The sequence below is a fragment of the Herpailurus yagouaroundi genome, unplaced genomic scaffold, assembly GCF_014898765.1.
Source record: "Herpailurus yagouaroundi ecotype Mexico unplaced genomic scaffold, PumYag 162, whole genome shotgun sequence".
NCBI lineage: Eukaryota > Metazoa > Chordata > Mammalia > Carnivora > Felidae > Herpailurus > Herpailurus yagouaroundi.
The window spans coordinates 743339-867692 of record NW_024412403.1 but is presented as its reverse complement, the minus strand read 5'-3'; the positions used below and the strand labels follow the sequence as shown (position 1 = coordinate 867692).

At 53.7% G+C, this 124354-nt stretch overlaps 3 protein-coding genes and 2 long non-coding RNA genes across 5 annotated transcripts; 1 reads left to right on the top strand and 4 right to left on the bottom strand.

Annotated features, from left to right (window-relative positions):
• Positions 1 to 17587: 17587 nt before the first annotated feature.
• LCN6 (lipocalin 6) lies at positions 17588 to 25423 on the bottom strand. Its single transcript, XM_040484964.1, has 8 exons — positions 24858 to 25423; positions 24485 to 24624; positions 21512 to 21582; positions 21117 to 21227; positions 20738 to 20859; positions 20669 to 20694; positions 19111 to 19234; positions 17588 to 17719 (listed from the first exon to the last, which is right to left on the bottom strand). Exons 1-8 carry the CDS (start codon positions 24945 to 24947, stop codon positions 17588 to 17590), a joined length of 816 nt encoding a protein of 271 aa, XP_040340898.1. The 5' UTR covers positions 24948 to 25423.
• A 7439-nt stretch (positions 25424 to 32862) lies between these two features.
• LCN8 (lipocalin 8) lies at positions 32863 to 35642 on the bottom strand. The gene is made up of 6 exons (XM_040484963.1): positions 35533 to 35642; positions 34601 to 34690; positions 34049 to 34114; positions 33652 to 33761; positions 33481 to 33570; positions 32863 to 33382 (listed from the first exon to the last, which is right to left on the bottom strand). Exons 1-6 carry the CDS (start codon positions 35640 to 35642, stop codon positions 33318 to 33320), a joined length of 531 nt encoding a protein of 176 aa, XP_040340897.1. The 3' UTR covers positions 32863 to 33317.
• Positions 35643 to 57952: 22310 nt separating this feature from the next.
• COL6A1 (collagen type VI alpha 1 chain) lies at positions 57953 to 79444 on the top strand. The gene is made up of 35 exons (XM_040483710.1): positions 57953 to 58168; positions 58704 to 58833; positions 60356 to 60556; positions 61595 to 61754; positions 61918 to 62046; positions 62145 to 62165; positions 62362 to 62382; positions 62460 to 62504; positions 63306 to 63359; positions 63864 to 63908; positions 64041 to 64067; positions 64257 to 64283; positions 64372 to 64416; positions 64604 to 64657; positions 64851 to 64913; positions 65704 to 65766; positions 65957 to 66010; positions 66103 to 66138; positions 66339 to 66401; positions 67907 to 67969; positions 72056 to 72118; positions 72821 to 72883; positions 73259 to 73309; positions 73477 to 73512; positions 74099 to 74161; positions 74358 to 74423; positions 74993 to 75028; positions 75299 to 75335; positions 75694 to 75702; positions 75973 to 76106; positions 76326 to 76435; positions 76535 to 76718; positions 76822 to 77002; positions 77821 to 77850; positions 77980 to 79444. The coding sequence occupies exons 1-35, from the start codon at positions 58072 to 58074 to the stop codon at positions 78600 to 78602; spliced, it is 3084 nt and encodes a 1027-aa protein (XP_040339644.1). The 5' UTR covers positions 57953 to 58071; the 3' UTR covers positions 78603 to 79444.
• Positions 76819 to 80758, bottom strand: LOC121035840 (uncharacterized). The gene is made up of 2 exons (XR_005793097.1): positions 80540 to 80758; positions 76819 to 77025 (listed from the first exon to the last, which is right to left on the bottom strand). It is a non-coding gene; the product is annotated as an uncharacterized LOC121035840 (long non-coding RNA).
• Positions 80759 to 82545: 1787 nt separating this feature from the next.
• LOC121036527 (uncharacterized) lies at positions 82546 to 85087 on the bottom strand. Its single transcript, XR_005793363.1, has 2 exons — positions 84958 to 85087; positions 82546 to 82821 (listed from the first exon to the last, which is right to left on the bottom strand). It is a non-coding gene; the product is annotated as an uncharacterized LOC121036527 (long non-coding RNA).
• Between the last annotated feature and the right edge of the window lie 39267 nt (positions 85088 to 124354).

Genomic DNA, 124354 nt, shown 5'->3' with positions numbered 1-124354 from the left:
TCCCGCGTTCAGGGAGAGCACGTCGTGTGCAGGTGCCGTACAAGGGACGGAAGGGAAGTAGCCCGCTGCCCCTGTGACGCAGGGCCCCACGTGGAAGGCCACAGGCCCCATCCACGCCCAACCTCCGTCCCCGCTGGAGGCCACAGCTGAACTTTGCGCTGAGCGCTTTAGTGCCTGTCCTTTACGGTTTGCCTCACATGTTTGCGTCTATCTTCGCTTTCATGTTTTCCATGGTGTCACGTAGACTTGTGCTGAGTTTTCTGTGACCGGCGCCTTCCACGTGGCTTTATGTGTGTGTGCTGACACAGCAGCGCACATTTTCGCAGCCAGACGGCGTCCGGGGTGTGGCCACGTGCATCTGCGCGGTTGCAGACAGGATCCGGGTTGTTTCCAGGTTCTGTTTGTTTTCACTATTATAAAGATTGCGGACGCAGACATTCCTCTGGGGGCTCCCGGCACACAGGCACGGGGTGTGTTTCACAGAACACGCTTACACTTGGACTGCCCCGTGCACAGCGGACGGGGGTGCCTGTGGCCAGAGGCCTCGGGCTTCGGCCACCACCGCCCTGCCTGCTGCCTGAGGGAGGCCCGTCTTGGTGCACCTGCAGGGACGTGGGGGAGGGGCGGCTGCACCCCTCTAGGATGAACACCCAGGGAGCGGGCGTCGTAGAGTCAAGGGCATTCTGCCAAGTTTCCCCAAGTGGCCGGGCGCAATCTTGCTCCCGTCACCGGTGGGTCACAGGTCCTGGGATTAGGTGACTTTTTAATATTCCTTCTCTGGTGGGTGTAAAACACCTGTTGTAACTTAATCTCCATTTCCCCGACTCCTAATACGATCCAGTCTCCTTCCCTACGTTAGAATAACGATCGAGCTTCCTTTTAGTGACGTGCTTGTTCGTGGCGCTTTTTTCGTGTCATTTTTCTGTTAGATTGTCTTTCTCGGGACTTTGAGGAGCTCCTTGGATATTTTAGCTGTTGATCATATGCTAGCTGTATGTGCTGCAGTTATAGGCCCCAGCTTCTGGCTTGTTCTAGGAAAATCTTCAGCGTCTTTTGAGGATTGTTTGAGAAATGCCTTTCTTACCCAGAGATCGTATCTGTATCTTCCAGTATTTTCTCCTCCAACTTTTCCATTTGGGTTCTGACACACGGGTGCTTATTCCAGCGGCAGCTGGTCTTGCACGAGGTGTGAGGTGGGACCTCCTTTGCGAGGCATCTTGGTTTCCACGTGCACGGACCTCTGCTTCCAGGCTCTTTGCTGCTTGTGTCCCATGTATCCGTCACCGTGCCTGAATCAGACTGTATTCGTAACCACAGACTCATCATAATCCTAATACCCAGGAGGCCAGAGCCCCGAAAGATCATGATGGGATTCGGGTCCGAACTGCCTTGAGTATTGGTATCTGCTGTTTTTCAAGTGTCTTTAACTCCAAATAATCCAAATGCAAAGGGGCATATTTTGGAGCAGTGTATTCTGCCATCAGCACCCAGCAAATAGAAGAATCATTCCCAGGGATACAGAGGACATGACTGCAAAATGAGTATTTAAGTCCTCAGAAAAATAAGGAAGAAAATAATACTCGAAAAAAGAACAGGAGACTAAGAAACAAGCATAGGTGAACAAGGGAAACGTGACTCTAAATAAAAGCAGAAGAAATGACAAAAAAGAGTAATCTCATTTGTAAACTGTAAATAATACGTATTTTAAAGTTCCATTTGGAGCCAAAACTCTCGACAAAAGTAATAAGGATTATGTGGACAGGTGCACACTGGATTCCTCTTTTGTTGCAAAGACGCACAGACCTTTCCAAAGAAGCTGGAATCTTAGAAATTGAATACAAATTATAAGGTGTTCATGTTAAACATCCTAAGAATAAAGAGTACAAGAAAGAAATAGGTGTATAAATTCTGAAATGGTTGATGAAAGAAGGAAGTAAATTTGGCTGATCTAATAGCAAATGGGAAAGAAAAACACTGGTGTATCAGCAATCGGCTCTCGTGTGAAGCAGGTCAAACTCATGAAGTTGTTAATTCATTGCATTTATGAAATTCTTGAAGAGACAGAAACTCATACTGGGTAAATGTTCTAGCGATGTGCTATTTCCAGGTGAGGTACAAAAATACACCACAGAAAGGTTAAAAAATAAAATGATGGCAAACCGATACCAGGTGTTGTGGACCGGATTGTGCTCCCCGAAGATCCGTGGAAGTCCCAGCCCCCAGTGACGGGGACCTTATTTGGAAACAGAGTCTTTGCAGATGTGAACAAGTTAAAACGAGTCACACAGGAATGGGGGGGGGAGGACACTAGTCCCACGCCTGGTAGCCTTGTAAGAGGAGGGAAATTCTGACACAGTGACGGAGAAGGCACAGCGAAGACAGCCCTGGGGAGGCGGGGGCCGAAGTTGGAGGGATGTGGCCACTGCCACCAAGACTGGAAGGGGGTCGGGACCCTTCCCCCAGAGCCACCCCTGGATGGTGGTCTGGCCTCCAGACGTGGGAGAGTGAGTTTCTGCTGTGTTGAGCTCCCTGGTGTGTGCAACTGGTCACAGCAACCCCAGCAAATGACACAACAGTGTTCTCACAACAGACAAGAATCTTTGACACAAGAGGGACATGTGCAGTCGTCCCTCATGGGTGTCCGGGGCCCTCCCTGGGGCTCCAGGGCGCCTGGGGGGTGGGACTGGAGGGGCGGCGAGGGTGGGCGTGGGAGGAACACGGACGCCCCTGGGCAGAGGCGCGGGGAGGGGGGGGTGGGGGGGAAGGCAGGGGCGTGGGGTGGGGGGCCTGGGGCAGCGGGAGCCAAACCTGGTTCCCGGCACCCGTCCTCGGGCGCCTCCTCCCGGGAGCGGAGGCCGGAGCCACCGCTGCCCCGTGTTCCTCCTGAACGATGTGACGCTGCAGACGCCGTCCCCTTGCCGTTTCCAAATTGTGAACAATGACGGTGTATTATTTCCTGCCACGTGGACATACGCCAGTGGAGGCTACTTTCTAGCAAGAGGTGCCGAGCACGTCTGCGGGCAAACCAGGAAGATAGGGCCCGGCCCCGCACCTGACGGTCGTCCGCACCCACCTCGGATCGGAAGGGCCCGGGCTCCGCGGTCCACCGGCCCCAATGCGGTCGTGCCCGGTGACACCCTCAGGGCTTATTCCTTCTCCACGTTTGGGTCACACTATAGGAAGTCAGGGGAAACAATAGAACCATCTAGAAAGAGGAGCAGTTACAGAAAGAAACACACAAAACAAACACACAAAATCAGCAGCTCCCTGGGTACCAACAGCGGTCAGTTACATACGCTGGGAAATGTTTCCGGCTTAAACTAGTAACTGAGAAACACAATAAAACTTCCAAGAACACCGGGAATGCGGGGAACCTCTGTATTTCCACTGATGATGTGAAGGGCTATTGGAACATGTCCCCTCGTTCTTGGACCGCTGGGTTCTACGGATTCAAGATGCTGGCTTTCCCTAACCTGCTCTTGAAACGGATCCGATTCCCTCCTACCCACAAACCCAGGGGGGGACCTTAGTGTGGGGCACCTGGGGCTCCTATGGGGAGGGGAGGCCACCGGGGATCAACCCAGGTTGGGAGAGCCCCTGCCCCAAGGATCTGTACAGGATTCCACAGGCTACGGGCCCCACCTGATACTCTCCATCAAGGAATTTCTACAATGGAGTCTGAGTCCTAGAAAGTCCCTGTAGAGAGAGAAGAGGACTAAGTGAAGAGTGGGGGAGAGACGACAAGGGAAGGCAGCTGGTGTGCAAATGAGGAAGAGGTCGGGCTGATGCATGTCCCAGCATCTGGGGACACCAGTGCAGGTGGCTAAAGGGACCATGAGCCTGATCCTGGCAGAGGAGATACCAGGTGTGACCTAGAATGACCTGTCGGGGCGGCCCCGCTCCAGGGTCTCCTGTGATGGGGTCACAGTATGTGGTGGTTTCCAGAGGGCGGAGGTAAGCGTTTCAGGAATTACACTTGAAAAACCTACTTGTGGGCAACTTACGGTCTTCTATTCAGTTTTCTCAGTTGTCCACCGGAACAGACACTGTATCCCGTTTCACAGGTGAGTAAACTGAGACTCAGGGACATCACAGCTTTCCCAGAACCACACACAGGTACCTTACGGAGACTGGGCAGCTGCCCGACCTCCCACCTCAGCTGTTTGTCATATACCCCTAATCGGGGCCTCTGTCAGCAGTGCAGGGATAGTTCTAAAAACCTGAATAAAGAAAAACTGCACTCGGAGGAGTTAAGATGGCAGACAAGTAGGGGGACCGGGAGTTTTCTTGTCCCTCCAGCGCAGCTGTATTGAGGTCAGATCCCTTGGAACTCCCAGGAAATCGATCGGCACAGTGGCAGAAGGATCTCCCCAGGTGGAGGGAGACAGTGTGGCAGGACCGAGGTGCATGGATGTGAGCTGGGGAGATAAAACAGTGTAGGCACGGAGGGGAGGGAACCCACTCTGCAGAGGGGCTGTGACAGGGCGGCATCGAGTTAGCACAAGAGGAAACCTCTTGGGACCATGAACCGGGGAACAAGTAGTGAAGTCCCCAGTTCTTTTTTGCAAACAGCCTTTGGAGCTGAAACTCAGAGGTTTTGAAAGTGCATCACTGAAAGCCACATATGGAGGGCCTACAGCTAATATCCTCCATGGGGAAAAGCTGAGAGCTTTGTCCACTCTCAGCGGTGCCCCCTCTCACCACCATGGTTCAACACAGTACCGGAAGTCCCGGCCTTGGCAGTCAGACAACAAAAAGAAAAGGCAACCAGATTGGCAAGAAAGAAGACAAACTTTCACTCTCCGCAGACAACGTGATATTCTATGTGGAAAACCAAAAAGACTGCACCAAAAAACTACTAGAGCTGATACACAAATTCAGCAAAGTTGCAGGATATAAAATCAACATACAGAAATTGGTCGCATCTCTATACACCAATACAGAAGCAACAGAAAGAGATATCAAGGACTCGATCCTATGTATAATTGCACCAAGAACCGTAAAATACCTAGGAATAAATCTAACCAAAGAGGTAAAAGATCTGTAGACTGAAAACTACAGAAAGCTTATGAATGAAACTGAAGAAGACAAAAAGAAATGGAAAAACATTTCATGCTCATGGATTAGAAGAACAAATATTGTTAAAATGTCTATACTACCGAAAGCAATCTATGCATTCAATGCAGTCCCTTTCAAAATAACACCAGCATTCTTCACAGAGCTAGAACAAACAATCCTAAAATTTGTATGGAGACAGAAAAGTCCTTGAATAGCCAAAACAATCCTGAGAAAGAAAACCAAAGCTGGAGTCATCACAATTCCAGACTTCAAGCTATACTACAAAGCTGCAATCATCAAGATAGTATGGTGCCGGCACAAGAACAGACACTCAGATCAATAGAACAGAATAGAGGACCCAGAAATGGTCCCACAAATATATGGCCAACTAATCTTTGACAAAGCAGGAAAGAATATCCAATGGAAAAAAGACAGTCTCTTTAGCAAACGATGCTGGGAGAACTGGACAGCAACATGCAGAAGAATGAAACTGGACCACTTTCTTACAAAAATAAATTTAGAAGGGATAAAAAACCTAAATGTGAGACAGGAAACCATCCAAATCCTAGAGAAGGAAATCAGGCAGCAACATCTTTGACCTCGGCCGCAGCAACTTCTTACTTGGCATGTCTCCGGAGGCAAGGGAAATAAAAGCAAAAACCTCATCAAGATAAAAAGCTTCTGCACAGTGAAGGAAACAATCAGCAAACTAAAAGACAGCCTACTGAATGGGAGAAGGTATTCACAAACGACATATCAGATAAAGGGTTAGTATCCAAAATCTATAAAAAAACTTATCAAACTCAACAAAAATCAAATAACCCAGAGAAGAAATGGGCAAAAGACATGAACAGACACTTTTCTGAAGACATCTAGGTGGCTAACAGACACATGAAAAGATGCACAACATCACTCATCATCAGGGAAATACAAATCAAAACCACAATGTTACCATTTCACATTTGTCAGAATGGCTAAAGTTAACAACTCAGGCAACGACAGATAGTAGCAAGGATGCAGAGAAAGGGGAACCCTCTTGCACCGCTGGTGGGAATGCAAACTGGTGCAGTCACTTTGGAAAACAATATGGAGGTTCCTTAAAAAATTGAAAATAAAACTACCCTACAACCCAGAAATCGCACTACTAGGAATTTATCCAGAGGATACAGGTGTGCTGTTTGAAGGGGCACGTGCACCCAATGTTTATAGCAGCACCGTCGACAATAGCCAAAGGATGGAAAGAGCCCAAATGTCCATTGATGGATGAATGGATAAAGAAGATGTGGTTATTTACAATGGAGTATTACTCGGAGATCAAAAAGAATGAAATCCTGCCATTTGCAACCATGTGGATAAAACTAGAGTGCATTACATTAAGCAAAATAAGTCAGTCAGAGAAAGACAGATAGCAAATGATTTAACTCATATGTGGAATCTGAGAAACAAAACAGATGAACATAGGGGAAGGGAAGGAAAAATAATACAAAAACAGGGAGGGAGACTGTAATAGGTAAATTATAAGACCTCACTGGCATCCCCTCTCCCCTCCCCCACTGCGTTCTGCGATCTGGGCTCTGAATGGGTGCTCCATCAGTCCCCGGTACCCGCCTTGTTCCTGCCATGGGAGCGATCACTCTGCATCATCCCCTTCACAGAGCAGGAGAGTGAGACCCAGAGAAGGGAGGCAGGTGTTTCGGGGTACAGGGCTGAGCAGCAGAGACCTGGAATACCACCTCCGGAGCCCCCGCCAGCCCGGGCAGGGACCCCCACCCCCGAGCCAAGAGCGAGCCTTCCCCTTCCATCTGGCCACTCACTCTTCCAGAGCTTGACGATGGCCTGCTCCTCTTGGCCATGGGGTATTGCTGGCCAACCAGGAGGGAGTCCAGCTGGTAGGGCAGGTGGGGACACCTGTGAGCTACCGGGAGCCACATTCTGGTCTCTGTCCCCGGGCCTGCCCAGCAGCTGGGGTCCAGGTGCCCTAGGGGTCAGCACACAACAGGGTCTGGGCTGAGCAGGAGGCCATGACCTCAAGGAGACTCCACTCGGCCCTCTCCTGGCTCCTGCCTAGTCTCACCTGTCCTCCCTGAGGGGCTCCAGGGCCCGGACCCAGGCTGCTTACGGCTGCTCAGGCTCCAGCCTGGAAAGATGTATAACCTCTGGGGCAGCTGGACTTGTTGGGGCTGGAGGGAGGGCCGGCCACCGACAGGGCCTCGGCTGGGGAGGATGCGGGCCTCGTGGGGGTGAGGATGGGGCCGGGACCCGGTCCCGGGGTCACGGTTCATGTATACAAAGGGCTGAAATCACTGAGTGCCCGGGGGGCGCCCAGTTAAAGTAGCCCCCTGACACTTGGTCATCCTGGAGGTGGCCCCAGGCCTCCCCGGGCCGCTTCCCACCCTCTGACTCTGCCCAGGGCTGCAGCCAGGCCCAGGCTGGACCTCTGTCCAAGGTCCTGCCAGGAAGACAAGACAGAAGGAGGAAAGGAGAAGGGCAAGGGGCGGACCGACTTCTCCCTGCCCTGAGTTGGCCTCCACTGCTGCCTGCAGGGGCCCTGGCCCAGCCATGCCCCAGGGTCCATGCACCTGGACCCTGGGGTAGAGTCTGCGGTCCAGGCCAGCTGGGTGGGGGTGGGTGTATTCACTGGCCTTCGTGTCCCCAGACGTCCAACCCACCTGGCCTTGCACCCTGAGATCTGCCTGGCTGGGGCAGGCATGGTTCTGGGGCTCAGGAGAGGTTCAGGTCCCGGAACAGTTGGCGGAGGCGGAAACATGGGGGACCAGCCAGGTGGGGAGCGATTGGATTCATGCACATCAGTGTCGCGTCTGGATCATCTACAGGTGCTGAGTGCAGGTCCCTGGGCACACCTGGCCACAACACAGACCTGGCCGGCCCTGGGGAGGGAGGCCTGTGTAGCCGGGGCACCTCCCCTCCACCTACCCCTGGAGGACAGCCTGGGTCAAGGCCACGCTGATGCACTTCCCTGTCTGACCCTCAGGGACAGTGGGGACACTGAGGTCAGGAGAGGCAAGGACTGGCCCAGGACAAGTGAGGTGTGTGGCGTCCGAGGAGCAGAGCTGGTCTCCAGTCCTAGGCCAGCCTCTATCCCCCCATGGGGTTCTCCCTGGGAATGAGAGCCCCTGAGATGCTCGGGGGTCCCTATCCACCCCGTCTGTGTGAGGCTGTGACCACTGGGCATCTCCAGACAGGCGGGTGCACACACACACACACACACACACACACACACACACTCAGACTGCCCCGCTGGGGGTCAGAGGGGAGTCCACACTGGGAGGGGGTGGGTAACGTGGGGGAAAGAAGAGAAAGGCTGGAGGCAGTGGGGCCATGGGCAGGGACATCAGGATTCCTGGCAATAGCCCGGGACCCACAGCATGGGGAGGGGAGATGTGCCTGCTGAGGGCCGGGGGGTCCCCAAGATGTCCGGGGGGATTGGCGGGAACTAGGGGAGGACGGGGTCTGGGGTCCTGTGTCCACCACACTGGGCACCTGGAAGTAGGAAGTGTGGACGGGGCTACGGCACAGAAGGACTCAGCGTCCTCCTCCGTAAATTGGGCTGCATAGACAGTGTCCCCAGGGTCCCACAGGCTCATAGACGAGTCTGTGTCCCGGGATCTTCATCCCTGACCCTCTGTTCTCCCCTCCTGGGAAAATGCTTCCTACTCCCTCAAGGTCCTTCTGAGCAGAGGGCAGCCTGGGGGCTTGGAGGACCGAGGACCTGGGTTTGCAGCACGTGGCCGAGCAGTGGACCCTGGTGTGGGGACCGAGGTCAACACCCTCCTTGTTGGCGCCTCGGGTCCTCATTAGGAAGTGGTTCCCCAGGCAGTGCCCTGCCTGGGGTGAGGAGGCCTCGTGAGGGAGCTGAGCACCGGGCCGGGGGAGGGACACGGGCCACAAGGGAGGCTTCTGAGGGTCGTCACCTGGACCCTGGAGCCCACAGGCCCCGCTCCTGTGAGACACACAGAGACAGACCGAGTCCGAGGCAGACACAGAGAATGGACCCCGGAGAGAGGAAACCAGAAATTCCATGAATCGGCCTGGAAGTGACAGCCCGTCATCATCTCCTAGCCCTTAGAACGCGGTCACACGGGCCGTCCACCCGGAAGGGGAGGGGGTGACACAGGGATGTGTGACCAGGATTCGGGAAGGCTGGGAGCCACAGCCCAGGCACTGGGACCCGGGCCCAAAGGTGATGGAGCCCCTGGAGGGGCGTGTCGGGTGGGCACAGGGTCTGAACGAGCTCACCTCCACCTTCCCCCGGGCCCGGGACCCAGGCAGGAGGGGTGGCTGTGCCTGGACCCGGAGCAGACCCAGGCCCGCGTGAGTGTGTTCCGTGCCAGGCCCACCCCTTCCTCATCTTTCCACGGCCTCGTGTGCCCACGAGCCTCATGGGATAGCAGGCACGGGACGAGTCTACAGGTGTCTCCCTGACGGTGTCCCTAGAAGTGGATTCCAGAAGGACCCCACTGTGCAGACGGGGAGACCGGGGGCCCCCGGGAGGCACAGGGTCTGTGCGGGGTCCCGGCACTGGTCAGGAGGAAAACCCAGGTCTGAACCCAGCTCTGTGTCCCCAGAGCTGCCACACCGGCTGCACCAGGCCTCGCGGGGATGTGGCTGGGCTGTGTTGGTGTCACTGTAGGGACAGGGCATGGGGTGGAGGGGAGCCCTCCGCAGCCTGGGAGGGGCTCTTGTAGGAGGAGGAAGTTGGGTAAGGGGACCCCAGGCAGTGACCTCACCTCTCTGGTCACAAAGCCCAAGTGAAGTCAGAACCCGGGTCACCAGGCACCCACATTGTGGAGACAGCGCCTGACTGGGCTCATTCATTGGGACACCTTCGCCTGACGAACATGTTCTCCTGTTGTGTGCCCGTGTCCCGCGGCTGCTGGCTCAGGGGATCCCGTGGCTGCGACGCTCCTCGACCCCGGAGACAGTGGGGTCAGGTCGTGCACAGGACGCCTCAGGTCTCTAGCTCGCAGGGAGCCAAAGGTAACTCAGGGAGCCCCAGAGACAGCCGGTCCAGCCCGACACCGCTCTGATCTGACTTGTGCGGCCCCACGGCCCCTCCCGTGTGTGTGTGTGTGTGTGTGTGTGTGTGTGCAGGGCCCATGTGAGCAGGTGCAGGCTGATGAAGGGGTCAGATGCCTGGTGGGCGGGCCATGCTCACACCCCAGGTCAAGGCTGGCTGGGAGGGACAGGGTGTGCTGGGGTGGCCCTCTTGTCCCCAAGATTCATCCCGAGCCCTGCAGGTGGATGTCACTGTGTCCCGGGCGCAGGGCTGTGCCCACTCAGGTCTGTGTCGGATCTGGGAGCCGCAGGGGGAGAGGGCGGAAGGACACTGAGGATGGCCGGGCGGGGCTGTGATGCCTCCGGGCCGGCCGCGGGTCACTGTCTTTACAGAAATCAACGGATGAAATCGGGAGGCGACTGTCGGAATCCCGATTCACCTGCCCTACAGAGGTGTGCGTGTGCCCCGTCGCCCAGGAGGGCCACCCTGGACCCGGGGAGAGAGTGGCCGCACGGAGGTCTCCGGAAGCAGGGCCTGGAGATGGCCTGGGAGGGCCTCCCTCACCTCCCGGGCCCCTCCACAGGGTCCTGGCTCAGCGGTCCTGGGACCAGGACCCGGAGCCCCCGGAGCCCCCGGAGCCCGAGCCCAGGGTGAGAAGGCTGGGGGTGGGGGATGGGGTGCATGGGGCCCCGGGCGGTGCTGAGCCACCCAGGGAGGAGCCCCCTGGGGCTGGTGTGGGGCCAGGAGCAGAGACTGAGAGCCCCCGGGACTGCGGACCCCAGGGGGGCAGAGGTCCTGGTGTGGGTTCCTGACCGCGGCTTCTCGGGAGGCCCTGGGGTGTGTTGTGTGTCTGCAAGGCCCCTGGAGAGGCCGGCGCGGGGGGACCTTCTCTCCTGTCGCCCTGAGCCCTTGGAGCCGCTGCAACCATCACTCTGTTTCCTTCTCAAGAGTCCGGGGCAGGAGCAGAAGCCGGTGCGGCTCCAGAGCCCGACCCAACAGCCTCGGGGGCCTCGGCGGCTCTGGAGGCAGGGGTGGCGTCTGGAGCGACTCCTGCAGGGGCCCGGCAGCCAGCAGGTGACCTGGGACCTGTGCGGGGACAGCGGGCACCTGGGCAGAGTCAGCTGGGTCCTGCTTCTGCTCCCAACACCGTTCCTGCCACCGCCCTTGCTCCCACATGGATGCCAGCCACTGATCGAGGGCCTGAGGGCCTACACGGGGTGTTTATTTTATTTCTAATTGTTCCAATCCCCGACCCTGACACCCTACCACAATGTCTCTTCCTCTTGTCCCTTATCCTTTCTCTCCTCTTCTTTTTAGCTGTGACTTTATTTCTTCACTGTTGGTTTATAATCCATATTAATCTTCAATAAAATTTTTATTTACTTTACGTTGTGCAATTCCTGCGCGCTGGGTACACTCACGACGCTGTGAACCACGCCACAGAATATTGGTGCAGAGTATCTCAGTCCCCGAGGGACACCGTGTACCCGGAGCCCGCCCTCCCCATTCGTGCCCCCGCCAGGCCCTGGGAACCCCCAGTCTGCTTTCTCTCCGTGTTCCGTTACTTACTCTGGAGGTTTCCTACAAGTGGAATCTCTCAAGAGATACCTTCGGGTCTGCACCGACTTTTCAGACGGGACAGATTCATTTTCGTACTCTGTGGTCGCTTGCAGTAGACTGTTTCTCCTTTGATATTGAAATCACAATGGATTAAAGATTAGGTGGGAAAAAAGAGGCCCCTTCGGTGACAATGGGCACGGTCTCGGGGTGGAGACCCCCGTTTGTGCTGTGACACCACAGCCTGACGCCAGCCAGGACACGGCTGGTCCCCCCGTGGCCCAGACAGAAGCCGGGAGATGCAGAAGGCAGGACGGTCACACCGCAGAGGGGAGAGCATCCCTCACGACCCAGGGCCAGAAAGGTTCACAGGCCCCTGGGCCAAATAACGCTCCAAAGCCCGTGCGTTCCCCGGGATGGAGACCAGACCCGTCCCAGTCCATGGGAGCAGGCGTCAGAGATGCGGGACGTCCCGGGGAGGGACTCGGGCAAGGGAAACCCGAGGGAGGCAGCGCTGGGCACCTTCAGACCGGCAGGTTTCTGGGGTGGGGACCGGCAGCCCAGGTGACAACGTGAGGCAGCAGAGGCCCCAGCAGGTCCCCAGCGAGAAGTCCTCGTCCTGCAGGGGACCGGCTGGCCCAGGACTGGGAGAGCCCACAGAGCCTGGGGTCGGCCCTTCCCCGGTCCCCATGCCCGGCCCCAGGCAGGTTGGTCAGCTCTGCTCCCCTGAGTTCAGGGGGGGCGGGCCTTCGGCGGGTGGTGGGGTTCCCCGGGAAGAGGGACCCCGAGCCCCAGGACGCCAAGACACAGGCCTGCGGGTAGGACAATCCAAAGTGAAGGACATGGGCTTCCTGACCTAGCTCATCTTACTAGTGACCCAGGCTGTGCTATTAGCCTCGGTGTCCCCATCTGTGACATGGGGATGAAACGAGCCTTCTAGATGGCTTGTCGCATTCCCCGACAGATGAAGTTGAATTGTGGCCTGGTGCCTGGAGGACGTAAAGAGCCACCTGGAAGGCTGTCCCAGAGTCCCCCAGGGCACAGGATTCCGGAAGCCCCTCCTTGGCCCTGCCTGCTGTCCCCCTTCCGGGAACACTCAGCGTCGTTTGCGGAGGAGGTGGAGACGATCCAGGACGTCAGCAGGTCCCACGTGAAGGAAGGTCAGCGCTGGAGGGACAGAAGGACGTGTCCCGTGGCCCCTTCCAGGGCCCGAGGTGTGACGCCCTCTGACCTGACCTCTGACCTGACCTGGTGTGTGGACCCGGCTTCTGTGGTTTCACTCCTTCCTTCCCTAATTCAGCCGGCGATCTCAGGTCCCTGCCGTGTGCCGAACACCGGGACCTCATCGGTGAGCACGACCCGACGGGGTCCCCCACGTGGCCTCTTCCTTTGCAGGGTCTGAACCTTCCTGTGCTGGGTCCCCTCTGGCGAGTCTGGGAGGGAGGCCTCTGCACATGTCCCTGCAAGGAAGCACGAGTCCAGAAGGTCCAGACGACCTGCCCCAAGTCCCAGCGTGTGGAGACTGGACACAGGGTGGTCCCTGATCAGAGGAAGACTTGGGCCCACGGAGCCCGGAGGATGACGAGTACAGGGAGCCCGGAGGAGGAGGGGGAGCACCGTGGCGGCCTGGCGCTCAGGCCAACTGGGAGACGGTGTCGTACCCGGACCGGCTGTGTCCCCAGGGCCGTCGGGGTATCCGCGCTCCCGGGTGGCAGGCTGGCCCCGGCTGGCAGGAGAGGAGGTGCCCGTGGGGGCAGGACAGAGCCCTCAGGCAGAGCGGAGGGTCGCAGGTGCTCCCCCAGGGGCAGGTGGACTCGGGCGCCCTGAGGCGGCATCACCGGGACAACTGTGCCGTGCCAACCCCACTTCCCCAAATTCAAGACCAAGACCCTATCATCCTGTCCCACCCCCGAGAGCAGAAGCCGCTTCTGTCCTTGTTCCTTTGTGGATGCTTCCATGCCTGCCCTCAGCACCCTGTCTGCTCCCCGCTGTGTGCACGCACCTGGATCACGAGAGTGAGCCCCGGACCCCACCCAGGAGGTGGTACGGCCCCTCACCCACAGCCAGCAAGGGAGAGCGCCGTCCCCATGGCTCTCCTCCCCCCAAGAAGACACGTAAGTCATATTCACCAAGGTTTTTAACCATCATACACACACACACACACACACACACATAGAGCGAAGGATGGGGGCCTTGGGGAACCCGCACACGAATGTCTCCTGCACCTCCCGCCGCCCCTGTGCTTTTGTGGGTTTGCTCTGGTTCTCGCGGATCCTCCTCCTGGCTCCCTTGAAGTTGTCAGGCCTCTGCCCGAGTCCCTGGGTCACCCACCCACCCTCTCCTGTTAGGAAGACGTCCAAATGCACACCCTGCATTTCCTCCCATGTTCCTCTTGCCTCCTAGACTTCGGTCATCAGATTTGGGAGTCGTGAACAGCCTTTCTGTCTTCCCTCACCTGTCCTTCCACCCAGCTCTTCCAGGCTGGCCCCGAGGCTGTCCTCGGGTTGGATTCATCTCCTCCTGGGAGGTGGGGGTGGGCGGACAGAGGGCAGATGGTGCCGGTGGGGGCAGGAGAGGCCGTGGCCCACAGACTGAGTGCCGGCTTGTCTGCGAGGGCCCCCCAGCTGGGTGAGCCCCACCTGCCTCTCCTCTTTCTTACTGGGAGGCATCGTTGTCCTGAACAGGCACCAGGGAACCTGAGCGAAGAGACCACTTTGCTTTGAGACAAGGGGCGGTGTGGCAAGGGCTGCAGAGGACGTTGGCCTTGGATTTGGGAAAGAGAGGCCGGCCACGCACTGCTGTCGCGTTCATGTCCTCTCTGCCCACCTGAGTGCACCTGCAGCCAGAGGGGCTGGTTCCCGGCAGGCTGGCAGCATCCCCCTGGAGCCCCCGGTCCCTCCTCTCTGCCTGAGGACGGTCTCCCGGAGACGGGAGCCCATCACACCTGTCTCTGGGGACCTCTGCTTCGTCACGTTGTCACCTGGGCTTCCGGTCCCCAGACCAGAAACCTGCCGGTCTGAAGGTGCCCAGCGCTGCGTCCCTCGGGTTTCCCTTGCCCGAGTCCCTCCCCGGGACGTCCCGCATCTCTGACGCCTGCTCCCATGGACTGGGACGGGTCTGGTCTCCATCCCGGGGAACGCACAGGCTTTGGAGCGTTATTTGGCCCAGGGGCCTGTGAACCTTTCTGGCCCTGGGTCGTGAGGGATGCTCTCCCCTCTGCGGTGTGACCGTCCTGCCTTCTGCATCTCCCGGCTTCTGTCTGGGCCACGGGGGGACCAGCCGTGTCCTGGCTGGCGTCAGGCTGTGGTGTCACAGCATGAACAGGGGTCTCTATCTCCGACATGTGCCCTCTTACTCACACAGCCTCTGGTATCCTTGTGACACCTCCTCCCCTCCCCGGTGGACGGCCCGTGTGACTAGTTCTGAGGGAGAGAATATAATGATGGGTGTCATATCCAAGCTGGTTCATGAAAGTCTGTGGTTTCTCCGGGTTCCTCTTCTCCTGTGTCCATTCTCGGTCTCTGTCTCTGTCTGTCTGTCTGTCTATCTGTCTGTGTGTCTCTTGACCCAGTGCTCTGACAAAGCGAGAGCAGATAATATGAGGCCCCGGTGCAAAGAACCTGCAGAAGGTCCAGGCTGAGACAGAAAAGTCCCGAGACCCCCCTGGTCCCGGCCGAATCCTGCCAAGAGGACGTGCATGGTCACGGTCTTGGGGGCAGACCCCCCTCTGGGGTTTTTCATCTTTCAGGGATGCCCTGCTCCCCCACTGCATCAAACTTAACAGCCAGGCTTTCACCCCTCAGCAGGATGTCCCTTCCTCCAAGAAGCCCTCCCTGACTGCTCCTGCCCTCCCTGGGACGAGTCAGAGCTCTTGCCATTTTGCACTGGTCTCTATGTACCTCTCGGAGCCTGTGACCGTGCCTGGGTGACCACACTGGTGTGGGCCCCTCCTGACAAGGCAACGAGTCTCTGAAAGTACCTCTGCCCATTTTGCTCACTGCCCTCTCGCCAGCAGCGAGCACGTGCCTGGCGTGTCACGGTGCTTATACGTGTTTCCCGAAGGAGTGAGTGGCTTCCTGGGGAAGTGTGGGGTGTCGGGGAGCGCGGGGAGCGGTGCGCAGACTCGCTGCGGAGAAGACACGCGGCGAGGATTACGCGGGACCGGTCCGAGGTCTATTTCCCAGCAGACAGGAGGTGACAGCCCTTCTCGGCTGTGGCGCCTGGAGGGCACGAGCTGACGGGCCAGGACTGGCATCTCCCTGCCGGCCAGCACGTGCCCTCCTATCCCCAGCTCCTGAGGATCGTCAAGGATCCCTCTTGGGCTAGAGCCATGGTCCCTGGCCTTCACCCCATCAGCGGCCTGGGGTCACCAGACACCTCTCAGCAAGCCGCGGGATGCGAGCTCCCGGAACCGTGAAGAACGCTCCCGGGGTCTCGGAGGACCACGAGTGGAGCCCCAAAGTAAAGGTGCTGGCCCTCAGGGCAGGATGGCGTGCGCACAGGGGGCTGTGGAGGGAGAGGGGCACTGAGGGGGACTGCCCGGTGGGGGCCGGTCTGCCCACCAGCGTTCCCTTTCTCTCCCCGGTTTCTCGTGTGCTGGTGTGGGACACTGCCCGGGTCCTCCGGCCACGGCACAGAGGCCAGACCGGACGGGCTGCCCGGTGCCCCCTGCCCACGCCCTTCGGCAGGACGAGCCTGGTGCCGACGCAGGGCAGGGCCGTGGAGGGGGCCCACGGGGCCTGGAAGAGACACCGCTGTCACCCCTCCTCTCTCTGCCCCCCCCCGGCCCCCCCCTTAGCTGACCCTAACAGGGTGGTCGGGCCAGGCATGGTGTGGACCTGGACAGTGGCGGGGAGGGGGGGGTGGCTCCCGACCACACGTCACCGTCTTTCGGAAGAACGGTCGCACCATCGGCGAGCTCCAAAGTCTCACATGTGTCTACGAATCTTTTCATGCTCGGGAAGCTGGACGTGTTCTGTCTGCCTGCGGCCGGAAGCACAGTCACGTCAGTTGCCGGTTTTGGCCGCGTGGGCTGCACCCCGACCCCCACAGACACCGCCAGGCCCTGGCAGGACAGAGACGCGAGGGCGCTGCCACGGGAGGCGGCGGCAGACAGGTGATGGGGAAATGTCCTTCTCTCCCCTCTGTGCCCCGAGGCGGGCGGGTGTCCCCAGCGAGGCCGTGGAGACCGGCTCGGGTAGCCCCGTCTGCTCACCCCACCCCCCCGGGCCCCCGTCCGGCCCCCCCCCCCCCCCCCCGCCCCCATGCGTGCCCTGCGTGCCCCGTGCCTGGAGGGGGTCCTTTCCCGACCCCACTCCCTTCCTTACCACCCCCGCCCAGCACAGAACCTCTTTCCCACCTGCCTTCCCTTTACCACCTCCACCTGCCCCCCGCCCCCAGCTCCCCCATCCTGCCCTCAGCACCAGGGCCTGAGCCTCCCGTGGATGGTCAGCCCCACTCCTGGCCTCTCCTCCTCCGGCCTCCCCCCCTGCACTGGCCTCCCCCACTCACCCCTGCAGCAGCCAACTCAGAGACCTGCTCGCGTGGTCTCCAGGCTCCGCCCACCCACCTGTCACCTGCTGCCAGCCAGCCCTGCAAGGGCTGCGACCCATGGTATGGACTGCCCGCGTCCTTCCAGATTCATACACCAAAGCCCCAGCGCGATGGTGCGCGGGGTCGGGGCCTCGGGCGGTGCGCAGGGTTAGCTGGGGTCCTCGTGACAGGATCGGTGCCCCGGTAAGAAGAGGAAGGGACCGGAGCCCCCTCCCCAACACCTGACTCAGCGAGACGGCGGCCGCCTGCAGACCCCGACCCCCAGCAGGTCGGCGCCCTGAGCTGTGAGGATCGGTGTCGGTCGTGGGCGCCCTGTCGCGGAGCCCGAGCTGCGGCAGAGACCTCCCTCTGAGCCTGTGTCCCTGCGTCGCCCCCTTACCTGCCCCTGCACCCCCCCAGATGTCACTCCCTTAAGAACAGTAGCATCTTGGCGGTCCGGCCGGCGGGGCCCAGGCGCAGGTGGACCACGACGTAGCTGTAGTCGGTGGACAGCACGTGGAAACCCTCCACCCCCTTCACCGGGCGGGAGAGAAGCTAGGCAGGGGCGTGTGGGAAGGGTCGAGAGCCCCCCGCTCCCGGAGCCTCGGCCCGCCTGACCGCCCCGAGTGGTGAGCGCCCATCCCGCCCCCGCTCCCAGGTTCCCTTTGACGGAGGGGCTGCTGGGGACGGCGCTGGCAGAGGTGTCCTGTCCCGTGTCTGGGTGATGAAGCGGCGGGCGGGGGAGGCACTGCCACCCCGGGCCTCCCTCTCCCGGCCCTGGGCTCTCATTCGCACGTGTGTTCCTGAACATCACCTTCTTCCCATCTTTCCAAAGAAGTAACATGAGTGACTGGCACCCCTGTGACCTAGGGGGACAGGCGGGGGCCCGTTTCTGGAATTTCCCAATTTGGACCGGGACCGGTCCCACAGCTTAAGGGAAACAGTTCGAACACCCAGTGCCTGTTGAGTGACCGCGTGTAGCGTGGGGGCTTCTCCCCAAATCAGGCTTTTGAATTTTAGGGGCAGGAAGTGATGGGTTTCAAGGCTGTGGGGACCATCACTGTAGGCTTTCCCGGTGATCCGGGTCCGGCACCCCCACCCGGCCGGGAAGATGCCCCAGGCTGCCGTGGCCAGGGCTCTGGGGAGGCTGTGCTGGGCCCCCCGCCCTGCTCCACTCACCGGCTAAAAGCCAGGACACCTTCAGCTGGTCCACTTTGTGAAACTTCACCCTGGATGCCCCCAGCTTCCTCGTGTGTCTGCCAGGCAAGACATCGGAGATGACAGACAGAATGTACCAGAACCCTGAAAACTGTACAGAGCTGCTGGGGAAGGCGCTCCTTCCCAGGCTCCCAGCCAGGCTCCCGGAACCCACCGGACAAGGGATGCCTCCCAGACACCCAGCCCGCGTCCAGCCCCCCCGGACCTGCACGTCCCTGGTTAGGGGCCCTGGTGGGCAGACGCCAGACTGTCTGGGGGTGCGGGGGCTGGGAACCGTGTGCTGTAACTTCCTTCCCGTGCAGGGCCTCCGGGGGGGCCCCATCCCTCTGATTTCCTGCCGCAAACCCACCGTCCCAGACACCGCCACAGCCCGCTCAGCCTGTGCCCCCAGCCACCCCCGCTGGAGGGTTCCACCTGCCAGCCATCTCCCCGTTCCAGAACACGTCCTGCTGATTCCACCTCTGCCCACCTAGCATCTCTGGGTGCACCTGCCTGGGGCCCTGCGCCCTACCCACCCCCGTGGCCGGCAGCTGCTCTGGGAGAGGCCGGGGGGCAGTCCCACTGGGCCGGTAGGGGCCTGTGCCGGAGACTCCTGCCAGCCTCGGGGCACTGCCCAGGGCCACGGGAAGGCCCTTGGAAGATTTTTAGGGAGCGATTCCTAAACGGACGATCCCTGGCCCCCACGGCCTGGGTGCCTGGCTTGGGGGACAGCAGGCCTACGGCTTTACCTTGTTCCAGTTGAGGCTGTGGGCCTCCCTGGGCAGCTGTTCCTGTGGCCGGGACCCCATGGCCAGCACAAGTGCCAGGACCAGCGTGGACACCAGCCTCCCCGGTCCCATCTTCAGCCTCCCTCTTTGGCCACCAGGGCACTGAGTTTAAATCTCCCCACCCACCGACCCTGCCGTGGCCGTCCAACCAACCCGGAGCCTTGAGCCGGCCTGGGGTGGGCCGATGGGGAGGCCGGGGGGCTTCGGGCCCTCTCTTGTCCCGGCCACAGAGGGCCGGCCCAGGTGCTCAGCCTGGTCGGTGCCACCTGCCTGGGAGGCCCCTGAAAACAAAGCCATCGTGTTCCCGAGGTCACTCCCCCCCCGATCTCAGGTCACCACGTGTCCCCTGGAGCCGTCCCTCCTCACAGTGGGAGCCCTGGGCCTCTCACAGTAGCTCCCCACCCCCGGAAGAGAGACAACAGCCAGCTGGTGTCACTATGAGTCACTTCATAAGGTTATCCGAGTGTGAGAAGCAGGACCTGACCGCAGGGTCACCCTGAGCAGGTGCTGACGGGGTTCTGCCCTGAGCAGGTGCTGACAGAGGGGGCAGCCGGTGTGTGTGCACAGGCACATGGGGTGCGTGCGCGTGTGCGTGCAACTCTCCTGTATGTGCCCGCCTGCCCCCTTCCTGGTGTGCACCGCCCCTCGCCGTGAGGGATGGGCAGCCCCCACCCCAGCTTCTGCCAGGACCTCAGGCAGGGCCCCACCAGACCACAGGAGGCCCCACAGGCCAGGCCTCTGCAATCCTGGGCCCCTGCCCTTGCCCCAGAACCCTGCCCCGGACACCGTGGTGCCCCAGCCCAGCACCCCGGTGGGCACCAGTGCCCACCTCGTCGGCCCAGCACCCTGTCCGAACTCGAACCGCAGGCCTGCTCTCACTCGGGCAGACGACCCTCCCATCGGCCCGGGGCTGTGTGACTCCTCCCCGGGGAGCGGCTGCCTCCGGCCCAGCCCCCGCTCCCCGGCCGAGACCCGTGTGTGCAGGTCCCCCCACCCAGAGGGACTCTGCCGAGGGACACAAGTGCAGACCGGTCCTCTCGCCCCCGAGCTGGCTCTCTGTGCCATGTGGTTCAGCCGGGGTGTGCCCACCGCACCCTATCCTCTCCCTGTGGGGCCCGCGCCCCACAAGTCAGGCCGGCAGGGGAGGCCCCGTCCATCTCTGTCCACCCTCGACACCGAGCCCAGCCCAGCACACGAGTGAGAGGCAACTCTAGCGGTTTGTGGAATCGCTTTATTTGGAAACGCAGCAAGAGTCCCTGGGAGCACCTGCGCAGCACCCAGCACCCAGCACCCAGCACCCAGGTGGCTGAGCAGGTTGCCAGCGCCTGGCCGGCCTGGTCCGGACACGGTGGGCACTGTCCCCGCTGGAGGCTGAAGCATTCACTGAAAACCAGGAAGAGCACTGGGGGAACCCAGGTTCACCCCGAGGGGCATCTGCCTCCACCCGGGTCCCTGGCCCTTCACGGCTGCAGAGCACTGGGGTGTAGGACGCGGGGTGATGCTCGGGAAGCCAGCTTACCTGGAAGGCCTTGTGCGCACAGGTGACTGGGGGACAAGAGGAGGCGTGAGGATGGGCCCACGACCTCACCCGAGACGAGGCCTCCCCTGCCGGCCTGACTTGGGCCAGGGAGCAGGTGACTCCTTGAAGAACTAACCACCACCACCTGGTGAGGAGGCGCACAGCCTCCTGGCTGGCCAGCTCCGTGCGGCCTGCGGAGCAGGAGGGGATCCTCACACCTGTGCTCCACGCCCCAGCCGCCCCTCCTGTAGCGGGGGGAGCGCAGGGATGAGGCTCCAGGCAGAGAGGGCCATGGCGAGGCGCCGGGTCCCTGGGGGCACAGGGCCAGCCCGGGCGGCGGGCACCTCTCTCTAGCCCCGGACCCTGGGACAATGTGCTTCCCGCACAGCCAGCGTGACTGCGGCCGGGCAGGGAGTTTGTGGGCGGGCCCGAGGTCTCAGCCACTCACTGTAGAGCTCCACGGTGCTGAAGGCCTCGTCCTTGAACTCCAGCTGGGTGAAGACGATGGCGTAGTCCCTGAAGTTGGTGCCCAGTACCCGGTAGTCTAACACGCCCAGGGCTGGGAGACACGAGAGGCCCCCCGGCAAGCTCAGAGCCCCAGAGCCCTGTGGTCCCCGGGTCCCCGGTGACGGATGGCCAGCTGGCGAGGGCCTGTCCCAGCTCATCCGGGGTCACACTCCCCCAGTCCTGTCCCCACGGGGGCAGAGGGCCACCCCCCTGCACACCACAGAGGGAGTCTGGGGTGACCGATCCCCTCCCCTTCCCGCAGTGCTGGCCAGGCGAGCGAGCCCATCCCCAGGCTGCCCTGCACCCTGTGGGACACCGTGGAGGCTGTCGCCTTACAGGGGTTCTCAAACACCCATCCAGAGTTCTGTCTCCGCAGCAACACTGTGCCCACGTCACACCTCTCCAGCCTGGAAAAGAGACCGTCCGTCCTCAGCTCAGGGTCCAGAGTCGGGACCACAGGACACAAGGGCCCTGCCGCCGGGGCCCGGCCTGCCGCCAGCATGTCACAGAGGGGATCCTGGCTTTCTCTGACGGCCTCCGTTACCCAGAAACCTCGCTCTCCAGCGAATCCAGCCTGGCTCGGGAATGAGCTACACGAGAGCCAAGTGCAGATCAGCTCCCTCCCCAGGGTGGTGGGGGCGCGAGGGCGCAAAATGAGCTTCAGACAGACGCTGGGCCCTCTGCAATTTTGGGTGAGGAGCCCCAGCATCACAAGGGGCCACTCAGTCCCTAAAGTGAACTGACACAACAGACAGGCAGGGGGTCTTGGGGTGCCTGGGGGGCTCAGGCGGTTAAGGGTCCGACTCCAGATTTCAGCCTCAGGTCATGATCTCATGGTTTGTGGGATCGAGCCCCGTGTCAGGCTCTGTGCTGACAGCATGGAACCTACTTGGGATTCTCTCTCTCTCCCTCTTTCTCTCTCTGACCCTCCCTCACTCACAATTTCTCTCCCTCTCAAAATAAGTAAATAAACTTTAAAAAATTAAAATTAAAAAAATAAAACAAACAAACAAAAACCTTTCTCAATGTTATAAGAGGAATTACAAACTGGGAACTATATTTGCAACTAATTTTTATCACAGATGAGAGGCTAAGATTCCAAATAACTGAAGGGTTCTTACAAACCACTAAAAACACACCTAACAGAAAAATATGCCAAGATACGAACAGCCAGGGGAGCCTGGGTGGCTCGGTTAAGCGTCCGACTCTTGATCTCGGCTCAGGTCTTGATCTCAGGGTTGTGAGTTTGAGCCCCGTGTTGGGGAGGAAGCACACAAACCACGTTGACATGTCCCAGGATGCCCCTGGCCCCTGCCCTTAGAGAAGGTATGTAAAAGTTGACACGGGGCCATCTGTTGCCCATCAGATGCAAAGAAAAAAGAGTAAGGGAATGCCCAGGGCAGGCGCCAGTTCAGGGGACCGGCCACGTATGGCGTGGAGCCACAGGGACTCCGAGAGATTTATCCTTCGGGTAGACCCCTGAGCCCGCTCCCCAAAGTGTGTTTCCAACTGCAAAAGATTGGAGACCCCCGTCTGCCCAGCAGCAGGGCACTGGCACAAAGCCTCCCGGACCAATACGCAGCTGTAAAACACAGCAGAAACTTAACAGGAACCCATGGGGGAGGCGAAGGAAAAAAAAAAAAGAGGTTAGAGTGGGAGAGAGCCAAAGCATAAGAGACCCTCAAAAACTGAGAACTGAGGGCTGATGGGGGGTGGGAGGGAGGTGAGGGTGGATGACGGGTATCGAGGAGGGCACATCTTGGGATGAGCACTGGGTGTTGTATGGAAACCAATTTGACAATAAGTTTCATATATTTAAAAAAAAAAAAAACAGAGCAGAGCGCCTCCGAAAATGTGACATGGAATCAGCGTGTGACCCCGCAGTCCCGCCGCTGCGAGCGCCCAGAACTGAAAGCAGGATCTGAAGGGAGACTTACACACCCACGTTCACGGCAGCGTGATTTACAAAACCAAGAGGCGGGAGCTGCCACGTGCTCCGGCCACACCACGGAACGTCAGCCTCAAAAGGGAGGGGAATCCCAACACCTGCTACCACGTGGACGAAGCTGGAGGACACCGTGCTGAGGTCAGCCCGTCACAGGGGGACACATCCTGTAGGAGTGGACGCTCACCGGAGGCCCTGGAGGAGTAGGAGGGTGGGGCTGGGGGAAGGGAGGGTCCACACACAACGGGACAGAGTCCACTGGGAAGATGAACACATTCTGGGGACAGACGGGGAGATGGCTGCACGACAGTGTGAATGCGCCTGACGCCCCCGAACTGTGTCCTTGAAAGTGATTAAGATGGCCGTCTCTGTGCTGCATTTATCTTACCACAATTTTTAACAACTCAATAAAGACAGAAGAGAATAAAATGGGAAATGTTCTAAGAGAGAGCAGAGCCTGTGTGGATGGATACGGAGAGGTTCCTGGCGTGCGTGGCTCAGTGACACCCGTGTGCTGGCGTGTGGCCACCCATGTCGGAGGAGCCGCCACGAATCACAAGCATGGGTCACCTGCAGGGAGGGGACAGGCTGGCTGGGCAGGTGGGAAGGACCCGCTCTGCGTACCTTTGGGGACTCTGACTTCTGAGCCATGCAAATGCACTTCCTATCCAAAGGCCAACAGATTAATTCAATGCAACTCAACTCAATTCAATTCAATGTAATAGGGCCCACTTGCGGTCCTGGTGGGGAGCGGGGCTCGGCACCATCCGTCTTTCCAAACCAGCATCTGGCCGCGGTCCCCAGAGGTGCAGGTGACACAGCACCAGGAGGGGCTGCTAATCAGTCACACCAGAGAGCGGACACCGGAATGGCATCCCAGCCCCACGGCCACCCCCGTGGCCCTTACGTCCACCCGCGTGGCCCTTAGGTCACCGGCGGCTTTTCACAGAGCCTGAAGCTCTCCAGACGCCTGGCTTCTGGATTTGGGTGTCTGATTCCGCCAGCCTCACCGGGACACAGCCAGCCACGCGGCTTGTGGCCCACACCGTGGCGCGTGTGACCGTGTGTGCTCGCGGGGCCAACATAGCGGGGCCGCCATCAGACCCCAGACCTCCTCTGTCCTTGCTCGTCCCACGGCCAGGCCCGTCCCAGCGGGACCCAGGGCCCCACGGCTCCCGAAGGCAGACGCGGGTGTGGGAGGAAGGTTACCAGCGGCTCCGAGACTCCACGCGCGAGCCCAGCTTAGGCGGCAGCTGAGGGGGGGCCTTGCCCCGAGAGGCCTCCCGCATCCACCGTGATCCCACCCAGAGGCCCGCCAGACCTGCTCTCCGGGGACACAAGCCCACAGCGCACAGCTCGCTCACCTGTGCCTGGAGGACAGCATCTTCAGACTGTTTTCTGCAGTAAGGGTCACCACGACACCCTCGATGTTCTTCGTGGCCTTCTCCACCGCAAAGCCCTTCTCACCGGAGGCCACGGCAAGAACGTACCAGGACCCCAGAAGCTGGGAGGAGAGGAGCAGTTGAGGGGGGCCCGGTCCCCCAGTCCCTTGAGGCGTCCTCTTCGTCTGGGAGTCCAGGGCCCCTGACTCAGGCTGACCCGTCCCCCCGTAGCCGGTGCCGGTCTGGGCCGGCACCGGGAAGGTAACCCAGAGACTGTGGCCCCACAGGAGGGGCCTGGGCCCCTAGGACCGACGGGGCTCGAGGCCAGCGCTGGCACCAATGGACAGGCCGTTACCTGCCTCGGGTCCAGCCTTCCCAGCCACACAGCCTGGGCGCAAGGCACTGAGACCGATGTCAGAAGAGCAGTGAGCAGGACGCTCCCCATCTTCTGGAAGTCTGTGCACCGGCACACCTGCCGTGGGGCCCGGGGCTGCGCAGTCCCTCCGGCCAGCGTAAACCCGTTCAAACGTCTCTGCGTGGGTCACTGTGGGCGGCCACTGACCACCGAGACACCACGCTGGCCTGTCTCCTTGCAAGGTGGTGACATTTCCCGAGGGGGTGGCATTATTATTCAGTGGTGGCCCCTGTGCCCTGCCCCGATGCGCTGGAGAAGGGGGATTGGGCCCCGGGGAGCGTCAACACTGCCGTGCCGACCCCTGCTTCTGTCTGCTTCCTTCTGTTGGGCGGTTCCAGAATGGGCATCCTAACCCCGGTCAAACCACTGACACCACTGGGGATTCAACGCTCTCCCTTGCTCAGTCTGGGAAGGCCAGAGACCCTGGTCTTTAACCGTGGCTGGCAGCAGGCCAAAGTCAAGACCAAGGGAAGGAAGGCACAAACAGTTCTTCTAGAAGCTGCACTTCAGATCTTTTGTCTCAATCATTAAAAATAGGAAAAAAAAAAAAAAGCTCCCACTCCCTCCTGACCACCCGTTATTCTGGTCTGCTGGCCTTGGCCTCCTGCCCCCACACACAGTCAGCAGCCAGCCTGGAACGTCCTGTTCCTTCTGCCCCTCCACTCCACCTGTCTGGACTCGCCCACTCTCTGGCCAGACTTGGCCTGCTGCCCCCCACCTCTGTACTCCATGACCCGGGCCAGGAGCTGCACATCCCCCAAGTTTCCGTGAGAGTTCTCTGTGGGCCTGGGTTTCTCACCTCCGGATCATCTGAGCCCCTACCTGGGAGCAGAGGGCAGAGGGCTTGGCTGGATCTGTCTGAGACCCTGAAATCCAAGGGGAGGCGGCCGGCAGGATCCCCCGGGGGTGGGAGTGGAATGGGCACACTACATTTCCAATGGCTTTGCCAGTCAGCTTCCAAGGGTTCTAACACCAAGCGAGTTGCGGAAGGTGAAGGAAAGATAAAGCCACGTGTCTTGCCAGGTCTAAGGACTGACCCTGATGAGCCACCACCCGGCCCTTGGTGAGCCCCGTGGGGAAGGTGGACACAGGTAAACCAGCCAGCCCCGGCACAAACGTGCAGCTAAGCTCCCACTGCCCCGGAGCCCGGGGAGCCTCGGGCCTCGAACGTGGCTGAGGAGGGCCCCTGACTGCCAGCTTCTCTGACACCTCGCAGCCGGAGATGACACACAAGGACAAAAATATCACCCTACGCTTCAGAGTAATCCTATTTGCTGTTTTTTCGCATGGAGATTCCTGACAAAACATTCAGGGAGACTAAGGTGAACGGAGAGAAACACAGCAGAAGAAAGAGGTAACAGAAGCCCCACGGACGCTTCCTGCATTGGGACCCCAGGCGGCCTCCCTTAGTGCCCTGGGGCTGGCATCACAAAAGCACACACCGGGCGGCTTACGGGCAACAGTCACTGATTTCTCCCAGTTCTGGACACCGGGTGTTGCAGTCAGCTGTGCCTGTGCCTGCAGGATGGACAAGGGCGTCTCGTTGTCTTCACGGCGGGGGGACGTGGGGGGCTCCGGCTGCGCCGATTCCCCTCATGGGCACTCCACCCCCATGGCCTTGTCACCTTCCAAAAGCCCACCTCCCAGCACCATCACGTTGGGGGTCAGGATGCCGACAGGAATGCCAGGGGCCGACACACATTGGAACCACACAGATTGTGAGAACGGCTACGAACACCTGGCTTAACAAGGTAAGAGCCACATTGGACGTTACGCTGTGTTCTTTAAATTCTCGTAATGTAGCTGGAAACCATAAAACATGGTAGAGATAAAAAGACATCTGGGTAGCCCGAAATGATCTTATGGAATGCAGATTTGGAGAAAAAATATATACAGTAGGCTCTCCTGAGCCAAATTGAACAGGTTGTGCTGCAAAGGAGATGTCTTAAATCCCAGGAAAAAATCAGTGTTTGTAAATCAATGCTGTCAGGGCAACTGGATTTCCATCTGGAAGAAGATTAAAATGAAACATATTCACCTCATGCACGAGAGTAAACACCAAATGGATCAACGATCTGATACTAAATGTGGAAATAGAACCACACGAGTAATGAATGAAATCATTGGTGAATTTCCCTATCACATGGATGTAGGAAAAGGCTTTCTAATTGCATCAGTTCACTCCTGAAAGCAGAACCACCAGGAGGCATATAAATTCACAAATAAGGGATTTGGGGCAGGAGTTTGACCCCATGTCGCTGTGGGAGCTCATTCCATAAGCCCTGTAAGGCCGTCGCCTTCTGGGAATTCTGGGAAATACCGTGCAGCCGAGGCAAATCAGGCCATTACAAACCCACAGGCCACACTAACTTGCATCAACATCCAGATGCGATAAAAAAAAAAAAAAGTATTGATAAATAACCTGTCTGTATTTTTTAAACTTCTTTATAGCCAAAAGAAGCCACAAAGTCAAAAGATGAATGACAGACCTGGAGAAAGTATTTCCAACATATATCACATGCAAGGGCTAATAGCCATGCTCTATAAGGAACTTTTAAAAATTTAAGAAAAAGGGCACCTGAGTGGCTCAGTCAGTTAAGTGTCCGACTTTGCCTCAGGTCAGGATCTCACAGTTCCTGAGTTCAAGCCCCACATTGGGCTCTGCACTGGCAGCGTGGAGCCTGCTTGAGACTCTGTCTCTCCCTCTCTGTCTCTCTGCCCCTCCCCCAATCACTCTCTCTCTCTCTCTCTCTCTCTCTCTCTCTCAAAAAAATAGTTAAAAATTAAAGAAAAAAGGGCCAAAAACTCATCAGAAAAATGAATGACACAACCAGATAATTCATGCAAAAAAAATTAAAGTGATGCCTAAACATACAAAAAGATGTTTGCTATGAATTGTGTCCCCCCCAAATTTCTCTGCTTAAGTCCTGACCCCAACACCTCAGAATGCAGCACTATTTAGAGATGGAGCCTTTGAAGAGGGATTAAATCAAAACGAGGTCATACAGGTTAAACATAACTGGGGTCCTTATGAGAAGAGATTAAGACACAGACACACACACAGGGGAGACCATGTGGGGACACGGGTAGGAGATGGCCGTGAGAGAGGCCTCAGGAGGACACAACCCAGCCATCTGGGTTCCAAACTCCAGCCTCCAGAGCTGGGACAGAATCCACCTCTGACGTTTAGGGCTGTGGTCCTTCGTGAGGGCAGCCCCGATGAATGGAGACGGTCTCCATTTTTTTTTTTTTTAATGATTTTTTTTTTTCAACGTTTATTTATTTTTGGGACAGAGAGAGACAGAGCATGAACGGGGGAGGGGCAGAGAGAGAGGGAGACACAGAATCGGAAACAGGCTCCAGGCTCTGAGCCATCAGCCCAGAGCCTGACGCGGGGCTCGAACTCACGGACCGCGAGATCGTGACCTGGCTGAAGTCGGACGCTTAACTGACTGCGCCACCCAGGCGCCCCAAGGTCTCCATTTTCATTCACCGTCGGAGACGCGCAAATTAAAACAACACCGATAACTGGTTATCGCCTATCACCCGGCGAAAAGTCGAAGAGCTCGGCCACACCACACGCTCCCTGGCCAGGCCGTGGGGCCCCGAGCAAGCCACGTTTGGCTCTTCAGACCGCAAAGGGGTACAATTCCTATACAGGGAAACATGGCGACGTCTAACAAAACCCATTTATCTTCTGATCTAGAAGCCCGCTCAGGAACTTACCCTGAAGAATCACCTGCCACGACACAAAAAATGGATGTGCGCGGTGCTCACTCACCGAAGCACCGTTTCTAACGGAACGCCATTGGTAGCCACCTAAATGGCCACGCACGGGAGCTTGGTTGGCACCAAGACGGTGTGCCTGCAGCGGAGCCCTACGCGGCGACGCACGCAGTGGGAAGGCTCCGTGGACTGGTGTCGGGTGACGTGACACGCGGGTGTACCGTCAAGCGAAAGAACAAAGTGCCGAAGGGCACGTGAAGCAGGCGGGTGAGACTCAGAACGTGTGTGTGTCTGCCTCCTTCTCCCAGAAGAAACCCAGAACGGAGAAATCGGAGTCTAAGGAGTGTGCCCCCCCCCCCCAGGGGCAGGTAGGGTAGGTAGGGCCGGGGAGGAAGTTACACCCCCCTCCCCCTGCGTGCCTCCTTGGTGTCGCTTTGACTTTGGGATCTGGGTAACCTATTGCATCAAAAGTAAACGAGTGGGATTCAACTGCACAGGGGCGCCTGGGAGGCTCCGTCAGTTGAGCGTCCAGCTTCGGCTCAGGTCATCATATTGGGGTTCACAAGTCCGAGCCCCGCATCGGGCTCTGTGCTGACAGCTCGGAGCCTGGAGCCGGCTGCAGATTCCGAGTCTCCCTCTCTCTCTCTGCCCCTCCCCATCTCGCACTCCATCTGTCTCTCTCTGTCAAAAATAAACAAACATTTAAAACTTTTTAAAAGGAGTCAAACTGTATAATAGACGAATGACGTAACACCCGAATGGGGTCAGCGGAATCAGCCCTGATTTTTTTTCTGTATCTTCTCAGGCTGAAGAGTAAAGGAACCCCAAACAAACCCTGAGTTCTGGATTTTCTGAGGCTCGTCCTTCGCGGCGGTTTGGGGGAGCGACCCCAAAACGGCTTTCTGTGCGCTCCGGGATGCGTCAGAGGGCGGCGGTCTTCTCAGGGTTGGAAAGCGGGGGGCATCTCTCTGCCGAGGCCAAGCCCATGCCAGCCCAGTGAGGAGGGAGCGGGGGGCACCTGGCTCTCGGGTCTTGCTTTCTCAACACCACTCTCTGCCAGAAGGAGCTGGCTCCGTGGGGGGATCACTCCAGGGTGGGGTCACAGACAACAGGAAAGGACTCGGAGTGTTTCCAGTAAACACGTGTTTGAGGAATCAGGGAAGTGTGTCAAAAGGACTCAGCGGCTGTCCGGGGGGAGCCCCCACTGGACAGATCTGGACGGGCTTGCGCCTCTAGAGGAAAGAAGGGAGCGTTCCTGGGTCCGGACTGACAGGCAAGAAACACGTGGTGGAGAAGAGAAGTCTTGCGATCACGGGAGGTCACTGACCCTCTGTCCCCGCTGAGCGCGCTCTCCCGGCATCCCCTGCGCCGCCGTCCTCCCTGCGGACCTCGGGGGGCGTCGCCTGCAATTTCCCTCTGCCTGAGGAACACGCTAGCAGTAACTTATTGTGCCGCAGGTAAACCAGGGACAAATTCTCTCCACGTTGATTTCTCTAAGCGTAGCTTTATTGGGGTCCCCGGGGGCTCAGTCGGCTAAGCATCCGACTCGTGATTTCGGCTCAGGTCAGGATGTCACAGTTCGTGGGTTTGCACCCCGCGTCAGGCTCTGCCCTGAGTCAGCTTGGGGTTCTCTCCCTCCCTCTCTTTCCGCCCCTCCCCTGCTCGTGCCCCCCACCCCAAGAATAAATACATAGATTTTAAAAATACACTTAAAAAGCATAGCTTTCTTTCCCAGAACTCCGAGTTGGTTTCAGAGATGTGCCTGCGTCCCGCGCCACAAGAAGCCAGCTGTCACGGCCTCTGGCTGCGAAGCGCCTTTCCTCTGCGGCTCCGTGAACGTCGTCCCCAAGCCGCTGCGTCCACTTGAGCACGATATCCCTGGGGGTGGTTTCTTTCATCCTGCTCTGGCTTCCCTGCGCCCGGGACGTGTTCGGTCAAGTGGGCATGTCTTCGCCTCTATTTCTTCAAATCTTTTTCTGCCCAATTTTCGCTCCCTTCTCTTCCTGGGAGTACTTCACACGCCCGACCCCGGCCGCTGGCGGTCATTCTCTGCTCCTCAGCTTGGACAGCCTGTGCCGGCGTGTCCCGGGCTCACGGCCACTGGCTCGTGTCCCCTGCGGTCCTCTACGCCCGTCCTGGTAAGCTTCCGTCTCGGCTGCTGTGCCACGCGGCGCTGGCGTCCCCGCTTGACTCTCCTGATGGCCCCCGTCACGCTGCCCCCCGGCCCCATTGGCTCACTCGTTCTGGGTTCGTTAGCCAGCTGTTTAATTCTGCCGTCTCGTCGGCAAGTTAGTCCCTTGAGCCTGCCTTCCTTTCGTCCCTTTGTGTCCGTACCAGGCCGCTCTCCACCTGTCTTCTCGCTCCGCCCACGGATCTTCTCCGGCTCACTTTTGATTTTATTCTTTTTAATGTTTATTCATTTTTGAGACAGAGACAGAGCGTGAACAGGGAAGGGACAGGGAGAGAGGGAGACACAGAATCGGAAGCACAGAGCCCAATGCGGGGCTTGAACTCATGAACTGTGAGATCATGACTTGAGCCGGTCAGATGCTCAACCAACCGAGCCGCCCAGGCACCCCCGGGTCACCTTTTAGCAGCGCTCCTGTTCATTGTGTGCAGCTCAGCCCGTCCTTTTCTGTTTCCTCGTACGTCCAGCAGCGCGTGCACTTAGGACGCAGTGCGGAGGCCCTGGACCCAGAGTCAGCCTCTGAATCCCGCTGGCTTTCGTTAGGGACTGAATTGTGTCTCCAGAAATGCAACTGTTGAAGCCTTAATCCTCACTGTGGCTGTGCCTGGAGACGGGGCCTCTGAGGGGGTGACGGGGTGGAGGGAGGTCGTGAGGGTAGGACTGGCGCCCTTCTGAGAGGAGGGAGGCAAGACACAGAGGTCTCTCCGGGGTGTGTGGGGCAGGGGCCTGGCGAGGGCACAGCCGGAAGCCCGCGGGCTCCAGGCCGGAAGAGGGCTCTCAGCAGGGACCAACCCATCAGCACCCGGGTCTCGGGCTTCCAACTTCCAGATGTGTGAGACATAAACTCTTGGTGTCGCATTGCTCCCCGAGCCCCGCCGCCCCCCCTCCAGGCCCGTGGAGCTTGTGGCGGCTGCCGGAGCCGGTGAGCCCACCGGCACGCGGACCACCTAGCACTGCGAGCTTCGGGCGGACAGATGCGTGGAAAGTCCCAGTTGTCCCCTCTGACCTGTCAGGGGCAACTTCGAGCAACATGGGTCTTTCGGGAGCCTGGCTCGGGATTCGGTCCGGCAGGTCCCGGGCAGGCCCCCGCCTCGGGCAGGCCTCCCTCCAGGCAGGCCTTGGTGGAGGGTGCTGGACGCCTGAGCGGGGGCGGTTTCTGCTGGGGCTGGGCCGGTCCCCACCAGCCCCCCAGCACTGCTTGTCCTCACCCGTGAGGCAGCTGCTCCCTGTGAGCCTGGTCATCCTAGGCTGAGACCTTCCCCACTTTCTCTGCCCTGACCAGGACACCCTGTCTGCCCTGTGGTCTCAGCCCCAGCTGATGGAACGGAAGTGGGGCGATCAGTCAGTGTAGGACATGGGGTGACAGGGTGCATGAGGGGACCCGGACACTGAAAGGGCTGAGCTGACCACGCAGGGGAGGGTGGGAGGAAGCCAGCGGGTGGACAGAAGAGCGGCCTTGACTGGAGGACTTTGGACTGCATGCCTGTGGGATCTGACTTTCGGGCAAGAGGGAGCCATGGGAGAATGTAGGCAGAAATGCAGTGTGGTCCCCTTTCATCTGAGAGACTCAACCAGCAGCTCAGCTCAAGGATGCCCGGCTCGGGGCCGCTCAGGCTCTCTGGGAGCGGGACGGTGGTGGGAGGATTGTTGCGGGGCCCACACACCCGGGCAGCCTGGCTCGTGGGCCCCGAGCAGGGCAGGGCCGGGTGAGAGCCTCAGGGCGGGAAGGGGGGAGGTTCCGGGGGCTGTCACCCTGCCTCTGAGCTGTGTGGGCCCCGGGCCCCACAGGGAAGGAAACACGGAACGGACGGGGAGCCAGCCTGCCCAGAGGCGGCCCCCCAGCCCAGCGCGTCTGGGCAAAGGTCCAGCCAGGGACGGGACCTGAGTGGTTCACACGCACCACCGTTCACGGTGAACAAACACGCAACACTTAGCTTTGCTGCTGCTTCAGGGAAGTCATGGGACACACACCCACTGCACCCACCTGTCACCCCCCCGGGCCCGCCTCCCCAAGAAAGACACTCAGGGCAGTGGGTTTGGCATGGGGTTTATTCGGAGCGGGTGCGAGCCGCCTCCTGGGGCCAGGTCAGGCCAGGCGGGCGGGGGCTCGGACCATGCTGGCCTGGGGTCAGGGGATCCTCTAGATCAGCTCCTGAGACACAGAAGGGCAGGGCCTCAGGGCAGTGGTTGGGGCCACAGGTGGGAGCCCGTGTCTTAGCTACATGACTGTGAGCAGCCTCCCTGGGCCTCAGTTTCTCTACCTGCAAAGCAGGGTGATAGTCCCCACCTCTAGGGGCTCAGGCAGGGGATGGGCCAGCACAGTGGGAACCTGAGACACGGGGTCTGTGTCCCCAGCCGGGTGGGACGTACGGGCTCCGCCTCTCCCCTTCCGTCTCCCAGCCCTGTCCTCAGTCCCCCAGCCTCCAGGGTCCCCATCTGGCAGCCTGGATCAAGAGTGACTCAGGGCCCCTGTCAGGCCGGGAGACTCAGCCTGGGGGCTCGGCGCAGCGGGGGGCGAGGCTCACCTCCTTCAGGAGTTTGGCACACCTCCCTGCGGGACAGGGGAGCGTGAGGTGCTGTGGGACTGGCCCCCGGACCCCACCCTCGGGGTCCCCAGCCCAACCCCCGCCCGGAAGGCCTGGGGCTCACCGTGCCGGGCCACCAGGTACAGCCCTACATCAGCTGTCAACTCCCGGAACCTCCAGAAGCCTGGTCCGTACTTGTCCTCGAGGCTCCGAGCTGTGGGGACACCAGGGGGCTGGGCTGGGCCGTCCCCGGGACGCAGGAGGGAGGCCAGCCCCCACCGCGGGGTGCGCTTACTAAAGTATTTGAGCACGTGGAAATCCTGGCCCTGCCAGTGCAGGGACACCCTCCGAATGGCATCCTGCTCGTAGTCCGTGTCTATCACGTGGGTCTCCCTGTGGCCTGGGGGGGCGGGGGAAGGAGAGCCCGCGTGCACCGGGCTGGGCAGGGTCTGACTCCATCCTGTCCCCGCCCAGCACCAGACCCTCCAGTAACACCAGGCAGAGGGCCGGGGGGACCCAGGCCTTGAACGATGGCCCAGTTTGTGCTGAGAGAACGGGAGAGTCTGGGGCACGAGGAGGAGCGCAGGGAACAGCATGAGGAACAGCGCAGGAAACGGCAAGGCCGAGGAGAGCTGGCGTGCAGGGCCAGGGGGTGGTAACTGTGACAACAGGACAGCGTTTCTTACCAGGAAAAGCAGGATCTCCCCAAAACATCTATTTCTGAGCCCACTATGTTTTCTGTCTCACAACTTCCTGAGCTGGAAGGGAGCAAAGGGCCCATGAGGGAAAGGCCAGCCTGCGTTCCTTCTGCCGGGCCCGTCACAGGGGTGCGGAGAGGGGAACGCGTCTTCACAAAGGGCTCCAGCAGCGGATCCACACCCAGGAGGGCCTGGGGCAGGCTGAGGGTGGCAGAGGGGCGGAGCCAGGGCCCCGCCAGCCTCTGCCCCCCCGGGTCTGTGACCTCCAGGAACCCCAGCACTGTTTTCTCTCTTTTCAGTTAATGGGGTTTTTTCAAAACTCTACGCTTATCTTCAGGTCTAGGAGCAGATCGACGTGTGGCAGCTGTGGGAGCCCGGGGTGCGGGGCTGGGGAAGCGGGTCAGGGTCTGGTGTTTTGGACACAGCGGGGACCGGTCCACCAAAGGGACACCGTCCGGCTCCCGCAGCTACAGCCGGTGCAGCCTGGGGCTGGCCTCACGTGCCTGTTCCTGCCGGAGCTCCCGGGAGCCCCCTGGGGCCCCTCACCTGTCGTACGCAGCCTTCCCCGTCAGCTCATCTCCACTCAAGGTCAGGAACAAGGCCTCCAGCCTCTTTGGGATCTTTAGCGCCAGGTTTTATTGCCAAAATCCTACAATCTAGACAGAGAAGCCGGAGCCCCGTCCAAGGGAGCAGAGCCCACACCACCTGGGCAGGGTCAGGGTCAGGGTCAGGGTCAGGGAGCAGGCCCACACCACCTGGGCAGGTCTGAAAGGTCAACAAGCCCTTGTGGCAAAGCGACGGTCACCACCCTCCTGACAAGCCCCTCCGGCCCATCAGACGGCGATGCCCTGTCCTTGGGGCCAGGACGCCAGGGGCAGCGGTGGCTGGAGCCCGAAAGACAGGAGGGGGCAGCCAGCAACCGTCCCCCGCAGGAAGGGCACAGCTGGGGGAGGGGACTTCTGCCTTCGGACACCCGCCCAGAGCCCAGAACTTCCATCTGAAACTCAGAAATTGATCGTTTTGCAAGAGAAAAGAATTCGTGTCCCCAACGTCTGTCATCTCTGTGCCTTCTGGTGTGCTCCTGACTCAGCAGCCAACACAGACTGGCGAAGAAGCATCTAGACGGGAACCAAAGGACCCACGCTGGGAAAGCCTCTTCCGGGCGCCACGGGGTGTGGCGCCATGGAGGGTGGGGGCGACCCCACCGATCTGGGAGCAGGAGGTGACCACGCTGAGCCCCGGTCCCTGGAGACCCCGCAGGGCCAGCCGGCCTGCCCACAGGAAACGCTCAGGGAAGGCTCTGGCCCTGCCGGTCCCTGGGTCCTTGCTCTCACACCCCGTCTCCAAGAGAGGCTCATGCCCTCAGCAACTTGGGTGGGCCCCGGGGCCCCTGGGGTGGCTGCTGTGGCGTCGGCTGGGGGCTGGAGGGACAGAGGCGGGGCCGGCGGAGTGGACACACAGGCCCCTCCCTGCCCGACCTGTCCACGTAAGACAGAAGAGCCACCTTGTGTAGATTGAGGTCCTGCGTAGCCGTCTCCACCCGCACTAGGACAGTGCCCAGGATGACACTCAGCAGCCCCGCGTCCATCGCCGCTCACGGAGCCTCTTCTGCCCCAGCACCTGGGTTTATATCGGGAGGGTGTTGTGCAAGCTCCCGGGGACACCACGCACCTGGAGCGCGGTCCAGGCCCTGTGACACCCACGGCCCCACGGTGGGCCTGCCTGGGGTCCCCGAGAGGAGGGGGTAGGAGGCCCCCCACCCCCATGGGGCGGCTCGGTACCACAGCCCCAAGCCCGAGGGGCATGCCGGGCCCAGGCCCCACGGGCTCAGAACAGCTTTCTCTTTCTGGCTCTTTCAGATCAGCCTTGGGACAGCGAGGAAACGTCCTGACGACCGGGTACATCTAGCTGGCGCAGCACCGAGCCGATGGGGGCCCTGCCCTCCAGGTGGGGAAATGAATGAGGGGTCCCTCTCCCCGCGGAGGTCTCCAGGGAGGAGGCACAGAGTAATGGTGAGGGGGAGGACTCATGGGAGATTCAGGGGTGGGGGCCGAGGCTCGGGGACCTCTGCAGACACCTTCCTATGGCCTGTGTCCTCTGTCACCATGACAGGAACCAGGCCAGGCCCCGCGCCCGTCCCCCACCGGACTCACTCCGGCCTCGGTGCACAGCCAGGTAAGACCCGGAGCGCAGAAGGCCGGCCCGAGAGCGGCCCTGTCTTGCTGACACTGACCAGGACACGAGCCAGGACACGAGCCAGGGTGGTGGGACCCAGCCCCACCTCCTCCCCATCTGGACCCCCCCCCCCCAACTTCAGTTTATCCCAGATGACGGCTTCGTGAACAGCAGCCCCGGCCCCACCAGCTGTGTGACTCAGGGCAAGTTGCGCTGCCTCGGTTTCCCCATGTGTACTGGCGACAAAGCAGAGGGACAGTGCCACGTGGCCAGGAGGGGTCTGAGGCTGCATCCTGGTTCTTGGCCGGTAGGAGGGACCCTTCCCAGCTTCGGGGCCAGAAAAGCCCACCCTGGAATGGCCCCAGGCTTGGTCAGCCGAAGGGGAGGTCCCACCCCCCAGGGGGACCGGCCACCTTGGACCCAGGACACTGCCCTCCCACAAAGGCTGTCAGTTTAGAGTCAGGCAGGTGTGGAAAGGTCAAGCTAGGACGGGCGGCCCAGGGCTGGCAGGCACGCCTGAGACCGGGAGGGGAGTGGGGGGGCATCGACACAGCGGGGGCAGCGGGGGACCCCGAGGAGGCTGAGGACCGGCCAATCTGAGCCCCAGGCTGCTCCCGGCCCAGACTAACAGGAGAGGGCCCCCCAGGATGTGCTTGGCCAGGCAGGAGAGGGAGCACAGGAAGCGCGGGGGACACTGTCTGTGGATAAGCAGGAGCAGGGCTAGGACGGATGTCCCTCATCTGATGTGGCTGATGGCCTCCAGCTCCAGCCCGTGAGCCATGAAGCAGGACCGCCGATACCTTCCTGCCCCACCCCCGCCCCCGCCCCCGCCCCTTTGAAGTGTGTTCACTGGATGCAGCTCTAGCGGGGGGGATGGCAGAGGCCAGGGCCCCAGGGAGGGCTCTCCTGCCCCCTACACTCCCCACTCCTGTTTGCCAGTTATTCGAATCTTTGAATCACCTTATGCTGGCATTTGGGCCAGTGGGACGTATGGGCTACGTAACACCATAAGCTTCATAGATCCTGTTTTTCTATTTATGAACTGGAGTAGTAGTTTTATCAACAGGGACCTATAGTCATAGCTAGAAAGAGAAAGATAAGGGGTCCCGCAAGGGCACTTAGGAGAGTCGTTAGCCAAGGGGACCAGGAGAATATAGGCTCATACCAATTTTGACTAATTCGTCTTTGCCTTTCTCTTTCCTCTAGTCGTTGTCTGACCTGACTCAAGCTCTGCTTGACGATTCCTGAATTATTGACATAAAAACAGCTTTGTTCCCCAAGAGCCATCCAAAGCCCTCCTTGTTGTAACAATAACAGGTCTAAGCCCCCCCAATTCCGAAGTACCACCTCGGCTAAAGAGTTTACGGATTCAGACAGTTTATCGATATTCCTTTCTAATTCTGATATATCCTGATCAATTTGTTTGCTTAGTAATTTGAAGTTCTGATCCCCTGTGATGAGAGCGGCAGTACTTACACCAATGAATCCTGCAACCCCCGGTCCTACAAAGAGGGGCACTAGGATGATAGAAACGGGTTCCCTCATAAATCGAGACTGGGGAACGAAACCTAGGTGTTGGTTTGAGATTTCCGCCCATTGTTCGTCTCCCAGTTTTGGAAGCAAGGGAAGTGGTCTTCCAAATAGGATTTCGAGGCAGTGGGGGAGGGGGGGATGCCCTTCTTACGTAAGGTATACAGCGCCCTCTGAGGAGGGCAACAGGAAGGAGGCCTACCCAGTTTTCGCAAGTTTCTGGAATTAATTCAGTCAAGGTTTCTTTTAGAGTTCTATTCGTTCTTTCTACCTGCCCTGAACTTCGGGGGTGGTAGGCACAACGTAATTTCCAATTTATTTGTAAGCTTTTGGCCAACATTTTAGGTATCTGGGCCATTATCTGACCCCAGACCAATAGGGATGCCACACCGGGGAACCAATTCACTGAGTAATTTCTTAGCCACTCTCTGAGCTGACTCTGTTGTCGTGGGTAAAGCCTCTACCCATCCAGAGAAGGTGCCCACTAGAACGAGGAGATAATGATAGCCATAGAGTCCCTGTTTCATCTCAGTGAAGTCAAGTTCCCGTATTTTTCCAGGCATCTGTCCGCGTCGTCTCTGCCCCGAAAAATTAAACTTGGGAGATGGGTTAGTCTGAGCACAGGCTTTGCATCGGTCTACTAGGCTTTTCACGGTTTTATTAAGGTTTGGGATAAAATAGTCCCTTTGGGCTAGTTCAGACAACTTGGTTGCCCCTAGACGTGTAGGGCTGTGGACTTGCAGGAACCAGGTCCCTCCTATAGCTCCTGGCATGAAGATGCGTCCATCCCCGAGGCGATCCCAGTGCTGGTCATCCCTTTTTGCCCCCTAGGTTTTCATCAGGCGTAGCTCTTCTTTGGTATAAGACGGTCCCGTGGGGAGAAAGCGTGGGGGCAGCAGAGGCAAAATCTTAATCGGAAGAACATCTCTTTCTGCTGTGGCCTTTGCTGTTGCGTCAGCAGAGGCGTTTCCTTCTGCTTGGGGCGAGTCTGCCTTTTGGTGGCTCTTGCAATGTATAATAGCCACCTTTTTAGGAAGCCGTCAGGCTTCCAGTAGGGCCAGGATTTCTTTTTTATTTTTAATTTCCTTCCCTCCTGATGTTAACAGTCCTCTTTCCTTATATAGAGCTCCATGAACCTGGGCGGTGGCGAAGGCGTACCTGCTACCCGTGAAAATGTTCACCGTTTTTCCCTTTGCCCATCTGAGGGCCTGGGCTAGGGCTATCAGCTCTGCTCTTTGGGCAGAAGTGTCGTGCTCCAGGACTTGGGCCCAGAGAACCTGGTCCTGAGTCACTACAGCTGCACCTGCATATCCGATTCCATCTTTGACAAGACTGCTGCCATCAGTGAACAGCTCGAAGTCCACCTTTGACAGAGGTTGATCTCTTAAGTCCCCCCTCAGTCCCGTAAGAGTACTCACGGTTTCCAAGCAATCGTGGAGTGGGGCCTGTGAGTCCCTATCAGGCAGCAACGTGGCTGGATTCAAAGCCTCTGTCTTCAGGAAAGTGATGCGTGGAGGGTCTAGACGCAATACCTGATCCTGGATGATTCGCGCATTAGAGATCCATCGGTCTGGCGGGGAGCGCAGCAGTGATGCTACTGGGTGAGGTGCTGTGATCTGAAGGTCTTGTCCAAGCGTTGGTTAGTCCAAGTGTGAGTTAGGACCCCTTTCGCAATTCCCCGGATCTCATGCTCAAATAGTTGGAAGGGTTTGGTAATAGCAGGTAAAGCTGGGGCCGGGGCTTGGGTGAGGGCGCTCTTGATCTGCTCCAAAGCCCTATCTTCTTGTTCTCCCCGGACCGTCTCGGTTCCTTCACCCCCAGCGGCAGAGTACAGGGGTTATGCCATTTCAGCGCAACCGGGTATCCAGAGGCGGCAATACCCAGCGGCCCCTAGGAACTCCCTGATCTGCCTTTAGTTGTGGGTTTAGGAATGTTGAGGATAGCTTGGATTCTTTCCGGCCCCAGCGATCGCTTGCCTTCATGCAGTTGGTAGCCCAAGTATATTACAGAGTCCAAGCAAATTTGCGCCTTTTTTGCAGAAACTTTATATCCCAGGACATCTAATTCCCTTAGCAGGTCCTCCGTAGCCTTTGTGCAGCTCTCTAAGGAGTCAGCGGCTAGGAGCAAGTCATCTACATTGTTGTAACAGCGTAACATCTGGGTGGCTCTCCCGGTAGGGGACCAAATCCCTTCGAAGAGCCTCATCAAAACGAGTAGGGGAGTTTTTAAACCCTTGGGGCATTTATCTTTCCAACGTCCTTCTTTTTTGCAATAAGCACATTGATTGTTTTCCCAGCGTTGCTCGTTGCTCGGGGTCCTTTCTGGCGGGGTTGAGGCCTCCCCTGTCCTTTGCTGTTGCCCGGTGGTTTTCCCCAGGCTGCTACGGGGACCTTCCCTATTTCCTTCCCTTGCACAATGGCAGGGCTGTCCCTGCTCTGAAAAACTCGCTGGGCTATTTCTACCAACTCTGAAATTACCTTTCCTTCGAATCCTTCTAATTTTTGGAGTTTTTCCGGATGTCTGGGGCCGACTGAGAATCGAAATGCGTATTAATGGTTTTTCGGTTCTCTGTTGCCTCAGGATCAATAGGAGAATATAAGCGGAAAGCCTGGTAAAGCCTTTCTAGGAAGGCTGCAGGCGGCTCATTCGGTCCTCGGACCGTGTCATGAATTTTTGTCAGATCGGTGGGCTTTTGTGCCGCTGCGCAGAGCCCCTGTAACAGAATCTGGAGATACTGGGGTGGACGCTCCCTACCGTTATCCGTGTTCGGGCCCCACTGGGGCGGCGCGGGAGGGAAAACGTGCTCAATTCCGCGAAGGTCTGTGGGAGGCATTCCATCCGGGCCGAGGACCGCCCTCGTGGCTTCCCGGAGCGCTCGGGCCCCTTCCTCACACGTCAGTAAGACCTGCCAAGAGTTGGTGACAATCTTCCCAAGAGGGTAAGTGGGTGGTGAACATAGAGCTCAATAAGCCAATTAGGCCCTGGGGGTTTTCAGAGAAAGGCGGGTTCGGAGTTCTCCAGTTGTAGAGGTCCCTGGTGGAGGAAGGAGTGCAGACAAGCATCGGGCGTGTTGGCTGCCCGTCTGGACTAGGAGCCGGAGCCGTTCGCCTGAGAGGAAGGATGGGAACTGGGGCATCAGAGCACTGGTGTTCCCCTCTATAGAGGGCTCCTGATCTGGTATGTGGGGGAGCAGTCAAAGGATCTCCTTCGGCTTTTGGTTCCTGGGGAGCTAGTGGGGAGAGCTAGCTCTGCGGATTAGGAGGTGGTCCCTGAGGATCAGGTAACAAGTCCCCACCTTCAGGTATCTCCTGAAGCACTGGGTAAAGCCTCTTTGAAGGCTGAGTGACAGGAAGCAAGGGTTTGGGGTTTGGAGGAGAGCAGGAAGGGGAGTGGGAAAGGGAGATCCCAGATGACAGCTTTTGGCCATTTCTGGCACTCTCTCAGCCAGGAAGGTGGGCCTTCTAGGAGGTCGACCCAAGTCACAGCATATGGCTCCCGGTCAGGACGAACATCACGACAAATCCTGCAGACGGCATAAGCAAGGTTAAGATTATAGGAGCCCTCTGGGGGCCAGTCAACCCCAGAGAATGTCGGCCAGTCCAGCGGGCAATATGTCCGCAGCCAGGATGGCTTTAAGTTAAAGCCATAGTTCTTTCTTCTTTTTGTGAAACCAGAGAAGTTATTTAGCATGCATTTAAGGGGGGAGCAAGGCTCGGACGAAGACTGACCCATGACAGAGGCTAAACAGTGGGTCACACCAGAGATAATGATAGGTTAACAGGAAACGTTTAACAGGGCACGCAGAGCACTGAACATAGAACAAACGGTTGGGGTGATCAACCCAACCCAGACGGTCCGGAGACCCAGGCGGTGCTGGGGACGTCTCCACCAGACACCAGCTGGGGGAAGTGAAGCCGCGTCCAGCCTTCCCTCCTAGAGTCAGATCCGACCAGTAACAGAAAACAGAAAACAGAAAATAGAAAATAGAAAATAGGCACCGCCTCGCATACCTTACTTAAGCCAGGTCTGAGAACGGAAAACGGGGCCCAGGAACGTCTCTCGGGAGCTCTCCCCTCGCTGCTCCGCGTCGGCCTCCGAATTTCGGGTGGTCACAGAATCTCGGTGGGACCTCCAAATGAAGCAGGGTGCTGTCGAAAAAAAACCACCAGACGCCGAATAGAAGCGAGGCAAGATTTTATTCACGGCCGGGCCAAACCTGATCTCCGGATCGTAAGGAGAAAAGTACAGAGAATGGCCCCGAACAGAGGCAGCAGTGAGCTTCTCTGGATTTTAGCAAGTCAGAATACGTCATTATTTGGTTAACCAATGACAATCTACAGCCTTTCATGGTAGCCAATTATATCGTGACACACAGACGTCAGTTTTGGTGGGAACCTATCAATTTAAAGTTCTTTGTCCTAAGAGGGTTTAAAATGACCAATCATAGTTAGACACCTAAGATGCCGTGGGGCAGCGAGTACGTGCCTTTTACATGTTGGTCTTGCCTAGGCCAGATCTTGGTAGAGGGGCTGGGGGAGCGTTTTGCATCCTAAGTGATCTATTTAGCAAGCAGGCGAGGTCCCAGAAGCAAGATAGGGAAGTTAGGAACTTCCGATAACCCTAATAGGGAACTACAGAAGCCTTTTATCTCAATTATTCATGAAAGGTGACTTTAAGCCGAACTTACATACAATAAGCTTTCTGAGGTCTTATAAACTGACCTATTACAACATCACCTCGGCCATCTGAGGACCCCGGGCTATGGAACCGTGGTCCGGAGAGATTGCGAGCAGAGCTGGTCGGAATGGGGTGCGGCAAAGCACAGAGGCAGGTTTCCAGAAAGCTCTCCAGGGTCCTCGGCAACCTGCCGCTTTTGAATCAAAGCCCTGATCTTTAAAATGCCAGCGACGTCACAACATGGGCCAGAAACACAAACATCTCTGGGCATCCACCACCACCTGAAATATTGTCCATTTCTTGTAACTTGAGGTGGCTGGAAAGAATCAGGGGCGAGGGCTCGAAGACAGTGGCTCCTGGCCCAGACTTTGTGTTTGGGGGGTAAACGCCATGCAGACAAACCTTGGCTGAGGAGGGGACAGGTATGGGGACCCCGTTGCAGGCACTGCTGTCCCGGTGATGCCGCCTCAGGGCGCCCGAGTCCACCTGCCCCTGGGGGAGCACCTGCGACCCTCCGCTCTGCCTGAGGGCTCTGTCCTGCCCCACGGGCACCTCCTCTCCTGCCAGCCGGGGCCAGCCTGCCACCAGGGAGCACGGATACCCCGACGGCCCTGGGGACAGAGCCGGTCCGGGTACGACACCGTCTCCCAGTTGGCCTGAGCGCCAGGCCGCCACGGTGCTCCCCCTCCTCCTCCGGGCTCCCTGTACTCGTCATCCTCCGGGCTCCGTGGGCCCAAGTCTTCCTCTGATCAGGGACCACCCTGTGTCCAGTCTCCACACACTGGGACTTGGGGCAGGTCGTCTGGACCTTCTGGACTCGTGCTTCCTTGCAGGGACATGTGCAGAGGCCTCCCTCCCAGACTCGCCAGAGGGGACCCAGCACAGGAAGGTTCAGACCCTGCAAAGGAAGAGGCCACGTGGGGGACCCCGTCGGGTCGTGCTCACCAATGAGGTCCCGGTGTTCGGCACACGGCAGGGACCTGAGATCGCCGGCTGAATTAGGGAAGGAAGGAGTGAAACCACAGAAGCCGGGTCCACACACCAGGTCAGGTCAGAGGTCAGGTCAGAGGGCGTCACACCTCGGGCCCTGGAAGGGGCCACGGGACACGTCCTTCTGTCCCTCCAGCGCTGACCTTCCTTCACGTGGGACCTGCTGACGTCCTGGATCGTCTCCACCTCCTCCGCAAACGACGCTGAGTGTTCCCGGAAGGGGGACAGCAGGCAGGGCCAAGGAGGGGCTTCCGGAATCCTGTGCCCTGGGGGACTCTGGGACAGCCTTCCAGGTGGCTCTTTATGTCCTCCAGGCACCAGGCCACGATTCCACCTCATCTGTCGGGGAATGCAACAAGCCATCTAGAAGGCCCGTTTCGTCCCCGTGTCACAGATGGGGACACCGAGGCTAATAGCACAGCCTGGGTCACTAGTAAGATGAGCTAGGTCAGGAAGCCCATGTCCTTCACTTTGGATTGTCCTACCCGCAGGCCTGTGTCTTGGCGTCCTGGGGCTCGGGGTCCCTCTTCCCGGGGAACCCCACCACCCGCCGAAGGCCCGCCCCCCCTGAACTCAGGGGAGCAGAGCTGACCAACCTGCCTGGGGCCGGGCATGGGGACCGGGGAAGGGCCGACCCCAGGCTCTGTGGGCTCTCCCAGTCCTGGGCCAGCCGGTCCCCTGCAGGACGAGGACTTCTCGCTGGGGACCTGCTGGGGCCTCTGCTGCCTCACGTTGTCACCTGGGCTGCCGGTCCCCACCCCAGAAACCTGCCGGTCTGAAGGTGCCCAGCGCTGCCTCCCTCGGGTTTCCCTTGCCCGAGTCCCTCCCCGGGACGTCCCGCATCTCTGACGCCTGCTCCCATGGACTGGGACGGGTCTGGTCTCCATCCCGGGGAACGCATGGGCTTTGGAGCGTTATTTGGCCCAGGGGCCTGTGAACCTTTCTGGCCCTGAGTCGTGAGGGATGCTCTCCCCTCTGCGGTGTGACCGTCCGTCCTTCTGCATCTCCCGGCTTCTGTCTGGGCCACGGGGGGACCAGCCGTGTCCTGGCTGGCGTCAGGCTGTGGTGTCACAGCACAAACGGGGGTCTCCACCCCGAGACCGTGCCCATTGTCACCGAAGGGGCCTCTTTTCTCCCACCTAATCTTTAATCCATTGTGATTTCAATATCAAAGGAGAAACAGTCTATTGCAAGCGACCACAGAGTACGAAAATGAATCTGTCCCGTCTGAAAAGTCGGTGCAGACCTGAAGGTATCTCTTGAGAGATTCCACTTGTAGGAAACCTCCAGAGTAAGTAACGGAACACGGAGAGAAAGCGGACTGGGAGTTCCCAGGGCCTGGCGGGGGCACGAATGGGGAGGGCGGGCTCCGGGTACACGGTGTCCCTCGGGGACTGAGATACTCTGCACCAATATTCTGTGGCGTGGTTCACAGCGTCGTGAGTGTACCCAGCACGCAGGAATTGCACAACGTAAAGTAAATAAAAATTTCATTGAAGATTAATATGGATTATAAACCAACAGTGAAGAAATAAAGTCACAGCTAAAAAGAAGAGGAGAGAAAGGATAAGGGACAAGAGGAAGAGACATTGTGGTAGGGTGTCAGGGTCGGGGATTGGAACAATTAGAAATAAAATAAACACCCCGTGTAGGCCCTCAGGCCCTTGATCAGTGGCTGGCATCCATGTGGGAGCAAGGGCGGTGGCAGGAACGGTGTTGGGAGCAGAAGCAGGACCCAGCTGACTCTGCCCAGGTGCCCGCTGTCCCCGCACAGGTCCCAGGTCACCTGCTGGCTGCCGGGCCCCTGCAGGAGTCGCTCCAGATGCCACCCCTGCCTCCAGAGCCGCCGAGGCCCCCGAGGCTGTTGGGTCGGGCTCTGGAGCCGCACCGGCTTCTGCTCCTGCCCCGGACTCTTAAGAAGGAAACAGAGTGATGGTTGCAGCGGCTCCAAGGGCTCAGGGCGACAGGAGAGAAGGTCCCCCCGCGCCGGCCTCTCCAGGGGCCTTGCAGACACACAACACACCCCAGGGCCTCCCGCGAAGCCGCGGCCAGGAACCCACACCAGGACCTCTGCCCCCCTGGGGTCCGCAGCCCCGGGGGCTCTCAGTCTCTGCTCCTGGCCCCACACCAGCCCCCGGGGGCTCCTCCCTGGGTGGCTCAGCACCGCCCGGGGCCCCATGCACCCCATCCCCCACCCCCAGCCTTCTCACCCTCGGCTCGGGCTCCGGGGGCTCCGGGGGCTCCGGGTCCTGGTCCCAGGACCGCTGAGCCAGGACCCTGTGGAGGGGCCCGGGCGGTGAGGGAGGCCCTCCCAGGCCATCTCCAGGCCCTGCTTCCGGAGACCTCCGTGCGGCCACTCTCTCCCCGGGTCCAGGGTGGCCCTCCTGGGCGACGGGGCACACGCACACCTCTGTAGGGCAGGTGAATCGGGATTCCGACAGTCGCCTCCCGATTTCATCCGTTGATTTCTGTAAAGACAGTGACCCGCGGCCGGCCCGGAGGCATCACAGCCCCGCCCGGCCATCCTCAGTGTCCTTCCGCCCTCTCCCCCTGCGGCTCCCAGATCCGACACAGACCTGAGTGCGCACAGCCCTGCGCCCGGGACACAGTGACATCCACCTGCAGGGCTCGGGATGAATCTTGGGGACAAGAGGGCCACCCCAGCACACCCTGTCCCTCCCAGCCAGCCTTGACCTGGGGTGTGAGCATGGCCCGCCCACCAGGCATCTCCCTTCATCAGCCTGCACCTGCTCACGTGGGCCCTCCACACACACACACACACACACACACACACGGGAGGGGCCGTGGGGCCGCACAGGTCAGATCAGAGCGGTGTCGGGCTGGACCGGCTGTCTCTGGGGCTCCCTGAGTTACCTTTGGCTCCCTGCGAGCTAGAGACCTGAGGCGTCCTGTGCACGACCTGACCCCACTGTCTCCGGGGTCGGGGAGCGTCGCAGCCACGGGCTCCCCTGAGCCAGCAGCCGCGGGACACGGGCACACAACAGGAGAACATGTTCGTCAGGCGAAGGTGTCCCAACGAGTGAGCCCAGTCAGGCGCTGTCTCCACAATGTGGGTGCCTGGTGACCCGGGTTCTGACTTCACTTGGGCTTTGTGACCAGAGAGGTGAGGTCACTGCCTGGGGTCCCCTTACCCAACTTCCTCCTCCTACAAGAGCCCCTCCCAGGCTGCGGAGGGCTCCCCTCCACCCCATGCCCTGTCCCTACAGTGACACCAACACAGCCCAGCCACATCCCCGCGAGGCCTGGTGCAGCCGGTGTGGCAGCTCTGGGGACACAGAGCTGGGTTCAGACCTGGGTTTTCCTCCTGACCAGTGCCGGGACCCCGCACAGACCCTGTGCCTCCCGGGGGCCCCCCGGTCTCCCCGTCTGCACAGTGGGGTCCTTCTGGAATCCACTTCTAGGGACACCATCAGGGAGACACCTGTAGACTCGTCCCGTGCCTGCTATCCCATGAGGCTCGTGGGCACACGTGGCCGTGGAAAGATGAGGAAGGGGTGGGCCTGGCACGGAACACACTCACGCGGGCCTGGGTCTGCTCCGGGTCCAGGCACAGCCACCCCTCCTGCCTGGGTCCCGGGCCCGGGGGAAGGTGGAGGTGAGCTCGTTCAGACCCTGTGCCCACCCGACACGCCCCTCCAGGGGCTCCATCACCTTTGGGCCCGGGTCCCAGCGCCTGGGCTGTGGCTCCCAGCCTTCCCGAATCCTGGTCACACATCCCTGCGTCACCCCCTCCCCTTCCGGGTGGACGGCCCGTGTGACCGCGTTCTAAGGGCTAGGAGATGATGACGGGCTGTCACTTCCAGGCCGATTCATGGAATTTCTGGTTTCCTCTCTCCGGGGTCCATTCTCTGTGTCTGCCTCGGACTCGGTCTGTCTCTGTGTGTCTCACAGGAGCGGGGCCTGTGGGCTCCAGGGTCCAGGTGACGACCCTCAGAAGCCTCCCTTGTGGCCCGTGTCCCTCCCCCGGCCCGGTGCTCAGCTCCCTCACGAGGCCTCCTCACCCCAGGCAGGGCACTGCCTGGGGAACCACTTCCTAATGAGGACCCGAGGCGCCAACAAGGAGGGTGTTGACCTCGGTCCCCACACCAGGGTCCACTGCTCGGCCACGTGCTGCAAACCCAGGTCCTCGGTCCTCCAAGCCCCCAGGCTGCCCTCTGCTCAGAAGGACCTTGAGGGAGTAGGAAGCATTTTCCCAGGAGGGGAGAACAGAGGGTCAGGGATGAAGATCCCGGGACACAGACTCGTCTATGAGCCTGTGGGACCCTGGGGACACTGTCTACGCAGCCCAATTTACGGAGGAGGACGCTGAGTCCTTCTGTGCCATAGCCCCGTCCACACTTCCTACTTCCAGGTGCCCAGTGTGGTGGACACAGGACCCCAGACCCCGTCCTCCCCTAGTTCCCGCCAATCCCCCCGGACATCTTGGGGACCCCTGGCCCTCAGCTGGCACATCTCCCCTCCCCATGCTGTGGGTCCCGGGCTATTGCCAGGAATCCTGATGTCCCTGCCCATGGCCCCACTGCCTCCAGCCTTTCTCTTCTTTCCCCCATGTTACCCACCCCCTCCCAGTGTGGACTCCCCTCTGACCCCCAGCGGGGCAGTCTGAGTGTGTGTGTGTGTGTGCACGTGTGTGTGTGCACCCGCCTGTCTGGAGATGCCCAGTGGTCACAGCCTCACACAGACGGGGTGGATAGGGACCCCCGAGCATCTCAGGGGCTCTCATTCCCAGGGAGAACCCCATGGGGGGATAGAGGCTGGCCTAGGACTGGAGACCAGCTCTGCTCCTCGGACGCCGCACACCTCACTTGTCCTGGGCCAGTCCTTGCCTCTCCTGTCTCTTCAGAGACAAATCATAAGAGACTCTTAAATGCAGAGAACAAATAGAAGGTTGCTGGAGGGGAGATGGGTGGGAAGATGGGCTAAATGGGTGAGGGGCATTAAGAAGGACACTTTCCAGGATGAGCACTGGGTGTCACATGTAAGAGATGAATCACTTCGTTCTACTCCCAAAGCCAAGACTACACTGTATGTTAACTAACTTGAATTTAAATTTTAAAAAAAGAAGAAAAGAAACTGCTTTCCATTTAAATGTTTTCAATAGTGTCTTAGTCCGTTCCATCTGGGTGGCTCGTAAACAACAGAAGCATATTTCTCAAAGCTCTGGAGCTTGGAAGTCCAAGGCCAGGGTGAGGGCGGACTTCTCGTGTGGGGGAGGGGAGGGAGCTCCCTGGGGTCTCCTTTCACTCATCTCATTCCTTAGATCTCCACCCTGGAGCCCACCTCCTGAAGACGCCCTCCTACCACCACGTTGGGGTTAGGACCTCAACAGACACACTTTGGGGTTGGAGGGACAGGCTTGGTCTCCACTTGCCGACCCTGCCCTCGCCGGGGCTTGGAGCCCAGGCGGGAGAACAGGGGCCCCGAGCTCACCTGGAGGCATCACTGTCCTTCTGGGAGCCCTGGGCAACTCCATGAAGCGGGAAGGTGAAGGAAGTATGCCCTCAGTGGTAACAGCTCGTGTGGCCTCTGACTGACACCCACCACTCATGTGAGGCTTTTGAGGAGCGCCAGAGCTCACAGAAGCCCCCACACCTCCTCCTGGGCTGTGACCTGAGTCCTGGGGCTGGCCGGGGGCGGGGGGACCACCTTAACGTCCCCATGGCCTTGGGGTCCCGGGGTGCTGGGTGTAGCCCCAGCATACCTCAGCCAGGAGTGTCCTTCAGTCCAGGACGGTGGCAAAGAGTGACCAGGTGTAGCCAGCGCTGGTCAAGCTCAGGCCAAGGCCAGGTTGGAAGCTTCTGGACAGCTGGCTGGAGGCCAGAAGCAGAGCCCGGGGGGCTGAGCCTGCTGACCACTGCCCTGGGGTGAGGGCGGCTGGGTCAGAAGGCCTGGGTGGGCCTCAGGGCGATGCCTGACCCAGCCATGCCACACCTCGGCAGGACTGGGGGCCCGGCGCCTCGGGGATCACACAAGCCCCCCCCCCCCCAGCCAACCGCAGTCCTCAGTGGGAGCCCCTCCCGCCTCCTGTCCTCTGGGCAGACCTGGTGTCGACGTGGTTCCTGGGCTGCCCCCAATGGGCAGCAGAGGGCGCCCCTCCCCAAAATGCTGGTCCTGTTTTTTCTGGTCCCGTGTCCAGGTCTATCAGGGAGGGAGAGGACAGTGCCCAGGCTACGCTGTCCCCTCTGGGTCCCCAGGGACAGGGGCTGCACCTAGCTGGGCGATAGGGTCTCACACATCAAAGCCCTGCTGTCCTGACACGTGTCCCCCCTCCCACTGCAGGGGCAGCCTCCGACCCTGTCTGGTGCCCTGAGAGCAACCCTCCCCAGGGGAGGTCTTGTAGCTCCGGGCCTGCCTGAAGGAGCAAGGGTCCCAGACTGTCCTATGACCCCCTTTGCTCTGAAGCAACAATCAGGACCTGATGAGCTTGGTATCATGTGGGGAGGATGCTGGGGTCAGCCCAGCACCCATGGAGAGTCCTCAGCCCCTTGTTGAACGCTGGGACCCCAGACTGTGGCCCAGAACCGGATGACCCCGTTCCCCTCCCTGCCCGCTGCACGACTGCAGGGTCCCATGGGGGCGTCCATGGCTTCCGGGGACTTTAATTCTTGAGAACCACTCTAAACTTCAGCCCCTGGACCAGAACCTTTTCCATGGAACTGTGGAATCCCCACGCTCCCTCTCTTTAGGGTTTGATTGGAGGAGTCGGGACCAGGCAGGCTCCAGGCATGTTCCTGAGAATCCCAGATGTTCCCCCCAGAGCACAGGAACCTCACCCTGACCAGCCCTGCTCCCCTGGGGTACCTGGCCCTGAGGTCCAGTGGGCAGGATGCCTGGAGCTTTCCTGACCCATGGCGTGGTCAGGCTGAGAGACAGAGGGTCCTAGTGGCCCCAGGCAGATATGGTGGTCCAGAAGAGGGTCTGGGAAGGAAGTGAGGGGTGGGCTTGCCTGAATGTAGCTCAGGGACCCAGACTGAGGTCACTGTGCCTGCAGAGCTGGAGGGAGCATGCTGTGTTTTCTCAGGGTCCTGCGATCTAGGGGAGCCATCTAGGGGCAAGGTGGGAGCTGTTGGCCTGTGAGGGGCCCTGGTCCACCCTTTCTCCCTTCCCTGCTGACCAGGCCTCATCGGAGCTGCTGCATAATTTGGGGTGGGCAGGCCATGGACCTGGGCCCAGGCACCCCTGTGGCAAGCGCCCCTTGTCACACGCCATGGAGGACCAGTATGGGCTAAAGCCCCCAGACCCAGCATTAATGTCCCCTCCCCTCCACCCTCGAGGAAACTAGGAAGAGGGAAGAAGACCCTGCAGGTACTCCCCAGCCCCCCCGCCACAGTGAGGAAGCAGCCCATTGGTGGGGGGTGGGGGTCCCGGGCCCCATCCAGCGGTGACAGTGGGAACCCCAGCCGGCAAGGTCAAGGGAGGCAGGAGCTGGGGAGCCTTGGAGGCGAGGAGGCAGGGCCCCCAGACATAGAGACCCCATGGGTGACCCTAACCTGCCTCAGGGCACCCCCACCCCCACCCCTCTGGGGCCAGCCTAGGACCCCCACTGCGGCCCAGCACCCTGGGAACCCCACACGAGGGTCAGCAGCACAGGAGACGACTTATGTGCGCAGGAATGCTCTGGCCTCCCCCCCGCTGGCCCTGGGGACCCGTGGGTGGGCGCTGGGGCCTGGGGGTGGCAGGCCCAGGGTTGTGGCCGCTGCCCGGGAAGCCCCCTCCCCCAGGGGTCCTATCTACATCTGCGCTGGGCTGTGAGGAAAGCGGCCAAGCCCCTCCCACACGGCTCAGACAGCCATTAAAGAAATATTATTGCCAGATGTTTTGCTCTTTTCCACAGAAGCAGAGGCCAGCATGAGGTAACTGGAAAACGATTAACCCGTGCAGGCCCGAGCCAGAGTCACTGTGTCCGCAGCAGTTGGGGTGGGTCCCCTGCCTGCAGAGTCCGTCTGTGCCCTGGAGACACGCCCTGCGTGGGCCTGGGGCTCGGGGCCACAGCCCCCGATGGACGCAGTCCGGCCCCCTACCCAGCACACCGCCAGTGGCCCCTGGCACCTGCCTGCCAGCTTCCCTGGGGGGACCCTCGGCCCCCACATCCTGTAGCCCTTGCCGCCCTGAGTCAGGCCCCACCAGACACGTTGGGGTGACCCGACAAGCTCTGCTGACCTCGACCCATCTGCCCGCCTCTGTGGGGAGGCCCAGGCGGGGGCCCCTGGAGTTCCCGTGCTTTCTGGTGGGACCCCCAGGGGCCAGAGAGCTACTCCTTCACCAGGCAATGCCAGCAAAGGCGGCCCTCCCCGTTCCCGGCCCGCCTGGCTCCGGCGCCCCAGAAACCCCCCAGCTCGGGCCACTCCACGCAGGTATGAATGCCCTGCGTGGCCTGGGCGTGAGGGGGTGCCATCGGCCCCCAGGCCTAGGTTTTCCACCTGTGCTTAGATGGGTGGGGGCCGCCCCACCACCCAGGACACCCGTGTGGCGTCCATCACAGGCCGTGTCCGCCAGACGATCCCCCTCCCTCCCCTCCTTCCAAACGACAGTGCTCACAGAGCTGGCCTCTGCGTCTGATTCTGACCGGAAAATAAAATTCCCAGCTCTTAGGCAACGGAACAAGAGTGTCCCCCTTGCGGGAAGCAGGCTGGACCGGCCCCCTGAGCTTCTCCAGTGCAGCTGCCTTGGCTGTCCCGCCAGCCTGGGCCCGGGAGGGGACAGGACCGGCTGACAGGTTTCCACCGCAGTTACACTAAAGTCACGCACACGCGCAGTCGTAATTTACAGAGACTCGGAAGAGGGCAGTGAGCACAGCTCCACGATGACAGTGAAGGTCCCCTCCCGGCTCGGGTCCTCGCCTCCCCCAGAAACCAGCATCTGGGTGTCCAGAGACTCTTCCGGAACAAGCGGGGGGCCCTGCAGGCTGTGTGTGACGAGCACCCCTGAGGGCATCCTTCTGAGCGTCACCTGACCGTCTTCCTTGCATCCTCACCGGGCCTTCGCCTCCAGCACTTTCTCTCCCCTGCAGCCTAGAGGGCCGAGGGGCTGGTGCGGGGGGGCCCCGGATTTTCTGAACAATCCTCTATTGTTGAGCTTCCACACTATTTCAGTCCGAAACCGTGTAGTTTGGTATAATTTTACACATGAGTGTGCAGGGTGCTGCCTACAATTAACTTGCGCTATAAACTGGTTAGACGCTCTCTTCCAAGAGACAATCCCAGTTGACACCCGCTGATGCACGTGCCCACGCCCTTGCCAAGGACAGGCCGGAGCAGCTCTGCCTCGGGCCCCAGTCCGGGGTGAATCCCTGGGCCTTCCTTCTGCGGTCTCAGCAGTGACATCTGTCCCCAGCACGCTGGCACACGCGCGCTTCTGGGGGAACCGCGTGCCCCATCCCGGCCTCTTTCTCCGCTGCCGACTGCTGCGAGCCCCTTGTCGGTTAGGACCTGAGTCATCACCTGAAGGACCCGCCTGCAGGACAGTGTGAGTCAGACCCCGGATGCCCAGCGCCGTCCTCCAGGACGGCCACCTGCTGTGTCCGGTCTACCGCGGGGCCCAGGTCTGGCTTACACCACCCGGACCCCGGCGGTGGATCTGACCACTGGCTGCTTCCTGTCCGTCTGGCTCATTTTGCAGTTGGCAGATGGAGGCTTGGAGCCCTGTCCTAGGTGCCTGGAGCCGGGCCCCTCACAACCAATCTGGCCAGGGGACAAGTCACCAGGTGACAAGGATGAGAAGCAGAGGCTGGTCCACGCCGAGGGCAGGGGCGGGAGCCCAGGACAGAGTCCACGCTCGGGACATGTGCCCGTGAGGGCCGGGAGGGGGCCAGTCTGGCATCAGCTTCAGTATCCACGGACCCACATGTGTAAGCTGTGGAAAATATTATTTTCCTCGGTGAATCACGTTCTAAACTGGGAGGAAACCTCACTGGATAGTTGAGGCATGAAAAAGAAATCAAATAGGTCTTTGTTCAACAGATGCTAAGACGGCTTGGGTCTTTGGCGTTTATAAATGAAAGCGGCTTTCAATCACCCATGCCCCTGGGAAGGAGGGGGTCGTTCTGGAAACTCCAGCCGTCATTCAGGAGGGCAGGCTCCTGAGACAGCCCCTATGTCACCCCATTCATCACTGTGTGGCCTGGCAGGTGTCCCCACTGCCCACAGGTATGTACACATTCTCCACGGGGCATCACCCATCTGAGGGGCCTGACCCATCAGAGACAACGGCCTGGAGACCAGAGCAAGAGGTCCGGGTGGAGCCCCTCCCTCTGCTCAGTCCTCACCTCCTGGCCCCCCAAGACTTCCCTGCCACCCCCCCCCCCATCACAAAGGCCCCCTGCCGTCCTTCTTGTGGCAGACCCAATGCCTGTGGGACCCTGACCTTGGGCTGGGTGAGGATGGCCACTTGTTGGTGCCCCTGGCTGAGGGTACCATGGGTTGGGGGCACGTTGCGGGTGGAGGGACGTGTCCTGGGGGTCCAGGCACAGCATGGGCCCTGATTGTGGCTGGGGCATCCGGCAGGGGGCGTCCACCCCCTTGAACCTCACTGAGCCCCTGTCTGCTGCCTCTAACAGAAAACCCATGGAGGGAGCGGAAAAGTTGGGGGGAGGGGGTGGGGAAGGGTTTTTTTTGAAGGAGGAAGAAGCCCCCACTCCCAGGCTGGGTTAGCAGTGGTATGAGGGGCGGGGGTGGGGGTAGGGATCGGCAGCTCCTCCATCAGATGCCAGGATCAAGTCCACTTTGGCTGCTTAGAGTGTGGGCACAGCAGGTGTCGTTAGGATACTCTTTCCTTCCAGCTCCCACCCACTTCTACCGGTTCTTAAAACCCTAACAAGAGAGTCATGGTGGGTCATTTCCCCTTTCCTGATCTTACTGCTCCAGGCACCAAGAGCCATAGGGACAGGGGCAGGAGGGAGAGAGAAGCAGGAGGCCTTCTCGGGGTGCCCCACAGGGCTCCCCCGCCCCGCCCCTCAGATCCCGGGCAGAAGAGCTGGCTTCCAGGTGTGGGGACCCTCGCGGGGACGCTCATGCACCATCAAGCACGTGCATGCACTCACACATTCGCACTCACACGTACTCAGGTGCACACACTCACACATGCTCTCTCACACTTAGATGCGCATGCTGGAGGCCATCGGAGGAAATCCCCGCTCTGGGCCCCGTACCACCCCCTGTCTGTGGGGCTTCCCTGGGGTGGGGACCACAGCTTTAGGTCGCCAGCCCCCCTCCTCCTCCCTGCCAGGCCCATCTGTTGCCACCTGTGTTCCAGACCTGTCGTGGCCCGGCTGCCCACCCCCAGGGCCTCTGCAGCCCAGGCCTGCCCGATCGGGCCAGGTCGCGCTCCCTGGGGTGTGCCCTGCAGGGGGCCATGAGTCCTCTCCCTGCAGCTGCTCCCTGTTGGCAGACACACACCCTGCCCTGTGGGTTCCCCGGCGGTCCGCGCAGGTGGGGCTCCCGTCCTGGGTCCTGCACAGCCTGAGGGTGCAGACCCCCTCCCCAAGGGACTCCTGGGCCCAGATGTCCTGCATGGGAGTCAACAAGAGCCAGGCAGCCCAGCGGGGATGTGAGGAAGAAAGTCACCCTCGCTGCCTACCTCCCCTTCTCTCCAAGCCGGGGTGCAGAGCCTTACACCCCCAAGACCACCTCAGTTCTCCGGGGGCAGCCCCTCAGGGCAGCGGAGGCAGGAGCCAGGCGGCCGGTGGCAGGGGGCAGGGCGGGGGTGGTCAGCTCTGCAGGGACACTGCCTGACCATGGCCTGGGTGTGGAGGGTTGGGGGCAGAGCAGACCCCCTCCTTCTCAGGAGGACCGTGCCGGCCTCCTGGAGAGGGAGGGTCCAGACAGCGAGGAGTGAGTCAGCCTCGCCTCAACCACAGGTAAAAATACAGGACGGCAACAGTGCGGATCAGGATGGTTTTTATTTCTTTTTTATATTTTCTGAATCGTTCACATTTTTCTAGTATGCTTGCATCACTTTTATACTCAGAAAAGAACACAGAAGAAGGCGTACAACCAGGTATATCCCAGGTGGCCACATGTCTGTAAAAATGTTTCCAGCAGAGATAGCACCTCACACCTTGTCGGGGTGGCTAAAATTAACAACACAGGGACAACAGACGTTGGCGAGGATGCTGAGAAAGGGGATTCCTCTCACACTGTTGGTGGAAAAGCAAACCGGTGCAGCCCCTCTGGAAAACAGTGTGAAGGTTCCTCCAAACATTAAAAACAGAACTACTCCATGATCTGGCACACACACTACTAGGTATCGACGCAAAAAATACCAAAATACTGATTCAGAGGGACACACGCACCCCAATGTTTATGGCAGAACCGTCAACAAGAGCCAACCTATGGGAAAAGCCCAAACATCCATCAGCTGGTGATGGACAAAGATGTGGTTTATACACACAATGGAATGTTACTCAGCCATCAAAAAGAATGAAACCTTGCCATCTGCAATGATGTGGAGGGGACTAGAGCGTGTTACGCTAAGCAAAATAAGTCGGAGAAAGACAAATACCATATGATCTCACTCATATGTGGAATTTAGAAACAAAACAAACGAGCAAATGGGGAAAAATAAAGACGCAGAGAGGGAAACCAAGAGAGACTCTTCACTGTAGAGAAGAAAGGATGGTCACCGGAGGGGAGGCGGGGGATGGGGGAAGCTGGTGACGCGGTGAAGGACACAGTGTCGTGACGAGCACCAGGTGATGTAGGAAGTGCTGAATCACCGCATTGTACGCCTGAAACTAATACCACACTCATGTGAACTAATTGGAATTTGAATTAAAAGTTTAAAAATGTTTACAGCAGAAAGAGCGTAAGAGACACAAAACTATCAGCTTTTGCTACCTCTGGGCAGTGAAACAAGATGGTATTTTTCTAGTTTTGTAATTTTCCTATGATGAGCACATACCTTTTTCATAAGAGAAAAAATAATTTTGGAAGACATTGCTGAGCTCTTGTGAGGCAGAGGGCACCTCTGGGCCCCCAGCAGGGGCCTCCTTCTGCTTTGTGGACCCCTTCCCCTTGGAGAAGGTCAGGCCACGTTGGAGCACAGGTGTCAGTTACGGCCTCCTGGCAGCCGAGAAACGAGTCATTTGCAAACCCCACGGCTTAGCTCGCACACGCGTGCAGCTCAGGCCCCCACGGGTCAGAACGTGTGCAAGGCCTGGCTGGGCCTCACTGTTGTCAGCGATTCACACCACGTCTTCCTGCCTCTCCCAAACCCGCCAGAACAATAATGCTTTGGCAGATAAGCGGCTCAGACTGGGGGAGCCAGCAAGCAGGGGGCAGCCTCGCACGGTGCGGGGGGGGGGGGGGCCCGAACCTCCATTTGTCTGAACTGGAAGCCGGGAAGCGGAGCGTCACGGCACCAAACTGGAGCACACACAGCGATGCCCATGGCGCAGCTGGGATGAAGTCAGAGGCAGCAAGTTCACAAAAATCCCACAAAGTGGGTATGGGGCAAGCATTGGAAGAAATCTCAGAGCAATCATTGAGAAGTGTGATTTCTGAAAGCCTTCTCGAAAGTTTATTATGGTTATACAACTGTTGTATGTTTTTAAACTAGAAAACATTTAGGCCGATATTAGATATGTGTCAACAGCCCCAGCTCTGGAGGAGGTCTTCTGGAACCTTCTCTGGGGCAGGGGTGGGTCTGGCCACATCTGGAGCCCACCCCACAGGATCCTAGGGTGGAGCCTTCACTCTCGTCCTCAGAATCAGGGTCTGTCTCTCTATAATTGACTCTTGAACAACACAGGTTTGAACTGCACAGGTTTGCTTATATATGGGTTTTTCTGAAATATACAATATGGTTCTGTAAATGTGTTTTCTCTTCCTGATGAATTTCTGAATAACCCAATAACTCTTTTCTCTAGCGGACTATTGTAAGAATGCAGTGTATAATACACACAACATACACAATATGTGTTAATTCCTGGTCAACGCTAGACTATTAAGTTCTAGGAGGCTTATATTACACCCGGGTGTTCGTCTACACGAGAGTTTGGTGACCCCGCCCTGTGCCGTGAGGGATGGTTCACGGGACGGTTGTTGACTTTGTATTCCCATAATGAAAAATTGAAGTATCTTTTCCAAATATGTATCTGCTGACCGGTGAAGAAATATTTACATGAACAATGACTGGGAAATCTGACAAAGCAATGGATTTGAAACATTTAAACCATCGGAGGGCCGCTTGTAGGGAGATGGGTGAAGGGAGCGATTCCACAAGATGTCTGGGTTAGAAACAACCCAGGGGGCTGGAAGGAGATTCGTTCTGCCTGACATTCCTGCTCAGACTTTCGTAAACTCGGCTGCAGTTTCGCTGTGCTCCGCGCGAGCAGACCAGCCATCTGGCCCCCAAAACAGAGGAAGAAGCTTCCGGAGCCCAGGAGCCCAGAGGGGAGCGCCGGGCGGGCGTGGTGACTCACTCCCGGGGAGACCCCCCCGCCCTCCGCGCCGCCCCCCGCCCCAGCTCCTCCTCCTCCACCCACCCAGCCCTCCGTCCCTCCCTCCGTCCCTCCTGGGCTGTGACTTCCCTGCGAGAGCAGAGACAGCTTCTCTCTCTCCTTCTGGTCGCGCCGCAGGCCTGCCCTGACCCCTGCCCTCGCTCGATGGTGACACTCCGGCGGTAACATGAAGCTGGCCCATGCTCTGGTGCCTCTGCTGCTGCAGGCCTGCTGGGTGGCCGCTCAGGACGTCCCGGGCAATGACAGGGCGGTCGCCTTCCAGGGTGAGTGGCTGACTGCATCTCTGATCCTCTGCTTCTGCCGTCCCGGGAACCTGGGCCAGACCCTTCCCTTGATATAAGAGCTGGGGTGCCTGGGGGGCTTGAAATTCTCCGACGCGGTCCACGGCTCCCACACCCCGGGTCCCCTCTGCTTCTCCGGTCTGAGGGGCGTCAGGCTGGACCAGGGAGGAGGCCCCTATGGGGAGGGCGAGCACCACCCAGGCCTGAGCCTTCAGGGCTCCTCCAGCAGCGCGAGGGGCTGGGTGGGCGCTATTCTTTCTCTGCCCCCCACTCATTCCATTTGATTCCCAGCCTGGCAGGCAGTGGAGAAACTTGGGGGGCCCCGCGCCCCGCCCTCCCCACGCTGTCTCCTTGTTCCCAAGGTTCTGCCTACGGAGGAGCTCCCTGCCCTCCAGGCAGGATTCCCAGGACCCTCATGGGGGCTCCCCTCACCGGGCACCTGGGGGAGGTGGCCTCTGTGTGCCCAGGGGGGTGCAAGGTGTGAGCCTCAGGCCCCTCCTCCCCACTCTTGGCCCAGACTGCCCTGTGGACCTCTTCTTTGTGCTGGACACCTCTGAGAGCGTGGCCTTGAGGCTGAAGCCCTATGGGGCCCTGGTGGACAAGGTCAAGACCTTTACCAAGCGCTTCATCGACAACCTGAGAGACAGGTAGGAGAGGCCACGCCTTTACCGCCAATCCCACACTTCTGTGAGCTTCTAAGGGAGGGCGGTGGGCCTAGGGGCCCAGCAGGCAGAAGGAGCCTCCTTTCTCATGGAGAAGCGCTGGGTGGTGGCCAGGCCACTCATGCACCTCCCACATCCACAGTGGTTCAGATGAGCCAGAAAAGGGCTGAGTTTGAGATGGACCAGACCAGTCGGCCTGGTCAGCCAGGAGCCTGGGAGACAGTGCTGTGATGGGGGCTCCCAGGACCCCAAACATGCCTCCCTGCTCCCCAACTGTGTTTCAGGAGTTGGCGGGAGGCTCTGTGGCTCCGCCTTGTGCCTGAAGAGGGCACCCCTTGCCACTGCCTGGACGCTGACCTCTGCCCATGTGGACGGCAGAGTCTGAGTCCTGGACCCAACATCCCAGTGTCCTTAGTGTCCTGGTCCGAGGAGCCCAGAGGGCCTGCCAGCTTCGTTCTGGGTTTGGGGACAGCACACTTCATTCATTCACTTACTCATTCATCTGTCTGATGAGTCTGCAGCTGTGGGGGTGGGAGTGGGGGTGGAGAAGCACCGGCAGTGGGTGTGGCTGACAATAGGACATGCCCATTGGGGGGGCAAGGCCATGGGGGGAGGGTCATAGTCAGAACCAGGCTCCTCCCCCATCCATTCAGCTGTGCAGGGCCCCAGCCCCAGTCCTTAGCCAGTCCCTGTTGACTGACTTGATGACCAGGGCGCTGAGCTTCCCGCCCACCATAAGGGGGTTGCAGGGACAGTGGGTGGGGGCTGCCCAATGTGGGGCATATGACCCGAAACCCTGAACTCAGCCAAGTGTCTGAGCCCCTGAGGTCTGATACCCCCTCCAGGTGCCTGTGGCCTCATTATTCAATTTCTTATGCCTCAGTTTCCCCGCCTGTGAAATGGGGTGAGGTCTTCCTGCTCTTGATGCTGTTAGCGTCACTGTAGGGGCCTCGGTCACCCCATCTGCTGAACAGGCTGAAAGACGTCTACCCCAGGCTCCAATAGAGCAAACCGCTGAAAGCCTCCAGCCAAGGCGCACAGGGGCAGAGAGAGGCAGCCACTCAGATCCACGAGGACCGCCCCCACCAGTGTCCCACTTAGACCTGCTCTCCGCCTCCCCTGTCGCCCTGCCCCCCTCCCACCCATGCCATCCCTGCCCCGCCCCTGTGGTCTTGTCCCGCTTTCCCGATGCACACAGCTCCTTACCCAAGGACCCTTGAGATCAGGGGATACGGTGGTCACTCACTGGCTGGGGCTGGCTCTCCTGGCCACCCCCACCCCTCCATGCTGGTCCCAAGGGCAGAAACCCAGCATCTAGGGCCCACAGGAAGTCCAGTCTGGGCTTGCCGGCCCCTGCCTCTCAGGGTGTGACGGGGCCAGGCAGTCGGTCCACCTGTGACATGGGAGACCGCGCACGGGGAGCCGGGGAGGGAGGCCCTGGAGGTGCCCACGGCAAATGCAGCGCCAGGACCTGGGAGAGTCCACCAGTCCACCCTGTGCTTTGTAGGTACTATCGGTGTGACCGTAACCTGGTGTGGAACGCGGGCGCGCTGCACTACAGCGACGAGGTGGAGATCATCCGCTCGCTCACACGCATGCCCAGCGGTCGCGATGTACTCAAGGCCAGTGTGGATGCGGTCAAGTACTTTGGCAAGGGCACATACACGGACTGCGCCATCAAGAAGGGGTTGGAGGAGCTGCTCGTGGGGTGAGTGCCGTCCATCCACAGCTGCGGTCTGGAAGCCCGTGCGTGTCCCGTGCAGGCTGCACCGCTTCCCGACGCAGCTCCTGGCCACCCCAGGAGCCAGTCCTGATGTTCGAGGACATCACACTGATGGCCACCACCCAAGGGTCACTGTCCACCCCCGGGCTCCCCCTTGAGCTGTCCACTGTCTCAACCACTGAAGGTAGAGGGGGCCGTGGGGCCGGAAGTGCCCCAGTAACCGCAGAGATGGTGTCTGCAGTCAGAGACAGAGACACAGACGGCAGAGTCTTCCTGTAGGGCGCCAGTGTCCCCCGAGCTGGCTCCACACACGACATCCGAACTGCCACAGTGAATAGTCAACAGCATCTGTGGTTGATCGGGGGAGAAGATCCCCCCCTGGCTGCAGCTCAGCCTGGCCACAGCCCCCCATGCCCTTGGCCACAGCCTCCAGGTACTCCTGGCCACAGCCCCCATGGCCTCAGCCACAGCCTCCAGGTGCCCCCAGCCACAGGCCCCGGTGCCCCCCACTGGCCACAGCCCCCCATGCCCTTGGCCACAGCCCCCAGGTGCCCCCAGCCACAGGCCCCGGTGCCCCCCCACTGGCCACAGACCCAAGTGCCCCTGGCCGCAGCCAAGGACGGCTCTTCTGCTGACCCCTCCCACTACCTGTGGTCAGGGGTCCCCCCGTCAGGGTGCCTCAGGGGAGCCAGGACCTGTATCTCCCCCTGGATATGTATGCGTTTTCCAAGATGGGGCTTGAGAGAAATGTGATCCCGCAAGCCTTTATTTTCTGTTTTAATATCCTTGATCATAGCCCACTTTATAGGCAGGACTGACAGAGGGAAACCCGTGCCCAGCATAACAGGAATCAGCCTTATGAGAGTTGCATTTGGGTCTGGGTCTCCCTCTGGGGCTCTGGCCCCCGGCTCCTCACCTCCCATCTTGGGGGGGGGTCTCAGCTGTGTTCCAGGGGTACCCTGAGCTGTTAGGGTTGGTGGAGGGGGTGATTGAGGGGCCTCATCACCGCCCACCCCCTTGCAGGGGCTCCCACCTGAAGGAGAACAAGTACCTGATTGTAGTGACTGACGGGCACCCCCTGGAGGGCTACAAGGAGCCGTGTGGGGGCCTGGAGGACGCCGTGAACGAGGCCAAGCACCTGGGCATCAAAGTCTTCTCGGTGGCCATCACGCCCGACCACCTGGTAGGAGCCCCTGCGGGGCCTGCTGTATGGAGGGGCGCCGGGCACAGCCTGCGGGGTGCAGAGGTGCAGGCATCGAGCCGCAGGGTGGGGGCCTCAGGAAGAGCAGCGGTGGGGTGAGGCCGGGCCCCTAGCGGCCATCAACCTTGTCCCTTATCCACACCAGGAGCCACGTCTAAGCATCATCGCCACAGACCACACGTACCGGCGCAACTTCACGGCGGCTGACTGGGGGCAGAGCCGGGACGCGGAGGAAGTCATCAGCCAGACCATTGACACCATCATTGACATGATTGTGAGAGGCCGCTCTACCCTCGCGCCGGAGTCCGGAAGGCCGGGAAATCCTGTGGCCCTGAATATAAATTAATTCCACTTTTCCGTTTCACTTTTCAGAAAAACAATGTGGAGCAAGTGGTACGAGCCCCTCCCTTGCCCTCCCGTCCCCCTTCCCCTCTGTCTCCTCCGCCTCTCCCCTGCCCCTCCCTCCTTGGCCCCCCCCCCCCCCCCGGCCAGGACATCACCAGCCCCGTCCCCACCGCGGGTGCCCGCCGTCAGAGCTCAGGCCGTGCGCTGAGCCCTGTTCTCTAACGTGTCTTCTGTCCTCCTGCAGTGCTGTTCCTTCGAGTGTCAGGTGAGTGTGGGGCCCCGCCCACCTCTGGGGACACCCAGGATGCTACCTCGGGCTGACCTTTCTCTCCCGTCTTGCAGCCCGCCAGAGGACCTCCCGGACCACGGGGTGACCCCGGGTACGAGGTGAGTGGTCGCAGGCCCCCTGGAGGGAGAGAAGTGTGGAGTATACAGCACTGGACAGATGTCCCCGCAACCTGGAGCCCCTGGTGTTGGGAACGTGGTGGGACCCCGGGCAGCTGTCCTGAGCCCCCACCGAGCACCCACTCACACTAGGTGTGGGGACAGAGAAGGAGCCCCTCCCTGAGCAGGTGTCCCCGACCATGGGGAGAGAGTCCAGTGACCCTGTGGCCGATGCCAGGGGCGAGTCTGGCCAGCTGGCCTCCCAGTCTGACAGCTGGCCTCCCCATGGCAGAGGGGTGAGCATTCGCTGGTGCTTTGCTCCCGGAGGCCCACCTTCTTGTGGGCTGGGCTGCAAGCGTGGGGCCCAAGGCCAGGTGTGGCCAACACTTACAACTTTGACCGCCCATCAGAGTCCAGGGTTCTGGCACTCCTCAAAATGTTAGATTGCATGGCCATGCAGCCATATGGGCACCGCCCTCCGGAGCTGAGCCGGGCCCCCTCTCCGGCCCAGGAGCCCCGCACGGCAGCGGGGATGGGGTGGGGTGCTGGAGACAAATGTTCAGGGGCCAGCTGGGCGGCATGGGGCAGCACAGGATCCGGCGGGCTCTGCGGGAGGGGGTGTGTGCCCCCGACCTTGCAGACCCCCGGTCAGGCCACAGGTGACAGGGAAGGAGCCTGAAAACCCTGAAGGCCGACGGAATATCTTCTTAATCCTTTTCTTGTGAGCAGGTTGGGGGTCCTTTCCGTCAGGTGTTTAGAAATAAACAAAAATCTTCCCCAACCTTGACCTGCTCTGTGTTGCAGGGAGAACGTGGGAAGCCAGGTCTCCCAGGAGAGAAAGGAGAAGCCGGAGACCCTGTGAGTGCCAAGCACCTGACCTCAAGGGTGGTGGGTGCTGACAACCTGAGGCTGAGAGAGGAGCCGGACTGTGGAAACTTCTAGAAGCATGGCTGGTTTCTGGGCACCATGGTCCTGTGGCCTGACCCTGAGAGGACACGGCCCCAAGGGCAGAGAACGCCAGAAGATGCTGCACAACCATTCCTTCCAGTACATTCTGCCCAGGCCTCCACTCGGGCCCAGCTCATGCCCCTCTCTTCCTAGAGGGCATCCTAGACCTTCCCCATCCCCCCTCTTCCTGGGCCTTGATCTCTCCTCTCCTCCCTGGACTCCACTGAAGAGCCCCCAGGACTGGGAGGAGGAGCCTTCACATCGGGGCTGCTCTCTGGGACTCGGGCCAATGGTCAGCCAGCCCGGTCTCTCTGGCTGACCAGGCCTGAGCAGAGTGGGGGTCAAGACAGACTGGGGGGGGTCGCTGTGGCTGCCCTCAGGGCTGCCTAACATACCCCCTCCTCTGTGTTCCAGGGAAGGCCTGGGGACCTCGGACCGGTCGGCTACCAGGGGATGAAGGTACGTCTCCCCCTCCTCCTCCAGAGCTGCCGGCCTGTCCTGGGGCCCAGTGGAACACATCCGGGCTCAGCCCAGGGCATCGGGCCCCAGGACACCAGTGACACCCTCTTTCCTCCTCTGTCTGCTTTTTAGGGAGAAAAAGGGAGCCGAGGGGAGAAGGTGAGTAAAGCAGGGCTTTGGGGCACAGAGCCACCCCCCTCATGCACAGGAGCATGACATCGCCCATCTCCAGCGTGTCTGAGCTGTGACAAGCTGTGGGGGACCCATCCTGGGTCCCATCCCAATTCCCTGGGAACTCGCCCCATATTGGGGGACCACCCCCCTCACTCTCCCTTCCTGTCTCCACAGGGCTCCAGGGGATCCAAGGGCTACAAGGTGAGTGTGGGGGCGGGGACATGTCTTCTGCCCCAGAGGGGTCCTGTCTGACCTTCGTGAACCCTTCTTTGGCCTTTGTGCCTTGCAGGGAGAGAAGGGCAAGCGTGGCATCGATGGCGTGGACGGCATGAAGGTAACCCCGCCTGGCGGGAGAGCTGGTGACTGGGAGGTGGCGAGAAAGGCAGAAGCTATTTCCTGCCAAGCCCCAGGCCCCAGTGGACCCCAAGCCTCCGACCGTCGTCCTGGTGGGGCTTTCCCGGGAGGGGATGGATGAGCCAGAACGAAAGTCTTGACGTCTAAATCTGCCTTCCTCCCTCCAGGGGGAGATGGGGTACCCCGGTCTGCCAGGGTGCAAGGGCTCACCCGGATTCGACGTAAGTTGCATTCTGTCACTCACATTTTAAGGCTAAGTTCTCATGAGCAAATACGGACTCAGCCCTTCTGGAGCTCTAAGAGGTCACGGGCAGGCTGTACCCAGCCTAGACCTGCCTTTTCAGCTTCTATTTGTGTGTAGCCCAATGACTGCTGCTGAAGGCTGAGGACTGACCTCCTACAATTTCTTGTCAGGGCGCTCAAGGACCCCCAGGGCCCAAGGGCGACGCGGGTGCCTTCGGACTGAAAGGAGAAAAGGTTGGTGACGTCGGGCAGGCCTCCCTGTGTACCCAGTATGAATCAGAAACCCTCTTGGAAGCAGATTCTCCACCCACCCTGCAAGGACCAGGCCCCCAAGTGGGCAGGCAGGAGGCCGGGGTGGAGAGAGCACAAAACCAAGCTACAGCCAAGGGCAGGCACAGTCACCCAAGGGGGGCGCCCCCTGTGCCCCCTGCAGCCCCATGTCACTGAGCCTCGGATGCGCCCTGGGGTGCATCACACTGCCCGCCTGCAGCAGACGGACGAGGTGCCCTCACGGCCTAGAATCCGTCTGTTCATGTGAAAGTCACCACTTGACAGCAAACAGGAGGCAGAAAAGTAAATAATGAGGACCCAAGGTTTTGCGTCCAACTTAGAGCACAGCTTTCTGCTGTTGGTGCTTTTCCGGCGTTTTCAGCAGCAGGACGTGCTAAGAAAGATGGAGAAGTAAGGTTGACTGAACGCGTCCTAACCACGCGGGCTTCCTGGACCGGATTTTCGGAATCCGGCCGATTGCTTTGTGGGCCCCGGACCTGACTTTGCCTTCGATGACTAGAAGTGGGCTTGCCCCTCTGCTTGAGGGGGACTTGAACAGCAGACGACACGGGGAAGTGGCTTCTGCAGGATTCCTGTAGAGATATGGGTGGTTGGGAAGGTTCTCAGAGTCCAAGGTGTGCTTGGTCAGGGGGTGTGGCCCGAAGTCTGGGTGAGGGAGACTGGTGCAGGGTCACTGGTGGCCCAGGACGGCCGGGCGTAGCCTCCCGCAGGCTGACCTTTCTCATCATTCCAGGGTGCGCCTGGAGCTGATGGGGAGCCTGGGAGGCCGGGGAGCACAGGGCCCCCTGGGGATGAGGTGAGTGTTCACGGAGCCCCTAAAGCAGCCGGGGGTGGGGTGCGGGGGGAACCGGGAGGGGCCCAGTCCTACTCTCGTTCTCCCCCAGGACAGATGGGGGAGGGCAGGGGAGGGCGGGAAGTAGGGAGGTGGAGGGGGGCCCGGGAGGGGCTACAGCCCCGGGCCCAGTCCTACCCTTGTTCTCCCCCAGGGCGAGCCGGGGCTGCCTGGTCCCCCGGGAGAGAAGGGAGAGGCCGGCGACGAGGTGAGCACCCCACGTGATCTCCTGTCCCAACTCCAGGCCCCGAAACAGAGTTCCCATCCCAAACTGATGTTGCTTGTTCCTCTTAATCCCAGGGAAACCCGGGACCGGACGGTGCCCCTGGAGAAAGGGTGAGTGGGGTGGGGTGGCGTCTGGGCCGGCGTGGCCGGCGTGGCTGACAAGCGCCGGGGCTTCTGTCTGAGCTCAGCGGACCTCAGTCTCTGCGAGGCCGGCGTGTCTGGGGGGGGCTCAGCCCGTGCCCAGCTGGAGCCCCTTCCTCGATGCCGTGTCCGAGCTGCAGTCTCACCTCCGTGCGCTGTTCTCCGCACAGGGCGGCCCTGGGGAAAGAGGACCGCGGGGGACCCCAGGCGTGCGCGGCCCCAGGGGAGACCCGGTGAGTCACTGTTCATTAAGCTGAGACCCCACACCCCAGGAGGGGGCCAGAGACTGCGGTCAGGTGAGGTCAGGCCGTCAGCCTCACCGGACACATGCCACCAAGTCCCTTTGGCATCTAGATTTCACCCACACCCGCACCTGCTGTCTCCCCGGCTCTGGAAGTGTGGCAGCCCCCCTCCCCGCCCCCGACCCCGGAGCACCTCGAGGGGTGTGAGCCCAGATGAGGAGTGCAAGGGGCAGGGTTATCCCCTCCGCCCATCACCGATGACCAGCGTGTGCAGGGGAAACCGTCACACACACACACACACATACACACACACACAGTCACACAGAGACACACAGCCACACCGGGACTCACAATGGCCATCCCGGATGCAGCACCAGGAATAGTCTGCACAGCACTGGCTCCACACCTGTCATCAAGTGCACGCTTCTCACTCAGGTGGCTGCACGGCTCCTCCCGCGTCACGATTCACTCAACTCACCATCACACATCTGGGCTTTTCCAAACACCTGCAGCCCCCCAGCAGCCCCTTAAACGTTGCAGACAGAGCTCACACTCTGGAACGGTCCTTTCTTACCACTTGAAGAGCGGGAAAGCTGAGAAGCCAGGCCCACACAGACTTCGTGGTCACAATGGCCCAGCAGGCTTGCCGAGCTGTGGCCCGCAGCGCAGCCTCCTTCCAGAGCTTTCTGTGGCCCTTGGTTCATTGGAAGGTTCTGCAGGAGCTGGAGGGCAGACACCAGAGACTGTGCCTGGTTAGAGGAGGGGAGCGCCCACCCCCACCGTTCCGGAGCCAGCAGGGAGGGATGATGGTCTTCAGACCTGGGTGAGGACCTGGCCTTCTCGCTGCAGAGCAGGGCAAGGCTTCATCTCGTCCCGGGAACAGGACACCGCGGAGGCCGTGTGGTGCCTCTCGCTGTGACCACCCTGGCAAAACCGCTCCTCCTGAGGACATGTGTCCGGGTGTCCCAATGGGGAGAGCGAACTTAGCCTGAGGCTAAGGTCACTGAAAGAGAGATTTGCTTTCTGCCCCGTCCTTGCTCCTTGTGCACTGCCCAGAACCCCCCGGCCCCCAGGAGGGCAGGGAGGGACACTGAAGCAGGGATAGCATGGCCTGACCCCTTCCAAGCCTACCGTGCTGAGATCAGGGAATGGAGGGAAGGCCAGGCCACACCCCAGGAAGTGCCCAGAGTGAACAGAGGCCGGCAGGGGTTAGGCGGGGCTCCAGCTCCTGAGACCCATCAGTGAGCCTCACTGGACAAGCAGCTAACATCAGGGGCTGCCTCCTGAAATCCCGAGAACCTCCAGATGTCCGTGTGCCTGGCCACCGTATATAAAAACCCAGGGGAAGGATGAGGCCAGGCCCACGGTGGAGGGTGGCCCTTCCTGATCTGGCCTCTGCTGGCTCAAGAGCTGCGGGACCCCTAGCCTTGCCCAGCGGCCACCCGGGCAGCTTGACCTCTCCTGGCCTCCACACTCACTGGCTCACTCCTCCCCAGGGCGAAGCTGGACCCCAGGGTGACCAGGGACGAGAAGGCCCCGTCGGCATCCCCGGAGACCCGGTAGGAAGCTGTCTGGGGGTGGGGGGCCATGTCGGCTGCCAGCAGAAAGGCTCCAGCAGCTCCTGGATTTAAGGGCAGTCCCTCTCCACTTATGACTCAGGGGACTTCCTGCAGGGGCTGCCCAGGGTCAGGAGCCAGTGGGGGGGGGGGGCAGCCGGGGTGCCCAGCCCCTGTGCCCCTGTCACCTGGCAGGCGTCTGCCAGGATGCAGAGCTCAGGGAGCACACGCCCAGGCGCCCCCCAAGCTCTGCCCTCAGAGTGGGTGAGAGGGGTGCCTGGCTCGATTGGCACTGGAAGATGGCAGCAAGGACTTGAGGGGCCCTGGGACCCCTGGAGACACCCCCTGGCCTGGTGGGGCAGGGTCACCCCATACTGGAGATGGTGTGTTTGAGCCCCCAGGAGACACCAGGTGAGGAAGAGGCTTGTTCAGCGTTTGGAATCCAGGTGTGAGATCCTGGCTGGAGGCAGATTTGAGGGTGTCAGTGCATGGAAGTTTCCAGAATTCCTGGATGTGACACCTTCCAGATGCCATGCTGGGGGAGGGGACGAGGGGAGGAAAGTGGGGGCTAAGAAAGCAGAGGGCCAGAGCAGGTCTTGGCCTCAGATGGAGCATCGTCCCCAGCACAGGGGAGGGGTCTGCCTTTCTGCCTCGCTGTCAGGAGGTCATGTTGTTCCGATCAGGGAGGAGCTGTGGCTGTGGGCCTGAGGTGACCACCCCCCAAAAGAGCACACGAAGGGGCTGGGTGGGACATGCCCTCCCCACACCCTTCAGGGGACCCCCTCGGGTGGCCTAGACCCTCTCACCCTGCCCGCTACTCGGTGATGGGGGTCGCTCGCTGGGTGTTTCCGAGTCCTCCCTGCAGGGGACGAGGTGGCTGCCTGGCCTGCAGGAAGGACTCTGAGCTGAGACTGGGGGCCTCCCAGTTGGCAGGAGGAGGGGACAGCAGCACTGGTGGGCACAGAGTTCCAAACAGGACAGCAAGGACGAGGACAGCAGCTGCGAGTGGGGGCCAACCGTGGCGGGGCCAGGCCTGGGGCTCTGGTGGGCCTTGGCTTGTGGCTTTGAGTGTTTTGGTGGCTTTTCTTGTGGAGAGAATTTGGAATTGGTATTTTAACAAAAAGTGATTTAAAAAGCAGGAAAGAAGAAGCAGCCACAATAGGGTTGCTGAGTCTCCTGACGGTGCATTAAAAATGCACCTGGGTCCATTCCAGTGTGGGGTGCAGAGGGCGTGAGCCCACTTCCGCGGACCCAGCTCGGTGGGAAACTCTCCTCGCACATAATTCCGAGCCGGGCTGGCTGGGAGCCAGCCACTCCCAGGGTCTGTGGCCGCCTGTGAGCAGAGGTGCAGAGGCACCAGAGGACCCCGGAGCTGCCGGCACAGAGCCAGAGAATTCTGAGTGTCTGGATCCCCCCTTCTTGGAGGAAAGGGGAGTAGCGTCTCTCAAGTAAAATAGGCGTAGAAGTTCCCTGGCTTGTAGACACAAGACCCCGTAAACGGGCCACCTCACCTGTTTGGGAGAAGTGGTTACATCAGTAACTCTAGCAGAAGAAAGGCTCGCGTGGAAAAATAGTTCTCCTGTCCCCGTGCCCCTCCCCCCCCACAGGGACGGATTCTTACTTTCTTCTAAAATCTAGTTTCTTCTAGAATCCTTTCAGACAAAGCACGGGGTGTGAGAGAGTGCGGGGGTATGCACGTTGTCTACACAAACAGCATCGCACCACGATGCTTTTTGCCTGATCCACCAGGGGACCAGCCAGGTCAGCCCCCACAGGCTCCGCCTGTAAGCCTGCAGATGCCCCTGTCTAGTCCGTTGTCAACACGTATGCAGGCGGCCTCCAGTATTTTGCTTTACAGAAAAATACTGAAATAGATATCAACGCCCATCTGTCTGTCTCTTAGCTCCTCTGGTCTCTCCATTTGCCCAGTGATCCATCCGTCCATCCATCCGTCCATCTTGAAATACTTGCAAGGCTACATCCAGAATGTAAATTCTTAGTAGCATAATGTCTTGGCCAAATGATGTGTGTATGTGTATGTGTGTGTGTGCGCGCACGTGTGTGTGTTATTTGCCAAATACTTCTACTTGACCTAGCCCCACTTATGTGTCCCCCAAGAGTGTAAAACAGCTGCTGTGTTCACACCTCTGCCCGCAAGAGAGTTTCCACCCCGTCTGGGTGTCTGTGCACCTTGGGAGAGGGCCTTGTGCGCTCGTGCCTTGAGCCACGGTCTATGGGAAAGGCCAAGTGTGGTCTCTCGGGTTTCCAGGCCGACGTGTCCCTGTCTCAGGCTGTTCCTTCAGTGGTTGGTTCTCTGCTGGGTCTGTTTCTGTGCTGAGGTGCAGGAGGCTCCTACCCACAGACCTTTTTCCAAGTTTGCAGCTGCATGTGGCTCCATCCCAATATCTTGTGGTTCAGGGTGTCCCGCTCGTTTACAAGATTCCAAATACCTTCCCGCCTTTATTGTAGACTTTGCTTTCTCTTTGATGCATCTGGAGGATCTACCAGGGTGCGAAGCGAGGCGGGCTTGACCTTTTCTGTGAATAGGGAGCCGGTCAGCACAACACCGACCTTTCCTGGCGATGGAGGACACCCATCGGGTGTCAACCTCTCTTCGCTGCATCTTTCTGGAATCCCTGCCCTCTTTCTGCCCCTGTTCTAATGAGGCGTCCTCCCAGGAAGGCCTGCTCCGGCCGCCTGCGACGTTCCCAGGCTCCCCTGCCTTCTTCAGGTGGTGTGACTGCTCTACAGGATGGTCAGTGTGGCCAGGACAAGCCGGCCACGATCTGGTCCTTCCCCGTGGCACAACTCAGGAAGTCGTTCGAGGCGCTAGGACGTAAGACACTAAGAGGGGGAAGTGTCGCCGGCGTTTACTCCAGTAGCACCTGCTTGTCCCAGAGTAACTGTCACTGTAAAGCCAGACATCACCAGAGACAGCTGGGGGCGGGGGAGGGTGCTGTGTCCCTCCAGCCCGTGGCCCAGCTGGGGAGGGTCGGCTCTCTGGCCACTTGTTCACCTGAACCCTCCGTGAGGGGTGGGGAGGTTAGGTGGCTGTGGAATCTGGTTTGTCCACACTGGACATCCGGCTTCCCGGCCGCAGCACAGTTTCTGCCTCCAGGGCTGCCCTCCTCCCGACTCCGTTGCAGCCCCACGACTCCAGACCCGCTAGGCAGTTGGCTTCTGCGCCAGGGTGTCCGTGCAGAAGTTTCTGGGAGATGTGTTTTCCCAGAGCAGAGGAGGGATCCAGAAACTGGAGGGAGGGGTACAGCCCCGCTGTAGCCCCTGCCAGGCCTCGCCTCTTGTCCCTGTGGGGGGCACTGCCACCTCCTTGTGCAGACGCCAGCACTGCCCACCAGGAGCAGGGGGGCCCCTCGGGCCGCATCCCAGGAGGCGCCCACCCAGCAGGCCAGCTGCTGAGGCAGCTCTGCAGAAACTGTCCCCAAGCGTGGCCCTCCGCTGTCTGCTGGGTCGCCGTATTCCTGTCTCCTGGGGCCCCGGACACGCCTCCCACTGGCCTGGACTCTGCTTCCCATTCTCCCTCCTGGCCCCCATTTCAGGTTCCCAAACCTACCCCTGGGAGCCCCGAGTTGGGGGCTGCTGGTCCTCGCGGTCGGCGAGCAAAGCCCCAGGTTAAGTGAGTGAGTGACGCTGACACTGCCTGGGCCCAGAGCTGGACCCTCCTGTGGTCGCAGCAGGAGCCTCCCGGCTGACCTCTGCCTAATGGGACAGGCCAGATACGGGGAGTTGTGCACCTTTGTGAGAGGGACTAGAGAAGAAAAGCCTCACCAGGAGGCATCAGCCTGATGATGGGGCTGGGAGACGGGCCTCTGAGTCCAGGGTCACGGCTGGCAGGGTCCCCAGGGGCCAGGCGGGCCAGCCGGCTCCGTACGTGGTTTGTGCTCACCGCTTCTTTGGGCCCGGCTGGGTATGTCCCTGAAGTGCTCAGGGGACCAAGACTCTGGACCCAGAAAGGTAGGCAACTGGCCTCCAGGGAGAGGTGTAGACCAAGCAGGCCAGCCGGCATGGCTCTGGGGCCCGGAGGGCTGGGGCGGGGCTGAAAGGGGTCTGACAGATGTATCTTCTTTGCAGGGTGAGGCTGGCCCCGTTGGACCTAAAGGGTACCGAGGCGACGAGGGGCCCCCGGGGCCTGAGGTGAGTAGCCCTCCCTGCCCCGGCCCCAGACTCTAGCCCCTGCAACGGCCCTTAGGACTGGGGAGCGCCCCCAGTCTACACACACACACAAATGTTTTAGTGCATTTCATGGTATCTGTGCCTTTCAGGAAACATGGAAAATGCAGAAAAAAAATAAAACAGAGAATTGAAATCTAAACCATTACCACCCAGAGATAAATAATACAAACATTTTAGCTTATTTCTCTCCAATTTACTTTTCTTATTTCCATATTATGCCTTATAAATTTGGCTTCACAAAGTTTTTTCTTTTTAATTTTGCCATTATGAATGTTTTCCGAAACCCTAAAGATTTTGTAAACCGCGGCTGCCGCGTGCTTGCTCAGTCCCGCCCGTGCTGAGTCCCTTTGTCTCTCTGAGCTCTGGGGTTGGAACTCCCGGCCCCGGAGGTAACGGTCAGTAGGCACGTAGTGCCGCTTCTGGTCCTGCCCTGGGGGTGCCGTCTGGGTGGGCTACTGGGCAGGAGGTATGGACTCCCCACCATCCCTAGGATGATGGATTTAAAGATCCTTCTTTTAATCATGGCTGTGCTGATGAGTAGAAATGTTGTTTTATTTAACTCGGTCTTCGTTTTCTGCAGAGAGGTGCTGTGCGTCCGGGCCTGCACTGCTGGCTGCCTGGATGTCCACTTAACTTTCCCACACCCCCTCCTCCCCTCCTTAGGGTTCCAGAGGGGCCCCAGGGCCCACGGGACCCCCCGGAGACCCCGGGCTGATGGGCGAAAGGGTGAGTGGTGGTCCCAAGGGCCTGGGTGGGGGTGGTGCCAGGCTGCTGGGGCCTGGGAAGCCATGGTTCGAGTCCTGGGCTTCGACCGGGAAGAGCGTACATGTGGGGCCTGAGGGTCCCAGGTGCAGTGTCTGGAGAGGTGCGTCCTCCACAGGCGACTGTCCCCTCTGTGTCTAGGGGCACCACGGGCGCTGCAGTCACTGTGGTCCTCGTGGTCATGGTGCTCCTCACAGGCACTGCCCCTCCTGCTCCAAAGTCTGGGGACACGCAGGGCAGTCCTGGGCAGGGGGATGCCTTCTGGGCTGAAGAAGCCCCTCGGGGCACCATCCCGAGCCCGGCGATTCCCAGTGACAGAACTTGGTCTGCTCTCCACAGGGGGAAGACGGCCCACCCGGAAACGGCACTGAGGGCTTCCCTGGCTTCCCTGTGAGTGCCCCAGACTCCTGTCCTAGCGCCCCCTCTGGCCAGCCGGGTTGGACCCAGGACCATGGGCCGGACCGGGAAGCCGTGGCTGGGATCATCCAGTGGGCACCCCCCCCCCCCAACCCCAGCCAAATCAGAGCCTGGCCTGACTGCCCCGCCTTCCCCTGCAGGGCTATCCAGGCAGCAGGGGCCCCCCCGGGATAAACGTGAGTACACGCCCACCATCGGGCTCCTAGTGTGTTCACAGGCACGCGCACACGTGCGTGACATACACGCACACGTTCACACGTGTCCCCAGCACAGGCTTGGAGCCGAGGCCCCTCCCACGTGTGTCTCAGCCCGTGGGTGCCCCTGCCTGGCCCAGGGGTACACCTGGCGACCGGCACTTCCCTCTGGGCTCCCAGGGGCTCAAACCTCGGGGTGTCCTCTGGCTGGCACTCAGCCGCAGGAACATGTGCCTGCTCTGGCGGGTCACTGTGTCTCCTTTATCTTGTCCTTGTAAAAACTTCTGCTTCATAGAAAGGAAATGCAGTGCTGTGACTGACAGTAAATAAGGCTGACTGAAAAGGGAAAGCTGGTGGAGGAGACGGCTGGCCAGAGGCCGGGGCCGGGTGGGAGAGCCCCGGCCGAGGCCCTCGCCGGAGTGAAGATGTGGCCCTGCCCCCTGCCCTCCCCGGGAGCCCAGGCCCTCGGCACCCACCCCACCCCTGGGCCAGGGTCCCAGCCACACACACACACCTGCCCCTCCGGACCCTCTGCCACAGCGACCGCGTGTTCCCCTGTCACCCGCAGGGCACTAAAGGCTACCCGGGCCTCAAGGGGGATGAAGGAGAAGCCGGAGACCCTGGAGAGGACGTGAGTGCAGAGCTCACTGGGGAGGTTGGACAGTCACCGCCGGGGGTTGTAGAGGGAGGCAGCCGTGTGCCGCCAGGGCTGCTGAGGCTCTGAGGGCAGGCGTGGGGCCATCGGGGCACAGTGAACACGGACAGAATGCAGCAGATGGCTAGTCGACGGTGGTTGTGTCTGGTGACACTGTGCCGTTCCCTTCCAGAACAACGACATCGCACCCCCAGGTGTCAAAGGAGCCAAGGGATACCGGGGCCCCGAAGGCCCCCAGGTGAGCGGCTGCAGCCAGCCGGGGTAGGGCACACTGGCGTTCTGAGGCTGCAGAGGGGCAGGGGTGGGAACTGCGGGAGTGGGTCTCCAGGGAAGGGTTCAGGGAGGCTGGCACTTTGACAGCAGGGTTGGGAGGGAACAGGCAATTTCAAGGGTTGTGGGGAGATCAGAGAAGGGGGAGCAGCCTGTCACCAGGTGATGGGTGAAGAGAGTGCAGCAGAGCCCGGGCTGGGTGCCTGGGGTGGGGGGGGTCCCCTGTCCATCAAGGTGGCACAGTCAGACTGGGGCGAACTATCCTCCCGGTGGTGAGTGCCCAGATGGTGAGGGCCATGCCCGGCCCACCTGCTGGCCCCCGGGCAGGGAGTAAGTGCCAGCCAGTGATTACAGAATGATGGCAGTTAGGGCCTCTCCACCAGCCCTGAGCACGCAGGCCTTCAGGGGCTCCTAATGGGAAGCGGGTCAGCCCGAAGGCCAGAAGGGTGAGGGTGGGCTTGCTCAGGGCTCCCATCAGACCTGCAGCTCAGGAAGTGATGCGCCCTTATCACTTTTTTCTGGTCCTTCCTCGGACAGGGACCCCCAGGACACACGGGACCACCAGGGCCGGATGTAAGTGGGTGTCTGTGAACGTCCCTGGGGGGCCGACCACTCTGGCTAAGGATCCCGTGGGGTGGGGAGCCATGACGGCAACGGGGGCATGAAATTGTCATGGAGGAACACGGGGTGACCACATATCAGTGACCACTTCAGGTGCCCCTGCTGCGGGGTGCCTAATACTCTGAGTCAGAGCCGCTATCCCAACCCAGTCCCACTGTGGTCCGCGGGGTGGCAACTGGGGGACCAGTTCAGCCCCTGGTGCCTGCGTCTCTTCCCCTCCAGGAATGTGAGATCTTGGACATCATCATGAAAATGTGCTGTGAGTATCTCTCATCTTTGAATAACTGTCTCGGTTGGAAGGAACTAGGTCCCACCGGCCCCAGCGCCCACTGCTGGTGCCCACGGAGGGACCATTTGAGCTGCGGCAGGGAGGGAGACAAACAGGAGGGGTGGGAGTGTGCCCCACCCACAAGAAAGTCCCCAAAGGTGGAGGGCAGGGGCCAAGCCACTGTCACCCCCGCCGCCCTTCCCCGGGTGGCCCGAGCGCCAGGCAGAGCAGCCTACCCTGGTGAGGGTGGTCCAGGCGGGTGGGGAGCTGGCAGAGGGTTTATGACCTGATTTGCAATACGATGTGGGATCTCGACTGGAATGTGACTCATTTCTCCTCTTTTCCTCAGCTTGCTGTGGTGAGTCATTTGAATGTTTCTTGAGGGTTCCCTGTGGGTGGCAGGGCTATGCCCCCTCCTCCCAGTTTATCCTGTAGAGCAGCAGGGGACCTCACCCCCTCACCATGCCACCATGGCCTTGGGGCGCTGGCCTGTCCCTGTCCTCGCCGCAGGGACCCACGCGGCCAGCCACAGGCAGGGGCCAGAAGCCCCCGGGTCCCGGCTGGGGGTGCAGCTCTGCTGAGGGGGGCCCTGGGAGGCCCCAAGGGCTGACCCCTTCCTTGCCTGCAGAGTGCAAGTGTGGCCCCATCGACATCCTCTTCGTGCTGGACAGCTCGGAGAGCATAGGCCTTCAGAACTTTGAGATCGCCAAGGACTTCATCATCAAGGTCATCGACCGGCTGAGCAGAGACGAGCTGGTCAAGGTGAGTCACACCCGCCCTGGTGCTTCCCAGGGACACCAGGCTGGGAAGGGGTGGGTCCCAGGGCCCTTGTTCCTTAAAAGCTATAACCTCCACCCCCCAGAGTATGAGTGTGGTGGAGGGGGGCCTGTGGGCCAGGTCGGCCTGGGACAGATGGTGGGTGGAGGGGTGGCTGGTGGGACCCCCACGTCCCCTCCTGACCTTGGCGTGTGACACGTGCAGTTTGAGCCCCGGCAGTCGCACGCAGGGGTGGTGCAGTACAGCCACAACCAGATGCAGGAGCACGTGGACATGAGGACCTCCAACATCAGGAACGCTCAGGAGCTCAAGGAGTGAGTGCGGCGGCGTGCCCGGCCAGCCCCGCCCCCCGGCAGCCCGGCCTGTCCCCCGGCCCCGCCCCAGCACTGACAGCAGGTGCTCTGGCCCCACAGAGCCATCAAGAAGCTGCAGTGGATGGCGGGGGGCACGTTCACCGGCGAGGCCCTGCAGTACACGCGGGACCGGCTGCTGCCACCCTCCGACAACAACCAGATAGTGCTAGTCATCACGGACGGCCGCTCAGACACCCAGAGGGACCCCACCCCGCTCAGCGTGCTCTGCGGCCCGGACGTCCAGGTGGGGCCACCCCCACACCACCCGCCGCCCCTCCTGCCCCTCCCCCCGGAATGTGGGGGACCTTCTCCACCGGGGCCACGCCGACACCGCCCCTCCCCTACAGGTGGTCTCCGTGGGCATCAAGGACATGTTTGGCTTCGTCGCGGGCTCCGACCAGCTCAACGTCATCTCCTGCCAAGGCCTGGGGCCCCAGGGCCGGCCAGGCATCTCGCTGGTGAAGGAGAACTATGCCGAGCTGCTCGAGGACGCCTTCCTAAAGAACATCACCACCCAGATCTGCATAGGTGGGCTCGGGGTGGGCGCCGCACTGGGGTGGGCGAGGCTCTGCTCTCAGCCCCGCGACCTCCTGGCCACAGGGGCCCGGCACCCCCAGCCGACAGCACCAGGGCCTCCCCACAGGCCGCCTCGCACTGGTGCTTGAGGACACCGTGGCGCAGCTCCCACGCTTCCAGTGTGGGCGACACCGTGCTTCTCGCACTTCCTCCCGTGAGCGCTCGTGCTCGCCGTGGTCCCAGCAGGTGCATCCACACGCCGGGGCAGGGGTTGGCCTCGGAGCTCAAGACCACTCAGAGGCCCCCCGCCGCAGAACACGCCTTTCTGGGCCCGGCCCGGTGGTAGAGCTGGGTCTGCAGCGCAGGCAGCTGGTGGACGGCCAGACACAGCTGCCGCGGTCAGATACGCCTGCCTGCAGCCACCCGGTCGGTGTCGCCTGGGGACAGTGTGGCGCGGGGTGTCTGAACTGCAGACCGTCCTTTCTCCTCGCTGAGCTTCGGCCAACCGGTCCTCGGAAGGGGCCCGGGCTCTGCCCCACCCCCCCCACCCCCGCCCCTCACTGGGTTGGTGTGAGGGCCACAGAACAGCAGGAGGGGGCCCGGCCCAAGACCTCAAGGCCCACCCTCGAATAGGGGGGCACCCCTTCTCGGCGGGGCCGAGTGGGCTGAGTAGATGCTGGCCAGGCGTCTAGGAGTGCCACCTGTGCACGTGGCTACTCCACGCCTGCCATGCGAGAGCTTTGCCGCCATTTTTGCTGGGGGGTTACAGCCGGGAGGGTGGTCCGCGAGATCACTGGCTTCACACCGCATGGCGTTTTTCTCTCTTACAGACAAGAAGTGCCCAGATTACACGTGCCCAAGTGAGTACCCGGGGTGCGTGGACAGGGTGCCGGCGGGGGCTCCCGGAGGAGGGCGAGAGATAGGGGGAGCCCAGGGCGGCCGAGTCGGGAGGCCCCGGCCGCGCACCAACACGACCCCCCACCCCGCAGTCACCTTCACCTCCCCGGCCGACATCACCATCCTGCTGGACGGCTCGGCCAGCGTGGGCAGCCACAACTTCGACACCACCAGGCGCTTCGCCAAGCGGCTGGCCGAGCGCTTCCTGACGGCGGGCAAGACGAACCCCTCCCACGACGTGCGGGTGTCGGTGGTGCAGTACAGCGGCCCCGGGCAGCAGCAGCCGGAGCGCGCGTCGCTGCAGTTTCTGCAGAACTACACCGTGCTGGCCGGCACCGTGGACAGCATGACCTTCTTCAACGACGCCACTGACGTCAACGACGCCCTCGGCTACGTGACGCGCTTCTACCGCGAGGCCTCGTCCGTCCCAGCCAAGAAGAGGCTGCTGCTCTTCTCTGACGGCAACTCGCAGGGGGCCACGGCGGCGGCCATCGAGAAGGCGGTGCAGGAGGCCCAGCGGGCAGACATCGAGATCTTTGTGGTGGTGGTGGGCCGCCAGGTGAACGAGCCGCACATCCGCGTCCTGGTCACGGGCAAGACGGCCGAGTACGACGTGGCCTATGGCGAGCGCCACCTGTTCCGCGTGCCCAGCTACCAGGCCCTAATGCGTGGCGTCTTCTACCAGACGGTGTCCAGGAAGGTGGCGCTGAGCTAGCGCCGGGGCCCCTCTCCCACCGCGAAAACGGGAAGTAAGATCTGACGTGAATGTTCCTGACCAACCTGATGAGCTGGATGTTTCTGAAGGAAAGCCTTGAAAAGCCGCGTGTGTTTTGCCCGCCCCTGGGGTCCCGGGGCCCTGCCAGCGCCTACCCCGCTCACCGTGTTAGCATCCCCCCACCCCCAGCAGGCTCCGAATCCCCGAAGGCGCTTCCCCCTTCCCTGTCTGGGGGCTCGCTTGAGTGCGGCCTCCCCTCCCGCACCTCCCGCATAGTCTGACTTTTCTCACTAATCCTGCACAATTCTTTAGTTAGCATTTCATGTACACTCTCAAAAGTCTGCTAGTAAATTCATGTGAGACGATGGACGCTTCGTTTTTGGAAAGCCAAGGTCGAGAGCATTTTTAAAACATGACCCCTGACGAGTAGACTCCTCCACATAAGGTTCTCCTTCCTCAGGGCTCAGACCTTGGTTCCTGAGGCCTCGGGCCACAGAGCTCAGGGCGAGCGAACGCTTACACGCTGACTGGTGTCTCCAGAAAACGGCAGAAAACGGTGACTCCCCAACCCGAAAACCCCGAGAACAACGGTGCTACCCTGTAGACCCCTGCCCCATCTACTCAGAGGCCTGGACCCCTGGGCCATCCAGTGACACAAAGTGATGTGTTTAAAAAAAATTAAAAAAAAATGACCCAAAGCTCTTTTTCCTCAAGAGAGTGATTGGTTCCACATTTTATTCAAGATCCCGTTTATTTGTTAGTTTTATTTTTACTCCTTCCTGTGTTTTTTCTCACTGTGTCCATATCAGAGGCTTTTTGAAATAAAAGTTTTCACTCCTCTGTCCGCGGTCATCTTTCTGTGGAGTAAAAAAAATCCCAGCAGACCCGCACTTCCCACAACAGGAGGAGACCGTGGAGATGGTCGGGGGTCTGGACGGACAGCCCTCTCTGGGGTTGGGGGAGGACTGTCCACGGATGGGGAGGAGCAGGGAGGGGCCCTGACACCCTGCGCCACAAAAGCAGAAGCGCGGTAGGTCTCAGAGGGCTGGGAGAGCTGGCCGGATCCAACGAGATGAAACCCCAGAAAGGCCAGCCTTCTGGCACCAGAAACAGCCTGCGAGTCCCTGAGGAGGAGGCAGCGGGACCGGCGGGCCCCGTGGAAAGCTGCCTGGGAGACCCGGCCCGGGTCCAGAGAGAGGTGGCAGGGGGCCGTGGCTGTCCCTTCACAGGAACGGCCCTGGCCTCAGGAAGGTCAGAGTGGACGGGGAAGCACAGCCTGGCTCGGATTCCCGAGGAGGAAACGCACGGCCACCGAGCCCCCGAGTGCTCGGCGCCCTGCTGCAGGGCCTGCCAGTGGACGAGGGCGGGGGGGGGGCCGGCGCGCTTCGGCCCCAGGGGTAAAGAAGGGCAGGTGTGCGGGCACCACAGGCACCAGAGCCAGCAGAAGTGGGTGGCGGGAACCGCACGGGGTCCCAGCCGGGGGGGATCCTGACAAGAAGGGGCAGGGACGGGACACCCTTCACCGGACACACGTGGAAAGCCGGGCAGTGGGGCCAGGGCACGACTCCAGCAGAGAACAGCACCCCCACATAGCATCGGCGGGTGTCAGCACAGTCTGCAAGGGAGTCTCAGAGACGCCCAATCCCAGCCCCTGCACTGACATCACACACGCACGTGACGAGAACCAGACAGCTGCCAGCACAGAAAGTTTCCATTCACTCGGCCGACGTCCCGGGGGCCTGTTTGCTGCAGTGTGACCCCGACGTTCGCCCGCCCGTCACGCCCTGTGAGCCCCCGGCCTGAGGGATGTCCCTGCAGCGGCCACAGATCCTGGCTCCTTCCCCACCACCTGCAGCCTGGTAACCCCGAGCCGGTCACCTGCGCCTCGCCTCACTCTCATGAACTGCAAAATGGGTTCGTTAAACCGTAACAGCCACCTGGGAGGGCCGCAGAGAGGCCCGAGGCCACCTGGTGCCCATCACGGGGAGGCCAGAGGGCTGGCTGGGGAGGACAGCAGGGGTCCCGGTGAAGAAGGTGCCAGCTCCAGACCCTCCCCTCGACCCTCCAGGCACGAGTTCCCTCCTGGTCGCCCCAGGTCTGCACCCTGGTCAGGTGGGGTCTGTGGGTTCTTCCTCCTGCCTGGGAGGGGTCATCCCCAGACCTCTCCTGAGGGAAAGGGGGAGAGCCGAAGCGTGTGTTTAAGAAAGGACCGCGTCTGTAACCCCTGAATCATCTCTCTAACTGGAACCGACGGCTGAGAACCCAGGTCTGAAATCAGGCCACGCTTTGTTCGCTGCTGTACTTCTTAACCCCTCGCCTCCCGACGTCCACGAGGAAAACAGAAGGAGCCCCCTTCGCATTAGGGAACCTGACATTTAAAAAATAGGTTATGAAGGAAACTGCAGGCTCCATCACGCCTGTGTCCGTTCCAAGTTTACGAAAGCAATGTTTTAGATCATGGCATGAAGTCTTGAAACATAAGTGCACAGCCAGCTACCCCGTGATTGTAAGGGGGGCAGTGATCCCCGTTCCTGGGCCAGGAGCAGCCGGTGCCCAGCAGCTCTACCACCGGCTCCCCGAGCTTCCCCTGCACACCGTTGGAGCTACAAGGCACGGGCTTGGGGGAGGTGCCGGACGCCGCCAGGGCGGCCTTCCGTCATCACTCCACTTGTCCTGACCCAGAACTGCGGGGGCCAATCCCAGGCCTCTCCCCAGCCCTGCCACTCTCCCCTTTAGGAGCCTCTGGGCGCCGTTCCCTCCTCCTCCTGGGAAGAGTGGTCCTCGAAGGAAAAGGGAATGGAGAACTGAGGGAGTGCTCGGGGAGGCTCCCTGCCAGCCCCCACCTGCTGACCCAGGAAGCTCCCCACACTCTGTCCACCAGCTCGGGGGTCCCATTGTCCCAGCCTTGCCCCACGACACCCCCATAGTCCGTCTCTCCAAGTGTGAGGGGAGCCGGAGGCTCCCCACCAGCAGACCACCACCGCCCACCCATGACCAGCTCTCCCTTCTCAGTGCCAACAGCCTCGCTGTCCTGGGTCTCGGCGGTGAATTCCACCTGGACGGCGTGAGGCCCGCAACCCTTGCTTCCTTCACTCACATTTGTCAGATGTCTCTCCATGTCCTTCGCTTTTGATCTCTCCAGCCGCATCGTTTTAGGTGCACATTTTGTAGATGGCCCGTAAAGGCATCTTTCCACCCATTCTGACAGTCCTTGCTGTTTATAGAAAAATCAAACACATTTACATTTGCTATTACAACTGATATTTGGTCTTCATCATGCATTTTCTATGCTAAGGATATGCAGGAAGGTATATTTTTCTATCTAAGACTTTTGGAAGCACATGGGCAGCACAAATCAGAGAGCTGCCCTGGCCAAGACCCTCGGAGCCAGCCCCACCAGGGGGATGTCTCTAGCCCAGAGTCCCCATCTGCCGGTCTGGCAGCCACTTTCTAAAGAGACAGACTGCCATGTGATACCAAGGGTGTGGCCTGTCCAGCTGCCGAGACAGTGACACTTAGGGTCCCCTGGACACTGAGAGCCCACCTCTAGAGTTGAGTCTCAAGGCCTCCTCAGGGAACACCAGTGGAACCCTGACAACACATCAGAATGGCTGAACTTAGCCTGACTGTGCCAAAGGTCGGGAGGACACGAGGCCCGCGTGTGGCTGGTGTCGGCACGAAAGGACACAGCCACTTAGCATCTCCTCAGTGGTTTCCTAAAATCATACATGTGCTCACCACACCACTCACCCCTCCACTCCTGAGTATCGGCCAAGAGCGATGAAAACATCACCTCTACACCAGTAGGAGAATGTACAACCTTACTTATAAGAGTCAAAAGCTAGAAGCAAGCCGACTGTCCATCGTCAGGAGAATGCACAAGCAAACTGTGGTTCACCTATGCCATGAACACTACTCAAAAAAACCAAAAAGGGAGCAAATGAACATGGGTAAGGTTCACACATGTTGCGCTGAGTGAAAGAAGTCAGGCATAGCCATTCACAGGATGCTCGAGGTCAGGCAAAACTCCTCACTGGCGCTAAAACTCAGGCAGCGATTGCCTCTGTGTGTGAGGACTGGCCTGCAAGGCACAGGGGACTTTTTAGAGAGAGGGAGCGCTGTCTATCTTGATGGTGTGTGGATTACATGGGCGCATTTCTCAAAATCCTTAGGATTGTACGTGTTAGATCTGCACATTTCCTGGTACAGATGCTTTAACCTTAAAAAAAAAAAAAAAAGAAAAGAAAAAGAAAAGGCAGAATTGGTACCCCTGGTTTTCGTGTCTTCATTGGCTCCAAAAGCTCGCACATTCTCCTTTCTTGCTCCCCGTGGTCATGTGTCCAGCCTCCCAGGGTGCGAAATCCCTTTGTGCCTCGATTAATGCAGCCACGTCCCCCCTTTTGTAGATAGAACATGGTATTTATTTCTTCACGATGATCTACCTCTGGAGTATATACCCTTCATACCCTCCCCTGAGTGTGAATCACTCCTGGGATCACGTTACACTGTATTAACCAAGAATTTTACAGAGTAACTAAGGTCCCAAATCAGTTGACTTTGAGTTAATCAAATGGAAGATTCTCCTGGGTGGGTCAGACCTAAAAGATGTCGGAGAGATTTCTCCTGCTGTCTTTCCTATGAACTGCCCATGGAGGGGCCACACAGCTAGAACCTGAGGGTGGGCAGTGACAAAGTGGGGACCCCACCTCTGCAACTGCAAGGAACTGAATCCTGCTCACAACTAGTTAGTCTGAAAGAGGTCCCGAAGCCTCAGATGAGATGGGCCAACAGCTTGGTTCTACCACACGACCCTGAACAGGACCCAGCTGAGCTGTGCCGAGACCTCAGACCCACAGGAACCATGAGATGGTCTGTTTGTGTTTTTTTAAGTGCCTAAGTTGGTGATAATTTGTTATGCAGCCATGTTAGTTAGAACTATCCACCCCGTCTGTATGTCTCACCCTCTAGTCCTCGCAAACGCCTGCTCTCCTCTCCTACCCCTCACTTCTAGAACTAGGGCCATCAGCCCACACTGGGTGTACCCTTCCTGTCTGCCAGGACGAAGATCTCCCGTCAGGGCCTGTGAGGCTGCCCACCCCTCCATGTGGAGCCCAGCTGCCAGGCACCACGAGCAGGGCTGTCCCCCTCTCTTGGGCTTCCCTGCCCTCCTGATGCTTCCATTCTCCCTTTACAATACACATGTCCTCAGCAGGGGGATTACAGGGTATTGCCCAGGTGAGCCCAGGGTCATCACAGGGAGGAGATGGGCGTGGGGGAGAGGGGAAGAGTAGTAGGAACCAGAAGACTGAATGCTGCTGCCTCTGTAGATGCCACAAGGGCCAGGAGCCAAAGAGTGAAGGTGCCTGTACAGGCTGGAAAAGGCAAGAAATGGAGTCTTCCCTGGAGCCTCCAGAAGGAACCAGCCCTACTGGCCGGTCTTGGACTTCTGACCCCCCGATCCATAAAGGATTCAATTTGCATCATTTGAAGCCATCAGTTTTGCGGTGATTTGTTATAGCCGCAAAGGACACACGTTTTCTAACTGATATGCAGCCTGTCTCTCAGCCTTGCCTTGACCACACAGTCAGGGCTTACACACTCTCAAAACCTCCTGAGTAAGGGGCGCCCGGGTGGCTCAGTCGGTTGAGCGTCCGACTTCAGCTCGGGTCATGATCTCACGGCTCGTGAGTTCAAGCCCCGCATCAGGCTCTGTGCTGACAGCTCGGAGCCCGGAGCCTGCTTTGGACTGTCTCCCTCTCTCTCTCCCCCTAACCCACTCGCATTCCGTCTCTGTCTCTCTCAAAAATAATAAATAAGCGTTAAAAAAAATTAAAAAAAAAACTTCCTGGGTGAGCCTGTGAAAATCCACTGGAGAGTCCAGAATGTTGCTGGGGTCAGTGAGTGATGAATTGATATGTTTATAAAAATAAAGTTTAGGGGTGCCTGGGTGACGCAGTCGGTTAAGCATCCGACTTCATCCAGGTCACGATCTCGCGGTCTGCGAGTTCGAGCCCCGCGTCAGGCTCTGGGCTGATGGCTCGGAGCCTGGAGCCTGTTTCCGATTCTGTGTCTCCCTCTCTCTCTGCTCCTCCCCCGTTCATGCTCTGTCTCTCTCTGTCCCAAAGATAGATAAACATTGAAAAATTTAAAAAAAAATAAAAATAAAAAAAATAAAGTTTATAATCCTGAACATGGATTATATCACTTTGGCTTCTAAACACTTTGGATTCTTCAGACAGTATTTAGCCGAAAGAACACGAAGGGCCCGCCCTCGACCAGGTCTCAGCCCCGTGGATGGGCTGAGAGGGGGCAACGGGTCCCTAAGACTCTTCTTTGGGACAGAGAAGAGGCATACGCAATTTCCCTCTTCTCCTCGGGGCTGAGAGCAGCAGCTGCTCTGTGTCTGAGACATCCGTCCCCGTTTCCAGAGAAGCTGCTGGCAGAACAGGCACGCATCCGGTTCATGTAGGAGGATGAGCTCAAACTTGGCCTGCAGAGAAGGATGGCCTCTTATGAGAATAGGCCTCCATGATAGGTTATTCGTTTTTTGTGGGAATACTTTTTCGACATAAGGAAAGATGGCAAAAATGAGTGGTCAGGAGACTGTGTTCATGGCCTGTGACCCCACTCCTGCTCCTGCAGACCCAGACCCAGACCCTTGTTCTCTCAACACTGACTTCTTCATGCCCAAGGCCCAGCTTAAATGCCCCCACCCCAACCCCTTGTCCCAAGTGGATCCTGCTTATTCATTTATTGCCATCATTTTTATTTTCACTTATGAAATATCTCAAACACAGAGTAGAGTAGGGAGAGCAGAGCAATGACCATCGCTGAACCCATTTTCTAGCTTCGTCGATCTTACATCTGCCATTCTTGCTTTAACGACCCCACTGCTGAGACATTTGAAATTACAGACATTATGACATTTCACACATAAATACTTCAGTATTCATCTCTAAAAAAATAAGAACTGCTTTCTACATTAGGCGTAATACTGTTGCTGAATCAAATTCAAAATATAATACCAAGCTAAAAATAGCCTCTATATCATCTAATGCCTGGGCCATATTTAAATTTCCACAATTTTCCAAAGTTATCTTCTACAAGTTGTTTTTCCTCCTAAACTCTGATGGAAGGGTAGGGCTTGCTTCTGGACTTCTCCATCCTGTATGGCACCAATAGTGGATGGAAAAGCTACTGTGTTCTCAAAGTACTTGAAATGATTTTTTTCCTGTGTGGGGTTCTACTATCAATAAACTCTGCCATCTTTCCTCAGCTTCTTTTCAATATCAAAAATATTTTCTTTTTAATTTAATTGTTCAAATACGTAAAATACTGACCTGGCTCAAAAGTCAAAGGTCAAGGCACCCTGCAGGCACCCATTTTCATTGGTTTCTAGTTAGTTCTTTCAGGGTTTCTTTTTGCAACACATTTCCATACAAAAGGAAGTGCCCTGTATTCACAGAGCTGCACTCCATGTCCTCATTTAACAACACAAGCTGGAGGGTACTCTAGCTCATTCTTCCTAACTTGCAGTGATTGGGTTTTCCATCTCCTGGGTCTGCCATGGGTTCAAACAGTATCGCGCAAAAAAGACATTTGGGCAGTTTCCAATCCCAAGGCTGCAAAGAAAACTCCATGCATGTGTCATTTCCTGTTCTTGCACATGTGTGCATCTTTAGAACAGACCAAGGGAAACACATCTGTAACTTTGTTAGACCCAGCCAATCCCTCCACAGGATGGCCAACAAGTACACTGATGCTCCCTTCAGTCTCACCAATGAAATCGCCTGTCAAGCCTCTGGGGTTTTACTAATCTGATGGCTGAGAACCAGTATTTCAGTGCACAGATTTGATTTCTTTTACTACAAATGATGCTAAGCACTTATTTATATGTTGAGATTCATTTGTTCTGAGAAGAGGCATATTTGTGGCCCTTGCCATCTGTTCAATTGTTCTTGTTTTTTTCTTCTCCATTTCCTGAAACTGTACATATTAAATAGGTAGCCCTTAGTGACACCTTCCAAGTGTTTGTTCTCAACTTGTCATTGGTCTTTTGCTTTTACTTTTTAAACTTTAATCAGGGAGAGGAGGAGTTCAAGATGGTGGGGGAGTAGGGAGACCCTAGGCTTGCTTTGTCCTTTGAACACAGCTAGATCAATATCAAATCACTTTGAACACCCAAGAAGTCTATCCGAGTACCGAGAGAGCAAAACTGCATAACTAGAGGTAGAAAAAATGGCCACATCATGTAAGGTAGGAACTGCAGAGAGTAGGTTTGAGGGAGAGAAGAGCTGTGGGTGCTAAGATAAGGAGGAGTGAAAAAGAAAGAAAAAGAGAGAGAAAGAGTGAAAGTACTCATTGGGAACTGTACGAGAAAAACTCTTCCCCAAAACCATTGGCTGGAAAAGGGAGAGGGGCTGAATACCACAAGATTTCATAAACAGCGGAGTACAGAGTCTGAAATTTTAGAGGTCTGCACCATCGCCAGGGTCGTGCCTGATGGGCTTGGCAGTGCTCTCGGGGGACAGAGGGCACAGACCCGGGACCGGGCAACATGGTTGGAGGATCCCCTAGTTCACACAGAGAGCAGCAGTTCCCCTGTTTTGAGTGCATTTGGGAGTGATGCCATAGCCTCTCCCTGTGGCGCCAGCATGTTGCCCTGTTCCCTAGCATAGGAACAAAGACACTCTGGCTGAGGACAGCAAAGCTTGGTATTGGCTTTTAGCTACGTTTTACAATAAATTCTGAACTGCTATGCAGTCACACAACTCATTTCTGGGACAAGACTGCACCAGCCACAGCACAGCGACACCCTCCCCCAGAGGATCAGCACAGGTCCACACCATGCAGATCTCTAAAATTTGGAGTTTTGAGGGGTGCCTGGGTGGCTCAGTCAGTTAAGCGTCCGACTTCAGCTCAGGTCATGAGCTCTTGGTTTGTGAGTTCGAGCCCCGCGTCGGGCTCTGTGCTGACAGCTCAGAGCCTGGAGCCTGCTTCAGATTCTGTGTCGCCCCATCGTTTGGCCCCTCCCATGCTCATGCTCTGTCTCTCTGTTTAATGGTTTAATAAATAACCATTACAATTTTTTTTTTTTAATTTGGAGTTTTGAAACCCAGCTGCACGGGATAAAATACACGAGTGCTCTTCTGCCTGGCGGGCAGACAGCTCAGTCGCTGGCAGGGTGCAGGTGGGGATCTGGTAGAAGCCAGGGACACAAGTGAGGTGATTGCTCTTCTGTGAGGGCTTTCTGAAGAGTGGCAGGCAGGAGCTCCCCAATCCAGGGATAAAAGAGCTGTGTAAGGCCAGTATCTGCTCCCATCAACATTGGCTGACTTCAGGGAGCAAAACAGCGCCACCCAGTGGAGGCCTGAGGTGCTTATACCAAGCCCCCATCCTCACCCAGAGCCCCTGCAGGTTCATCTTCACTAGGGCAAGAACACCTGAGAACCAGAGCAACAGGCCCCCTTCCCAGGAGACCAGCACAAACCCCTCACATGCACAAGTCTACTGATCATCAAGTGCTGCAAATCTTCAGCTGTGAGGGAAATGGGATCTTGTTTATTTTTTTGTTTTTGTTTTGGGAGGGTTTTTTTTGTTTGTGTTTTTTACCTCTTCTGAATATAGCTATTACTCTCAGGAGCATGAATACAATAGGTTTTCCTAACAATCTCTCTCTCTCTCTCTCTCTCTCTCTCTCTCTCTCACGTGCACACACACACACACACACACACATCATTGACTCAGACAAAATGACAAGATGGAGGAATTCACCCCAAAAGAAAGAACAGGAAGAAGTCATGGCCAGGGATTTAATCAATACAGATACAAGTAAGATGTCTGAACCAGAATTTAAAACAATAACCCTAAGGATACTAGCTGGGCTTGAGGAAAGCATAGAAAACACTAGAGAATCCCTTACTGCAGAGATAAGTCAGGCCAAAAAAAAAAAAAAAATGCTTTAATGAAGATGCAAAACTGAATGATGCAATGACAATAAGAATGGATGAAACACAGGAATGAATCAGTGATATAGAAGATAAAATTATGTAAAATAATGAAGCTGAAAAAAAAGGAGTGTAAGAAAGGTATTGGATCATGAGTGTAGACTTAGGGAACTCAGTGACTCCTTAAAGCATAATAACTTTCATATCATAGGAGTCCCAGAAGAAAAGATAAAGGAGCAGAAGGTTTATTTGAGCAAATTATAGCTGAAAACTTCTCTAATCTGGGGAAGGAAACAGACATTGAAATCCAAGTAGTACAGAGAATTCTCATTAAATTCAACAAAAGCCAGCCATCATCAAGACATAGTATACTCAAATTCACAAAATACACAGACAAGGAAAAAATCCTGAGAGCAAAAAGGGAAAAAAAATTCTTAACTTACAAGGGAAGACAGATCAGATTCACAGCATAACTGTCTGCAGAAAGTTTTCAGGCCAGGAGGGAATGGCATGATATATTCAACATCCTGAAGGAAAAAATATGTAGCCAAGAATACTTTATCCAGCAAGTCTGTCATTCAGAGTAGAAAGAGAGACAAGAGGGGTGCCTGAGTGACTCAGTTGGTTGAGTGTCTGACTTTGGCTCAGGTCATGATCTCATAGTTCATGAGCTGGAGCCCCACATCAGGCTTGCTGCTGTCAGCGCAGAGCCCACTTGAGATCCTCTGTCCCCCTCTCTCTCTGTGCCCCGCCCCCCGCCGCTCATTCTCTCCCTCTCTCTCTCTCCATCTCTCAAAAATAAAACAGTAAAAAAAGAGAGAGAGAAACAAGACTTCCCCAGACAAACAAAAACTAAAGGAGTTTGTGACAACTAAACCAGCCCTGCAAGAAAGATTAAAGGGGACTCTTTGAGTGGGGAAAAAAAGACCAAAAGCAACAAAGACTAGAAAGGAACAGAGAACATCACCAGAAATACCAACTTTGCAGGTAACACAGTGGCACTAAATTCATATCTTTCAATAATCACTCTGAGTGTAAATGGAATAAATGCCCCAATCAAAAGACACAGGGTATCAGAATGGATTAAAAAACAAGACTCATCTATGTGCTGCCTTCAAGAGACTCATTTTATACCTAAAGACATCAGCAGATTGAAAGTGAAGGGATGAGAAATATCTATCATACTAATAGACACCAAAAGAAAGTCAGAGTAGCCATACTCATATAAGAAAAACTAGATTTTAAACCAAAGACTATAACAAAAGATGAAGAAGGACATTGTATCATAATTAAGGGGACTATCCATCAAGAAGATCTAACAATTGTAAACATTTAATCCCCAACTTGAGACACCTAAATACATAAATCAATTAATAACAAACATAAAGAAACTCATTGATAATAGTACAATAATAGTAGGAGACTTTAACACCCCACTTATAGCAATGGAAAGATCATCTAAGCAGAAAATCAAAAAGAAAACAATGGCTTTGAATGAAAACACTGGACCAGAGAGACTTAGCAGATATATTCCGAACATTCCATCCTAAAGCAGCAGAATACACATTCTTTTCAAGTGCACATGGGACATTCTCCAGAACAGATTACATACTGGGTCACAAATCAGCCCCCAACAAGTACAAAAGACTGAGACCATACCAAGCATATTTTGAGACCACAATGCTATGAAACTTGAAGTCAACCAGAAGAAAAAATTTGGAAAAATTACAAATACATGGAGATTAAATAAAATCTTATGAAAGAATGAATGGGTTAATGAGGAAATTAAAGAAGAAATTTAAAAAATACATGGAGGCAAATTAAAATGAAAACACGATGGTCCAAAATCTTTGGGATGCAGCAAAGGTGGTCCTAAGAGGGAAGTATATAGCAATACAGGCCTACCTCAAGAAGCAAGAAAAGTCTGAAATACACAACTTAACCTTACACCTTAAGGAGCTAGGAAAGGAACAGAAAATAAAGACTAAAGCCAGCAGAATAAGGGAAATAATAAAGATCACAGCAGAAATAAATAACACACACACACACACACACACCCCAGTAGAACAGATCAATGAAACTAATTTCTAGTTTTTGGAAAGAATTAAACCCTTCACCAGACCTATCAAAAAGAAAAGAGAGGGTGCACTGGTGGCTCAGTCGGTTAAGCATCCAGCTTCAGCTCAGGTCATGATCTCATGGTTCATGAGTTAGAGCCCCCCATTGGGCGCTGCACTGATGATGCAGAGCCTGCTTGGGATTCTGCCTTTCTCCCTCTCTCTCTCCCCCTCCCCCCTCAAAAATAAATAAACTTTAAAATAAAATAATAAAAGAGAAAGAACCCACGTAAGTAAAATCACAAATGAAAGAGGACAGATCACAACCAACACCACAGAAATACAAACAATTATAAGAGAATATTATGAAAAATTATATGCCAACAAACTGGGAAATCTGGAAGAAATGGACAAATTCCTAGAAACATACAAACTACCAAAACTGAAATAGGAAGAAATAGAAAACTTGAACAGACCCATAATCAACAAAGAAATTGAATCAGTAATCAAAAATCTCTCAACAAACTAAAGTCCAGGGCCAGATGACTTCTTAGGGGAATTCTACCAGACATTTATTTTTTTATTTTTTTATTTGTTATAATTGTAAAGCACTTCTTTTTTTAAAATATAATTTATTGTCAAGTTAGCTAACATACAGTGTACACAGTGTGCTCTTGGCTTTGGGGGTAGATTCCCATGATTCATTGCTTACATACAACACCCAGTGCTCATTCCAACCAATGCTCTCTTCAATGGCCATCACCCATTTCCCTCACTCTCCCATCCCCCCCCCATCATCCCTCAGTTTGTTCTCTGTATTTAAGTCTCTTACGGTTTGTCTCCCTCTCTGTTCGAAACTGTTTTTCCCCTTCCCTTCCCCCATGGTCTTCTGTTAAGTTTCTCAAGTTCCACATATGAGTGAAAACATATGATCTGTCTTTCTCTGCCTGACTTATTTCACTTAGCATAATACCCTCCAGTTCCATCCACATTGTTGCAAATGGCAAGATTTCATTCTTTCTCATTTCCAAGTAGTATTCCATTGTATATATAATCTTCTTTATCCATTCAGCAGTTGATGGACATTTGGGCTCTTTCCATAATTTGGCTATTGTTGAAAGTGTTGCTATCACTTTCAACAATAGCCAAATTATGGAAAGAGCCCAAATGTCCATCAACTGCTGAATGGATAAAGAAATTGTGGTTTATATACACAATGGAGTACTACATGGCAATGAGAAAGAACGAAATATGGCCCTTTGTAGCAACATGGATGGAACTGGAGAGTGTGATGCTAAGTGAAATAAGCCATACAGAGAAAGACAGATACCATATGTTTTCACTCTTATGTGGATCCTGAGAAACTTAACAGAAACCCATGGGGGAGGGGAAGAAAAAAAAAAAAGAGATTAGAGTGGGAGAGAGCCAAAGCATAAGAGACTCTTAAAAACTGAGAACAAACTGAGGGTTTATGGGGGGTGGGAGGGAGGGGATGGTGGGTGATGGGTATTGAGGAGGGCACCTTTTGGGATGAGCACTGGGTGTTGTATGGAAACCAATTTGACAATAAATTTCATATATTGAAAAAAAAATAAAATAAAATAAACATTGGGGTACATATGCCCCTATGAATCAGCACTCCTGTATCCTTTGGATATATTCCTAGCAGTGCTATTGCTGGGTCATAAGGTAGTTCTATTTTTAATTATTTGAGGAACCTCCACACTGTTTTCCAGAGCGGCTGCACCAATTTACATTCCCACCAACAGTGCAAGAGAATTTCCATTTCTCCACATCCTCACCAACATCTGTTGTTGCCTGAGTTGTTAATTGTAGCCACTCTGACCGGTGTGAGGTGGTATCTCAGTGTGGTTTTGATTTGTATTTCCCTGATAATGAGTGATGTTGAGCATCTTTTTATGTGTCTGTTGGCCATCTGGATGTCTTCTTTGGAAAAGTGTCTATTCATGTCTTTTGCACATTTCTTCACTGGATTATTTGTTTTTCAGGTTCTGAGTTTGGTAAGTTCTTTATAGAGTTTGGATACTAACCCTTTATCTGATATGTCATTTTCAAATATCTTCTCCCATTCAGTCAGTTGTCTTTTAGTTTTGTTGAGTGTTTCCTTTGCAGTGCATAAGCTTTTTATCTTGATGAGGTCCCAATAGTTCATTTTTGCATTTATTTCCCTTGCCTTTGGAGATGTGTTGAGCAAGAAATTGCTGAGGCTGAAATCAAAGAGGTTGTTCCCTATTTTTTTCTCTAGGGTTTTGACATTTCCTGTCTCACATTTAGGTCTTTCAACCATTTTGAGTTTATTTTGTGCATATTATAAGAAAGTGGTCCAGTTTCATTCTTGTGCATGTTGCTATCCAGTTCTCCCACCATTTGCTTAAGAGACTGTCTTTTTTCCATTGGATACTCTTTTCTGCTCTGTCAAAGACTAGCCCTATGTTTGTGGGTCCAATTCTGGGTTCTCTATTCTATTCCACTGGTCTATGTGCCTGTTTTTGTGCCAATACTATGCTATCTTGATTACAGCTTTGTAGTAAAGGCTAAAGTCCAGGATTGTGATGCTTTGGTGTTCTTTTTCAATATTACTTTGGCTATTTGGGGTCTTTGGTGGTTCTATACAAATTTTAGGATTGTTTGTTCTAGCTTTGAGATGAATGCCAGTGCAATTTTGATTAGGATTGCATTCTATGTACCTATTGCTTTGGGTAGTATTTACATTTTAACAATATTTGTTCTTCCAATCCAGGAGCATGGAATGTTTTTCCACTTCTTTATGTCTTCTTCATTTCTTTTATAAGCTCTCTATAGTTTTCAGCATACAGACCTTTTCCAGACATTTAAAGAAGAGTTACCATGTATTCTTCTCAAACTGTTCCAAAAAATAGGAATGGAAGGAAAACTTCCAAACTCATTCTACGAGGCCAGCATTACCTTGATTCCAAAACCAGACAAACACCCCTCTAAAAGGGCGAATTACAGGCCAATATCCCTGATGAACTGGATGTAACAATTCTCAGCAAGATACTAGGAAATCAAATCCAACAGTACATTAAAAGAATTATTCACCACAATCAAGTGGGATTTATTCCTGGGCTGCAGGGGTGGTTCAATATACACAAATTGATAAATGTGATACACCACATTAATAAAATAAAGGATAAGAACCATATATATGATCCTCATAATAGATGCAGAAAAAGCTTTGGCAAATACAGCATCCATTCTTGATTAAAAAAAAAAAACTCTCAAAAAAGTAGGTATAGATGAAACATACCTCAGCATCATAAAAACCATGTATGAAAGACCCACAGCTAATATCATCCTCAGTGGGGAAAACCTAAGAGCTTTTCCTCTGTGGTCAGAAACAAGACAGGGATGTCCACTCTCACCGTTACTATTTAACATACTACTGGAAGCCTCAGCCTCAGCAATCAAACAACAAAAGGAAATAAACGGCATCCGAACTGGCAAGGAAGAAGTCAACTTTAACTATTTGCAAATGACATGATACTCTTATGTAGAAAACCCAAAAGACTCCACCAAAAATCGCTAGAACTAACACATGAATTCAGCAAAGTTGCATTCCTATACACCAATAATGAAGCAGCAGAAAAAAGAAATCAAGGAATCAATTCCATTTACAATTGAACACACACAAAAAAAAACATCGAGGTACTCCTAGATCCCTAGGAATAAACCTAAACAAAAAGGTAAAAGAGCTGTACTCTGAAAAGTATAGAACACTTATGAAAGGAATTGAAGAGGGCACAAAGAAATGGGGAAAAATCCCATGGTCATGGATTAGAAGAACAAACATTGTTAAAATGTCTATACTACCCAAAGCAATCTACACATTCAATGCAATCCCTATCAAAATACCACCAGCATTTTTCACAGAGCTAGAGCAAACAATTCTAACATTTGTATGGAACCACAAAAGGCACTGAATAGCCAAAGCAATCTTGAAAAAGAAAAGCAAAGCAGGAGGCATCACAGTTCTGGACTTCAAGCTATATTACAAAGCTGGAGTCATAAAGACGGTATGGTACTGGCACAAAAACAGACACATAGATCAATGGAATAGAATAGAAAACCCAGTAATGTACCCACTACTACATGGTCAACTAATCTTTGACAAAGCAGGAAAGAATATCCAATGTAAAAATGACAGTCTCTTCAACAAATGGTGTTGGTAAAATTGGACAGGACATGCAAAAGAATGAAACTGGGCCACTTTCTTACACCATACACAAAAATAAATTCAAAATGGATAAAAGACCTAAGTGAGAGAAAGGATGCCATCAAAATCTTAGAGGAGAACACAGGCAGAAACCTCTCTGACCTCAGCCACATCAACTTCTTACTAAACATGTCTCCAGAGGCAAGGAAAACAAAAGCAAAAATGAACAACTGGAACTTCATCAAGATAAAAACTTCTGCAGAGTGAAGGAAACAATCAACAAAACTAAAAGTTAGGCTACAGAATGGGAGAAGATATTTGCAAATAAAATATCTGATAAATACTTAGTATCTAAAATCTATAAAGAATTTATCAAACTCAACACCCCCCCCAAAAAAAATCCAGTGAAGAAATGGGCAAAGGACATAAAATAGACATTTTTCCAAAGAAGACATCCCGATGGCTAACACACACATGAAAAGATGCTCAATTCAACATCACTCATCATCAGGGAAATACAAATCAAAACCACAATGAGATACCACCTCACACCAGTAGGAATGGCTAAATTTAACAACTCAGGAAAACAGAGATTATTGAGGATGTGAGGAAAGGGGAACCCTTTTGCACTGTTGGTGAGAATGCAAACTGGTGCAGTCACACTGGAAAACCGTATGGAGGTTCCTCAAAAAATTAAAAATAGAATTACCCTACAAAGGTAGTTCTAGGTATTTATCCAAAGGATACAAAAATGCTGATTCAAAGGGGCACATGCACCCCAATGTTTATAGCAGTGCTATCAACAATAGCTAAATTATGGAAAGAGCCCAAATGTCCATCTGTTGACTGGTGAATGGATAAAGAAGTTGTGGTATATATATATATATACATATATATATGTGTATATATATATGTACATATATATATGTGTATATATATGTGTGTGTATCTATATATATGTATATATAGATAGATAGATAGATACACACACAATGGAATATTACTCAGTGATCAAAAAGCATGAAATCTTGCCATTTGCAACTATGTGGATGGAACTGGAGTGTATTACGCAAAGTGAAATTAATTAATCAGAGAAAAAAAGTGTCATATGATTTCACTCGTGTAGAATTTGAGAAACAAAACATATGAACACAGAGGAAGGGAAGAAAAAATAAGATAAAAACAGAGGGAGACAAACCATAAGACTTTTAAATACAGAGAGCAAACTGAGGGTTGCTGGAGGGGAGGTGGGGGGGGATGGGCTAAATGGGTGATGGCATCTAATTTTCTCCTTAGCTCCTTTTGAAGCATGGTGATTTGGGGGTGGGAGATGGAGAGAAACGTTTCTAATTTTTCTATGTGAATACATCTGCTTTGACATTCTGTATTTATTTACTCAATTTCGGTAAGTCATAGAAAATTACCATTTCACCCAGGTATTTCAGCCTAGAGTTATAAGTAATCTCTTAAGATTTAATTTTCTCTATCTTGATGGTCATCTCTTCTTCCTTTTAGGACTTCTGCTATGTGTATATATGGTTTTACGTTTCTGGATTAGGTTATCTACTACTTATTTATTTTGTTGGTTGTTTTCAAAGAACTGGGCTTTTATTTGTTAATTCTACTGTTACTCTGTTTTCCAACTTGTTAATTTCTGACCATCCCTTATTAATGGCTACTTTCAGTTTATTCAATTGTTATTAATTTTGGAATTTGACATTTCATTTATTTATTTTTCTTTCTTTTGTTTTTCTTGATATAAATATAAGGCTGTAAGTTTGTCTCTGACCACTGCCTGAGCAACACTCCCTGGATTCTGATATGTTTTCATTACCAACATCTTCTAGCAATTCTGAAATTGGTTTGTATTTATCCTTTGACACAAGAGTTTTTAAACAAAGTTTTAAAATACACAGGCAAAAGAACATTTAAACTTTGTTTTGATTCTTAGTTTTATCATGTTGTTTACATTATTTCTATCTCAAATTGAAATGTTCACGTGGCCTAATTTGTGGTCAGTTTTCATGATTCTTCTATGTGTCCTGGAACAGAAAATGTGTATTCTTTATGATCAGAGCACAGACTTCAACAGCTATTCACAAGACCTACCACACCATGCTATATCGGACTTCTCCATTCTAACCTCCTTGTGTCCCCTGGATCTGTTTTGGACTGATAGAAGAGCACTAAATCTAATAGTGGGATTTCTTTCTGTTTCTCCTATTATGTCCTATAGTTTCTGCTTCATAACAATTGTGGCCGTGTCATTTGCTGCATAAATAGCTGTCACTGAAATGCAATCATTATGAAAAGTAGCCCACACTCTGAGGTCCTTCCTCCTCTCATTTAATGTTTCTTGGCCCCAAATGTGTCCTGTACAATATAAATATCATGACCCTTGTATTCTTTTACTCAAATCAACTTTACTAAAACAAATTTATATACAATAAAATGAGCCTGTTTTTAGTGTATAGTTAGGTTAAGTTTTGCCAAACGTGCATTCCTGCATAGCAGCTACCACAACCAAGAATATTGGCATCCCCAACCTTGGGCCTCATCCCATACCCCAAGCAGACACTGACATCCTTCTGACACTATAGATTAGATTTGTCTGGTCTAGAGTTGCATAATAGTGGAATCATACAGTATGCACTCTTTTTTCTGGGTTCTTTCACCCAACATAATGTTTTTGAGGTCCATCCACATTGTCAGGAATCTATTCCTTTCTGTTGTTGAGCAGAGTGAGTTTCCATTGTATGAGTAGTCTGATTGATGAGTAGTCAGTCCTTGACATACTGATGATAATTGGACGCGTTTACAGGTTTGGGCTTTTATGAATGAGGCTGCTATGAACTCTTCAGTACAGATTTTGGTTTAGACCAATATCTTCATTTTTCTTGGATAAATACCTAAAAGAGGAATTGCTGGATTGTATGGTAAGTATCTGTTTAACGTTTTAACTGTTTTCCAAAGTGTTTGTACCATTTTATATTTCCATCAGAAATGTATGCATTATAGCTGCTTCATCTGTGTCAACACTTAACATTACCAGTCTTATTAATTTTAGTGTTCTGGTGGGTGTGCAGTGGTATCTTATCATGGTTTTAATTTTCTTTTCCCTGATCGCTAATGATTAGCACTTATTGACTAGTCACTCCATTGTGAGGTGCCTGTTACAATCTCCTGCCCAATTTTATTGGGTTGTGTGGTTTTCTAGTTCTATGTATGTAATTGTGTATGAGTTCTTTTAAAAGTCTGAATACAGGGGCGCCTGGGTGGCGCAGTCGGTTAAGCGTCCGACTTCAGCCAGGTCACGATCTCACGGTCCGGGAGTTCGAGCCCCGCGTCGGGCTCTGGGCTGATGGCTCAGAGCCTGGAGCCTGTTTCCGATTCTGTGTCTCCCTCTCTCTCTGCCCCTCCCCCATTCATGCTCTGTCTCTCTCTGTCCCAAAAATAAATAAACGTTGAAAAAAAAAAAAAAGTCTGAATACAAGTCTTTTATTACATATATTTTGCAAATTTTTTTGCACTCCATGACTTGTCTAATCACCATCTTCCCAATGTGATCTTTTGATAAGCAGAAGATGTCAATCTTTATAATGTCTAATATTCCATTTTTATCTCATGGTTATTGCTTTTTTGTGGGTCCTAAAAAATCTTTGCCTAACCCCAAGTCATGAGGACACTCTCTTCTAACATTTGTTTAAGCATTTACATGTAGGCCTATGAGCCACCTCAAATTACCCTGTGTGTATAGTGTGTGTGTCTGTGGAGGGTCTATGAAAGGAGAAGGCCACAGAGGGGGCAGGGTGTCCACCCATAATGGGAAGGGTGTCCATTCATATGACCACTGAACTGTACATATTCAAGGGAGAGTGCAAGAGGCCCGAAGAAAAACATGGGTTAAAAGGGGAAGGGAAAGCAAAGATTTAAGCTGGTGGGGAAAGAAAACTCTTTCAATTAATGGTTTAAGAGGAACCAAACACCTATATTAAAAAAAAAAAAAAAAGAAAAGAAAAAACAAACCTGAAACTTACAGACATTATGGGCATCCTGGTAGGGTACACTAAAAAGACACAACATCATCTCTGTGGTATTCCTGCCCATAACGTAATGATATAAATGCATAACTAGAATCTAAATCATGAGGAAACATCCAACTACCCCAAATTGAGGCACGTTCTACAAAATAACTGGTCTATATTACTCCAAGATGTCAAAGTCACAAAACATAGAGAAGGGCTGAGCAACTGTTTCAGATTAAAGGAGACTAGAGACATGACGACCAAATGCAACATGTGACCTGAGACTGGATCATGTGCCAGAAGAGAAAAAATGCTATAAAGGGAATTATTGGGACAATCATCAAAATTTGAATATAGTCTGTGGATGGCATTGTGTCAATATTAAGTTTCCTAATTTGATCACTGCACTGGCTATGTAAGACAATGTTCTTATTCTTAGGAAACACACACTGAAGTACTTAGGGATAAAAATAATACCAAGTATAGTCACTGATGAAATTAGCCTTTGTTTAGAAGTTTTAATAAGCAACTTTTGCAAAAGTACTAACAGCCACACAATTAAAATATTTTCAACAAAGTGTTCATTTGGAATAAATTTACTAATACCAATTAAGCAAGGAAAATAGGGCATGTAAAGAAAATTCCTCACAAACACATAACTAACATATTTTAGTGTGTATTTCTGTAACAGTTTTATTTCTATTGCTTTCTGAATATCCAGAGTGATCCAAAATGTTCAAATGAAGGAGCTAACCCTGGAGCCAACTTCCCACAAGCTGAGGACTAAGTTTCTCTTGGGGAAAAAAATGACAGATGTTGCTAAACTTCCCCCCCCAAAAAAGTCTACAAAAAAATGGAGTCTTGTTGATAATTCATGGCCATGACCATTTCTCCACACATTTATCAGCTATGAACATTTGTATACAAATTTTCATGTGGACATACCTTTTCATATCTTTTAGGTAAAAACCTCAGAGTGAAATGATTGGGTCATATGATAGATTTAGGTTTAAATTTTTAGGAAACAAGCTGTTTTCCCAGTAGTTGTACCATTTTACACTCCCACCAGCAGCATATGAGAGAATTCAATTGCTTCACATTCTCACCAACAACTGGTATGATCAGTCTTAAATTGTAGCCATTCTAATCTCATTGTAGTTTTAATTTGTATTTCCCTAATGACTCATGATGTTGAGGTTTCCTGTGCTTGTTATCCATATATCTTCTTTGTTGAAGTGTCTCTTCAAACCCTTTGTCTGTTTTTCAAAAATTGGGTTGTTTAGTCTCATTATTTAGTTTTGAGGGTTCTTAATGCATGCTGAATACAAGTCCTTTATTAGATGTATGATTTGCAATTTTTTTCTCCCAGTCTGTGGCTTGTCTTTTCATTCCCATAACAATGTCTTTCAAAGAGCATAAGTTTTGTTGTTGTTGTTGTTGTTGTTTATGAAGTCCATTTCAGCTTTTTCTTCAAAAAAAAAAAATGGGATCTTGCTTTTTGAGTCATATGTATAAAGTGCCCACACCCAAAATTTTTCCATAAATTTTATAGTTTTATGTTTTAAATTATCTATTTTGAGTTAATATTTGCATACGGTTCAAGATATGGATCAATGCTCATTTTTACATATTATACAATTATCACAGTACCATTTGTTGAAAAGACTTCTTTTGCACTGAATTACATTTGCACCTTTGTAAAAAAAATTAGTTATAAATATATGTGTGGATCTATTTTTGGACTCTATTCTGTTCCATTGATCTATTTGTCTATCTTGTTTCAATACTGCACTGTCCTGATTACTATAATTTATAAGTCTCGAAATTAGTGTTATTCCCCCAACCTTCTTTTTCAAAATGATTGCAGCTATTCTGGGTCCTTTGCATTCCCATTTGAATTTTAAAATCAGCTTATCAATTCTACAAAGTAGCCTGTTAAATTTTTTTTTCAATATATGAAATTTATTGTCAAATTGGTTTCCATACAACACCCAGTGCTCATCCCAAAACGTGCCCTCCTCAATACCCATCACCCACCCTCCCCTCCCTCCCACCCCCCATCAACCCTCAGTTTGTTCTCAGTTTTTAAGAGTCTCTTATGCTTTTAGCCTGTTAAATTTTTAATTGAACCAATAGATCAATTTGGAGAGAAAGAACATCTTAACAATACCATTACCATAGTATATCTCTCCATTTATTAGGGTGTTTTTTAATCAATAAAAGATATTGAATTTTATCAAATACTTTTCTGCATCTTTTGAGATGATCATAGCTTTTTTTCTGTTTTGGTTTGTTATCATGGTGAATTACATTTATTGATTTTCAAATGCGAAACAAATTTTGTAATGTTTCATGTACTTAAATTTTTTTAAATAATTTATTCTGAGACAATTGATTCACATGCAGTTTTAAGAAATAATGTAGAAAGACCCTGTGTATGCATTACCCAACTTTTCCCAATGGTAACATCTTATAAAACTATACAATGTGTTGTGTACAATGACACAACCAGGATATTGACATTGACAGAGTTATGATACAGAACAGTTCCATAGAGGATCCCTCTAGGGCTCTTTTATGGTCACATCCCTTTCCCTCCTACTTCTACTCCATCCTTTAACTACAAGCAATCACTAATATGTTTTTCATTTCTTTAATTTTGTCATTTCACAAGTGTTTTTGGATAAGTGTTTTTTCACTCAGCATAATTCTCTAGAGATTTATCTAGGTGTTGTATGTATCAGCAGCTAATTTCTTTTTATTGCTGAGTAATATTTCATGGTATAGATATGCCACAGTTTGCTTAACCATTCACCCACTGAAGGACAACTTGTTCCTTCTAGTTTGAGGCTTTTATGAATAAAGCTGCTATATACATTTGTTTACAGGTTTTTGTGTGAGTGTAAATCTTCAATTTTCTGGGATAAAGGCCCAGGAATGAAAATTGCTGGGTCATACAATAGTTGCATTTTTAAAAAAATTTCCAAACTGTTTTCCAGAATTCCTATACCATTTTCTATTCCTTCCAACATCATATAAGTAAGTCTGTCCATATCCTCAACCATATTTGGTACTAACACCATCCTTCATTTTAGCCATTCTGATAAATACGCAATGATATCTCATTGTGCTTTTAATTAGCATTTTCCTGATGAATAATGATGCTGAACATCTTTTCATGTGTTTACTTTCCATCAATATCTTCTTCAGTGAGATTTCTCTTCATGTCTTCTGCCTATTTCCTAGCTGGATTATCTTTTTCCCTATTGAAGTTTGAGAGTTCTTTATATATTTTAGTTACTAGACCTTTTCAGATATGTGGTTTGCAAACATTTTCTACAACTCTATAGCTTTTCACCCTTTTAACAGGATCATTCACAGAGCAAACATTTCTGATTTTGATAAACTCCAATTTATAAATTTTCCTATTATGTATCATGCTTTTGGTGTCAAGTCTAAGAATTCTGCCTAGTGCTAGATCCTAAAATTTTTCTATTTTTTTCCTAATAGTTTCATTATTTCTATGTTTTACATTTGGTTCTATGATCCATGTAAAATTAATGTTTATATAAAGTGTGAGATTTAGGTGGAGGTTCATTTTTTTTTACTTATGAATGTCCGATTGCCCCAGAATCATTTATTGAAATGGCAATTTTTCTTCCATTGAATTGATGTGCACCTTTGTGGAAAAATCTTTTGAGTACTTTTTCAATCCTACCCTTTTTCTCCTCTCCCTCTGGGACCCTGATGTCATGAATGTCAAATCATTTGTCACAGTCCCATAGGTCCTTGAGCCTCTGCTCATTTTTTTTTTTTAGTCTATTATCTCTCTATTGTTCATATTAGCTAATTTCTATCGTTTTATCTTTCAGTTCATGGACTCTTTCCTCATTCTACTGTTTGTTTTTTTAATTTCTTGTCAAGTTCCTCATTCTAGTGTTGAACCCATCCTTGTTGAGCTTTTATTTTGGTTATTATAGTTTTTAGTTTTAAATTTTGTTTGGTTCTTCTTTATACCTTCTATTTCTTAAGACTTTCTATTCCATTTCTTTACTGAGGCCTTTCTATTTTTCATTTGTTTCAAGCATGTTTGTAATTATTCACTGAAGCATTTTCATCGGATAATTCTAACATCTGTTATCTCAGTGTTGGCATCTATTGATTGTCTTTTTCATTCATTTTGAGATCCTCCTGATTCTTGGTATAATTAGTAATGTTTGGTTAAAATCAGGACATTTTTGTATTATGTTATGAGATTCTGGATCTGTTTTAAATCTTGTTTTAGTTGGCTTTCTTTGACAGTGCTCTGGCAAAGAGAAGGGGCACTATCTTGTTACAGTCAGATAGAGGTAGAAGTCCCTGTTCCCCATGAAACCCTCCAGTGATACACAAGGAGAGGAGAACTCTGTTACTTCTGGGCGATGGAGGGAGTTCCAGCTCCCCATGTGGTCTCCACTGGTAACCACACTGGAGGTGGCCTCATTCCTGCTGAGCAATATGTAAGTCCTAAGTCTTCAACAGGATCCACTGACACCATTCCAGTGAGGAGGGAGAAATATACCTCATTACTGATGGATAAAGGTGGAAATCCATTCTTTCTGTGGTCTCCACTGAGCTGCAAGGAGTCATGCAGCTCAGTCATTAGTTTCCAACTAATGGGGATGAAAAGCCTGGCTCTCTATTTGGCATTCTGTAGTATCATTCTTGCGAGGGTGAAAGTCTAAGCTCCTCCACTTGGCCTTTGTTTGCATGGTGGGAGTGGGGCCATAGTTTTCCTTTTATGTGGTTTATAACTAGAATAGAGAGATTAAGGTCTCAAAGTTTTCTGCCTTTCTAGGTTGTCCCTTTCCTGATCCTTTGATTTGATCCCTTTCCTTGATCCAAGAGCAAGCTTTTGTTGGGACTAGTTTTGTCTGCATCATTGTTATTTCTAGGTTACCAGCTTTTTCAGTTCCAAGCCTGAAATGTATAAAGCAGAAAGAAAACCCAGAGAACTTACCACCATGTTGTTCCTCAGTTCCTAATGTCCCTGATGGTCTCTCTTCTTTTCTGTACCTTGTAGAATCTTTTTAGGTTTGTTTTATATACAATATCCAGATTTTTAGTTGTACTTAGTGGGTGGAATAGGGAAAAGTAATCCCATGTCCCAAAGAAGTAGCCAGTTTCACATATTTTTATTGCTATATTATTTGGTGTATTGAGATTTGTGACAATTTTATCTCCGTTATAAATATACAGTGACATTTTATCTTGTTTCATAATTTGTGTCTTAAATTCAATCTGCCTTGTCTTCCTAAGGTTGAATGGGTCTTTTCTGAATCACTTTAATTTCTTATTTATAACATATATGTTGGCTTTGCTATTTCTTTCAATGAGTTAATTTAATGTGAATTTGGCATAACAGATTTTTTTTGTCTTAATGCCAGCATCTTACATTTTCTATTTATAATTTTTTTTTAATTTTCTCATTCTTGTTATTTAACTTTCTTCTTTCTGAAGTTGGGTGTTTTCCTTCTGGTAATTTGAAAGGTTTTCAATCTGTTTAATTACTCCAGTTTTTTCTTTCATATATTATACTCTAACACTTTTCTTAGATTTAGCATATTTAGAGAATATCTATTGACCACGCACTAAAGAGGACAAGAAAGTGAAAGGCTGCCTCTTCATCACAACTTTCCTCTCCTTGCTTACCTTCTGATTTTTTCTGGTTTTAATTCATGCTCATTTCTATTTAAGTTCTTCTCTCTCTGGGACCCTTTATAACTGTTTCTTGATTTTTTTAACTTAGAAAATATCTGTGCCATCCCACTGTGAGAGATCAATATTCTAATATTCATACTCCCTTCCCCAAGCCTCTTGATTTCTTTTGTCAATTTTACTTTATCATCATTTATGACATTTTCTTCTGAGACTCCGTCCTATAGTTGTGGGACTTACTTTTCTATAGTATTAAGTCTGTGCTCATCCTCTATCTTTGCCTTGTAGGTTTTCCTTTCATCTCTTAATTAAAGAGTTTTATTTTATTTAACAGAGCTAATATCCAGAAATTTCATATTTGAGACTACTTCCTGCTTTTCTACTTGAATGACTGCTTGACATGACATAGCACCTGTTGACTTCTCAGTGCTTCAGTGTCCTCATGCCATCTTTGGCTGGGCAATTTCTTTTTTCACCTCTCTCATTAATCATTATATCACTGCAATCTTTTTTTTTTTTTTTTTAAGTATAACTGGCGTTACCACCCCAACTGAAAATGCCTGTGGGATTTTCACCCTTGGATATTTTTCTTCCAGAAAAGAATTTTTCATATCAGGCTTCTCTCAGGCTTTCTTAACTGGGTTCCCCAAGAAAAATAAGTCATAATACCCTAAGGCATCCATTGCTGATAACAAATCAACTTGATTTCTCTGCATCTGGAATAGTACTAGTCATAAACCATCCTGGGAGAATTGAGAAAATAGTCACTTAATCATTTTTTGTGCCCTGTGGTCCAGCTGAGGAGCCCTATTGAAAAAAGCAAAAATGTTGGTTTTGCTTGTATTTTTCTTGCTCATGTGTACCTTGCTCAGTTCTTGCTAAATCTTTTCCTTATTCTTATATATTCAGGTCAATCACCTCACTGTTCCCCTCCCCCCATCTATGACCCTTTGAGGACTGGACCCTCCCAAACTAGAAGACCAAGTCAAACTGTGTGCCTTGCTGGGTGCAGGCCCTGGGCTCTGGCTTCTGTTCAATGGCCAGCACAAGAATCCACTCTACCCTGCCCATAACATATCTGGTCCAAGGCAGAGGGATCTCAGGTGTCACCCCCAAGTCTAATAGCTGTTTTGCTTTTGCCCAGTTTACCTTTTTCTGGAAGTTGGTGCTTTTCATATCTTTCCCTGGAATCAGAAGGGAATAAAAGCTAAGAGCAGGCAGCTGAGGGCTACCATGTTGAATCCCCTGGCACGTTTAGTGTGCCAGCTCCCTCATCCTGCTCTCTGAGGTCTTCTCTCATTTGTCTTATCCTCTCTTTGTCTTTGGCCACATTTCTGTCTGTTGTTGGTGATAAGCCGCACTGGGTGTTCCATCTTTCATTCTCCTTGCCAGCTAGTGACCCCATCCTATCCCAGAAGAAATCACCATCACTGTGGTTGGGGCAAGAGGAAAGGGGTGAGAAAGACTCCACTCTCTCTGAAACTTTCACCTCCTTTCCCAGGGCTGCTGACTCCCATTTCATTCATACTCCTGCTGACAGGATCAGTGGGCATTTTCCCCAAGACTCTGACTTCAGCCTTCTCTCTTCACAGCTTCTAGGCAAGGTGGAGGCAAGTGCTGCTTTGCAGCAGCAAGCTGGTCTGCCTCTCTCCTTTTCAACAATAAAGACTTTTGCTGTTACTTGGCTTAACTTCTCCAAATCCCTGTGTTGTTCATATCCTTGTGTTTGAGAGTAGTAAGACTGAGAACTGGTTTCACCCAACCTCCTAAGCCAAAAGCAACTGACAACTCTACAAAAATGTGGAGTGGTGACTTTGATCCCTAGCTTATGGATGAAGAAACCAGGAACTTCTTCCAGAGCTTCAGCCAGCAAGTGATGGGGCTATATAGCATAGAGGCTTCTCATTCCCATCTTGTACTTTTACTTCTTAAATATGGTAGGGACAGAAGCAAGATTTCCTGATCAAAATTGTTTCATTCAGTACGAGTGTTTCATTTAGTATGAGGTGTCTTGGTGGAAAGAACATTTGTTTTCTTGGAAAGAACTCCTTAACAAGTGCTACAGTAGAAAGGCAAAGGAGTTGGTTCCTTCTCCTCTCATTGTGATCAAGGAGGGCAACAAGCCTTCAGAAAAGAAACAAGGTGATGTGGATGTACAGCACAGTAGAGAGGATTTTAAAGTCACTAGAGGAGTTTAAATGTAGTAAGGAAAAGAAAAATACTGAGACTGTGTAGGATATGAGCTGGGAGAGAGCAAAGTGGACTTCAGAAAGTCAGGCACATCTTAGAGTCTTATACGAACCTCCTCCCCCCAAACCCATGTGCCACTCAGTATGGTCGGTGTTTCTCATTTCAAGCTTCTGAGGGGTACTGAGATGTGAGGAGTCCTGTACCTGGTGGATATAGAGTAGGACTAGGGACAGTGTACAGACCTTGATGCTGGGGTCAGGAGACTGAGAGTCTCCATGAATTAGCAGAAATCCCTAGGAACTTTGGATTTTCACTAGGCTGGGGTCAAGGCTAGTCTTATCTAATCTTTGCAGGACTTGAACTCAGACTTGCTAGCTTCCCGGTGTTGGTCCCTGATTGCTGTTCCAGAGGTAGCTGGGCGCTAATGTTAAGAGCACAGGCACTGGAGTCAACTGACTAGATTCAGATCTTGGTTGTTGGCTCCTCCATTTGCTCAGCTCTGATATGGGAGCAGTAACAGCACACAAGGTAGACTGCTGGTCTGAAGGTTAGAGTGGTCTTTGTAAAGCACCTAGACAGTGCCTAGGACTCGGTAAGTATGAGGCGAAGTGTTTAAATGAAGTCTATAAACCTGATAAAAGTGCCTATCCCATGCTGTGAGATAAAGGGACAAGGAGGTTCTAACTGTGCCTTGCACCCCAGAAGTGTTCAATGCACACAAGTCACTGCTGTCCACTATCTTGAGTTTTGCAGGACAGCATTCCTAGGTCAGCTCCCCACTAATTTTGCCTTCATGTTGCTTTTCTGTGGATTCTGTCCCTGTGTTCTGCATATTTATTCATCTTTTGCCAGTTGGATCTAATGAAGTTTCTTCTCAGGCTTGTGTTTGATCTCCATTTCTCCCAGATGGTTCCCAAATGTGGCAGGAGAGGCTGTCAGCGCAGCCATAGTGTGGTTCAGACTCCCCTATGGCAGAGCACGTGTGGGACGGCTGAGCTGAGGAAGGCAAGGTCCCACCTGCCCCCGAGGTCGGAGGGCACAGGTGAAGCAAGAAGTTCCAGACCCGCGGGGGACTCTCCATGTGTCAGGTCACGCCCCACCAGCTGAGGGAGCGGAGGCAGCCATGTAGACCCAAAGCACAAGTTGAACAGAGAACTGGAGACGGCACATGGACCCCACGGGCTGCCGTCTCTTCCAGGCAGCCCTCAGTCCCACCCCAGTCAAGCCCCCACGGCAGAGGTTCCCAGCCGACTTCGCAGAGCACAAAGGCAGGAGTGGCAAGGGGGCCCTTAGAACCGCTGATGCCAGGCCCAGCCCAGCCCAGCCCAGCCCAAGTAACTCTGACCCTCTGGACCGGAGCCCAGGCCCAGCCGGCTTTGGAGACAGCCCAGGTGATTTTAAGGAGCGGCCGCTGCCTGGGAGGAAGAGAAGCCCTTAGCCTTCCTTACATGCTGTGGGAGCTACAGACACGGAACAACACACTTTGCCCAAACACCACTTGGAGGAAGATGAGAGCAACTCCGGCTGCAGCCGAGCATTCCTTCGGTGAGGGGGCCGAGCTTCCTGCCAGGCTTCCTGGAGAACTCCGGCTGCAAATCCCGGCAGTAACCGTCTCACAGCCCGGGGACCCGGCAGACGAAGTCCCTCGGCACGCACCCCGGGCTGGAGCGGCTCTAAACCGGGGCGACGGGCTTCGAGGAGCGAGCCTCTTCCTGCCCTGGCTGGGTTTGCTCTTTCCTTTTCCTCCTGCCGAGGGGAAGCCTGAGGCTGGCCTAGCGGTGGACTCGGCAGTCCACGGCGCCCCCTAGAAGCCCACTTGGCGCCTCGGCCCTCACCCCCACCCCCTCCTTGGGTCCTGACCAGACAGCGCCACGTCACCTGGCCACCACATGGGGACCGCCTCACAGGACCACCACATGGGGGCCACCCCAGGGGACCACCTCAGGAGACCCCCTCATGGGACCACAGCTGGGTCTATGTCACAACCCCCCTCACGGGACCACTTCGGGGACCATGTCACAACCCCCCTCAAGGGACCACTTCGGGGACCATGTCACAACCCCCCTCACAGGACCACTTCGGGGACCATGTCACAACCCCCCTCACGGGACCACTTCGGGGACCATGTCACAACCCCCCTCACGGGACCACCTCAGCGAGACCCCCTCATGGGACCACCACCAAGGTTATGTCACAACCCCCCTCACAGGACCACTTCGGGGACCATGTCACAAGCCCCCTCACGGGACCACTTCGGGGACCATGTCACAACCCCCCTCAAGGGACCACTTCAAGGGACATGTCACAAACCCCATCATGGGACCACCACAGAGGACCACCTCAGGGGGACCATCACTGAAGTCCATGTCACAGACCCCCTCTTGGGACCATCTCATGGGACCTCATTATAGGACCACTAGGCACTCACCCGACTAACCAGACATGGAGCTCTCTGCTTCTCTCCTCTCCTCTTGCACTCTCTCTCTCTCTCCCTCTGTCTCGGGAAGAGAGCCCTTCCCAGAATCCCCCAGGGCAATCGTCCTCACACCTCATTGGCCAGCGAGGCATCACATGTGTCTTTCTAAGCCAATCACAGGCTGGGGAAGGAAATGCACCTCTTCAGCTGGGCGAGAGGTCCAGGTCGCACGCAGCAGGGGCGTGGCCTAGGGGCGGTGGAGGAGGTGTCTCCAGGGCGCGGGGCTGTAGTGCCCTGAGGTCCCCGGGCGATCTGAAGGGCTGGGAACCCTTGTCTGGCCCTGGGCCGAAGCAGCAGAGGAGCCACTGCCGAACGAAGGGGCTCCACAGGAAGTGGGAGCTTGGCGCCAAACCGCCGGACCTCCGCGTCCCTGGGTGTGTGGGCTGGAAGCACCTGCTGTTCCCGGTAGTGTGTGCAGCAAGGACAGCTTTCCTGAGGCATCGCGGGGTGCTGAGCACGTTCTGGCGATGTCCACACTGAGGCAATGGGACCCCCGACAGCCCCCGGCCACAGGCCTGAACGCCCATCGGGAGATGAGAAAAGTGGGGCAGAGCCCGGATTCGAACTCTGGGTGGTCCCGTCCTGTCCACAACTCCATGGACCCTGCCACGAGCACTCTGAAGTCTCTTCTTATGGGACCACCTGGTTAGCCCCTCCCTCCTCCCTGGAGATCCGGTCAGCAGGAGTACTCTTCCTGTGTCAACAGTACTGTGGACAATTGCTGGATGCTGTTTTTAAGCAGGCTCCACACCCGATGGGGGACTCGAACTTGCTACCCTAGGATCCAGAATGGCACACTCCCCAAACTGAGACAGCCAGGCACCCCGATACAACCATCTTATGAAATCATTCCTGTTCCTTTCCATATTTAGCAGGTGAGGCAAATGAGGCATGGAGAAGTTAAAGTTACCTACCCAGACTGACATGGCTAAAGAGTTGGGGAGCCAAAATTTAAGTCCGGGATGATCAACTTCAGAACACTTCACCACAGCCTAGGACGGTTTTCGGAATGGTTTCTGGGCTGGGTGTGTCATTCACTCATGGTCATCTTTCCTAGCCTTCTGGGTTTGGATGGAGTCAAAGCTCTCCCAGGGTCAGGAACTTAAAAGAGGAAAGAGTTCTTCTAGGTCTAAATGGAGGAGACTTTTCCTGACACGAGCAGACAAAAGGAGTCCCTGGTGAGGGAGGCTGCTGATTTCCATCTTAGCAGCATGGGTCAGGCCGACTGAGACTGCAAGACTCCAGTCTGCAGGAGGGCTTCTAAGCTGTACAGCTTGCTCTGATCGCTTCTGTTTCTGCTGGTCTGCTTTGCTTCAGCAACAGGCAGAAAACTATTATTCTTGAAAATGCCTTGTTTAAAAGAGCAGCCAGGAAAGGAAAGCCAAGGAAATGTATCCCATCCATGCTGATGTCAGAGGAAATGGGAACCCCAGGAAAGAGCATTTCAAGAAACAGGAGATGAAAACACTGCTTGAACAGTGTCTCTGGGTTCAGAAGGGGAAAGTCCTCATGTTTCCATGATGTTTGGTTCCAGGCGCCTGTGTCCCATGAGACAAGGCAGCATAATGTTGGACAGAAGGCTATGGACAGGCTGTAAGGGCTTTGCGTGACAGTCTGGCTCCCTTGAGCTTTATGCTGCAGTGCCAAGTGCCCTGAGACCTGTGCCCACCAATACTTGCATGCAGACTCTGAGGTGTGGGTCCGGGATGTGTAATGCTACAGGGTTTTTAAGAATTAAAAATGGAAACAAAGATAATGTCCACCAGTAATTAAATGCCTAAAGAAGTTCTAGAAATTCACACTGGGGAATACCATGCAGTCATTAAAAAGAATGGAAGAGCATCAGGGAAGTGCAAGTTAAAATCTGAGGTCTTACTACACACCCCAGAGAAAGGCAGACATCTAAAAAGACTGATAGTGCTAAATGTTGGTGAGGATGTAAAACAACTGTAACTTTCATACATTGCTGAAATATAAAATGGTTCTGTTACTTGGGAAAATTGACAGTTTCTACTAAAGCTATATATGCATCTCCCTTTGATACAACAATTCCACCCTACGTAAAATTAGAAAAATTAGTGTGTATGCTTACCAGAAAACACACACAAGAACATTCATGTTGCCTTTGTTCATAACAAAGCAAAAACCAGAAGCAACTCAATTGTCGATCAACTGGATAGTGAATAAATTATGCTATCATTCATCAGTGGAATATTATACGGCAGAACAGAAACAACATGAAATATATAACAACATGTATTAATCTCACAGATACTATTTGAGCAAAAGAGGCCAAACACAATACAAAACCTACCAAATGCTTTTAATTATATTAAACTCAAGAACAGGCAAAACCAATATATCATGCTAGAGATCAAAATAATTATGTCTGGGAAACATTATTGACTGGCAAGAGTCATGATGGAAGTCTCCTATATCTTGATCTGAGTGGTGGTCACAAAGTATAAATGTATGTAAAGTTCATTGGGTTGGACCCTTAAGATGTGGGCACATTTACTGTGTGTGAATTATTCCTCAATCAAAAAGGCAGGAGAAGTTAACAACGGTCAGCCTAGAGATTATTTTTGTTGTATGTGTGTCCGTATTTTTAATACTTTACCAAGTTGCATGTAATGAAGAGGCATTACTTTTTTAAAAAACTAATAATATTTAAAGCTCTAAAATTATGTGATAAACCTGTCTGTGTTCACAAGGAAAGGTACTCATGATATACTGTTGACTGGAAAAAAGTATGTAGCAAAATGCTAAGTATAAGAGATTTCTGATTCATCTTTGAATGAAAAAGACCTTCATTCCGATGGGAACAAGAGAAACCGAGACAAAATTTTACTTTTCTAAGAGTGAAAAGAGGAGAGGACAGAAGGAAGCCTTGAGAACCAAACTCCAGAAAGAAACAAGCATGGCTGTACAGAGACATGACAGCTGCCCGCTTCCACACTGAAGTCTGGGTACAGTTGGCCTGTTCTAGATGAAGAAGCTTTGTGAAAACAAATGACTGTCAGCTTGACTTTGGATGCTGGTATGGGCCGATGGACAAATCGGAGTGCAGAAAAGCCATAAAGGCAAGGACAGAGCACTCAACCTGAACAGTTCTCCCCCTCCCCCACTCCGAGTTTTGTCATGAAAGTGGCAGTGGAGGAAGGTTGGAGAGAGAAATCACAAAGTCCCGTGCTTGCTTTTGGTTAATGGATCCCATATCCCTGCACGAGGTGAAGCTGCAGTCAGCCCCTTCTCAGCCCAAACACTGACAAGCTCCAAAAAACTACAGCTCAGTACTTATGGTTTGGCTAATCACAAATTAACGCAACCGGAGGAAAGCTGCAGCTTCGCTGGCTCCAGTAGACACTAGCAGAAAGGTGAATGATTAGTTCCTCACCTTTACTGCCTTGGGAGGAAACAGACTACCATCTGTAAGGAAGAAACAGAGCAAAACAAAAATACTTGTGTCTTTTATTCTTTTCTGCACAATGTGAAGAATACAACAAAAACAATTACAAAACATGCAATTAATCAGAAAAATATGACCCAGGGGCACCTGGGTGGCTCAGTCGGTTGCGCATCCAACTTGAGCTCAGGTCATGATCTCACGGTTTAGAAGTTCGGCCCGCGACGGGCTCTGTGCTGACCGCTCAGAGCCTGGAGCCTGCTTCGGATTCTGTGTCTCCCTTTCTGCCCCTCCCCCACTTCTGCCCTATCTCCCTCAAAAATAAATAAGCATTAAAAAAATTTTTTAAAAGAAAAATATGACCCATACTTACAAGGAAATACATTCTTGGGAAGTAACTATCAATGGTTCAATTACTGGAATATGAATAAACTAAAATAACTATTTCAAATATAAGTGAACAATGGTATATTTCAGGCAAGGAGTAGAAATACATAAAAAAGAGCTGAAAAATAAAATATGTGAAAGAAAAACAATCAGCAGATGGGCTTAGATTGGATAGTGAAGAAGAAGGTATCAGTGAACTTGAAAAAAAGGCCAATGAAAAGTACCTAAACTGGAAAAAAGAGAAGAAATATATTTTAAGAACATGACAAGAATATGTGTGAAATACAGAATCACTATGAAGTTTTCTAATATCAAGTAGTCTGAGATACGAGCATTTTGGAGTCCAAAAATAAGAGGAAAGAGAGAATGGAAGAAAAATATTTGAAAAATTAATGGCCAAAATATTCCAATCTGATGAAAAAGATCAACCCATATCCTCAGGAAATGAATGAATCTGAAACAAAGTAAATACAAAGAAAACCACAACTAGCCATAATCAAACTACTGAAAGCCAAATATAAAGAGCAATCTTAAAAGCAGTCAGAGAAATATGTATTAATAGAGAGAACAATGGTTTTTTTAGATGGTTGATTCCATTGGAAACATTGGGGGGCAGAAGAAAATGAAATCAACATGTTTGAAGTGCTAAGAGAAAAAAAATCTTCAATTTAAAATTCTATAACCAGCAAAATTATCCTTTAAAAAGAGGATAAAGTTGAGATTTTCACATAAACAAAAGCTAAAAAAAAATAATAATCTGTAACAATTGAACCTCCACTACAAGTAATACTAAAAGCAGATTTGGGGGGTGGAGAGAAATGAAGCCAAATATAAACATGGATCTCTAGCAAGTTCTCAACCGTGGCACTGTTGACATTTGGGACCAAATAACTCTCTGTTGGCGGGGGGAGGGAGGAGCTGCCCTGTGTTTTCCAGCAACCCTGGCTTCTACCCACTAGATTCGAGGAGCACCCTCCTCCAATTGTGACAATCAAAAAATGTCTCCTGTGGGAATTAAGTCTGCCTGAGAAAATGAAGAACAAAAGGAAACTGTTAATGTACCAAATGTTTGTGTTGTTTGGAAATTAAATATTTCCCAAAATTCAATGTGCAAATCCTAACCCCTAACGTAACATGGGGGCTTTGGGAGGTAGTTAGGTCATGAGGGTACAGCACTTATAAATGGGATTAGTGCTCTTGTAGAAACCCCCAGAGAGCTGCCTGCCCCTCCCACCATGTGAAGACGCAGTGAGAAGTTGACAGTCTGCAGCCTGGAGGAGGCCCCTCCGCAGTGCACGACCATGCTGGCACCCTGATCTTGGACTTGCAGCCTCCAGAACCCTGAGACATTTCTGTTGTTTACAAGCCATCCAATCTTTGGCACTTTGTTACAGCAGCCCAAATTGAATAAGACAGTAACTAGGTTACTATTGATTAATATAAAATAATACTTTTATGTGTTTTTAATTTTTGAAAGCCAGTTAAAAGCAAAGACAGCAATACTGAATTCTGTTGGTTATAATATATATAGAAGTAAAGTATAAGACAAAAATAGTGCAGATATGAAAAAGGTAAATAGAAATATACCACTGTAAGGTTTTTGAATTACAGATGAAATAGTATAATATTGATTCAAGGTAGACTGATAAAAAAAGTATATGTAGGGGCGCCTGGGTGGCGCAGTCGGTTAAGCGTCCGACTTCAGCCAGGTCACGATCTCGCGGTCCGTGAGTTCGAGCCCCGCGTCGGGCTCTGGGCTGATGGCTCAGAGCCTGGAGCCTGTTTCCGATTCTGTGTCTCCCTCTCTCTCTGCCCCTCCCCCGTTCATGCTCTGTCTCTCTCTGTCCCAAAAATAAATAAACGTTGAAAAAAAAAAAAGTATATGTAGAATTTATAAAACAATTAATAAAAATATATAGTTCAAATTCAATAAAGGAGAAAAAGGTGAATACAAAAATACACTGAAATAGTAAAAAAAAAAAAAGGAAAAAGTAATACAGTAAAATGGGAACAAAAATATAGAAAATAAATACAAGGCAGCATATTTAAAACAAACCTTATTAATAATTACAATAAATAAAAATGATCTAAACCCTCCAATTAGAAAGCAGATATTGCCAAACTGGATTCTGAAAATATAAAAGCTGACTACATGTTGATCGTAAGAGATGTCAGAAAGATAAAAATTTTAAAAATGGAAAAAGTTAAGCCCTGAAAACATTAATCATAAGAAAGCTGGAGTGGCTGTATTCATAAACACCAAAGTAGATTTTTTTTTAATGTGTTTGTCTTTATTTATTTTTGAGAGAGAGGGAGAGACAGAGTGCATGCAGGGGAAGGGCAGGGAGAGAGGGAGACACAGAATCCGAAGCAGGCTCCAGACTCTGAGCTGTCAGCACAGAGCCCGATGTGGGGCTCGAACTAAAAAACCTCAAGATCGTGACCTGAGCCCAAGTTGGACACCCAACTGACTGAACCACCCAGGTGCCCCAAAACCAAAGTAGATTTTAAAACGGGAAATGTTAGTGGTGACAAGGAACATTTCATAATGGTAACAGCATTAGTTCCTTAAGGAAACATAACAAATATAAATATATTCGCACCTAAAAAGAGATAAATCTAGTATTACTATGGAAATTTAACTCTTTTCTCTTTGACAAAAAAATATTAGTAAAGATATATAGCACCAAACAAGTGTCAGTTAGCTTAACCTAATTGACATTTACAAAACACTATACCCAACATTTGAAGAATACACATTATTTTCAAGTTCACATTGAACATACTCCAAGATAGGCTGTATGTTGGGCCATAAAATAAAGTCAATAAAATTAGTAAGGTTGAAAAAATACAGAATATGTTCTCTGACTATAATGGAATTATTTAGAAATCAATAACAGAAATATATCTGACTGAGCAACTTTAACACACTAGAGGCATAATTCACGGCAGAGGAGATGACTCTGTGTTTGGGAATATTTTTTGAGGGGTCTTCAGTTGAGGAGAGTGAACTCCTCCCCACCCTACCACTTCCAGAGGCTGACTAAAAGTAAGATGCAACCGAGAAAGAGCTACATTTCTGCATAAGAAAAAATAATAATAATAAAATAAAATAAAATAATGAAATCCTCAGATATTTGGAAATTAAATTATATTAAAATATAAATATCAGAAGTATTTTCACTTCTCTAAAAATCCTCTGTGCTCTATCCACTCACTCCTCAACGATAATTTTTTAGAACAGCATATTATTATATCAAAGCCATAAGCAATAAAAAGAAAAAATAGGTAAATCAGGCTTCATCAAAATTTAAAACTTTCATTCTTCAAAGGATACTATCAGGCTATATTAAGATATAATTCACAGAATAAGAGAAAATATTTGCAAATCATGTATCTGATAAGGGACTAGTATCCAGAATATATGAAGAACTCTTACAATTCAACAGTAAAAGGACAAATAACCAACTTTAAAATGGACAAAAAAATTGAGTACACATTTCTCTGAAGAAGACACGCAAATGGCCAATAAGCACAGGAAGATATTGCTCACATCATTTAAGGTTTTACTTTGAGTTTTTAAAAGTTTTTATTTATTTTGAGAGGGACAAAGACAGTGCAAGCAGGGGAGAGGCAGAGAGAAGGAAAGAATCTCAAGCAGGCTCCACACTGGCAGCACAGAGCCCAGCACGGGGCTCGAACTCATGAACTGTGAGATCATGACCTGAGCCGAAACCAAGAGTCGGATGCTTAACCGGCTGAGCCACCCAGGCGCTCCTTAAGATTTATTTTTAAGTAATCTCTACACACTCTACATTGACTGTGGGGCTCGAACTCACAACCCCAAGATCAAGAGCTGGATGCTCCACTGCCTGAGCCAGCCAGATACCCCGACATTGCTCACATTATGAGCCATCAGCGAAATGCAAAGCACAACCACAATGATATACACTTCCATACCCTCTAGGATGGCTATGATAAAAAAGACAGACAATAACGAGTGTTAGTAAGGATGTGGAGAAATTAGAACCCTCGTGCACTGTCATAGGAATACAAAATGGTGCAGCCACTTTGAAAACAGTTTGGCAGCTCTTCAAAATGTTAAACACAGAGTTACCATATGATCCAAAAATTCCACACCATGGCATATACCGAAGAGAACTGAAAACATGTCCACATGAAAGCTTGTACGTGAATATTCATAGCAGCAATATTCATAATAGCCAAAATATGGAAACAGCCCAAATGTTCATTGTGATAAATGGATCAATAAGAAATGGTGTGTCGAAACAGTAGAATATTATTCGGCCATAAAAAGAAATGAAGTACTGATTCACACTCCAATGTGGATGAACCATGTAAACATTATGTTAAGTGAAAGAAGCCAGTCACAGAAGATCACTGTATGATCCCAACTATATGAAATGTCCAGGATGGGGGAATCCACGGAGACAAAGAATTGACTGGTTCTTGCCAGGAGCTGGGAGGGTGTGAAATAGAGAATGGCCGCCAATGGGTATGAGATTTCTTTGGGGGATTGTGACATGAGATGCTACTGATGGTTGCACAACCTTATGAATATACCAAAAAACACTGAATTATATACTTTAATTTTTTTTTTTAATTTTAGAGAGAGAGAGAGAGCATGTGAGGGGGGGAAAGGGGCAGAAGGAGAGAATCTTAAGCAGGCTCCATGCTCAGCACAGAGCCTGACACAGGGCTCAATCCCATGACCCTGGGATCATGACCTGAGCTAAAATCAAGAGTCAGAGATGTTTAACTGACTGAGACACCCAGGCAAGCCTGAGTTGTATACTTTTATTTATATTAAAAATTTTTTTTTAATGTTCACTTATTTTTGAAAGAGAGAGAGAGCATGCGCACATGCATGAGTGGGGAACAGGCAGAGAGAAAGGGAGACAGAATCTGAAGCAGGCTCCAGGCTCTGAGCTGCCAGACAGAGCCTGACATGGGGCTCAGACTCAGGAACTGTGAGATCATGACCTGAGCCGAAGTCAGACACTTAACTGACTGAGCCACCCAGGCACCCATATATACCTTTAAAAGGTAGATTTTGGGGCGCTTGGGTGGCGCAGTTGGTTAAGTGTCCAACTTCAGCCAGGTCATGATCTCGCGGTCCGTGAGTTCAAGCCCCGCGTCAGGCTCTGGGCTGATGGCTCGGAGCCTGGAGCCTGTTTCCGATTCTGTGTCTCCCTCTCTCTCTGCCCCTCCCCTGTTCATGCTCTGTCTCTCTCTGTCCCAAAAATAAATAAAAAACGTTGAAAAAAAAATTTAAAAAAAAAAAGGTAGATTTTATAGTACATGAATTATATCTCTAAACCTTTACTAAGAAATAGTGGAATATTATAAACAACCTTATATCAACCACTTAGATGAAATGGATAAAAACCTTGAAAGATAAGCCTTACCAAAACTGACCCAAAAATAAATAAAATGGAATTCATACTTCAAGACATTCCAACAAAGAAATAACAAGGTCAGATGGCTTCAATGGTAAATTATATTAAGCATTTATGGAATAAGTTTTCCATAAAGTCACAACCCTATTATTCACAAACCCTTTCAGAAAAGAACAAAGGAGCATGGAATGCTTCCCAAATCATTTTATAAGGTCAGAATAATCTTAATACCAAACCCTTGCAAAACTAAAGAAAAACTACAGACCAATATCTTTACTGAACATAAACGAAACACACACACACACACACACACACACACACACACAGATGTTAGCTAATCAAACAGCAATACACAAAGGATAATCCTTCATGATCAAGTGAGGTTTATTCTAGGAATGCAATTCAAGACTCAATAAATATATTCACCAGATTGAATGGTTAAAGGAAAAAATTCATGAGATCATCTAAATAAAAAGTACTAAAAACCTTGTGACAAAATTCAAAACCTATTCATCTTAGAAACTATCAAAACACAGGAAATAGAAAAGAACTTAAGTTGAAAACTTACAGATAACATTCAGTATTTTTACTATGTGTAAAATACTGAATGTTTTCAATCTAAAATCGAAACAAGGCAAGGATGTTGGCTATTACTACTTCTAGTCAACATTGTACTGGTGTTCCTAGCTAAAGTCAATAAGAAAAAGAAACAAAATTGATAAACATAGGAAAGGAACAAGTAAACCCTTCTTTGTTGGATATGGTTGTGTATGCAGAAAACCCTAAGGATCGGGGCATCTGAGGGGCTCAGTTGGTTGAGCATCTGACTCTTGATTTTAGCTCAGGTCATGATCTCACGGTTCAGGGGGTTGAGCCCCAAGTCAGGCTCCTCACTGTCAGCAAGGATTCTCATTCTCTCTCTCTCTCTCTCTCTCTGTCTCTCTGTCTCTCTGTCTCTCTTTCTCAATCTCTGCCTCTCTTCTCTCTCTCAAAATAAATAAATAATCTTAGGGTGGAAAAAAGAAAACCCTGAAGATCAACAACAAAAAAATTTTAAGGATAAATGAATTAAACAAGGTCATAGGTTATAAAGTCAATACAATAATCAAATGAATTCTTATACACTAGTAACAATTGGAAAATGCAACCATTTAATGGAAAAAATACTAGTAATAGCATCAAAACTTAACAATACTTAGGTTTAAATGTAATGAAAGATATGCAAGACCTATTCACAGAAAACTACAAAACATGGTTGAGAAAAATTCAAGAAAACCTAATTTTGAAACTACTGAAAATCCATTTGTGAAGATATGTATCGTGCTCAAGGATTGAACAAGTCAATACTGTTAATATGCCAACTTCCCCAAAACTGATATCTAGGTTAATAAATGTCAATAACGATCCCAGTAGACTTTCTAAAAATAGAAAGTAACAGTTGATTCTAAAATTCACAAGAAAATGCCAAAAGTCAAGATTTGGGGAAAAAAACAACAGCAAAATCAGAGCACTTATCCTATCTGATTTCAAGACTTAGTAAAAGTCTAACAATTATGAGAGTGTGGTATTGATGTAAAGGCAGATAAGTAGATCAGTGAAACAGAATATAGTCCAGGAACAGACCAGCACTTTTATAGTCCATTTATTTTCAACCAAACCACTGAAACAACTCATTAGGGGGAAGTCTTTCAACAAATTGTGCTTGAACAACTGGTTAATCATAAGGAATAAATATGAATCTTAATGCCTATCTCACAACATACATGAAGAATAGCTCAGGATGTATCAAAAACCTAGTGATAAAAAATAAAATTGTAAAACCTCCAAAAAGAAAATCTGGAGAATACCTTTGCAACCTTTGGACTGACAGGATACACAGAGATTACTATGAAAAAAAAAAAAAAAGACAACTTTAAGTTTATCAAGATTAAAAACATTTCCATATACGGGCACCTGGGTGGCTCAGTCAGTTAAGCGTCTGACTTTCGCTCGGGTCATGGTCTCGCAGTTCATGAGTTCAAGCCCCATGTCGGTCTCTCTGCTGACAGCTTTGAGCCTGGATGGAGCATGCTTCAGATTCTGTGTCTCCCTCTCTCTACCCCTCACCCGCTACACTCTGTCTCTCTCTCTCTCTCTCAAAAATAAATAAACATTAAAAAATTTAAAAAGAAAACATTTCCATATCAAAACCCATACTTAAAAATAAATTGGCAAGCTACTGAATGGGATACAATATTTATAATACATATATCTGAAAAATGACTTATATTCATAATATATAAAGAACCTACCACCCAATAATAAAAAGACAACTCAATTAAAAGTGGGAAAAAGACTCAAAGAGTCATTTCTTTTTATTTTTTTTTAAGTTTTATTTATTTATTTTGAGAGAGAGAGAGAGACCATGAGCAGGGGAGAAGCAGAGAGAGGGAGAGAGAGAATCCCAAGCAGGCTCCATGCTGTCAGCACAGAGCCTGATGCAAGGCTCAGACTCACAAACCATGAGATCATGACCTGAGCCAAAATCAAGAGTCAGATGCTTAATTGACTGAACCACCCAGTTGCCCCTTAAGGAGTCATTTCTTAAACAAATACAAAGGTATCTAATAATCACTCCAAAAAAAAATAGGTGATCAACATCATTAGTCAACAGAGATATACCAATTAAAACAACTCTGTACTAACAATAAGGCTAAAGTTCAGAAGACTGACAACATCCAAGGTTGGTGAAGATATGAAGGGTTGGCCTTGCGTGGACCAATCATGACACCATGCAAAAAACAAGTTTGTGATAAACAAATTCTGTGTCCTTAGGTTCCCTCTCAAGAAGGTATTTTGACCCATTCTATTATATTTTTCCCTCCTGTTGTGAACTTGCAAATTCAGCTCTAAATACAGAATGTTTGGCATGTGGCCTCCAGGCCAGATGTGACCCCAGTGAGGTTATCATAGAGCTTAGAAAACATTTTCAAATCATGATCCAGGATCTGGCATCTCTTAAAAACAGCTTTCAGGGGAATCTGCTGGATGGAGGACTGTCTGGCCTGCCAGGACTTTCATAAGAAGAGATTTGGTCTTTCCTTTGCTCTGAGCCACATACTTTCTTCAGCCCTGTTGGCACCAACCTCAGGTGGGTCATAGACCCAGCATCACAGAGAACTGACTAGGTCAACAGGCACACACATCAAAAGTGTTAACCCATTGTATTTTAAGTAATTCAAATTTTCTTTTCATAGCCCTTCAATGCACATGCTTTGTCTTGAAGAAAATAAATTCAAAATGTTTTCTTTTTAAATCCACTTCTGCATCACCCTGCTTTTAAGTGGTTATGAAGCCAACAGGCATTATTCACAGCAGAGACTTAAATCCTTCTGGAGACTACCATTCACCGCAGTGCTGGAGGAAGCTGCCAACCTCCAACGAAAGCACACAAAATACTACCCCCCTTACAGCCTCTGCTCAGAGATTTCTGGGGAACATTACTGGAATGCTCTGGAATTAACTCACAGAGTAAGTCAGAGATTAGGGATCTGGTTTTTTTTTTTCTTTCCATAAATCTCCACTCTCAGAAAAATAAAGTAGGTGATAGCCAGAGCAGTAACACCATCCACCTGGTGGAGCAAAGAGAAGTTTGACACATGTCCTGGCCAGAGGTGCCCTCAGGTCTGCACGTGCTCATGGGCACAAGGAAGAGCAGACCTCTGTCCTCCTATTGCTAGCCCTTCCCCTGCCGCCCCCGACAGTGTGGCATCTGGGTGATTCTAAGTTAGTTGTTTGTAGTCTTACATCACCAGCCTCGAATACTGTTCAGCAGGCTTGTACTGAGCACCTGCCATGCATCTACTAAGTGTCCCAAACATGCTCACGTCCTATAGGAAGAGGGTGATATGTTCAATTTATAAATGAGGGAAGCAAGACTCTGAGAGGAAAGCAAGACTCTGAGATATTAACAATCTGTCCAAGACGACACAGCTCTCAGTGGCAGTTTGGATTCCAACCCACATCCGCCCAGCATCAAAGTCTGTTCTCTTTCAAATGAGCCTTCCTGCTCCATGACACTGTATTATCAACAAGGATAAGAAATGTACATCCAGTCAGGGAAGAAAGGACGTCACCATGGAAGTGAGGGCCCCTGGTTGCTTGCCCCTTCCACATTGCCTAAGACAGCAAACTCAGAGGAGTGCAGACCACAGTCCTCTGGAAGGAGCAGGGCCACAGAAGGACACTCACTGGGGAGTCCGGATGCCTGTGTTCTCATTCTGGCTCTGCTGCCAACCTGCTGTGTGGTCCCAAGGAGCTCACTACCTTCTGTCTCTTGCCTCAAATATGAAGCAGAGTCCAAATTTCAAACAGAGAAAATAGTGTCTACCGCCCAGATGCATTGTAGTCCTACTACTAAACTTCAGGGATAGACCAAATGCCTACAAAAGAACAGCTACACTAACAGCAGGCTTCTCATCAAGATTAAGAGAATCAAGAAAGTAATGGAGAAACAGCTCCAACTGACACCCTAGAATTTTATACCCAGCTAAGGTTTTACTCAGGGGTGAGAATATAATACAAACAATTGGGTGTAGAGACATAACCTAAAGACAATGAACTGTTCAGTTTCCCAGCAGATTTTGGAGAAAACAGGAGGTTTAGAACAATCTTTCCAGGCAACAGAGAACTCTCAAAACAAGAAAGAGGGGCGCCTGGGTGGCTCAGTCGGTTGAGCGTCCGACTTCGGCTCAGGTCATGATCTCGCGGTCCGTGAGTTCGAGCCCCGCGTCGGGCTCTGGGCTGATGGCTCAGAGCCTGGACCCTGCTTCCGATTCTGTGTCTCCCTCTCTCTCTGCCCCTCTCCCATTCATGCTCTGTCTCTCTCTGTCTCAAAAATAAATAAATAATGTTAAAAAAAAAAAAAAAAACAAGAAAGGGCCTTGGGGCAAAGATAAAACCCAGGATAGGCAGGGAAACAGTCTCTGGGGAAAGATGAAGCCAAGGGTGGGACGGTAAAATGCCTTAAGATTTGGGGAGCGGAAAGCTGGATGTTGCTGTACCAAAAACTCAAAGTCTGTTACCTTGGAGAGTAGACAGCAGGCAGAAGCCTGGTGGGCCTTGAGAAAGGCTTAAAGGAATAGGATAAGAATGTCCTTGGAAGCTGGAAGAAAGGGAGTACTCCTTACGCAGCATGGAAAACTTGGAAGCAGTTATCTACAGTGATGGGGAAAACAGGAAATGTTCTACTACACGTGATGACCTAGCTGAGGAGATTTCTGGGCAGGAGGTGGTGAAGGCTCTGCCTGGACTCTTCACTGTCTACCATAAAATGCAACAGGAAAGAGACAAACTGAAAATCAAATTTCTCTGATTCCAAGCAAAATTTAAGACGCTTAGAGAGGCACAGTGCTCCCTGTCAGAGAACAACTCTCAAAGTGCTATGGAACTTGAGAATAAAGATCAAATGCAGTAACTGTTCAGAAAAATGTGGTTTCAGAATAAAGATTGAAACCAAGAGTGTGACTGTAAAACCCCTAGGTGAGGCCCCAGAAATGTTTAAAGCAGTGCTTCAAAGATCATTTCAAATAAACAACAGCTTTCTGAGGATCATACAGAAATGCCTTCCCGACCTTCTGTGGTAGCCAGAGTTAAGAATTTTAAGGTCACCCTTGAGCAGTAGCCTCACAGGGAGGCTAAGATACAGAGGGATCTATCCTTCAGGTGCACCTTTTGTGAAATACAGTTTATACAAAGTGAGCCTCGCAATGTTTTTAAAGGAATGTATCAGCTCCGTCCGGAGGGGACAGAGTACCATGGAACTGGCAGTGGTCTTTGGGTTCCCGAACTGTTACAGAAAGGAAACAGGCCAGGCAAACTCAGCTGCAAACACTAGTCATTTCTTACAGAGGATGGAGGATGAGTCAGAGAGAGGGTCAACGAGAATGCAAAAAAAAAAAAAAAAAAAAAAAA

Coding starts and splice junctions, on each gene's coding strand:
- LCN6 (XM_040484964.1), bottom strand. CDS start 24,947: ATGGGGAGCGTCCTGCTCACTGCTCTTCTGACATCGGTCTCAGTGCCT. Junction 20,695..20,737: donor CAGGGGAGGCCTCGTCTCGG/GTGAGGTCGTGG, acceptor CTTGTCCCCCAG/TCACCTGTGCGCACAAGGCC. Junction 17,720..19,110: donor ACAGCCTCAACTGGAACAAG/GTAAAGCCGTAG, acceptor GCCCCTGCCTAG/CTTCTCTCCCGCCCGGTGAA.
- LCN8 (XM_040484963.1), bottom strand. CDS start 35,642: ATGGACGCGGGGCTGCTGAGTGTCATCCTGGGCACTGTCCTAGTGCGG. Junction 34,691..35,532: donor CTTCTGTCTTACGTGGACAG/GTCGGGCAGGGA, acceptor ATTTTGGCAATA/AAACCTGGCGCTAAAGATCC. Junction 33,383..33,480: donor GTACCTGGTGGCCCGGCACG/GTGAGCCCCAGG, acceptor CCTGTCCCGCAG/GGAGGTGTGCCAAACTCCTG.
- COL6A1 (XM_040483710.1), top strand. CDS start 58,072: ATGAAGCTGGCCCATGCTCTGGTGCCTCTGCTGCTGCAGGCCTGCTGG. Junction 76,436..76,534: donor AACGCTCAGGAGCTCAAGGA/GTGAGTGCGGCG, acceptor CTGGCCCCACAG/AGCCATCAAGAAGCTGCAGT. Junction 76,719..76,821: donor TCTGCGGCCCGGACGTCCAG/GTGGGGCCACCC, acceptor CCTCCCCTACAG/GTGGTCTCCGTGGGCATCAA.